Genomic DNA, 143,147 nt, shown 5'->3' with positions numbered 1-143,147 from the left:
TTCCGTATCGGACATAGGGGGGAAAAACCTGAGTTAAAAACCCGGGGGAAAAAACCCGTGGTGGTCCAATGACCCCCCCTCCGAAGGCAGAGGACTGGAGGCTACGCCGCGTGCGAATACGTCAAGATTATCCTACGCTTCGCAGGGAGACAGTACGACTGAAGCGACTGACAGAATTTTCTGGGGGTTTGTTATTTTCCATGAAACGGAACAACTCTTTTGTATGGTCCGGGTTAGCAAGGGAACTGCCGAATAATATTTTAACTTAGACTCTGCCACCCCTCTATTGAAATTAGCAGCGTAAGATTTGTAAGTAGACCGTTTCGCGGGCCATTGGTTACAATGCAGGGACTTCCACGCTGCCTTAGCGCCCTATCACACTCCTTATTCCCCAGAGATTATACTTAGTTTCATTGGATGACGTCACGGTAAATTCAGAGCTATGGATTGCGTCGTACAATATATCGAATGACTCGATAAAGCATTTTTAAACTTAATGCGGTTAACGAATTAGCGTTCTTAAAGGGGCCCTGAAAGGCGTTTTGAGCACACTAAATGAAGTAGCGCAATCGTTAGATTGGGTCGTCAAGGTCATCTGGGCCAAGTATTACTCTTTTACGCGCAGCGGAAAGCTCACACTTTTGTTGCAAAGTTTTTCGCTTTTTTTCTCACCCTTTCCTTCGTGTTTTTGGACGCCGCCATCTTCACATGTCTACATCATCGATTCCCAGATGTTCGTCATGAGCTAGACATCCTGCTATTGGGCGGCTTTTTCACGCACTTCCGGCAAAGAGATGAGTCGTCTGCTCAGCGTCGGCTCGCCGACTGATCTGCCAGCGGAGTGTCGGAGTGCTTGGACATTTTACGACAAACGAAACAAGTGTAAACAAATGCTTAACCGTTCGTATTGAATGCAACACGGCCATAACACGACATGGATATTCTCTTACCTGAGTACGTTTCATAAAGAAAGCGTTGAAGCCCCGTGGCACTTCTTTCGTGCAATCGCAGAGAACGCCCTGAGCCGAATGCCCGGGTTTGACGCATACATTTTATTCCACTTCAAAACAATCCAGAGATGCGTTTCGAACGAACACAACGTCACAACATGCGTTGCAAGTCTGAACCGCGATTGACATACGATGGGTTGCCTCCTCCTTCCCGTCGTAAATTCGGCACTCACCTCGCGCGCGGTTGCGGGGACGAACAGCAAGTCACTTAACTCTGGCGCGCAAGCCGAGATGGCTTTTAGCCACGCACACTGCACATACCCCATGCGAGGTTGAGTCGTACGTCGCTCGAGAAAGATAATCCAGACCATGGGAAGCAATATCCACCCGCAGAAGCACAACGTCGCATTTCATCGCGAAACAAAGGCGTCCACAACACACACACCATCGCCTCTTGTAATGCCAAACGCATCTCACACTTCCCAATGGGAGTGAGTGGTACGCCTGCAGTGCCCACATGTCGCGAGGTGGGGCCCCGAGCTGAACCGGGATCACGCAACCGTAACTGACTTCTGGGGCGGTTTGTGCCTTGTTGCCAAGGCAACCGATGTTTGAGATTGTCAAAGAAATGGCGCTCGCTCCAGCGCTAGAAAGCTCAGAGCCGCGCCGGAGCATGTTTTGCCAACGCTGCCGCTCTCCACCACGCGTCGCCCCAAGCTGAACTGGTCACATGATTGAAGCGTTTTGTGCACGGGTTCTGTATCGGTTTAAAATGTCTTTTTCACATGCCGCCGGCAGGAATTACCACCACCGCAAAATAAGACCCGGCACCAGCGGGGCCACATCTGATACGGCGCTTTTTGGATAAACAGTGCGCGGTGCATGAGGGGCATGAGGGACCCAGCGCACGATCGTCCCCGAGCGGCTGCGAGTTCGCCGCCGATTAAAAGTCACGTGCTGCAGACGTGCTGCACTGCAGCAACGCACACCGCGAAAGGGCAAGGCCAGGCCGCCGCACAAATGCGGCCAGATTTTTCGTTCGCTTTTCCAGCCTTGAGCGGGGTGAGGGATTCAAGGTGTCAACAAAGCTTGCCCGTAGCAGACGGCAGTATGAGCAGCGCGATAGCGGAAGTACGTCACCGCCGAGGAGCGCAGCATCACGGGAGGGAAGGCTTGCGCGCCGTCAACAGCGGAGAGTAAGTTTAAAGGAGGAGGAAACGCGGCGCGACGATAATGCGCGGTTTTTGATTTACGATTTCTCAGCTAATACTCATCGCTTTAACAAAATTCTTGCGGGAGGAGATTGCTAATACATTGTCTTATTTGGTTACATGTACATCCATGCATCGGCGGAAGGTATTTCAGGACCCCTTTAAGGAGGAACCAATCAGGGGAAGAATGATCGAGTAGGCCACAGGCAGGTGGTCCCCATTTTGTCCCGCAGCCAGCCGTAGCCCAGTCAGACAGAGAAATTCCATTCGAAGCAAATGCTAGATCAAGGCCCGATCGGACTCCATCACGCAAAAACGTAGCGGAGCGAGAATGGACGCACTGAAAATCATTGTCCGATGCACACGGCCAAAGGTGCCTGCTGCAGCTGTCCGTGCGGAAGGCCGACAGACATGATGCGAATTAAAATCTCCAGCTATAGGACTGTTTGAAACAGTGTAATCTAAGCAAGCAATGGAAATGACGCCCACTGGGGAAAAAACGTTTCCTATTGAAAATAGCCTAATCCCATTATTGTGTACATCTAATACTAATGATTCAATTATTGGGAACATGAACTGATACGACATCGAAACTTTGAGGCGAAGCATGGAATAGACCAAGGTCAAGAGACCGCCGCGTCGGTTTTGTGCCCTATCCAACTCAAATGAGCGAAAATTATGAAGCCTAAACATTTTTTAGGGTTTAACAAACTTTCCTAAAATAAGACAATATTCGGAGACGTAAGGAAAAGAAGGTAATTGAAATAAGCGCAAACGGTTCTCAGGGAGCGGCAGTTACACTGGAGTACTTTAAGGACGGTCAAGGTGAATCTAGCCAAGGTCAAGGTGAATCTAGGAGATCTTGACTGTCCTTAGGAAGTCCGTTCTTTTGTTTACTTCTTGGCAACTTCAACAGCGCTGGCGGAGGCTCCTCGCTTGTTAGGGGCACCCCCCCCCACCCCTTCAACAGCCAAGTTGTCTTCCTCGCCGGTTGAGGCAGTGTAAACCCCCCCTAGTTTTTCTGGACACCCCCCCTTGAATCCCCAAATTTCACTCTTGTCAGTCCTTGTATGGACCTTTTTCAGTATCGATCTGCGCATGCGCGGGCTGCCCGTCTGCTATTCTTGGCAGTAGCCTCGGGCAAAATAAACAAAAGTGCGCCCCCCGAGCTTGCTGTTAGCGTTGCACGTATTTTCTTTTTTTTCGACAGCTCGTGGCAAGTTCGTATGTGCACACAAAAAAGGCTTTCAAAGGAAAGGGGCAAAGTGGTTTGAAGCTGACCACGCTCTTTCAGCATGTACATTTAAAATGGGCAATTTGGCCAGGTGAAGCGCTACGGAAGCTAATCCTGGCGTTCTAATAAATCGGGAGCGTACAATCGGTGCCTGATTTATAAGTGCTGCATAATTCATGTACTACCTAAATATTGTTTCAAAAACTCAACTTTCGTCACTGGCCCTGGTAACAAGTTCCAAAATGTCCTTATACGTTGAAAAATGGCGAGAAATTAAAAAAAAACTGAATACGGACGTTTCATGATAAAAATGAATTTCTCTAAATTTGTTTTTTTCTTAGATTGAATAGAAAGCACCGCCTCTCAGGTGTATATATATATATATATATATATATATATATATATATATATATATATAGAAAATGAAAAACGTACGTCACGGGGATGAGCGTTTGGTTAACAGACGTCTATTATTTAACTAGAGGGATAAAAAAACAGCTTTTCTAGTTTATGACCCCCCCCCCCCCCAGAGCCATTGAGAACCCCCCTTGATTCGATGCCTGGGGAAACCCCTGGGTTGAGGGAACCTCTGGGAAGTTGTCAGAACTCGCTGCCGTGGTCGTACTTTTAGGTACGCACGCGGCTGAGGGTAGCGGAACAGCAGGTTTGGCAGGTTCTGGTAGGTACAGCAGGTACTGGTGGGGGATTAACGACACCAGTGATCATGGGAGGAGGAGGGGGACTCGCGCTCGAAACTGGAAGAATGTCGCTGAAGAACATGCCGCGAGCATCTGTTCGACGATAGGAATTGGGCAAAGTTCGTCATAAAGGATGTGAGTACACGTTCGACCACATGGCATATGTTGCAGATTTAGTAAGGAAGAGGAAGACGACAAAGGCGGCTAGCCGCCAACTATCATTACTATAGGAGAGAGGAGAAAGAAGTTAAAAACCTCGGTCCGGCTCAGCCATGGCACGAATCCCGTGGATACCGAAGAGTTGCTGCTCAAAAGCTTCTTTCCACACGTATCACTAACTCTCCCACCCCCGCTACCCGAATTCCCGATCCCGGAACCGTGCTCCGACCTTGAAAGCCCCTTCACAATCGCTGAACTTTCTACAGCTATTCGCCAAGGTAGACCGAAGTCTCCCCCGGACACGACGGCATACAATGGACCCACCTCCGCAACCTTCCAGAACCAGCACGATATAAACTCTTTGAACAAATCAACGATTCCTGGGAAACCGGGCAGGTACCTCCACATCTCAAGCTATCCCTCATCTATCCCATACCGAAACCTAACAAAAAACAGACCTCTCCTAACGATATTTCCCATCTTCGGCCAATCTCCCTCACACCTGTCCTATGCAAACTCATCGAACGACTCATTAACAATCGAATAGTGCACTACCTCGAGTATGTCGAACCATACCTTCACCCAGCGCAAACTGGTTTCCGCCCGAATCTCGCCACTACCGACAGCCTATGGCTGCTGCGACGCGTCATTAATCGCTCAAGCTGTTCCAGACTCCCGGACTATGTACACGCACTGGACCTCCGAAAGGCCTTTGACTGTGTCAGTCAGAGAGCCATCCTCGATGAACTTGCTAAGGCCTTTCCTAGCCAACGAGCACAGATATGGGTCCGAAACTTCCTAGAAGCCCGCCCCATCAAGCTTCAAGGAACATTTCCAGGTTGGACTCCTCGTACCTTCTACCTCGACAGAGGAGTTCCCCAAGGCTCGATCCTCAGTCCCACACTCTTTAATCTAGCCATGACTAGGATCGCCCGGAACCTTCAAAGAGACACTAGTGAGAGGTTTACTATTTATGCGGACGATATCACAATATGGACCGAGTCAAGGGACTACCCGAATGAGCGAACTATGATTATGGCCCTGCAAAATGCAGTAGAAAGCATTGAATCTACCCTACCGGATCTCCGGCTTTCCTTAGCCCCTAATAAAACCGAATTTTTGTCAGTTTTTGGCCGCAACCCCGCTCCTGACTTTAGTCCGCCTTGCATCATCGTTGGCACCACACTTATCACCGCCAAACTCGACCACATTCGCCTACTAGGCATCCCCGTCGGTTACAAAAGTAGCCCGACTATATGGCTGAACCAATTAAAACAGAAATGGAATTCGACTCAACATGCCATACGAAGACTATCTAATAAGCATGGAGGAGCAAAGCAAAAAGCAGTGCAGACACTTGCCCGCGCAGTTGCAGTCGGTATTCTTAGATATGGAGCCCAATCCTACACATTGAATTGTACCCAACGACGCGCTCTCAATGTCCTTCACAATGCGACTCTTCGTACAATCACTGGCTTACCACGCCATACAAAAATCTCTAACCCCCAATCTGCGGCTGCCCTTCCACCAATTGAAAAAATAATTCACGAGCAAACCGACCTATACAACTTCAAGCGGAACCTTACCCCATCAAGGTGCCATACTCACAGCCTGGGATAAGCAAGATCACATCCCCTTACCTGATTTCCCGATACCTATTCCTCCGTGGCAACGACCTCTCCTTACCGAACCAACAACAACTCACCCCATCACCCGCACAACGGCCATTCCTAGACAAAAACGTTGTCAGAGGCTATTCAGCACAAAACAACCGGACGAAATCGACATTTATACTGATGCCAGCCTGACACCACCAAATGTTGGAACTGCCTGGGTTTCCTCAGATGACCGAACCATTATAGGAACCCGACACTCTAAAATTCCTGTAACACCCACGGAAGCGGAACTACTCGCCATTACCCATGCTCTTGACTACTTGATGTACGACCACCATCAACCTATACCAAAAAAGATCAGAATATTAACCGATTGCTACGAAGCATTTCAAGAACTTCGACGACCATTTTCAACGCACCCTTCCGTAAACCAAATTATCCGGCAAACAATGACCCTACAACTGCATGGCATTCAAGTCCGCATAGACGACTCCTGGCCATGATTTGGCGGCACCGGGGAATCAGGCAGCCCACGAAGCTGCGCAGGAGGCTTGCTCTTTCCTATCCTCCGCTGACCTCGCCGTCGCTCAGCCTTCAGACCTTCCTGAATGCTTGGACACGACCTAAAATATCAGCGTACCCCCCGCCATTCGCATACACCGGTACAAACACGAAAAGAAACTCCGACTCAAGCAACTTACGCCGAAGGATCACGTTTCCCACAGACCTTCCCTTACAAGAACCCAAGAAATATTTATTAACAAATTCTATACAGATGCATCATTTTCACCGGAAACAATTCGCAAATGGTACTACCCCCACATCAACCCAAAATGTCCATACTGTCAACAAGCCGTCACGGCTGATTTGCACCACCTGGTCTGGATATGCCCTTAATTCTCTCGATACCGGAATTTCACTTCCCCAAACCCAGATCCCTCAACCCGTATCGATCCCCTCACATTAGATGAACACACCCTTAACCTTGTAATACGGTTCGCCACTAAGAGCGGTCTAGCGCGAGTTATATAGCGATGGCCTACACCAGTGAATGGACCATTCAATGCTGAACAATTGTCCTGTGAAAAACTGATGCCGCCTCCCGAAGACCACGAACCCATACGAGCCCCCTTCAACCATGAATCCTCCCTTCCCAACTCCCCCCCCCCCCCAAGGCCTCCGGCCCTCCCTTTTTGAATAAAAGATTTAACAACAACAACCATGGCCTCGCGTCTGCGTCCCGTTCCATAACATTTCTGGTGCCGAAACCCGGGAACGATGGACCAGCGGACTTCACCGCGCAGCGCCTTCAAGGTAGTGCGTGGCCTCAGGTTCGTCGTATTTTCTAATTTCGGAGGCCTCACCCTTGAACGTTGCCTGCCATGGCTGCGTGCTGGACGCAGACCCCCCGCCTAGACCCCGGAGATGAGCCCCACCCATCGGACAATCCCGACCCTTGCTTCGCTGCGCTCCCTGGTTCTGATGACTGGCAGGTCGTAGAAAGACTTCGAATTTTGCGGGTCATCCTCCGGGCGGACATAACTGAATTAGCCAGTACAACTGTTTGTGCCTTGCAATCGTCAACAGTGAATATCAATATGTTTATGGATTTGTGCCGTGAGGTAGAACAAAAACAGGATCAACTTCGAAAGCTTGACGGAATGATTCAGAACCTTCTCAACTTTGACACCTTAGTAAAGGACTTAGAAGAGGCCGACGAGTACTCATACATGGTCAGTCGCGCTAAGGTTTCGCTAAAGGAGCGAATCTCTGAGGAAACTTTGAGAAAGGCGGCAACCGTGACCAAGACTTTGTCGCCCCCTCAAAAGAAGCAGGGGCCTCTCAGAGGTGGCACCTCCCAGAAAAGGGACGCGGCCAGCGCAGCCCTCCCCTTCGCAACAAGGGCTGCCTTCGAAACCATGGGTTCGTCGTCGTCTGTGGAAGAAATTTAAGGATAGACCAGCACAGCGACCCTACATTTCCAACGTAGTCGGTAAACCAGGCAGCAGGATGTACCAGCATGACCGAGTACGGCCAAGCACCTGGCTCCGTGGCATCCCGCCGAGGCCAGGACAATACCATGCCATACTCGGATGCGCTCGGGGCCAAGACCAAGAAGCCATCGCGCATGGTAAATACTCGGATAAAGACAATGGATGAACGGCCTAGCAGTGGTACCGGGTGCAACTACAGCAAGGCATTCACTCGTGCACCGCAGGTACCAAACAGGTGGCTCGGCAGCAAGTCTCGGAACAAGCAGAATCAGGCATGTGAAAGTGAAGCGTTCATTCGACTACTAGAAGCAAGGAAATCCAAAGCAATGACGACGATACAGACAAAAGTGCAAAAAACTCAGCCAGGACTCAGAACGGAACATCGAAAGCGAACAGAAAAGGGAAAAGGGACCGCTGACCAGAAGATTGAGGCTGCATCCAGAATAAGATTGATCCATGCTCACTCGAGGACTAATTTTGCCTCCTGCGTCAGGCACTCCGGTTCGAGCAAAACAGCGTGCCCCGTCGTAGCCAAGAAGGTAGCAAGAAGGCACCGGGCCGCGAAGCATAGATGGAGGATAAAGAAGGATGTATCTTCTACCTCTCCTCTACAAAGGAATTGACATCGGACTACCCATCTAGGAAAACTAGACTAACGTGTTGTGCACTTTCCCACTAGTATCACCGTCGGAGGTGGGAGTATGTTGCAGATTTAGTAAGGAAGAGGAAGACGACAAAGGCGGCTAGCCGACAACTATCATTACTATAGGAGAGAGGAGAAAGAAGTTAAAAAACCTCGGTCCGGCTCAGCCATGGCCTCGCGTCTGCGTCCCGTTCCATAACAGCGGGAGGGCGCTCTAGTCGCCGCTGCGAAAAGACATGCCTCACTTCGGCTCCGTCGGTTTTCGGCGTTTGAGCGGGACACCACCCTTTTTCACCTCGTGTTTTGGCGAACAGGACTCTTACTGTGTAAGTGTTCGACCCTGGCAAGCTTTCCGGGCCCTGGGCCCAGATCTCCGAGATCGTTACCACGATAGGAGACCACGCTGGAACTAGGCTTACCCCGTTAGGCCTAGCTTCCACTCCGACGACCAGCGGCGGAATGGAAGTCGCCGTGGAAGGAGAAGACATCCCCCCTGACGAACTACAAAAGGACGGTTGGAAGCACGTCCACCATGTCCATCGTGAGAACGCCGCCGCCAAAAAGAAGATCGCCGAAACGCCCAACCCAACTGCTGGGGCCAATCATGCGACGAAGCAGCATCGTCCGCGCCCGAGGCGTCGCGTTCCACCGCCGGAGAAGCTCCCTGAAGAAGACTTCAAAATCGTCTTCCGACCTCATGGCGGACTCAATGTCCGCACAACAAGCCAAGCCGACATACTGGACGCCGTTTATAAAGCGGCGGGACTGTCATACCTGCAAGGTGAGCAGCTAAGAACCAACGTGACTTCGAACTATTTCATGTTCAACACCCCTTCAGAGGAGAGATGCAGTGTGATCGTCTTGATCAAACATATCAACATCAGAGGCCAGACTTTCGAGGTCGCCACAAATGTCGCCGCCCCATCTTGCACTGCTACAGGGATAATATTCAACGTTCCCATTGACGACACACCTGAGGTCATTACTGAGAGCCTCGTAAGATTCAATCCCACATGCAGTGTCCTAAACGCCAGAAGAATGGGCAACTCCAACGCGGTCCAAATACTGTTCGACGGCACTATTATACCGTACCACATCTCATATCGAGGAGCTACCTACCGATGTCAACCGTTCCGACGGAAAACAGAAGCCTGCACCACCTGCTGGCGCACAGGACATCGACCGGACGTATGCCCAACCTCCCAAGTGCGCTGTCAAAAGTGTGAACTCCTCAATCCAAACCCAGAACACCCGTACCAGCCCAAATGCGTAGTGTGCCAAGGCACTCACATCACCGGCTCTGCGGAATGCCGATCCAGGTTCCAGCCAAGACGAAGACCACCACCCTTGAACAAACAGCAGCACCTACCATGGCAACAGCCACCACCACCACCGCCGCCACCTGTACCCGGCTGCCCACAAGACTGGCCTGGTCTCCCGGAGCGCGGGGAAAGAAGCCGCTCCAATTCATCGGCCAACAAAAAGGGTCGCTCAACGAGCAAAGAGGCAGAAGAAACTCAGCCACCACCTCCGCCGACCCAGCCCAACAATAAGCAGGTGAGCTGGGGCAGCGCGGGCTCCCACCCTCCTCAGAGTCAACACCAAACACCCAATCTTTCCACTGCACACGCGCACGAATTAGCTAGCATGCGAGCGGAAATCGAAGCGCTCAAACAAAGCATGTTAAAACTGAAAAACGACAACTTGGCCTTACACAAAGAGAACCAGGCACTGCGCAACAGCCTATCACAGGCAACAGAGACGAACAGAGAAGCAGAGACGAACTCTCCCCCTATTAAAAAACGGGTTGTAGAGACTCCCGTCACTAAAGATGTAACTAGTAAACTCACTGACCATGATAAAAAACTCGACGCCATCAATAATAGGCTTAACGGGTAAGAACAAACCCTCGAAAGTAAATTTCATGACATAGACACAAAACTCCACAACACCATGGAGCTCCTAAACAACATTATGAAAGGCATCGAATCACCACAGCATCTTCAGGTACCAACAGACACCCCGCAACAGTCCCCAGCACCTCATGTTGAACGCGGAAGGAACAAACCGTACCGTTAAAGTCTGGCAGTGGAACTGCCGGGGATATAAACGTAAACGACCCGCCTTACAATTATTGGTTCAATCTCAAGGTAACCCGCCGGACATAATTGCGCTGCAAGAAACAAATACGCACGCGAGGTTAGCGGGCTACAAGGCTTTTCAAAGTCAACATTACCCGCAAACGGCGGTATTGGTCAACCGCAACCTCACAGCAGCCCATCAACAGTTTGATAGTGTTGATATTCCCCACGACCTAATAACAGTATACCCCAAAAAACGAAGTGACCCAAAAATCTTCATTTTGAATGTATACAGCTCTCCAAAACACCGCAAGGACAAATTCAACCGCCTCTTCTCGCTAACTCGTAAGGAGGCCGGACCACATGCGCTCATAATTGTGGCAGACTTTAACGCCCCACACGCGGCATGGGGATATAAGAAAAGCAGTGTTAAAGGCACAGACCTCTGGGATCAGGCACAACACCATTTTAACATCCTTAATGACGCAAACACAGTCACCAGAGTCGGCAATAGTGCACAAGCAGACACCAGCCCCGACCTTACCTTCACTTTACACACCAAGGAAGAGAACTGGAACAACACAGGACATACACTAGGTAGTGATCACTACATTATAGAAACCGTTATAGCGCACACTGGCAGGATTAAATATGTCCCCGGCAACAAACACTAACTGAGTGGGATGACTTCCGCACGCTACGAGGAAGCAAAGTAGAAGATTCCCAAATTACAGACATTGAGAACTGGACCGCGCAACTTCTTTCGGACATCAAAACTGTAACGAAACAAATCGACACAGATATTCCCTCTTTAACCGTAGACTCCAGGATCGCCCATCTCTGGGAAGCCTTTCAAAGTATCCCAACACGCTGGAGAAGGAATAAATTCAACCGAAATCTTAAACTACGAATGGTCGCACTGGAGTCGGAAATTGAAAAACACGCTTTGCAACTTGCTCAAAACCAGTGGGACGAGATATGCGACCGTCTGCAGGGCAACCTACACCTAAAGAAAACGTGGCAATTTCTCAGGCATTTGATTGATCCCAGTCTCACTAAGACGGAACAAAGTAGCCGCCTCACTCAGATCATACAGAAACACCAAGGATCGGATTCGGAACTCCTAGATGCGCTCCGCGACATCTACCTTCCACCTACCCCAAGATCACAACTACCACCATACACAGGACTTCCCAACATTGAGCTGGACCGAGATATTACAGAGACGGAAGTCAGAGCAGCACTAGCAAAACTCCGATCCAACTCAGCCCCTGGCCCAGACCAAATCACAAATAAAGCATTACGCAACCTGGACGATAAGTCAATCACATTACTCACTGAGTACTTTAACGAATGCTGGCGAACCGGCACTATACCCAAATCGTGGAAGCGGGCCAAAACTATACTGATTCCTAAGCCAAATAAACCACTAGAATTGGAACACCTCCGCCCTATTTCTCTGACGTCATGCCTTGGTAAGCTCATGGAGCATGTCATCCACGCACGACTCATACATTATATTACTGACACCAATCAGTTTCCACACACCATGGTGGGCTTCCGGCCAAACATGTCCACACAAGACGTAATGCTCAGGCTTTACCATCACATCATAGAACCAAGAACAAACAGTCATGACTCCGCTGCAATTCTTACTCTGGACTTAAGCAAAGCATTCGACAATGTCACCCATGGCGCAGTTCTCGCAGGCCTACAATCAGTGAATCGGGGAGAACGAATGTATAACTATGTTAAAGACTTCCTAACCGACAGAACGGCCACCCTTCACGTAGGTGGCCTTAACACCCCCTCGATAGACGTAGGTGGCCGCGGCACGCCCCAGGGAGCAGTCATATCTCCCCTTCTGTTTAATCTATCCATCCTTACAATACCACAAAAACTCAACCAAATCCCACGACTGTGCCACAGCCTATACGCAGATGATATTACGCTCTGGGCAAACCAAGGCAGTGACGCGCATATAGAAGAAATCCCCCAGAAAGGCATCCAGATAGTGGTAGAAGAAGCCGCCAAAGCAGGACTCACATGCTCACCCACTAAATCGGAGTTACTTCTGCTACCACCACAAACGCGTAGGCCAGACAAGCCAAACATCAAGCTTCACATTCAAGAACACCCTATCCCAGAGGTCTCGCGCATCCGAGTACTTGGGTTACTTATCCAGAATGATAGAAAACATGGAGAATTCCTAGATCGCATGGAAAGAAACGCGACACAAACCGCCAATTTAATACGCAGAATAACGAACCGTCATAAAGGCTTGAGAGAAAATGAAAAGATCCGCATTCTGCAGGCCTTCGTTCTCACTCGTTTGCTATACTCGCTGCCTTACCTTCACTTAACCAGACATGAATTAGAGCGGGTCGATGTACTCATCAGGCGAACATACAAACTTGCACTTCGCCTTATCCCCGGCACATCCACTGCCCGCTTCGACGGTTTAGGCCTCCATAATACAATCCGCGAGCTCATAGAGGCCCACCTAATCAGCCAGTATGAAAGACTGGCACGATCAGCCGCAGGGAGACACATACTCCAAGAGCTATCTATTGGACACCACACCAACTTTACACACCTCTACCCTATACCAACACACATCCACACAAGGCTAACTATCAAACCTCTGCCACGCAACATGCACCCTGAACATCACATAGCCAGGAGAAAGAAACGGGCAGAAGCACTCCATAAATTACACCGGAATAACCCACACACCATCTATGTGGACGCAGCAGAGTACAGACACCACGACGCATATGCGGTTGCTACAACAGACTTCTCCAAAAAACTACTTAACTCGGCGACCATACGAGCCACCCGCCCAGAAACGGCGGAAGAGGCGGCCATAGCCTTAGCCATCATACAAAATCCAACCCCCCAGACAATCATTTCCGATTCAAAGACTGCAATCCAAAATTTTGCCACAGGCAGACTATCACGAGTGGCACTCAAAATTCTGGAAAAATTTCGATCGAAATCCCCAGACGAGAAAATATGCCTGACTTGGGCACCCGCGCACTCCGGCCTCGAGGGAAATGAGGCGGCCCACGAACTCGTCCGAGGGCTCACGATCCGGGCAGGGCCTAACCTCTATCCCTATTACGGGGCGCGGTCTGCGAGGGATCGCCTGGTCACATTTCATGACATCACAACACACTACCGCCTCTCCCGCCGGATCTACCCACCGGCGGACCAGCAATTGGATAACCACAAAGAGCACATTTGGCGTTTACTACAAACAAATACCTTCCCCAATCCAGCTCGTCTGACACACATACACCCAACTCTCTATCCAACCGCGGCCTGTTGCCTGTGCGGAGATCACGCCACCCTTTCTCACATCATATGGGCATGCCCACAAAATACATTCCCACTTATCACCTCTGAGGAGCACTGGGAGGCCGCGCTCCGCAGCTCCGATCTGGACCTTCAGGTCCAGTTAATCGATAGGGCTGTGGCAGTCGCCGGTGAGTGGTGGATGCCACCGGCTACAAGCGCCACCTGAATGGCATGGATCAAATAAAGTTTTATCTTTCTCTCTCTCCATAACAGCATAGCCTCTTTTCAATGGACGCAGCAACACACTGGGCAAACGTAGCATCCGCAAGATGCCGAGCTCGGCCTACGGCCCCTGCATACCCAGTAGGACGCTCATTGAGTTCAGTGATTGCCTCAGGACGAGAGCATCGCCGCCTTTCTGTCAGCTCTGTGATAGCTTGTTCTTTTGCTCGAGCGGGAAAGTTCGAGTAGTTTGCCATGTGTGGTCCGAAAAGCAGGAAGTAGTTTGGTGCGTATCGCCTCACATGCGGCATCTGGACACTGACCTGCACACCTTGTGCTGTGACCATGTCACCAGCAGCATCGGTACTGGAGTGGGCGAGGGGACAGCTCTTAGACCCTGTATATAGTATTGGCCAGATCTTCCGTTCAGAAGGGCATCGGGTGCCCGGAACGGTGATGATCACCGACTCAGTGGTGGTCCAATAGTCACCCTCCAGCGGTTGCAGCGGTACAAACACTACCCCAGCCGCGGAAAATTCCCCTGGGACCCCAGCCGCGGAAAGTGACGCATCAAGATCTCTCAGTAGTACTTTTACACAGGCTAGGTGAACAGGGATGAATGCAGTAACCTGTGCTGAACCGAACGATGTCTGCCGAGCGGAACACAATCCCATATTTTACGTAAGGCGTCACATCTGTGATACCTTTCAGAAGCCGCCCGTAGGTTCTCTTGGATTAGCTTTACTTTGAACACCCGGATCACACTGCCTCCTTTAGGCACTAGGGCTACTACGACTGAATTCACGCCATTTTTCAGATACGCTCCAAGGGGCAAGTCTGCGGACGAGAGGCTCGCATCCCAGACTTGCACTCGCCGCGGCGAGGATGAGGTCGACATTGCACTGCCAGCACGGGAGCACAGACAAGAACTCCCCGATCACTATAAAATTTTGCGGTATCAAAAACGAGAATGAATCGCGCTCCTGTCGTTGTTGTTGTTGTTCCTTTGTGTATTGGCGCATACCCAATCAGGGGATCGGCCAAACATCATCATGTCGGCTTGTTGTTCTTCTTCTTCTTACTGTAGTGGCTCGTACGCACAGAGGGGGATCGGCCAGGGCTTTTTGGCGGCTATTTAGTTGTGTTACGAAATGGTAAATATGGGAATGAAAAAAAATCAAGAATAAGCAGATTCACACCGTAAGGGCGGGGTAGCCGTCCGGTGGTGAGAAGCAATTGAAGTTATTTTTTTGTGTTTTCGAGACTGCTACCACCAAATGGAAGAAGCACTGCAGTTTTTAGCTCGGGGCCGATGCGCTTGAATGGGATAGTGAGATCTTTTTTTTTCCTTTCTCAGTGGAAGCCCACGCATCGCGGGCTAGCGCCGTCGTCTTACTCCTCCTTATTTTCTAATCCGCCTTGCCGGTGTCGTCTGCTGCGCTTTTGCGGTACGCAGATGTTAGTCATTAGAGTGTACAAAGGAATCTCGTGTTTATTAGTGCACACCGGTTTCCGTGCACGCGTTGGCCAGCTTAACCTGCACAAGCCCAAAATATTGTTTGGAGCCGTAGACACCAGCTTGACAACAGAACGTTTCCCAAATTCCGTAAGGTTGAGCGAAATTCTATGCAAGTAGGGCATAACAGCTATTTTATTATTGTGTCTAGTTTCTTTGTCTCCTCTATTTTTCCGCTCTCTCCTCGTCGCTCAAGCAAGACCCATCTTTTCTCCGATGCAGGCCTTTAGCAACGGAAATAATTACCTGCGTGAACCAGCCGCTTGCAGGCCTATCACCAGCATTAAGAGACTTTCGTACACGTAGTGTTTGTATGGCTTGCGGGGAGCCCTCTATAAGAATAGCAGAATATTCCTCTTAAGCAGCTTTTGAGTGTGCCGATCTTGTCGGTAGGGGAGGCTTGTTGGCTCTTGGCTCACAACCAACAAACGTGATCATCTATAAAACGCAGCCGCAAATCTCAAAACCTGATGCTGTCCTACTCGGGCAATTTAAAGATGAAACTGAGCGGCTTACAAAAAGCATTAAAAGCGGCTAGAATGCGCGACACAGCAGTGTTTGGAAAAGCTAAACAGCCTAAGCGACTCCTGCAAGAAGGGTCAAGAAAACCGGAAGTACCGAAAACAATTACAAAGCCGTCGACGTGCCGAAAAATTTGTAACCAATTTCAATCACCCAGCCGTTGGAATAGGGCATTGTCCGAACGAGCTAAATACATGTATCTATGTCTGTATGTACCTATGTATGTATGTATGTATGTATGTATGTATGTATGTATGTATGTATGTATGTATCTATGTATGTATGTGTGTATGTACGTATGTATGTATATGTGTATGCATGTATGTATGTATGTATGTATGTATGCATGTATGTATGAATGTAAGTATGTATGTACGTATGTATGTTTGATGAGATAGAGGACAGTGGTGGCGCGCGCATCGGAAATGGCCTTGACGACGACGAAGAGCAACTGTTTAAATTGGACAATCACCCTATTGGGGTAGGTGCCGCCTAGGTGTCGCCACCAGGGAACGGGCAGAAGAGCCCGAGCAAAAAAAAAAAAAAAGACGGGGGAAGAGGAAGAAGAGAGCGTGTCGAAGTGCAAGTCGCTTGCTTCTAAGCTGCTTGGTTTTTCGCTTTCCTGGTTCAGGTGATCGGCCAACCTTCAGGCGGATTAGCGGTTGTTTCCCGCCATTCTTTTGGTCTTTTCTTTTCTTCCAGGTTGCTGGTTTCCGCGCCTGGATGTCTTTTGAGTCTCCTGGCCGGGGGAGTTCCCCCTGAGCGGCCTCGATTCGTCCGCAGGACATGCAATTGGAAGCCCTAAAGCGCAGTGGGGTGGGCAGCATCCCCGTGGCCTTGGTGCCAGTAAGTGGCGGATTCATCCGGCTGAAAAACCCGCGGGCTGTACAGGCGGCACTTCGAGCGGCTACTGAGAAGTTCGAGCACATTACGGAGGTCCGCCCGTTTGGCAAAGGTGGCGTCTTGTGCCGATCGTCAGACGAGACCTGTGTCGCTGACCTCTTGAAATGTACAATGTTTACCTCTGTTCAGGTGAGTGCATTTATCCCCCCTCACCTTGCTTGCGTGAAGGGCATCGTTCGAGGTGTTGATGTTCAGATGACACCTCAGGAGGTACTAGAGCAGTTTTCGGTAGCGGGAGTCACCTCAGTTTACCGTTGCAGCCGTGTTGTAGAGAAAAACAGGGTGCCAACAGAATCTGTCATTGCTACATTTGTTGGGACGCAATGTCCATCGGAGATTAAAGTATGGCCTCTCATTTACCGTGTGGAACCTCTCTCTCCCCGGCCTCTTCAGTGCCACAACTGTTGGCGTTTTGGCCACACATCCAAGGCATGCAAATCGTCTCCCCGGTGTCGCGCATGCGGTGAGAGCCATTCTGTCGAGCTATGTACTGCCCAAGATGCCAAATGTTGTTTGTGTGGAGCGGCACACCCAGCTGACTATTCTAATTGCCCTGCGAGAGCTCAAGAAGTCCAAGTTGTCGAGGTCATGGGTAAGCGTCGCTGCTCGCGCGGGGATGCTGTTACAATTGTTAAAGAAAGGACACATGGTTATGCTGGAGTTACGGCCAAACACTCTCCATCACTCGCTGATGCAGCCGTAGTGAATACCATTGTTGCAGCGGTTGAACAAGCCGTTGCCAAGCTCCATCAGTCTTCCCTCGCTGACCCAGCTTTTGCTTCCGTTGTAGCAGCGGCTGTTGAGAAGGGTGTCTCTTCAGTAATCACCCAGTTAACTTCCACCATAATCGAGTGCGTGTCTCGCACAGTGGTGACTCAGCTGGCGCCACATTTGCAGCCCGCTCCCCTTTTGTGTACCTCCTCTCCCCAAGTGATACAGAAAGTTTCCACCGTCCCTGAAGGTCCGCTGCTCTCAGCAGCTAATCTTACCTCGGATTCTGTTAAAGTCTCGTCTACTCTCGCTACTTCGGTGCGTGGTTCGGAACATCCTACTTACGCTGAGGCTGGTACTTCGTCTGTTCGTGGTCCTACGGCCGACAACGAGTATATTCCTCCCCTTTCGCCCTCTTCAGACTCTGACATGGAGCTTCAGGCTTGGCCTATGGAGACTGTTCTTCAGTCTAGTAAACGTTCCGGATCACCTAGTACCGAAACCCTGGAAGTGCAGCCAAAAGCGAAATCCAAGAAAGGTAAATCTGTTTCAAAGCCCAAGAATCAGATATTACAAGCTGCAGTTGCTGCAGCCGGTCTCTCTGAATCATAGGGGTTCTAAAAGTCGTTCAGTGGAATTGTCGCTCCGTTTCGGCAGGCTTTGCGGATTTACTTTGTTTGTGCTCCCAATTTTCCCCAGACGTAATTTTTCTACAGGAAACCTGGCTTTGTAGCAACCAAAAATTTGGACTTTATAATTACCGCACTTTTCGACTAGACAGGCCAACGCGAGGTGGCGGTCTGTTAAGTTTGATATCTACAAAGTTTGCCGACACCGCGAAGGTGTCCTTCCAACTTCAACGCCCAGACTGTGAAATTTTAGTGCTGGAATTAAAGCTACCTGGTTGCCTCCCCTTCTCATTGGCCAATGTGTACTTTCCTAGTGGCGTCGTTGATTCCGAACCACTTGATTTGGCTATTGCTTCGGCTGTACCTCCCATTATCTTTGCAGGAGACTTTAATTCCCACCACGTTACTTGGGGCTTCCGGACGGATTCTTGCGGTAATCGCTTGTTGGATTGGATTACAGATAACAACTTAACATGCATAAATTCGGATTCTCCAACCTACCATAAGGGACAAACGCAATCTGTTTTGGATTTAACTATATCTTCTCGAGGTGTTTCAGTGCCTTCTTGGTCGACCGTTGATGGCGGGTCGAGTAGTGACCACATCCCAATAGTTTTTGACATTGGGTGTCCCATCCGTTCCGTTAACCGCCAGAGCCGTTCTTTTGTTAACTATAAAAGGTTTCAAACCTCTCTGAAGGAGTCCCTGTCCTCTCTGGTCACACAAAATGAAGCTGAATGTGCGACAGGCCTTTGTTCCGCCCTTTCCTCTTCAGCTCAGTCGTCATTATTTGAAGTGATGTCGAAGAAGTCAGTATTGCCGAGTCCCTGGTGGGACGAAGAATGTTCGCGCTGCTTTAGACGTAGAAAGGCGGCCTGGAAGAAACTTTGCCATAACCTATCCCCGCTTAACTGGTGCAACTACAAATATTTTTCAGCGGTATTCAAACGCGCTGTTTCTAATGCTAAACAGACTTATGACACAGATCGATCTCTGTGTCTCTCCAAGCCTAACAATAAGCGTGCGCTTTTTCGCTTTCTTCGATCGCGGAAAGCAGTACCCTCTCCAGATAATACAGACTCCGTGGTGCTATCGTCAGGTGAACTCTCAGAGTCCCTAGAGTCGATAGCTGATGGGCTTCAAGCTCGTTTTTCATCCTTCTTAGCGATGTCATTTACTCCGCCAGACGGGGTAGACGACTTCATAGAGGTAACGCTATCAGAGCTCGCTGACGTCATGACTAAATTGACTGCTGCAGCTCCTGGCCCAGATGGCATTACAACTGAAATGCTGAAGTTATTATTTGACGAGGCTCCCAATCATTTACTTAACATGATCAATTATTCTATTCGACATGCATGGATCCCCGATGTCTGGCGTCTCGCCAGAATACTTCCGGTACTTAAGAATGCTGGTCAGGGCCTCTCGATTGAAAACGTCAGGCCTATTGCGTTGACATCTAATGTGGTTAAATTAATCGAGCGGATTTTGCAGCAGCGCATAATGCAATTGGTGTCCAGTTCTAGAATCTTTAGCCCAAGACAAATTGGTTTCCGCCCTGGGTGTTCGATTTGGAGTGCGCATATGGACATTGAAAGCCGGATTAAACTTGCCCGTCGCACTAACCAGTTTTCGGCCCTAGTAACCCTAGATGTAGCAAAAGCTTTTGATAGCGTCGAATACCCTGTGTTGTTGTCCCGGTTACAAGTCTTAAACTTCCCAAGGTATATCATAGCTTGGATTTGTGAATTTCTGAGAGACAGGCAGTTCAGTTGTGTAAAATTTAATGTTACCTCCTCACAGCGGCCACAGTCTAGGGGCGTACCGCAAGGGGCGGTCCTTTCCCCTGTCCTTTTTAACATCCTTGTAAGCGCTATTCCGGTGGTTTCTGGTGTTTCTACATATGTATATGCCGACGATATTGCGTTTTTTGCATCAGCACCTGACATTCAATCTCTTCACAAATTATTGCAGTCTTATCTGAATATTATTGCCTCGTGGTTGGACAGTATTTGTCTCTCTATGAATGTGAACAAATGTTCCTTATTAGTTTTTCCAATCTCAGGTCCTGTTAACATTACTCTCAGTTATCGACAGTGCATAATTCCTCAGGTTCCTTCTTTAAAGTACCTCGGGATTATTTACACCAGTGAACTTGACTGGACCCCACATATAGCCCTCATTGAGGCCAAAGGTGCACGTGCTGTTGGGATGTTGAGAAGTCTCAGTCATAGAAAGAAGGGCATGCGCAGAGAGACCCTTCTTATGATATATAAAATGTACGTTCGCCCCATTTTAGAGTTTGGGTGCGTGTTATTCTCTGGGTGCGCGGCGTATAAGCTTCATCGTCTGGTTATTCTGGAGCGCCAGGCTCTTCGCTGCTGTTTAGGGTTGCCTAAGAATGCAGCAAATGCAGTAGTTTACTTGGAAGCGCGCGTTCCTCCTCTGCTTGATAGGTTCCGGATTCTGACGGTTGAAACTTTTCTGAGAGCTTATAGCTCTGAGGTGAACAGGGAGCAGTTTATCTTTATTGCAGAACCAAGTGCGTTTATGGTGCACCAATGGCCCAGGTCCTTATGTCCGCAAAGCACTTTGATACAGAGCTTCCTTTCTCCATTGGGTGTAGCAATAAATCAGATTATTCCATATACTGACAGGAGTTCACCTCTTTCTATCAATTTCCGGAACATTTTCCCCAAAAATGCTAAACTTTTACCAGCCCGGCTACTCAATCGCCTTCTCGAAGATTATTTGGCCTCTATGCAGCCAGGTGCTATAATTTATACAGATGCCTCTCAACGAGAAGAGAAATCCGGTATCGGAATATTTTCCCTTTCCCTTAACTGGACCTTTTCGGTTCGTCTGCGTGATTTTATCCCCATATTCTTTGCGGAATTCCTGGCAATTGTCCTGGCGCTACGAAAGCTGGATGTGTCAATTACATCTCCAATGATAATTTCCGATTCCTTTTCTGTATGCCTAGCCCTTTCTTCCCCTAAAGACACTCCCCTTCTGCGGACGTTTCGGTCACTCCTTCCACCTCACTTCACTGAAATTCACCTTCTTTGGGTTCCTGGTCATGCAGGGATCACATTCAACGAGACTGCCGACTCTCTAGCAAGGGTAGCACTTTCTGGGCCTGTAGTAAACGTCGTAGAGCCGACACCTTTAATAACAGCAGCTAGGTACCGTAGGATGCTGAAACTCCAAGTACAGCGAGAATCGGTTTTATTATCATTAAGGGATTTCAATCATCTTAAATTTTCATGGAAACCTGAACGGTGCCCTTCACGCAACTTAGAGGTGATTATTACAGCCTTACGTTGTCGAGTACCCAAGTTAAATAGGTATTTGCACAGGTCTCGTCTGGCGCCAACAGCTCTGTGCAGCTATTGCAACGAAGACGAGTCTGTCGATCACTTCCTTTTGACATGCCGACGTTTTTCTCGAGTCAGACGTCAGTCCCTGGAGGTGCCACTTAACAGTTTCGGGGTATCCCTAACAGTGCCGGCTATTCTATCGTTCGGGGCTTCCGAAACGGGGTTCTGCCGCCGGGATGTATGCTCTGCCCTCCTGCGCTACATTGAAAATTCAAAACGATTCTCTTTATGATTGCGATTGGTCACCCTCGCTTTGATTTTTCAGGATTTTTTTTCCCCCTTTTTTCTCAAAAATTTTTCAAACCGGTCTAAATTATCTATCCTAACCATCCTCTGTTGATTGGCCGATCCCCTGATTGGGTATGTGCCATACCTAAAGGCGCAACAACAACAACAACATGGGTGACAGTGGATGATTCGGAAGAACACGGTTAAGAGGGCTACCCACAAGACGCGGTAGCCGTGCTCCACCGAGGCCGTCGTCAGGACGCCCGGAAAACCAGCAAGGCTGCAGTGCCCTCCGTGCCTTACCTGTGTCGACCGCGCATTTAATCGCCGGAATCGACAGCCTCCGAGAACTTGAACTGGCCAACACCTTATCATTGAGTGCGCCCTAACAAGTGAGACGTTTTATCTATCACGGGTGTCCCTTCAAACGTAACTGTGAACTGTTGATTCCTTTACGCGCATACAGAGCTTGGTGTCTGTAGGATTGACTCTAGTGTTGCAGACTGTTTGTAGCGGTAGTGTATTGTGATATCGTTAGCTCGTCTCGTCTCGATAAATGTCCGTCTTCGTCTTATGCGTCATAGTTTCTCAAGTGCCTGTGTCGTTTGTGCGACGTTAATCCCGAGTCTTAGCCACCAATACCATCACAGTATGTATGTATTATATGCACGTATGTACGTATGTATGCATGCATGTATGTATGTATGTATGTATGCGTTTATGGCACAAGGGCATCGAGGGCAAAGAGAGCTAAAAACAAATCGCTTAAAATAGGTACAGTGGACAATCCTATCTAGACACCCTGCTTTTCCAGGTAAATGCTACTGTCAACGGCAGCCTCGATGGTGAACAGCAAATCTTCATGTTGCAAAGCTTATGTTGAGAGCTTATAGCTCTGAGGTGAACAGGGAGCAGTTTATCTTTATTGCAGAACCAAGTGCGTTTATGGTGCACCAATGGCCCAGGTCCTTATGTCCACAAAGCACTTTGATACAGAGCTTCCTTTCTCCATTGGGTGTAGCAATAAATCAGATTATTCCATATACTGACAGGAGTTTTCACCTCTTTCTATCAATTTCCGGAACATTTTCCCCAAAAATGCTAAACTTTTACCAGCCCGGCTACTCAATCGCCTTCTCGAAGATTATTTGGCCTCTATGCAGCCAGGTGCTATAATTTATACAGATGCCTCTCAACGAGAAGAAAAATCCGGTATCGGAATATTTTCCCTTTCCCTTAACTGGACCTTTTCGGTTCGTCTGCGTGATTTTATCCCCATATTCTTTGCGGAATTCCTGGCAATTGTCCTGGCGCTACGAAAGCTGGATGTGTCAGTTACATCTCCAATGATAATTTCCGATTCCTTTTCTGTATGCCTAGCCCTTTCTTCCCCTAAAGACACTCCCCTTCTGCGGACGTTTCGGTCACTCCTTCCACCTCACTTCACTGAAATTCACCTTCTTTGGGTTCCTGGTCATGCAGGGATCACATTCAACGAGACTGCCGACTCTCTAGCAAGGGTAGCACTTTCTGGGCCTGTAGTAAACGTCGTAGAGCCGACACCTTTAATAACAGCAGCTAGGTACCGTAGGATGCTGAAACTCCAAGTACAGCGAGAATCGGTTTTATTATCATTAAGGGATTTCAATCATCTTAAATTTTCATGGAAACCTGAATGGTGCCCTTCACGCAACTTAGAGGTGATTATTACAGCCTTACGTTGTCGAGTACCCAAGTTAAATAGGTATTTGCACAGGTCTCGTCTGGCGCCAACAGCTCTGTGCAGCTATTGCAACGAAGACGAGTCTGTCGATCACTTCCTTTTGACATGCCGACGTTTTTCTCGAGTCAGACGTCAGTCCCTGGAGGTGCCACTTAACAGTTTCGGGGTATCCCTAACAGTGCCGGCTATTCTATCGTTCGGGGCTTCCGAAACGGGGTTCTGCCGCCGGGATGTATGCTCTGCCCTCCTGCGCTACATTGAAAATTCAAAACGATTCTCTTTATGATTGCGATTGGTCACCCTCGCTTTGATTTTTCAGGATTTTTTTTCCCCCTTTTTTCTCAAAAATTTTTCAAACCGGTCTAAATTATCTATCCTAACCATCCTCTGTTGATTGGCCGATCCCCTGATTGGGTATGTGCCATACCTAAAGGCGCAACAACAACAACAACATGGGTGACAGTGGATGATTCGGAAGAACACGGTTAAGAGGGCTACCCACAAGACGCGGTAGCCGTGCTCCACCGAGGCCGTCGTCAGGACGCCTGGAAAACCAGCAAGGCTGCAGTGCCCTCCGTGCCTTACCTGTGTCGACCGCGCATTTAATCGCCGGAATCGACAGCCTCCGAGAACTTGAACTGGCCAACACCTTATCATTGAGTGCGCCCTAACAAGTGAGACGTTTTATCTATCACGGGTGTCCCTTCAAACGTAACTGTGAACTGTTGATTCCTTTACGCGCATACAGAGCTTGGTGTCTGTAGGATTGACTCTAGTGTTGCAGACTGTTTGTAGCGGTAGTGTATTGTGATATCGTTAGCTCGTCTCGTCTCGATAAATGTCCGTCTTCGTCTTATGCGTCATAGTTTCTCAAGTGCCTGTGTCGTTTGTGCGACGTTAATCCCGAGTCTTAGCCACCAATACCATCACAGTATGTATGTATTATATGTACGTATGTATGCATGCATGTATGTATGTATGTATGTATGCGTTTATGGCACAAGGGCATCGAGGGCAAAGAGAGCTAAAAACAAATCGCTTAAAATAGGTACAGTGGACAATCCTATCTACACACCCTGCTTTTCCAGGTAAATGCTACTGTCAACGGCAGCCTCGATGGTGAACAGCAAATCTTCATGTTGCAAAGCTTATGTTGAGAGCTTATAGCTCTGAGGTGAACAGGGAGCAGTTTATCTTTATTGCAGAACCAAGTGCGTTTATGGTGCACCAATGGCCCAGGTCCTTATGTCCACAAAGCACTTTGATACAGAGCTTCCTTTCTCCATTGGGTGTAGCAATAAATCAGATTATTCCATATACTGACAGGAGTTCACCTCTTTCTATCAATTTCCGGAACATTTTCCCCAAAAATGCTAAACTTTTACCAGCCCGGCTACTCAATCGCCTTCTCGAAGATTATTTGGCCTCTATGCAGCCAGGTGCTATAATTTATACAGATGCCTCTCAACGAGAAGAAAAATCCGGTATCGGAATATTTTCCCTTTCCCTTAACTGGACCTTTTCGGTTCGTCTGCGTGATTTTATCCCCATATTCTTTGCGGAATTCCTGGCAATTGTCCTGGCGCTACGAAAGCTGGATGTGTCAGTTACATCTCCAATGATAATTTCCGATTCCTTTTCTGTATGCCTAGCCCTTTCTTCCCCTAAAGACACTCCCCTTCTGCGGACGTTTCGGTCACTCCTTCCACCTCACTTCACTGAAATTCACCTTCTTTGGGTTCCTGGTCATGCAGGGATCACATTCAACGAGACTGCCGACTCTCTAGCAAGGGTAGCACTTTCTGGGCCTGTAGTAAACGTCGTAGAGCCGACACCTTTAATAACAGCAGCTAGGTACCGTAGGATGCTGAAACTCCAAGTACAGCGAGAATCGGTTTTATTATCATTAAGGGATTTCAATCATCTTAAATTTTCATGGAAACCTGAATGGTGCCCTTCACGCAACTTAGAGGTGATTATTACAGCCTTACGTTGTCGAGTACCCAAGTTAAATAGGTATTTGCACAGGTCTCGTCTGGCGCCAACAGCTCTGTGCAGCTATTGCAACGAAGACGAGTCTGTCGATCACTTCCTTTTGACATGCCGACGTTTTTCTCGAGTCAGACGTCAGTCCCTGGAGGTGCCACTTAACAGTTTCGGGGTATCCCTAACAGTGCCGGCTATTCTATCGTTCGGGGCTTCCGAAACGGGGTTCTGCCGCCGGGATGTATGCTCTGCCCTCCTGCGCTACATTGAAAATTCAAAACGATTCTCTTTATGATTGCGATTGGTCACCCTCGCTTTGATTTTTCAGGATTTTTTTCCCCCTTTTTTCTCAAAAATTTTTCAAACCGGTCTAAATTATCTATCCTAACCATCCTCTGTTGATTGGCCGATCCCCTGATTGGGTATGTGCCATACCTAAAGGCGCAACAACAACAACAACATGGGTGACAGTGGATGATTCGGAAGAACACGGTTAAGAGGGCTACCCACAAGACGCGGTAGCCGTGCTCCACCGAGGCCGTCGTCAGGACGCCCGGAAAACCAGCAAGGCTGCAGTGCCCTCCGTGCCTTACCTGTGTCGACCGCGCATTTAATCGCCGGAATCGACAGCCTCCGAGAACTTGAACTGGCCAACACCTTATCATTGAGTGCGCCCTAACAAGTGAGACGTTTTATCTATCACGGGTGTCCCTTCAAACGTAACTGTGAACTGTTGATTCCTTTACGCGCATACAGAGCTTGGTGTCTGTAGGATTGACTCTAGTGTTGCAGACTGTTTGTAGCGGTAGTGTATTGTGATATCGTTAGCTCGTCTCGTCTCGATAAATGTCCGTCTTCGTCTTATGCGTCATAGTTTCTCAAGTGCCTGTGTCGTTTGTGCGACGTTAATCCCGAGTCTTAGCCACCAATACCATCACAGTATGTATGTATTATATGCACGTATGTACGTATGTATGCATGCATGTATGTATGTATGTATGTATGCGTTTATGGCACAAGGGCATCGAGGGCAAAGAGAGCTAAAAACAAATCGCTTAAAATAGGTACAGTGGACAATCCTATCTAGACACCCTGCTTTTCCAGGTAAATGCTACTGTCAACGGCAGCCTCGATGGTGAACAGCAAATCTTCATGTTGCAAAGAATAAAACGTCTTTTTACTACTTCTTTTATGTTACCGAAAAAGGCGGTTAGACTTTTAAGGCCACTTGTTTTTAAAAGTCAATATCAGCGGCAGAATTCTTCATAAGAAATGTGCCGACCACGCGAGCAACTTTAGCTGGTTTTGCAAGACGACTGCTTACACACTTTTACGACGTATCCGATTCAGAACGTATCACGACGAATGGGCATTCTGTCTTATGAGTCTTTCCAGCAAAAACCAGTTCAAGAGATACATTGTCGCTGCTCTCTATTTGCTCGGAAACTTTCACAGTAGGCGGTACGTGGCAGGTTTCACCTTTCGTTTTTGGTTTTGATTTTTTATTTTTTCCTCTCCTCATGCGACACAAATGTGTTTATATGCGCTGGTCCTGCAATAAACCATTTGTTGAAAGTTAGCGCTAGTTTCGTCCTTGCTTCGTCCTCTGCTGTTACTGCGCTGTTTTCTGCATGACTATGAACCAACACGCCAAACCTTTTCCCTCCCTAAATAACGCAAACTCAGTGTTGAGCAGTGGTGGTGTGCTTCAGAGCTTAAGGACGCGGGTTTGATCCCGGCCGCAGTGGATGCTTTTCAGACTGAAGCGAAAAGCGAAAACTCCCAAAATGCCGATATTTCGGAAGGAGCGAACGAACGGGCGAACTCTAGCGCCAGAGGAGTGATAGTGTTGGACGCTTTCACCGATACGCATTTCGCTCTCCTCAATCCTGTGGACACCCCAACCCGCCGGCGGGAGCATCCGCGCAGCCCTTCATACTCCCGCGATCTGTCGTGCTGGCTTGGTGTGCGGGCTGTGTCTCGGGACCGGGAACCGGACTTATGGGGAAGTGACCACTGTCCCATTCGCCTCGGTTTCGCTCCGGGTATAAAGCGCCTAAACAGACGCCAGTGCTTTGTCACTGACTGGGGCTTGTTTCAGAAGGGCATGAATACATCCGTCAGTGAAGAAACCTCGGATCCGCTGTGTGTGCTGTGTGCCGCCCTTGGAGATGCCACGCGCACTTCATGGGTAGAAGAGAACAAAATCGCACCAGACCTACATCTTCTAAACCTGTAGGCAGCTCGACGCGGAGCAGAAGTGGCGGCCAGTAAACAGCCCAGAAATCCGGATTTACGCACTTCATTGCACCGCCTCACTGCAGCCGCGCGCCGTCATGAAAAATCGCTATCCCGTCAACGGTGGTTGGACTGGTGTGCGTCACCAGGCCCACCTTTTACCAGCGCGGCCATCTGGTGCACTTTTCGTCGTATGGAGCGTGGTGGCCGTGCCCAAGACACGGAAGCCACGGCATGCCTCGCCTCTGGACGTACTCCGAGCAAGTTTGCTCCAGAAGTGGCCAAGCAGTTCTTCCCGAAGTACGACCAAGCTCCACCAGCACTTGTCAGCTTACCTACTCCTTCACTGGAGGCTGGGTCGCGCCCAAGCCAGGAGCACCTTGACGGGATACAGGCCCCATTCACCATGGCTGAGTTGCTTGCAGCTATTGACAAGGCTAAACTGCGCACAGCGCCGCGCCTAGACGGTGTGACGTATGGAGTGGTTAAGAGCGTAGCCGGTACCGGTCTGCAGTGGCTACTCGACTGGCTGAACACTATACGGGCTTCTGGCGACATTCCACTGACCTTGAAACACGCCGAAGTGGTATCTATACCAAAACTTGGGAAGGTCCCATATCGGTTGAATAACCTCCGTCCTATCTCTCTGACAACATTTTCAGTTGTTTTCCTCACGTTGGGAGAAAATGGGCTTCACTTTCCGGTTAGTACTTGACTCGAACATGTCTTACAGAAATACAGTCAAGCCCGTTTATAGCGAATTGCAATATGAACCGCGATTAGTTCGATATATCCAATAGTTCGATATAGCCGAACCCGCCTATAACGAACTTATTGTTACAAGTTCGCAATAGACGGTATTCGTTGAAAAGTTTAGCGGTCAATTTCTTCGCTTGGCAGCACTGGAAACGGCCACAGACATGGCCGATGCGCCACGGATACGGCAAAACCTCGGCAACTACGGCCGCACGCCGAAGAAAAAAAAGACACCGGCGTGCGTCATCTGCTCCGTTCTAATCCGATTCTAAACCGTGGCGCCAACAGAGATGTTATTAATCGCACCCACAGTGAACTCGACGCAATACTTTGTGTTCGGCGAAGAGTTCGTAACGTGAAACACAGTCAAGTGTTTCACAGTCGTGCTTAGCTGGACAAGTGCCGCCATCCCGCGGAGCCCGACGCGCCGCCGGCAGCAAATCGCGGAGGCCACGGGCGCACTCACACGGTTGCACGGAGGAGAAGGGCGCTGCCTGATCTGCGGGCCGTGCGCACAACGTCGCCTAGCAACAGACGCTTGGCCACCGATATGGTGGCGCACACTTGGTTGCCTGCATGCATTCCACGCAATTGAATACCGAGGATACAGCGACCGATGCAGCAGCACTTGCCAATTATGCAACGAGACTGCAACCCAGCAGCAGACTGTGCTGATTACATTCAAGAAAGGTTTGCAAGGCTAGAGGAACGCTTGTTTGCTCTTGAGGCCAGGCACCTCCGGCCGCTGCAGGAAGTAGCCACAGCAGGGCCTGCATACCTCCACATGCACCAAGGCCTAACTCCAGATTATGACGAGGATGACAGTTCTTCTACAGACGCCTAACCCTCGCCAAGGCTCTACAGGAAAGACCACCGTATGGCAGTGGAACTGCTGAAGCTTTAAAAACAAATACGGCTCCCTTCTTCAAAGCATATCTTCGTCAACACCCCCTCCAGATATTGTTGCACTTCACGAAACGAACACGCGCTCGCCTACGCGGATACGTCACGTACAGCCCTGAAGTAGGGTACAGCCTTCACACCCTCGTGAGTAAAAGGCTAGTGGCTATACAGCACCACCTGCAGCAATCCGAACCGGTCGCTATCCTGCTAGAGCTGATACCGCGACAAGTTAAAAGAAAGAATCCCCTGTTTCTCCTAAATGTTTACTGCCGTCCAAGATGCCCGCCGGGCATCCTGAAACATGTCAGCAGGCCACCTCCAAAGCAGCGAGCAACCCACTGCTTATAATGGGCGACTTCAACGCTGCCCACCACTTATGGGGCTATAAATACGCAAACCCCAGAGGCAACCTGCTCTACAGACTTATTGAAGACATGGACCCCACACTTATATAGATCCCACGAAGAGTAATCGGCACGAGCTCGACAAGAGACACCAATCCCCATCTCACTTTCACAAAAAACATCCCCCATGCACATGGACCCATTTGGACGAATACCACAGCAGCGATCATGCTCTACTGGCCACCACTCTACATGGGTTGCAATACAAGGTCAGTACTGGTTTAGCCTGTCTAACGGACTGGACGAAGCTAAGAGAAACACGAGCGGAGAGACACCATAGCGGGGAAGACAATTCTTCGACCATCCAAGAATGGATCGCGCAGTTATCCCGGGATGTGTAAGCCCATACCAAAGCATTACACACTTCCACCACCACTTCTTGCATCTCCTCCGCTATGGGAAGCCCGACGAAGCCTGTTGAACAGGTGGAAAAAGCGGCGCATGGATCGGAAACTCAAAGCGCATTGCTCTACTCACTGCCAAGGCAGTAGAATACGCGAACAAGCTAGCGAGAAAATTGGCTGACCCTTTGCGACGGACTTTGCGGCACGTGCACCTCCAAAACTTGGAGACTGCTCCGGTATTTGATCAGTCCCACAGGCAGTGGGGCGGAATCCCACCAACATGACCAAAGTAATTCACCAATTCCCAGTGCAGTGAAGCGGATCTCCATTTGGACCTCAAAGCCCGGTACTTTCCTGCGCAACCTTCGGAGCCATTGCCGCCATACACCGGCAGCCAAAACGAGCTTCTCGACGAGGATCTCCATCTTCACGAAGTTACCGCAGCCATTCAAAATATGAGGCGCCACACGGCTCCAGGAATTGACCAAATTACTAACAAAGCACTCATCTCGACGACCGTTCGTGGAGTCTGGCGCCCTACCTGAGGATTGGAAAACAGCGGAGGTCCGCCTCATACCAAAACCAGGAAAACCACCAGCCTTTGAAAACTTGAGACCTATCTACTTCGTGTGTGGGAAAGCTGCCGCACGTGGTTCTCAACAGACTGCAACCGTATCTGAAAGACTCAGGTAAAATCTCGCCAACGATGGTGGGATTTCGTCCGCAACTGTCAACTCAGGATACATCTTACTTCATGCCTAAAGAGGAAGTGATGGCCCCTGCTACTCGTACCTCCGGTGCCATCCTCGCATTGGACCTCAAAGGAGCGTTTGATAACGTAAAGCACACAGCAATTTCGCACAGGTTCAACACACTCGGATGTGGAGCCGGGGTTTACAACTACATCAGAGATTTTCTCTCTGGAAGGAAAGCTGTGTTAGAAGTTGGGGAAAAAGCTACGGACCCCTTCTTATTGGGTGGGCGCGGTAATGCCTCCTATCCCTTTCAATATTGCCCTGCTAGGCCTGCCGCCACTCCTCGACAACATCCCGGGGATCCGACATAACCATCTGGTCGTCCACAGGGTCGATCGGAGAGTTATACCCCTGTCACACGACAAATCTAATGTCATTCAAAGTGAATGACATTAGCTGTAAATGACATTCGGCTCCGCCGTGCGGGTCTACACGGCGGAACAAATGTCATTTGATTGTGATAGCGGTGACGATCAGCGAGCTTTCAAAACAACAAAAATTACATTTAAAGCACATCTAGAATGTTTTCACACGCCATATTTTTTTAAAAAACGTAACAAAGGATTGTTTTTTATAGTAAATAACAAGAAAACCACCGATTTAAGTGACATCAGTAGACCTTACTAGCCGAGACAAGTCTTTAGGCTAGCGCGCGCACTGTGTACGAGATTTTCTTTTTTGTTAGTACTTGCTGGTCTTTCTTTATTACAACAACAATACAAAAAAGAAAATGTAAGTTTACTGACAGTTTTTAGAAACAGTATTCTTTGGTTTGTTACTGAATTTTCCTGTCTAGGGACGCGCTACTGCTGTCGAGGCTACTCATTCGGCCGCCAACTGAGGTGTAACTGAGGTCCGGGACCTCAGTTAGCCGGTAAATGTCATTCGCCTTGAATGTCATTCGGTATTCTCGTGTAGCGCCGAATTAATGACATTTAGAGCGAATGACATTTGCTGTAAATGTCATTAGATCTGCCGTGTGACAGGGGTATTAGAGTGGTTAGAGAGCCGCCTACAAGAGGCAGCGGATGTGGTGGCTGCCTATGCCAAGTCATGTGTGGTCTTACAGCTTCCCTATGTGGCCATGCAGCTGAATTTCAAATGGAGGTCAATGTTTTCCTTCGCAAAATTACACTCCAATCTTGGTCGTCGTCGTTGTCATCATCATCATCATCACCACCACCACCATCACTAGCCTATCTACGCCCACTGCAGAGCAAAGGCCTCTCCCAATAATCTCTAATTATCCCGGTCCTGTGCTAACTGCGACCATGCTGACGAATTTTTCTTCAACTGCAAAGTTTCTAAGGTGTACAGCTTCCCTATGTGGCCATGCAGCTGAATTTCAAATGGAGGTCAATGTTTTCCTTCGCAAAATTACACTCCAATCTTGGGTCGTCGTCGTCGTCGTCGTCGTTTTCATCATCATCATCGTCATCATCACCACCACCACCACCACCGCCACTACCAGTCTCAGCTGCGCCCCCCAGAAGACTGAGCTACTCCTGGTTTCACCGCGCAAAACACACCTTCCAGGTTCGCCCACTATCACCCTACGCCTAGTGGGCCATATCATTGCGCCATCTCCAAGCGTGAAGATACTGGGTATGATATTCCGGGCGTACAGCTCCAACACCCGGCCTTCCGATCAACAAGCTTAAAACCACAGCAGACCAGCTTATACCTTACGGTATACCTTACGCCCTGCTTAAAGCCACAGAGCTCGACAAAATAAACATCCCGATCAGGAAGGCGTACAAGCAAGCAATGCGTCTCCCGGCAAGCACCTGAACCGAAAGACTACTCCGACTTGGCATACACAACTCGGCTGAGGAGTTAATGGAGGCGCACCTGTCAGCCAAAGATTGAGGTTAGGAGCAACCGAAACGGGGAGGTTCATCGTCTCACGCCTGGCGCTGTCGGCCCTACTCAGCCACCCACCTCTCTTCACTGGATACGTACCCCACTCCATTAGAAAACACTTCATAGTGCCCGTCTTACCACGCGATATGCACCCTGCGCATCACAAGGATCGCAGAAAAGCCCGAGCCCGGACAATGTTTAGGTTGTACGGAGATGCACCATCTATAGTATACCGCCTACACAGACGCAGCCGGTTACCTCGAAAGAGCAGCCATGACAGCCACCGTCGTTTTAAATAAGCAGCACAGGTGCAGCATCTCAATTCCCGGACACAACCCTCTCCACGCCAAGCAAACGGCGATAGCACTTGCTCTTAGCCAAAGCGACGCCAAAGTTATAATCTCAGACTCCCAGCAGGCGTGCCGCAACTTTACCAACAGTCGCTTGCACGTCACAACACTTCGACTAATCAATCAGAGACCACCAACGAGACCAGTCAGCATTGTATGGGCACCAGCTCGCAGCGGAACCCCCAGCAACGAGCACCAACCTCGTAGCTCGAGATTTGACCCGCCCAGCCAGCGCTGGTGAAACCGAAGCCGAGTCCGAGCGCATGCAACCTCTTGTCACCTACCAGGAAATCACGCAGCACTATAGGCTGTCCCGTAAAACTTACTCTTCACCCCACAAATCGCTACCGAGGGATCAGGAAAGATTATTGCGTGCCCTGCAGGTCACACCTTCCCACATCCAACCAGACTTCACCTCTTTGACCGGACACACTTTTCTCCACTTTGTCGCTTCTGTGGAGAGCCTGGGACTCTCAGACCTATAGTGGGCGGCTGCGATAAGTCTACCCTAGACCCCCTCCCCCCAACATCCACCTTTCCACGGAACTTTGGGACAGAGTCTTGGCCAGCTCCGGCCTCGAAGATCAGCTGCGCCTGATCGAAAGGGCTGTCGACGCGGCCCGAGCTCAAGGCATCCTGGAATGAGGACGCCTCTCTGAAGCATTTTCTAGATTTAATTAAAGTTTATTCTCTCTCCCTCTCTCCCCCCCTCTCTCTCTCTCTCAAGCGCATGTGTAAAAAAGCATATTACACGCTATGTTGACTGTGTGAAAAATGTCGTTTACGAAATTCCATTGTCGCCACGTGGCCGCACTTACATCGGGCAAACAGGCCGCTGCCTCAATGATCGCCTGAGGCAACATGCCAACAATGTGAGGTCGCCATCAAGTACCACCTTGGCAACGCATTGCGCTTCCTGCGGCTGCGCTCCACTCTTCCATGACTGCGTGATTCTCACGCGGTATCCTGGACGAAGAGAGCGGGGCACCTTCGAGGCGTTCAAAATTAAGAGGAAAGGAGGTGCTTGTATGTGTGAACCGTCAGTCTCACTTCTAGAAAAAAGAAGTGCTGTACTTATCTTGAACATCTGACTCTGTAACGGCACGTGGCGGATTATGCTTTTTTACGAGACATCGTTTCTCGATGTGATGTATCTCTTAGATCTTTATCGGCCATTTTGTTGTTTACGTTTTTCTATATATGTTTTCTGTTGCAATATTATAAAGCGCTCAGTTGTTCGTCAGGGCCTGTGGTTTTGTCACCCCTTTCTTCGTCTTGTCGTTTGCGCTGTTTTAAAGCAAAGCTTTATACCTCTACCCACCAAGGGTTCTTTCGCGACCGTTGGTGTCAACAGAAAACTCCCGCGAACAAATGAAAGAACCTACTGGCACCGCCAGGAATCGAACCTTGAACTAATACCGTAACCAAGCGAGAGCCCGTTGTCTTACCGATTTAGCTACGAGCCCACGCGGAGACGGGGAAGACAGGTAGTGGACTCGCCAATCCAACTGCGGGTTTACACCCTGCATTCTCGCTGAATGCCACGTGATAGCGCCACGCGACCTCACGCCCCGCTGTGCTCTCCATCCACGGCACGTCTAGTGGCCCTGTGCGTGCCTTGCGAGTGTGCTAGGAGTTACAAAAATTAAAGGAAGCTCACACCAACGCATGGCATCTCACTTCTAGTACGCCAATGTTAAAGCCTGTGGCCTCCAGTGTTCCCGTGAAAAATCACAGCTCCGTGTCGTCCACCCTCACGCCAAACGACACATCAAGGCACGCATTCAAATACTCCTTGATGGCCAGGCCATCCCTCCAAGCCCCAGCATCAAGATCCTGGGCCTACATCTCCAGGCCAACACCAAGAGTGACCTATCGATGCAGCGACTCAAATACAGCATCAATCAAATCATACACATGATCAGGCGAAATGCCAACAAGAAGCGAGGCCTCCAGGAATCCGATACCTTTCGATTCAAACTTTTGTCCTCTCGATAATCACTTACGTCAACCTTCTGTCTTCTTCTCGGCAAGGAGTACATAAAGATGCTTTATATAATTATTAGAAAGGCAGTTGAGGAGGCCATTGGTCTTCCCCTGAGTGCGTCCACAGAGAGGCTGTTTATCACAGGGCTCCACAACACGGTGGACGAGCTGATAGAAGGTCATCTTCCTAACCAGCTAGAAGTTCCGAATGAGCAGAACTGCGGTGGGTCGCCGCATCCTTCCCCATATTGGCTGTACGGCACAGAATGTCACTCCACTTGATGTACTACCGCACTCTTGGCGACAAAAACTAAAGATGCTCCCTTTGATTAGAAATATGAACCCTTGACATGACGAGGGTCGCCGAGAAGCACGGGCTCAAGCGCTCAACACCACCCTCTGTGGGGATCATGCAGTTATTTACACTGACGCCTCACAACATCGACGGCAGTAGTACGCCATCATCGTGGCTACCTCCAGAAGCGACCTCCTTGCTTGTGCCTCACTCAAGACCTAAGACATCATGGCAGCAGAAAAGGCAGGCATCGCCTTGGCTCTTACTCAACCAGGGACTCGGAGGTAGTAACCGACTGCCAACAAGTCTACCGGAATTGCCAGTCGTGTTGGGTGTCCCGACGTGCACTGCGTGTGCTAAAAAATTACCCATCTTCCCGAGGGGAACGTTGAGTAGGATGCGGAGCATCGGGGGGTTTCGTTGTGTTCCGTTGTAGCGTTTGGGCTGATGCTGACACGTGCTTGCGTCAGCCCACTCACTGACGGGACTGTTGCTTCCATCACACTTCATCGGAAGCATCAACGGAGTCAACCGAAGCAAGCGCTGCACTGAACGCGCGCAGCGCTCTACACGCTTTATATTCACACTTGAAAGAGAGGAGACTAGAGGAGGAGAGTAGCGCATGCGCCGCGAGAGCAGAAGCGAGAACGCAGGAGAAGCGCAAGCAGGTGGTAGGAGAGAAGTGGAGAGAGTAACGCGCAGAGAGCGGGAAGGAGGAGTTGCGCATGCGTAGTGTGAGTGCGGACGACGACGCCGCGGGACATACCTCCGAGCAAGAGACTCTCCGCATCTAAAACCCACTCCCCAAACGGTTACATTCAGCTCATCTAGACACCCGCTCACGCTTCCATGGAGGGCAACGAATACGCCCACCAACAAGCCTGCGCTTTTACACCCCGTTGTATGGAGCTGCACGAGGCCATTCACCCGCTTGTCTTGTTGAAGGACATAACCCAGCATTATCGCCTTTAGAGACAGACCCTACCTTTGCCTTACCCTGATCTTTCCAGAGAAAAACTACCCTACGGCAGATGTAATCCGGCTCTTTCCACACCCGACGCGTCTTCACTTAGTGAACCCGAATCGCTACGACGCTGAATGTAAATATTGCTCAGAAATAGGAACACTCCGCCACATAATCGGTGTGTGCGACTTTGGCCCTGAGCACCCTCCTCTCTTTCCGTCAACTACCCAACAAGAGAAAAAAATTACCCCACCTTCCCGCGAGGGGAACCCTGTGGAGATGCGACGCAGCTTGGGGGTTCACTTGCAGGGGCTTCACGTTGACGAAGTTCAGCATCGGCCGCTCGCTTCTCGCGTACGGCAGCGGCTTCACGCTGACGCAGTTCAGCATCGGTCGCTCGCTTCTCGAGTACGGCAGCGGCTTCACGCTGACGAATGTCAGCATCGGCTGTTCGCTTCAACCGTTTGCTTTCGGTATCACGTTTACGAAGTTCGGAATCGGCTGCTCGTTTCAAACGTTTGCGTTCAGCACCACGTTCACGCCGCTTCGCAGGCTTGTCTTCAGTGGTGCTAGCATTCCTATTATCAGAGTGATCGGTGCTTGTTACGGTTGCGCGGGCGATAGCATAATTGTTAGGCTCCATTCAACGCATTGAACGACCGCGGCTATGACGCAACACAATCCAACACAGTCCACTTTAATCTAACCCAATCCAAGCCAAGCCAACCAAATCGAATCCAATCCAATGCCCCTCGCGCGAGAGTGTTCGCTATCGGAGAGGAGAGGGGGTGAGAGGCGGAGAGCGCAGCTCGCGCGGCGAGGAGAATGGGGGAGTGCGGACTGACAACAACAACGCCGTATGGTGGGACAAGGCGAGTGAATGAGATGCAGTCGCATCTAATAGGAGATGCTGCTGTCCAGCCCCTGTCTGCCTACCCAGCTGCAGTTGGTGGACAGAGCACAGGCGGCGCGGACTGCATATGGGCTCCAGTGAAGAAAGAACCACTCCCCTGGGCCGCACTTTGGGCCGTTCAGAAATCTGAATAGTACTTCCTCCCCCCGCTCATCGCCGTCCTCCTCCACCGTCTCGGCCGCCGATCTCGTCGCCTCATTCCACGGCGGCAGAGATGGAGAAGTGAGATCGTCTAACACCGGTTTTGGGGTTCTTTTGATTTTATAAAAACAAGTTTCCACTCATGTGCTACACGTATACAACTCAACCAACCACCGTTCATGCATCTTCATTGATTTAACCTTACCAATGATATCTCTTTGAAGTAAAAAAGGGTGTGGTTAAGTGCATTTCACTTCTCTGGTTTTACTATATTTGTAGAGCGACGGGACTGAATGTAAGGAACGTCGATGGGTAATCGTTGTGGGTGCTGTTTACAGCTTTGCTTTCCAAGCACATTCACAGGGTGGATTGGCGCAATTTTTTTTGTTTATCCTAATACAGTCAAACCCGGCTATAACGAACCCGGACAGAGCGAATTATACCATATATCGAACAAAAAATTGGGCCCATCTCCCCGCGAGGGGGACTCGAGTAAATGCGTCGCATAGGGGGTGGGTGTATTGCGTTAACGTTTAGTGTTTGGGGAGTTGGTGGTAGTGAATGCGTTGTATCAGCAGCTTGTTGACGTAGTTTGAATGAGTCAAGGATATAAGGCGCGTTCGTAGTCTCCCATTCTGTGTCGGCTTTGTGGCGCAGTGGGTAGAGCACCATGTACATTGCGTTCCGCCCGCAGGGTCGAGGGATCGAAACCAGGCGCCGGATAGTATTTTTTTTATATAGTGTAGGGGGAGGGGTGCGGACTACGACTACGGACGTCAACGCGGGTGACATCGTGAGTTACTGAAATGCTCTGCATTTAAAATAATTCAGTTACGGAAATACATGGGGAACATATTCCTTTTAACGAAGTTCACATCCGATAACTCTGCGCGCCTAGAATGGCCGCCGAAATGCATGGTCTCGGAGCGGCGATTGAGATGTGGATTGGCCGCGACCACGGGGCAAGAGTTGCGGCTGAGACAATGCGCCTCGCACGGAGCGACGTGACGGGCCGACACTTTCCGTAACTGTTTCCGACGCGCGTGACTCATGACGGAACCCGCCCAGTCAACGAGTCCGGACCAAGCGAGCAGCATTGGTGAACGGTGGGGAGAGCTCGATAATATTCCCGGTGATGTCGCGAGTGAAAGCCGTCCGACGCTTATAATGAAGCGCTTTCGGCAGTCCATATGTTCCGCCAATGCTTCTTCGATTTTGGAGGACGCGTACTCGAATTGGTGCAAGCAATGTTTCGTGTGGAGAATGCTGTTAGTTGAAGACGCCAAAACGAAAGTGAAAACAAAAATCACCGCTTTTTTCTTTGCAAAGTAGGCAGTTCAGGCGGAAAGTAGCTTTATTACGTGCAATAAATGGATTATTTTGGGTATGGTAATGGCTACATTACTGAGTTCGTTTCTGCATGCGGGGATGGAGTTGGGGAGGGGGACGGAGGGGGGGGGGCTGTCTGCGTATCCTCGGTATTCAATTGCGTGGAATGCAAGCAGGCAACCAAGTGTGCGCCGCCATATCTGTGGCCAAACGTCTGTTGCTAGGCGCCGTTGTGCATACGGCCCGCAGATCAGGCAACGCCCTTCTCCTCCGTGCAACCGTGTGAGTGCACCCGTGGCCTCCGCGATTTGCTGCCGGCGGCGCGCCGGCCGCGGAGGCCACGTACGGTGCGCCGTCACTCGTTACGTCGGGCTCCGCGGGATGGCGGCACTTGTCCAGCTAAGCACGACTGTGAAACAGATGACTGTGTTTCACGTTACGAACTCTTCGCCGAACACAAAGTATTGCGTCGAGTTCACTGTGGGTGCGATTAATAACACCGAACACAAAGTATTGCGTCGAGTTCACTGTGGGTGCGATTAATAACATCTCTGTTGGCGCCACGGTTTAGAATCGGATCGGAACGGAGCAGATGACGCACGCCGGTGTCTTTTTTTTCTTCGGCGTGCGGCCGCAGTGGCCTAGGCTGCGCCGTATCCGTGGCGCATCGGCCATGTCTGTGGCCGTTTCCAGTGTTGCCAAGCGAAGAAATTGACCGCTAAACTTTTCAACGAATACCGTCTATAGCCTGCTCTATAGTAGCCTGTAGGGCTTGGATTGTTCTGGTTTCTATATACATTACACCTTGGACGGTAGCATAAGCCGCTGGAAGGACACCCGGCGGGTCGCCGGGTGTTACGGCTGCCTGTTGAGTAGAGGCCTGTACGGCTTGGACAGTCCTGGTTTCCATACATTACCTCTTGGACGGTTGCATATGGCGCAGGAAGAAGACCCTGCTGGTCGCTGAGTGTTAGGGTTGCCTGTTGATGTCATGGGTCTGGGGATGTTGCGGGTTCATTTTATCTTCCCGTTTACTTTTGATGAGGGGTAGGGATTGGGCGTCTGCCTCGTTGAGTGTTTTGTCAGTTTTACAAATTTCGCTTCGAAGCGCCAAAAGTTCGGCTCGCATAATAGCTAGCTCCTTCTTGAAGGTGGCGTTTTCTTTGGCTACTTGTGCACTATAGGCGCGCTCCCTAGCCAATTCTGGAGTGACTGCTGCGTGGAGAGCTTTGGCAGAGGCAACCTGTGCCCAGCTCACCTGTGGTAAGGTATACGAAGCTGGCTTGCTTTTTCGCCCCGCACTCGTCGACCGGCCTTCACTTGGAGTTCTGTCTCGGGAAGGCGTCTGTTACCTTGATGCAGTCTTCAGCCTTGATGTCACGATTTAGCCCCGCATTCGTGAACCTGGGAGGGTAGGGGTACCCTACAGCCGAGAGACGACACGCAGCGTGCTGGTGGCGACGGTGACTGACCGCGAGCAGCCGTGCTCGGCGGTACTATTTATTCGCCAGCCGTCGCACAATGTTGCCCACCGAGCCTGGGGGGGGCCACCGAACTTAGCGGCCAACAAATATCAGGGTTTGGGGGCGCCACACACTTGTCACACTTGACCTGGAACGACGCTTAGAGATGCTCCTTCCCTGGCTGGCATTGCGCCTCGTTGATGAAAGAGAATGGTGAAAGGGCGAACCACCACCACGGAGTTAGGGGAGGGAGAGCGGGTGGTTCGGGAGGACTGTTGCTGTTGGTGCTGAGGCTTTTGACGATTCACAGGTGGCAGGTACCGTTTAGTGCAAGACTTGTCCGCCATTGGGGGGAAGATGCACTGAGGGTGGCACTCATGCTCTGCCGTTGTTAAGGCAAGCCCACATTTCACGCACCTCGGCGTTGTAGAGGTTTGCAGGCACACATATTCCGTGACCCGTCTCGTTGCATTTGCGGCGATAGGGTACCGTTCTCTTGTAGAGGTAGCACCGAACTGGGATACCACTGTGGTTGACATAATAGGGCACGCACTTGCCACAGAATGTAATCTTCAGTGTTTCAGCGTTAACACGCTTGCTCAATCGCCCGTTTTTTAGGCCGAAGTCAAGCGCATGTGTAAGAAAGCATATGACACGCCATGTTCACTGTGTTGAAAATGTCGTTTACGAAATTCCATTGTCGCCATGTGGCCGCACTTACATCGGGCAGACAGGCCGCTGCCTCAATGATCGCCTGAGGGAGCATGCCAACAATGTGAGGTCGCCATCAAGTACCATCTTGGCAACGCATTGCGCTTCCTGCGGCTGCGCTCCACTCTTCCATGACTGCGTGATTCTCGCGCAGTATCCTGTACGAAGAGAGCGGGAAATCTTCGAGGCGTTCAAAATCAAGAGGAAAGGAGGTGCTTGTATAAGTGAACCATCAGTTTCATCCTAGAAAAAAAAAGGGCAGTACTTATCTTGAACATTTGACTCTGTATCGGCACGTGGCAGATTATGCTTTTTATGAGACGTCTTTTTCGATGTGATGCATCTCTTAGGTCTTTATCGGCCCTTTTGTTGTTTTCACTTTTCTATATATGTTTTTTGCTGCAATAAAGCGCTCAGTTGTTCATCAGCACCTGTGGTTTTGTCATCCCTGTCTTCGTCTTGTCGTTTGTTTTGCGCTGTTTTTCTTAGTGTAACAATGTACCAACTGGCCCGTCAGCAAGCCCTTCTGGTATCAATGCCTTCAGGAAATGCAGTGCATTTCCTCAGCAGCACTACTAGAGGATATCTGCAATCGGTCCACAGCTACCATCATTCTCCATAAGGAGAGCAATAAAATCCCTATAAGGAACGGCGTCAGACAAGGAGACACAATCTCTTCGATGTTATTCACAGCATGTTTACAAGAGGTAATCAGAACGTTGGATTGAGAACAGGTGGGTGTAAGGGTTAATGGAGAATACCTCAGTAAGCTCAGATTTGCCGATGATGTTGCCTTGCTGAATAACTACGGGGACAAATTGCAAAGCATGCCTTACCACACTGGACAAGCAGAGTAGAACCGTGGGCCTGAAAATTAATATGCAGAAAACTTAAGTAATGGTCAATAACCTCGGGAGAGCACAGCGGTTTGAGATAGGTGGCGAGGCAGTGGAAGGGGTAAGCGAATATACCGTACTTACCCGATTCTAACGCGCCCCAATTCTAACGCGCACCCGATTTTCCTGGCAAAAAAACTGAAAAAACTTGCACCTCCGATTGTAACGCGCACGAAACTTGAGCATAAAAAACGAATGCGAGAGAAACAGGCGATTTATTTCCCGAAGTAATCTCACTCATCTCACTCCTCGTCGCTCTCCACTGACCACAACATCTCGTCCTTTCGTCCTTGGTGCCGTCAAGCGCGTTCGCGATGCCACACTTCTGAACGAGCGAGCGTTCAACCATGGTCAATGGGATTGTGGCCCATGCCTCGCATGCCCATCCCGCGAGCTTCTCCAGAGGCGCACGCTTCAGCCAACCGTCCGTTTTGAACGCGTGAGAGCCACTGCTGCCATTGCTCGTGCGCAATCACGTGCGCAAGTGGAACGATTTGACGATTTGTGTGAACGTCGGTAGAAAAGCGTAGGCGCCTGTTTTCTGCGTCCAAAAAATCGTTTCTAGAAGCTTTGGCACCATCTTGAGATGGCGATGGCAATGGGTAGGACAAAATTTCCGCTGTTTCGGCCGTTTTAGTTTCGTATCCGATTCTAACGCGCATGCGATTTTTCGGCCTATTTTTCCGGAAAAAAAGTGCGCGTTAGAATCGGGTAATTACGGTATCTACTAAGGCGAAGTTGTGACCCTTTACCCCTACCATGAGGCATTCGAATTAGAAGGATAATAATGGGGTGGAGTGCATCCGGCAGGCATTCTCAGATAATGAATGGCAGCCTACCATTGTCCCTGAAGAACAAAGTCTATGACAGGTACATCTTATCGGTACTCATGTAGGGGCAAAAACTTGGACGCTCACTAAGAGGGTTCAACTGAAACTGAGGACGACCCACCGAGCAATGGAACGGAAGATGATAGGTGTAGCATTAAGGGACAAGAAGAGAGCGGAGTTGGTCAGGGAACAAACGCGTGTTAAGGACATATTAGTAGAAATTATGAGGAAGAAGTGGGTGTGGGCAGGGCATGTAATGCGAAGGCAAGATAACTGTTGGTCATTAAGGGTAACAGAGTGGATCCCTAGAGAAGGCAAGCATTGCACGGGGTGGCAGAAAGTTAGATGGGCAGATCAGATCGAGAAGTTTTCAGGGATCAATTGGTCGCAGTTAGCACAGGACTGGGATAATTGAAAACCTATGGGAGAGGCCTTTGCCCTGGCCCTGTAGCGGGCGTAGACAGGCTGATAAAGATGATGACCTCAGCAGAGATGTGGTTTTTTTGCTATTGACAGTATTCACAGTGGAGCTTTTATTTATCCAGGTAGCATTATTCCACTCTGACTATATACAACCTCTAATGATACACAACACCCGCATGAAGGTAAAGAATTCCCAAATCCATTTTTTTTAGGGCCACGCTATAAATATGCAACCTTGAGCAGGGGTCATGCGGCAGTGACTGTGGCCGCCTCCTTGGCCGCTGAGGCAGCCGCGAAGAAAGCCGACTCTGGGTACTCCGGCAGGGCCGCAAAGAGCCGGAAGAGGTCCAGCATCCGCTCGGGGCTCAGGTCGCCCATGCGCTCGAACACCCGGGTGGCACCCGCTCGTACGAGCCGGGGCCCGCACCCGGGGATCCACTTCCTGCGCAGGAGAGGAACCACCGTTCAAGCCAGGGGCATCTTCGTAATACGATAGGATGCCCTGCTCATACGAAAATGCGTTGATGCGTATGCCAGAAGACACTGTCATCATCGACACCAGTGGTTCTCAGATGTGGTTCTGCTAACTTTAAAGGGGACATGCAGACAAGTTTTATTTATTCGAAAGATCTCCTGTTTAATAGTGCCTCCAGCACTTGCTCGGCGGCAAATGATGCCGTATTCACTGAGAAATTAATCAATTTGGGTTAAAATTTTCATTCTCCCACGAAATCATGTGTTTTCGTGATGTCTGCCATAAAGTCACAAGGGCGGGTACCCAAAGAAACTTCCACTACATCATTCAGCTCTGCGGCCTTGCTTGCCGTCATTCCTCCCAGATGCCCCTACCATACAGTACAACCTCATTACAACAGACCATGATAGTGATCATGATTTCAGTCTGCTATAAAAGAAGTATAAACAATCCAAATACTGTTACTACAGACTTTTGCGGAATCATGGATGAAGTCTGTTATAACAACAGTTTGGACTTTTCAACTGTTAAAAACAAATAAAAAAAACTAAGCTGGTCGTTTCTTGAGATTCAGTTACAAATTAAACAGGTTGGTATTTTAGGCCAACAAACCTTCAGGATGAATTGGGGTTTTCAGCAGTTTCATCCTCTTGCGACACTGTGAAGCACATCACAAAATCACATGCATGACTCTTCTTGCATTTGCTGGTCTCCTGTTGTATGGAACCCCCTCAAACTTTTGAATCACTCATACTATTATTAATCTATTTCACGTCTCGAACCTACAGTTGCATTGCCATTGTCTTCATATGAATATAAATGAAATTCAAGTAAAGGTCTCATTGCTAAGCTTGGAGATTTAGCTATCTATAATGTATGAGGGCATACATTTTTTTGTTTTAATGATGGTAACTTTCATATATAAGCATCTTATCCGTTGCACTATAACGCTTAAATTCTAAATCCTATCACTTGACTGCCAGGACATCACACTTGTTTCAAATTATTTTCGTTTGATCACAAGTGTGAGGTAGAAACACAAACTCTGAAAATGTACCTAACAAATGAATGGTTGCCTGCACTTGAAAAGTCCACTTTAGAGATGCAAAGGTGGACTTGTTAACCTTTCAAACTGGTCTGTTATATCCGAATGTATGTTGTAACAGAATCTGCAGTAAAGGAAGTTTAATCAATGGCACAGATAGGAAGACCAACCAAGCATTGCAAATCAGTCTGTTGTATCCAAATATCTGTTGTAAGCAGATCTGTTGTAACGAGGTTCTACTGTACTCAGCCACGGACCGTTGTCATCCATTGCTTTGTTTTTGACCGTATTTGCACCTGGCTTGTTTTTGCTACGGTAGAAAGTAATCGTTTCATGAAACATAGGGCATCCTCGACAAACAGGGTCACGTAAGACAACATCGCTTATGCTAATCGGCCAGTGTCATGTAGGACAACTACAAAGCAGTGGACTGCTGTGCAGCTATAAAACAAGCATTGTGCACCTATTACCAACAGCAGTGCACATCGGTACTCCGATGCTTGCTTACTTGTATCTTGCTTACGTGTATCTTGCTTACGTGAAAGATGCAATCTTTCAAATGAATCAAACTTGTGTTTTGTCTGCATGGCCCCCTTACAGGTGCCACGAAGACAAAACACAAGTTTGGTTCATTCAAAAGATTGCCTCGTTAAACTCATACTGACACCACTTTTAACATAAACTTCGCTAAAATAAGCTGTATAATTAGGAAAAAAGGGAAAGGCCATGCGACCCACTAGCTGAATTCCCGCAACAGAACCTATGATGTCATACAAGCCAGCTCTACGATTGGTGTAGGCCGGCAAAAGCAAACGCAAATTAGGCAGAGCTTATAAGCTAGCCGAACAAGCTATTTGTGCTAAATTTAGGGCACATTCTTTTTAAAGCAGTAAGAATGGTGGGACCGACAGTGGAAGTTACGAATAAACACGTAAACACACAAGTACCGATGCGTACTGCTGTTGGTACTGCGCGAACTATGCTTGGTTTAGCTGCACAGGACTGCGGGGCTTTGGGGTAGTTTTAGACGACACTGGCCGATGGATGCAAGCAACGGTGTCTTACGTTACCATATTTGTTGAGCGAGCACTCTGTTTCACGAAACGATTATGTTCTCCCTGAACAAAAACAAGCCAGGTTCAAATACGGTCAAAAACAAACTACAGACAGAAAACAGCTTGCCACGATATGGTGGCGCCATCTAGGTTCACTAACAGTAAACAAGGCTTTCCAATCGACTGCAGAGCGGTCGGTTCCTGTGATGTCATTGCAGATCACGAAAACACACGATTTAGAGAGAAAATCAAAATTTCCACGTAAATTGATCAATTTCTAAGTGAATAAAACATCGTTTGCATCCGGACAAGCGTTGGGAACACTATAAAACACGAAATCTTTCGAATAAAACAAGCTCGTATTTTGTCTTCACGGCTCTTCATGGGTCTGCAAAGCCATTTTGGAAATCTGCGAACCCTTTGCCTGCAAAAAAAAAAAAAAAGGAGGGTGGGGGAAAACGCCCTCTTTGGCATCTGGTCAGGCCGTGAGATGTTCACAGTTTTGCAGCAATCCCCACAAGGTCGTCTTTGTCAACCGTTTTCTTTTTTCCCCCGTAACCGGTGAGAGGATTTTGTAAAAAAGCTCCAAAATTCGTTTAGCTAGGTGAGCCGAAGCACCATTTTTCTTTTTAAGCTCCTTAGTGATGTGATACTCTCCAGGGCAGTATGTGAGTGACACAACCACAATCATGGTCCAGCTAAGCAAACTAAATTGGCACATCACAGACTACTTTCTACAAGCTGCCCTCCACCAAAGGCTTGTGGCCTCCTGTGAAGCCGACTGCTATGCGCATGAACTCGTCGACGCTGAAAATGAGTTGAAGCTGCCGAAAAACATAGCGAGGAGGGCAAAGTTTGCCAATGTCAGCCTTCAGGTAACTTTGCAGTTAGGAACTGCCGAAATGCTCTGCCTTCTCACGAGGATGGCTGTAGAACTTCTGCTGAGTTTCAGGTTTCATGTTGAGTTTAAGTTTATGTTTGTTTCGATGCATGTGAGCATGCTTTTCCCAGGCTTTACTCAGTTTTTATTCCGGTGAAGCCGCTTTACTGGGCACCGCGCCGGGGCTCCTCCTCGCCACCACCGAACCTTCTTTCACAACTCTTATTCCCCTCGCCACCACTGATGCCTCTATCAGATGTTGCACAATCGCCAGAAATTGGCGGTTGCACCGTTATCAGATGATTGCGGGGAATCAAAAACGTCCGAAATTCATCAAATGGGCAGGGCACAGAAAAACGTTTAATGGACGAGGACAGTATTTCACAGCAAAAAACAAGTACTCATAAATACAGTAAAAGATAGTTAATTCGAACTCGAAGGGGACCATAAAATTGTTCGAATTAAGCGGAGTTGGAATTAGCGGCCGGGCGCCAGAATGAATGGACATCGCGCCACACTGCGCGGACAGAATATAAACAAGCTACCTCTGGACTCATTATCGCGACTTAGGCGCTGCTAGACGTTTTTTTGCGCACGCCACGTGATTGCAGGTCCAGACCAGTGACCGCCCAACAAAGAAAACCTGCAACGGCATGCGGAAGCACTGGCGTCAGCGGCACGGCGCACGCTGTGGAAGCGAACTAAGCTGTCGCAGCAGCGTAGAGCACGCACTACGCTGATGGTTTTCTACTCCGTTGGTTTGCATCTGTAGTAAACTTGGTTTGGTTTGGATTTGCAACACATTGTACTCACTCTGGGCCACATTATTCTGCGAGGAGCGAAGGAAACCAGTAAATCCCAGTTCGAATTAACCGTTCTGGATACCAACGCGTTCGAATTTTCTGGAGTTTTCTGTGGTCCTGAACCAGGGACCAGGGCGTCAGTTCGAATAATTTGTAAGTTCGAATTAACCGAGTTCGAATTAACACGCCTTTACCGTAGTCAAAAATGTTCACGCTTCAAGTTCACGTAAAAGTCTTTAAATACCGCCCTCATCAATTAAATGTTTTTCTGTGTGTTCTGCCCACTTGATGAATTGACGTGACGTATATATATGAGAATAAAGATATATATATATATATATGTGTATATAAGAGAAGAAAAACTTCAAACAAGGTAAAAGCACGATTGTTGCCAACATTTCAGCAAAGAGACTTGCTTTCGTCAGCAAGACAGACGAAAGCAAGTCTCTTTGCTGAAACGTTGGCAACAATAGTGCTTTTACCTTGTTCGAAGTTTTTCTTCTCTTGTGTTCTCTACCATCTTCAAAGTTCTACTGCTCCCTGGATTTTATATGTATATATATATATATATATACACACTATATATATTGTGAGCGATGTTTTCATACTGATCGCTAGAGTGGTCATTCTCCCCACTCAAAGCATCTAGACACGCTGCCATTATCAGCATCATCTTCATTCACGCGCCACCGGCTGTCGCCCTGACATCCCGTGCCTTGCGCGACCGTCATCCTTGTAGGAGGCTCTGCTGGTTGCTCCTTTTGCTAAGCCAGAATACAGTAAAACCTGGTTACAAGAGACACTCAAGGGAACCAAAAAGCGTACCTCTTGTAACCAAGGTCTCTTGTGTGCAATGTTGCTAACATGTCGAACATAGGAAAACCAACCAAACCGCCTTCACTTGAATGTCTCTTGTAACCAAGTGTCTCTTGTAACAGTGTCTCTTGTAACGAGGTTTTACCGTGAACAGTCTGTGCTTCCCTGCGCCTTTGCCTTTCAATATATAATTTAGAGAGAGAGAAGGGGGAGAGAGAGAAGAGTGACCTCCTTACGCACTCGAGACAGGGCAGCACATAGGCGGTGCGCCGCACCATGTTCTGCCGCACAAAGAAGGCCAGCTCGGTGAGGCGCTCTGCGCTGCCGGCCAGCTCCCACAGGTCCCGCCTGGGCACCAGGCGCACCAGCTCCAGGGGACCCTGCACGTGTGTGCACACAAAGGGGGGAGGGGACAATGTGCGTTAACGCTGAAACGCGGGCCAGTTGGTGACAGTTCATGACTGTGTGGCTGTAACTTGAGCACACGAAAAACGAGGCGAGACTGAACGAAAAAGACACAGACACCAGCGCAGACGAATGACTGGATTTTTAATCATCACTCACCACATGTGTACCCTCTTTGAAAACACCTGCGCATGATCAAATGTGTACTTATCGCGTCATACACACAAAAACACGAAAAAAAAAACACTTTACATCATCTCATGTCGTCTAACAAGTTAATTTCCTTATTGGACATGGCTACTGATGGTTGACTTATGCATGTTCCCTTTATTTTCGACATTTGCCAGGGTTCCAATATCTATCTTGTAGGAACTCCATCGTCGTTTGGTCAAACCATGGCTCGCACTTTTTTGTAGGGCACTGTGCACTATGCGCAGCCAGATGCGTGTAGGGCCAGCCTTTAAGGCTGGGCATATGTTCTCTGTGCCTTACATTTACGCATCTACTCGTCTGACCGACATACTGGTGCCCACATCTGAATGGATTCTTGTATACAATGCTTTTCCTGCATTCCAAAAATTTGTACATGTGAGGCATAGTACGTTTACTAGCCTTGCTGCTTGCCCTTTCTTCGTACAGTCTGTTAATCGCTGGGCAAACCCATCCCACTTTGTTTTCGGCAGAAAAAAACACATTCACGTTGTACTTGAAGGACACGTTCGACACGAAGCCCACATAGTGGTGTGGTCTTCATGTCTCTTTCGTTCAGTCCTCATTTTTTGTGCGCTCAAGTTACTGCCATGAATTTGTGTTATTATAACAACATTCGCTACCTGAAGCAAAACCCCTCCTGGATTGGAAACTACGATTCGGTAAGAGTCCTCCCTCTCCCGCGTACACCTACATTGCCCCTCCAGCAAAGCCAATGAATTTAGCCTGAATGTCTTGAGCAGCGTGTGCGGTAGACATCCTGCCTGTATTTTTTGTGCATTTGTGAACAAGGAGTGCAGGTGAGACAAAATGCTTTCTAGTAGCATTATCTCTTGACAGGCAGAGGCCCACAGCATACAGAAGGCATGAAAAAGTAGTTTGGGCGATTATCCCTGGCCCCACCCCGTAGAAAGCACCCTAGGAACAAACCCCACTGCGTTTGTTAGAATAAACGCATGTTCAATTCATGATGCTGTGCCTTCGATGGCAACATTAATCCCCACCGGAAGCCGTTTGCTTGTGGCTTTGGCTGAACACAGGCTTCCACACTTAACCACAGGGGAAAGGGCCTACACTGAGGAACATGCTTCCCATTTTTATTATGCTATGGCTACCTGCTTCAAGAAACATTTCGGTCATACTGTTGCGGGGATCACTCCAGAACAGTCCATTGTTTTTCTTAATCTCTATTAAATTCATGCACAAGTCGCAGAAGGAAAAAAATAGACGTAATCTCAGTCTACTGAGCTCAATTACTTTCGTGCCTCTAGCAGCAAAATCGCTATTTTTTGATGGAACTTCAAAAATTTAACAAATTATACGTACTACTTCATCTGTTCGAGTGCGTGCAAATTCACTTATATACATTATCAAATCCAATATTATGGTTTATCTACTCACCTCTCAGACATGAAGCTTTGCACATTAGGAAAATGATAGCTGTCGATACCAAAAAAGGTCATTAAAAAAAGTGTCTTTTTTTTTTGCGCTCATTGCCCTTAGTCGGCCTTGCGCCATAAAAAAACCCAACCATCATCTGTCTTTCTTTTTTTCTTCAGGGCTAAAACCTGCGTCCCCCTTGAAGTCGGGCTAGCGGAACCGTTTGATTCATTAACTCCTACGTACATCAAAAATGGCTGTTCCTGTGAACAACTTATCTCACTGCTTTTGCCATGCTTCCCTTCGAGTGTGCAATGATGACGATAACAGTGAATACCCAGGTGCTACTGGCCATGAGGATGCTGCATGTGACCAAGCCTTAGCGGTGTGCGATGCCCTTCTTGATGCCTACGTTGTGTCTAAGCTGCGGCACCTTGCGAACGTATTATTACAAAACGCCCATTTGACATGGTGACAACAGAAGGGTTGATTGAGGCAGAAATTGCACGTGCTGTGACAGGTGCATGATAAATTGCAAAGCAAGAAATTGCAATGTGGACAGCGAGACGCTGAATGTCTGCGACTCCAGCACCTGTGCAAGCTAACAATGAGGATGCAATTGAGACAGCAGCAGCAAAAAAGTGGCGGGTCAGGAGATGAAGGCTGACCAAAAATTGAACACGGACATCTCTGTTGAGAAGTGAGCAGCACTAGCTATGCAGAGCATTCAGTGGTGCGAAAATCATTAATGGTCACTATTTTTTCTTTTCTCCGTTCAATGGTTGTTTGTTCGCATGGCAGGCTACTAAGTCAGATACAGTGGTGTGCACATCCTCCCTGGCTTGCTGACGGATGGTGGAAATAGACAATCACTAAAAAATTGATTGATTGTAGGGTATAACGCGTTGACGCAACACAGGCAATGAGGCGCGCCGTAGTGGAGGGCTGCGGATTAATTCTGACCACCTGGGAATCTTTCATCTGTGCCGAAATCTCAAACACACGGGCGGTTTTGCTTTTCGCCTCTGTCACAAAAGCGGCCGCTGCGTCCAAGAATCGGATTCGCATTCTCGTGCTCAGCAGCGCAACGCCTTAGCCACCGGGCCACCGTGGCGGGTAATCATTAAAAAAAAATATTGGGAACCTCAGGGTCGCAGCGCAGCACCAGAGCAAGAGTAACAGCATTTCATGCTTTCGTAACCGAAATTCCCATGTGGTGCTGGTGCCCCAAGCACATGCCTCTCGTTTTTTTTACTCTCCTTGTCTTTTAAAGCCGGTGTTAAGGCAACGGCTGAGAAGCGCTGATGAAAAGGCAGTACAAAACCTCACTGTAACAAGACTTCACTGCACCAGCACCACTCTGAACTGTAATGAAGTAGCTGAAGGTTTAATTGTTTTCCTCATAACCATCTTACAGACTTAGTTGTCAGAAATCCTACTTTGCATGTAGGAAACCGAGCAGATCTTCCTGTACACTTTCTGACATCGCTAGTACCAATGCGATGCTTTACAACAGATATTTTTCATCCAACTTGAAGATGTCCCCATAGGATGCGAGGAGACTACGGAGTTCTCCAGCTTGCAGTGGTCACAAATGTGGTGCCATCACGGTGAACAGAGGGACAAACAAGTGAAGGGTTTATTCCAGTACTTTCAACATCTGGTGCTGGTGTCCTGACAGCAAGAGAAAAAGTCTCTTCCACTCTTTTTAGCAAGTGCACTTGCCATTTTAATGTCAGATGCCACTATGCACAAATGAGTGCTTCACAGAACATCAAAAAACACCTTTGATTAATAAGCGCCAAAATTGGACGAATGACGTTAAGGGCAGGGACAGGCGCTATTCTTGCCCTTCATGTTTTCGTCTGATTTTTTTTTTGCACTTAAAGGTGTTGTAAATCAAATAGCAGGTACAAAAGAAGGGGGAGCTTCTTACGACCTGGCAGCCAATAAATCATGAATGGCCAGCGACAGTAGAACCCTGATAATACGACTTGCAACGGACCACGTGCAAGCGTCATACAGCCGCGGTGTGCGTAAATCCCATCCTAGTAGACGGTCGCCCACGACAGGTGGGCTAAGAACTTATTTAAACTACTACATTTAGCACGTTCTCGCGTGATTTGGGAAAACCCCCAGTTCAAATAGAAAAAAGAAGAAAAAGAACGCTCATTTGCTGCAAATGTCGATGAAAGACGACTGGCGCCCCGGCCAAGTAAATGCCTACTTTCTCTCTCCCCCTCACCTCTCGTGCTGTTCCTTTCCCGTCCTTGTTTCTCCCAAGATGACACGCTAAATTTACCGCATTCCACTACTTCAAGTTGGGTGCCTCGATGACAGCGCTGCCAAACGGCGGCAACGTGCGTGAATCGAGCCACCCTACTACAGTCTACGCTCGTTACAACGGACCCTCTTAATCCGGAAAAAAAAAACGGCCGCTGTAGCCGAAGTATGCAGTATGTGACGGGGGTTGGGGGTAGGGGGAGGAGGTATACGAGTGCAAAAGTGCGTACTTTGACCAGTACTGCACATACATGCTACAGATACTGTTCTTTCTACGTGCCTGCAGCACTTCTGCACAGCGTTCACGCGGGGGAAAGAATCACCTAAAAACCCTGTTTTCGAAGCTTAGCACCGGCACTTCAAAAAGGCCTAGCACATGCGGTCGAGTGCGTAAAGGCAAACGCTAAGCTGAGCAAAGAAAGCAAGAATATAACAAGGAGCAATTACTAAACCCGCTATAAAATCAGTCGTGACCATCAGAATTACCTAGCCTCTTTTAAAACCCGTCGTGACGAAGCACCGTTCGTCGAGCAAATCGGATCGCTGTTTGACGTTCCCCCAAGGCAGCTTCCGCATTTCTTATAATTATAGTCTGGGCATTAGAGCAGCTGATCCGAAATCATCTGATGGACAGCTGTAAATGTCGAAAGTTCTACCAGTTGGACTGTGCACGGCCCCCGGAAGATTGCACACAATGGATGGGAGCCAACCTCCTACTTTAGGATTTCTTACCTTTTTCACCGGACGGAACGCGAACGATGCATGCGTGGGAATACAGTTAAACCTCGATGTAACGAAGTTGGTAAAATTCGTAATTTACTTCGTTACATTGAAATTCGCGGTTATAATGGTGTTCATCGTGTGAAGCGCGTTTCCTGCAAACGAAAACATGGCGCCCATACACGGCTGGCGCACTGTTTCTGTTTAGCTTAATCGTTTACGCGGGCGTCAGCGTGAACCGCATGAAGCGTTTTCTTCCTGAAAAAATGCGCCCCGCAAGCCACAGGCGCGCTGACGCTGCCGCCGAGACCACCGCGCAATGCGGGTAGCTCCCGCGACCGCTTCTAACTGCTCGCTGAAACGCAACTGGAAGGGCAAACGAGAGGAGCACGCGAGAAAAAAACGAGATAACGTGGGCTAAATTTTCACTGTAAAACGTCGTACGCGCTGCTTACAAAAGCGCCCATCAAATATCCTCCGCGGTGCTGAGCCTAATCGTCTCTGCCGGGGCCAGCCGGCATTCCCGAGCGCTTTGAAGCCCCCGCCATAGGGTGCGCGCCACCCCATTGGCGCAACAAAATTTCGTGCTTAGTTCTCCACTGAAACTTTGTTACATTGAAATTTTGGCAAACGGGAATTTGTTACGCAGTGGGTGAAAATACATGGTGTGCATACATTTGAAGTTACGAAAAATTCCGTGGTTTGTTACATAGAGGGTTTTGTTACATTGAAGTTCGTTACATCGAAGTTTAACTGTAGTAAATGCCGGGCTTCACTGAACCTGAGTTCTTTATTGCATAAAAAACCTGCGAAGATGGAGGGCAGACTTGACTCCGAGTGCGTCACTTTGCGTATTCGAAAGCGCTGTTGTTCAACCTCACCAGTCGCGTTTATCGGCAGCGGCCTTGTTCTTGGTGGTCGAACGGACAATCCGCTTCGATAGGCCTGGACTTTTGGCGATGTCGGCCTCTTTTTCGTCATGTTTGACAGCGTTAATCGTGCTTAGTTTATCCGTCAGTGAAATCAGCTAGCCTGCCGCTCATGCCGCGGATCGGCGGTCGCACACACACACACAAAAAAAGGCCAGTGGCACTGGCTTGGCTTGGCAGCTTGGCTGCGCCAACGGCCCGGATGCCGACAATGTTGCCAGACATAACAGTTTTCTTGCAAAAATAAACAAAGAAAAAGCACATCGGGCGCCGACACCGCGAAAGTCCGCTATAAGCATTCAGTCAAAACAATTTTCACCTAAAATTTAGTCTATTGTAGCCGATAGTTTGCTATAGCGGGGTCTGTTATGGGGGGAGTGGACTCCAGTTAAAATGTATGGCGACCAAATAAACCAACAGCAATGGTCTGTTGTAACCGGAAGTCCGTTGTTGCCGGATCTGCTGTAATGAGCATAGACTGTACAATGTTTAGAGAACCACGTTTCCCTACTCCACGAGCATTCCAAGCAGAACGTTGAACCAACCTAGTGGAACCTTTCGTTGCTGTTGCCGTTTGACTACTTTGACAGGAGCAATAGTAGTGTGCGCAACAGCAGGTGACGGCTTTCTGGAGTTCATGTAGTATTTCATTTGTTATTCCAAAAACCAAGCATTCATGATTTCTAATAAAAGAACGCTGCAAATATCACTTATGTAATGATTTTCTGCCTTATATTTGCAAGTCTTCTTCTTGTTCAACAATTTTGACAAGTAAGAACATTGACACCGGACTTGGACGGTTAGGTTTGGCTATGGGTATATAAGACTTATTGCGCAGTTTCTGTTTCACTGTGGCCCGGCCTCTGAATCGAGTCACAGCCAGACAGTCATACAGACAAAAATATCTGTGTTTAAGTAGCCAAAGAAAGACTACGGCCTTTAAAAAAAAACAAAAAGAACACCTACTTTGTGCCCCCCTTGCCTCCATGGTGTCCAAACTAGCCCGCCAACCAAGCGCCACATGCTACGCGATCCCCGTGCCGTCTGGCGCTACTTATAGCCCGCCAGCCCCACGACAAGTCCGGGCAAGATAATGCGAACCTGGTAGAACAGATTGCCAAGATCAAGCAACACGAACGATAGCATCAGGTGGCGACAGAGAAAAGGTGGCAAAGAAAGGAGGGGAGTGGCAACGCCGCTTTGAAAGACACCGATGAGCAAAGAGCAGCGATAGAGGCAGAGGGAGAGAAGAGGAAACTTGGATTGAGCGGGTGAGGAAAGCGTGTGTTCGCTCATTACTGTGGGGTTGTGTCATACGTGTTTTCGCGTCTGTCCGCGGCTCGGTGGGAGCTTCAAATTCACGGTCTGCAGCCAACTGAACTTTGACTTCTAGTGGTTGGCGCGTTCTGCTGCCATGTGGGGATGTCGAAGGTTAGCTCCTGCTTGCAAGTACCTGCTTGCTTGCTTGCATCTGTTCACCAAATGGCCTGGCCCGCCTGCAGACCTTTCCACATGAAGCAGTGTCGAACGGGTGTTCAGAGTATAGAAAGGTTGAGACGATGCGGCAAAGTGGTGTAAAACGTAGGAAAAACACCGGTTTATCCGCGCCAGGGTTTTGTTGTATAAAGCGGACCGGGTGCACCCGAGCATCATATCATTGGGGTTTTTAATGCGTTGTTTCTATAGGGAGTTTGTCGGGACTGCGGCGATCCATCGTAAGAAATGGGTCGCCGTAAGTTCGCGGGACGTGTCAGCGGGGTTCCACTGTATAACCCAACACTGCACCGTGGGTTTACTTACACAAATTCCTTGAAAACTCACGCCTATACTAAATGTGTGCACCTCAACTGTCAACCTGCAGAAAAAATGTGCCTCTGCTCACCTGCGCCTTGACCCCTTGTGGTGGCAGGAAGAGGTCCCGCGGCACCTGCACACACAAATGTCACCTTTGACTTCCGCCACTCATCCCAATACAGTCGCAATGAGACAAGAGAGAAGAACATCACCTCATGTGTAAATTGAGCTAGCCGAGGTCTCTTTTATCGCAACCTCCAAATCAGGTTTCTTGTGCAGCATGTGGAAGAGATCAATCACTGCCCACGTAGAGATCAATTTAAGCCAGAAAACTCGTTGAGCAGGGGGGATCCCTTGTTCAGCCCTCATTATACATCCCCAACAAAACGGCTGGTCTGACTGCTAACAACGTGAGCACCCAATGCAACGCAAGCACGTACGCTGCGTGGCTGAAGCCAAACCACTGTCAGGTCAGTGTGTTGATGAATCTGATCAATGCCATGAGAACCATTCAACATGTAACCCCATACAAGCTGATAGCAGCAGCTCCTGGAGGTGAGGTTGCTTTACACCTCCCAATGCCACAACCTGCCCCGGTGCAATGTCCCAAAGCAACAACACAAGCTGGCACAAAACCAAAAGTGTGGCCAGTTGGGACAGGCTAGAAGGTAAGCAGTGCTCATCTGTTTCCCTTTTTCCTCCACAAGCTGAAGTCTCACATCCCTTAAACCCAACCAAGCACCACTACCACAAGGCAGCAAAGTTCAGAATTGCATTACTGTCTTTTCACTGACACTGTGCATTTAAGGGGGGCACACTGGCCTTAGGAACTGTTTCTTTGCTTTCCAACGAATCTTGATAAAACTTAATGGGCTTGTTCAATTGTCTTAGCCGATTTCAAGCATAGAATTGGTTTTGATTTAAGGTATTTAGTTTACAAGATAATTAAAAATATTTCTTGATTGTTCTTGAAAGCAATAGAAAACACTATAATCTACAAGAAATTACCAGAAAGGTATGAATAGATACCAGAAGTTGTGAAGAATGAAATGTGGGAAGCAGGTTTCATTGTTTTGCAATTACATACAAGTTTATATCAATTCGATCTTCTAGGTTATAAGTACTCCTGCTAACAAATTAAAAATAATGCTAATTAAACAACTACTGAAATGCAAAATGCGAAATCTGATTCCCTTATTGGACGATATAAACATTCATCTTTATCCTGCAAAAGAAATTATCTTTCTAGCTGCTCTACATGCTGGGATGTGCTTCTCAAGAATTTCATATCACTGCAATACTGCCTGTGGCGAAAAAGGAAAAAAAATGATAGAGAAACCATTATTTTTTTTAAATTGAAATTGGGCCTGTACAACTTTTATAAGTAGTACCTTATAAGTAGTACCTTTTCAAATACCAACTTTTCAGAGAAAAAGCTGTGCAATCTAAGGAAAAAGTGATACCTAAAAAAAAAAGTGCTTTTATGGGCAATTTTTTTATCCCAAAGACCCGTGTGCCTCCTTAAAGCTGCAGCAACCAGCCGCAACGATCAGAACGCCTCTTAATGGCAAATCACAACTCGCCGTTCTTCCTGCGAATGCTCACAGGCAGATGAACGTAGGTCATGGGAGGAAAAATGTTATAACACAACTATTATCAAAAAATGCTCCGAAAGGCACCCCACATAGCAGCAAGTCAATCAAGCCGACAACGTTGATGTGAAGAATGCCGCTGCACCAGCACACCTCTGCCGATCTCGTGTAACGCCATCAGCAACAATCATTCCCCTCTGAGGTCCTTTGTTGTTTTAGGGGCAAAGCCCTTTGGGGGCTAGGGCTGTTGGCGTCTACTGTTGTTGGCGTAATCGTTGTCTCATGTAGTCACAGTACTAAAACACTGGGAAACTCATTTATGCCTTGCGCTAGAACGTAACGCGTACTAAAAGAACACCGGTTTACACCTCGCACTAGAGAGCTTTGTGCTCCAAAGTGAAGAGACTTTTACAGCAAAGCTGCATACCTCTACCTCCCAACGGTTTCACGTCCGTTGGAAAAAACACCAAGAATACACTTATACACTGCATGTTTTGCTCCTCCCCAGGCTTCACATTAGTGGAGATGGCTTGGGATTTTTTTACCAAGCCTAAAAGTGTGTCATTTTCGACAACAATGACATTGTGAGAGGCCTTTGTAAATGTCTACGATGCAGTGCTGGATGCTGCAACATTCAAATAGAAGCAGCTGCATTGTTTAACTGCTGAGAACTTCAGCAGTTACACTCCTTATCTTCCCTTTTTCAGACAGCTGGTATTCCTGGCACCATCGCTTCGCTATCACCAACTCAGTGTCCCCAGCAGCCATGTCTCAATGTGTGGCTTTGTTCTTCGTATCGGCTGCCAGACAATCTAGCTTTGACACGAGGCTAGCACCTGGCAACCTCGCATCAAGCAGTGTGCAGTTGCAATGAGAAGCATATATCGCGAATCGAAACCTGCTGTCGTACCGTGACCCAGCACACTTGGAAAATGAAGATAACTGCCACCAATGTGCCCACATAGCCACAGTGTGGGCAGGTATACAACAACCCGGCGCGTGTGCAGTGCGACGGAGAAGCATCTTCTCACTTCGGTCGAACCCAGCAGTCTTCTTCGTCATTCTCAAGACGCAGGTCACACAGAAACCCAGTTGGTCAACAGCTACATGACGCCATCGTAAGTTATACAGCAAGGGGCGAGAATTCTCCGCATTCAGCGACTCAATTTGGAGATGGCTTTGCAAGCGGCTTGAAAGAGATTCTCTGCCTTCAGCAAAGAGCAGAACCGTCCAGGTCGCCCAACTAGATTTAGATCACGGGGTTCAACGAGGTGAAGCTACTCACGTAGGTACGAGCTACACGCCCCACAGTGGGGCTCTTCCAGATTACAGTGTAGACTGGTTATAACGTATGTCACGGGAGCCGCAATAGGCAGTGCCGCACTACAAACAAAACATGCGCAAATCCAACCAAGTTGCAAGCTACCGTTCAATAATTCTTTATTTATCACCACCCAAGCGAAAGCCTCTTAAAAATAGCAGTGTGGTCTTTATTTCGTCTTTTTTTTCCCACATTAGACGCTACTGCAGGGTTTACAAGCTGCTGCATGGTCTTACTTGTGTGCATCAACACGCGCATCCGTCAGGCTTACAAACTGCAAGCGTGGATTTAACTTCTTGTGTTTGTGTTTTGATAGAACACGTCTATGTTTCTAAGAGTGTATGAATGGGTGCCACGGGACGTGATAAGAAATTTTCCTTTTTTTTTTTTCCCACCCCAGCTCACGTTCGCCATGGCAAAGGTGCTTGCTTATCACTACAGCGTAGAGGTAGGGAAAGCCTTCGGCATCGCAGTTCGCTATCTCCAGATATTCGAAAAGGAAAAAAACTGTTGCTTATCAGCACAACGTTATAATAGAAACAACTTGGGGAGGGGGGAAGGGGAGCGGCTCACTATCTCCTGAGATGTGTCAAGCAAGGACGGTTGTGGTTATCATGTGCATGCAAACGGAACCCGCGAACTAAAGGGTGCCAATTCTATTCTTTTCTATGTCGAACTTTAAGGAGAGCAGGGAGCGCGCACTGCGTGGGATGGCTGATTCCGTCTTTTTTTATTCTTTCTCGCGACCGTAAAACGATGCCCCAGCTGCACTGGTCCATCAGCGAACCCGCCAAAAAACTGCACTATAAATGGTATTGCACTTTGGGCAACCACGTTATAAGCGGTACGCTTATGCATTGACTTCTACGGGAGGCCTACCAGTGGCCAGGAAAACTTGCGTTACACACGGTCCCGCACTATAAGCGGTTACGTTATAAATGGTCTACACTGTATATCCAGCCACGAGGGGATCTTTATATGCACCAAAATCTCAAAACAGGGGCGTTTTTGCTTTTTGTCTCCATCAGAAATACAGCCCCCATTGCTGGGATTAAACTTTCACCGTTTGGGCTCACCTGCACAACGCCTCAGCCACTGAGGCGGGTAGGTTGCCTAACCAACAAAGCAGTACAGAAAGACAGGAACACCAGAGGGAACAAACCCCCTTGTGGGCAAGAAACACAATCTCACAAAAATTATTCACAGCCCGACCAGAAGGGCTACTTGGAAAACACGACTTGGAAAGATGGGGATCACAGATCAATGTTACTTAATAAACAGTTTGAAATTCGCAGGTGACGCTGTCTCATTACATCAGCCCTGCCGAGATCTGTACAAGGGAAGCTCAGCAACCAGGATAAAAAAAAAAAAAAGCGAAAGGTACAGGTAAACAAACATTTGGAAAGGGGCCCTTTCATAGCTAGGGTCACACAGCAGGAGGTGTGTCTCAACAAGTGGAAGTGCATGTTATGTCACCGGTTATGCGTACTACGCATGCATTACGAACTTAGCAGGCAAGCAGGCTTCACCTACGAACTCTGTCCCAGTTTTTCGCTCCACAAGGCCCTGTGATCCCAACCCGCGGGGCACTGGTCAGCCACCGTGACAGCAGTCCGGGAAAAAAGGCAATCAGGGCCCTACAGTACACATTTATTACCATCTAAATAAAAGGGCACGGCCTAATAAAGGTGGAGGAAGAGGCAATCCTTCCTCCATTCGGAATTTGCAAAAAACACTTCAATGGGAAAAAAAAAAAAAAGACGAGAAACACACTCACGCCTACCCAAGCTGGGAAAATGGCTCAGACAAAGGGGCTTCAATCGTAAGGAAGAAGAAGGGGGTAGACAACAGCTTCCTTCTGAGTCGCGAGTCCCTGTTCAAAAAGCCTGGCCTCGCTGAAGTTAGCTGTGGACTCCAGACTTCATGCGTACCATCCATACCAGTCCTGGTATCATTTACATCCCATCCCGAGCCAGTTCACCATACTGATGATGATGATGATGTTAGGTTTTCTTGGCGCAAGGGCATCAAGGCCAAAGAGCGCCAGTACTATGGTGAGGATTATTCAAGTGAGAATATAAAGTACAGAATATATAATAAAAGGTATCTCAGGTTTCTGTTGGTGTAGAGGGCCAAGAATTGGTGTAGAGGGCCAAGTAAAAACATTTGACACTATGACAGGCATTTTCTACGTGCACCCCTTGCCACCGTTTTTGTGGTAGCAATGAGTGGCCCTACCGGGTTCTAGCATGCGATGGTGGCTCGGCTCACGGGTGATACGACACATACCTTAAAAAATCTACGTCCGAGAGGTACTTAAAAACACGGTTAGTAGAGAAAAGTGGCTCGTCTGATAAAAACAGCAATGGGTGTTGAGGGATCATGCGCGTGTACAATTCTGGAAAATGAAGCTTTCTTTGCGGTTCAAGTAGTTTGCACTCTACCAGTACGTGAATGACTGATAGCGACCCTCCACACCTCAAGCAGCGTGGCTGTTCTGTTCCTTTCAATAGGTACGCATGTGTGGCATGGGTATGGCCTATGCGCAGTCTACAGAGAGTAACCTCTATGATCCTGTCTCGTTTCTCACAGATCGATCTAGTACCTAACTTGGGTTTTACCATGTGCAATTTGTTTGCTGTTTCCCCATTCCAATCTTCCTGCCATTGGTCGCGCAGCCTCTTACGTACGTACGCTTTAAGATCCTCGTACGGGACGCTTTGAATATCTAGGTCACTCCGAAGAGCTGCAGTTACAGCATTCCTGTCTGCTTGCTCATTTCCGGCTATGCCGCAGTGACCTGGGACCCAACAGACAGTGATTTCAAGTTTTTGTTTGTGGGCTGAGCACAGTAGTTTTAGCAATTGATTAAAGACTGGATTTTTTTGTAACTTTCCTGACGCTAAAGCCTGCACAGCACTTTGAGAATCAGTGAATATCACTGACTTTTGGACATTGTTCTCAATAATATATTCTACAGCCAATACAAGGCCCCGTGTTTCAGCAGTCAATATAGATGTGGCTTCAGGCATAGTCTTTGACGTGGAAAAGTTGGGACCATGTGCAGCACATGATACTGCACCAGCTGACTTGGACGCATCTGTGTAGAACTCAGATGCTCTGTACTTGTTCTGCAAAAACAAAAAATGCTGCATAATTAATTCCTTTGGAGCGGTTCTTTTGTCAATCTTCATAAAAGAGAGATCATAAGAGATAGGGCAGAGATCCCATGGAGGGACAAAGTCAGCAAAGCTGGTTTTCTGAGCGTCAGTGAAGGATATTCCCAGGCCTGCGGCCAGTGCCCTCACCGACAGAAGGAATGGCTCAGCCATGGCAGGTCGCTTTTCAGAAAGCTTGATTGCCTGGTTACCTAGAGTGCTGTTCGGGTGTCCGGTCAAGGATGTCACTTTTAGAGCATAATTCAACCCAGTGTACTTCCGCTGTGTTTCAAGAGACCACTGATTGGCTTCCACATACAGGCTTAAAACAGGGCTTGTTCGGAAAGCGCCTGTAGCCAGACGAAGGCCAAGATGGTAGACAGGGTCTAACATCTTTAGTGCTGTTCTCGCGGCAGATTGATAAACAAGACACCCGTAGTCGATGCGGGACCTCACAAGGCTATTGAATAAGGCCAATAGGCACTTTGTGTCAGTACCCCAAGTCTGGTGTGAGAGGACTTTCAGGATCCTGACTGTATCCAAACATTTAACTTTAAGGCGTTTGAGGTGTGCAATGAATGAAAGTTTGTCATCAAGCACAACCCCAAGGAACTTGTGCTCCTTTTTTACTGCTATGGGTGTTTCATTGAGTTTAATAACAGGATCTGGGCGGATACCACGCTGCCTAGAGAAGACCACACACGTGCTTTTTTCTGGGTTAAAACAGAAGCCATTCTCATCTGCCCATTTTGTAAGTTTGTTTGCAGCTAGTTGGATTTGCCTCTCACAAATGGACATATTACATGATTTAAACGCAATGTGCACATCATCAACATATAGCGAGTAGGATATGGAGCGAGGCAGTGCAGTTCCTAAGGAATTCATTTTAACAATAAAAAGGGTGCAGCTGAGCACACCACCCTGCGGCACTCCATTTTCTTGGACGAACATCCTCGAGAGGACATTTCCAACCCTAACCTGAAAGGTGCGCTCCGAAAGGTAATCTTTCAAACTGTTCAGCATGTTTCCACAAACTCCAAGGCGGCGAAGATCGCAAAGAATACCGTAACGCCAGGCTGTGTCGTAAGCTTTCTGGAGGTCAAAGAAAACTGATAAACAATGCTGCTTATGAACAAATGCATCCCTGATGTAGGATTCAATAGCCACTAGGTGGTCTGCTGTCGATCTACCAGAGCGAAAACCCGCCTGGCGATTGTCTATAATACCATGGTACTCAAGAAAATAGATAAGGCGACGGTTAATCATTTTTTCGAAGACCTTGCATAAGCAACTGGTTAAAGCGACCGGTCTGAAACTAGTTGCAAGTGATGGATCTTTCCCCTCCTTTAGAATCGGCACCACAATAGCTTCTTTCCACACTTTTGGAAATTGCCCTGCACGCCAGATCTTGTTAAACAACAGTAAGAGCACTTCTAGCGTGTCGTCGTGCAGGTGCTTAATCATGGTGTATGTTATTCGGTCTCGACCTGGTGATGATTTACCACAAGTAGTCAGCGCCACTTTAAGCTCCTGCATAGTGAAGGGGCAATTATACCCTACCTCAGACTGCCGTTTGTCACGTACAATCTTCCGTTCCTCTGCATTCTTGTGTCTCAGGAAGTTATTTGAATAGTGAGCTGAGCTTGATACATACTCAAAATGCTTGCCTAGGGCATTCGCTTGGTCTTGTAAAGTGTCTCCACTTGTGCTGACCAAAGGGTACGTAAGAGTGCTACTTCCTCGGAGTGCTTTAATTCTCCTCCATACTTTCCGCGTGTCAGTATATGATGTGATTGATGACACAAAACGATTCCAGCTTTCTTTTTTCGCAATACGCCGAATCCGTCTGCCATTGGCCTTTGCCCGCTTGAAAAGTACCAAATTTTCAGTCGTTGGGCACCTACGCAAGACACCCCATGCCTTATTCTGTTCCTTACGGGCCTGCCTGCAATCATCATTCCACCAAGGTTTCGGCTTAGCAACCCTACTAGAAGAAGTCTGGGGGATGGACTTCAGCGCAGCTTCAATTATATGGGTGGTCAGAGTCTCAGCAGCTTCATCAATACCAAGGTTGTCTATAAGTGTATAGTGACACTCAGAGAGCTCTTTGAATTTTTTCCAGTCTGCGGCCTCCTCCTTGAACTTTTGTGGGCATGGAGTGTTGTCTTGTTTATTGTCTACAAGCTTGAGGCTCACTGGAAAGTGGTCACTTCCGTACAGGTTATTAATGACCTTCCACTGGAGTGCTGGAAACAGAACTGGAGAGGCTATGGCGAGATCTATGCAGGAGTACGTGGCATGTGTTGTGTTATAATATGTTGGGTCTTTCTTGTTAAGTATGCATGCTCCAGATGATAGCAGAAACTTTTCAACGAGGCGTCCTCTAGCATCCGTGCGTGCAGAACCCCAGAGTGGGTGGTGAGCATTACAATCCCCAACTAGCAGGTACGGCTCTGGCAGCTGATCAACTAATGTTTCAAACTCCATACTGGAGAGCCCGTGGTCTGGAGGTATGTACAGTGAGCATACTGTTACCAGTTTATTAAAGATAATGGCTCGTATGGCTACAGCCTCTAAACTGGTCTGTAGCGGTAAGAACTGGCATGCCACTGATTTTTGCACGATAATCGCAACTCCTCCAGAGGGATGCATGCAGCCATCCCTGTCTTTCCTAAATACAGAGTAGTTCTTTAAGAAGTTAGTTTGGTTCGTCCTCAAGTGTGTCTCCTGGAGACACATAATACTTATTTGGTGTTGTGACAGCAATTCATAGATATCGTCCAAGTTTTTCAGGAGGCCTCTGCAGTTCCATTGGACTACATTATCAGTTACCATCAGCTTATGCTGAACAAGGATTAAGGAAGTGCCATGCTGTCACCCTCCCAGGCTCAAGACACCTTCCCCGGAGCCGTGACCCTAGGTGTCTTTTGCTTTGAACGGTCGAGCGACGTGCCGCGCCCTATCGGCGTACCACGCAACGGAGGGCTTGGCGTTGTGTCCATGGCTTCTTGCGAAGCCTCGTCAGCAGGGCTAGGCTGGCTGGTTGCGGCAGCCTGCCTCTCAGCAGGGACCGGCACTGCAGTGCCAGCAAGGGGCCTAGCGTTGGCATCAAGGGGTGCTGGGGCAGCCCTTGACGCTTCTTTTGTGGCATGTGCAGTGGCCTTAGCCACCGGCACTGAGGGGGCTTGGGGTGTCCCTTGGGGCCTCACTGGGAGGGTTCCAAGGGGAACTCGAACCGAGTGTAGCGCCGCCCCCCGTCGCGCTACATCGGCAAAGCTAGTGTGTGTCAGGAACAGTCTCTGTCGTGCTTCCCTAAAGGTAATGTTTTCCTTATACTTCAGAGCAATTATTTCTTTTTCTTTCTTCCATTGCGGGCACAAGCGCGAGTACGCGGCGTGCTCTCCCATGCAGTTTACACAGTGGAGTGGAGCTTCACAGGTGTCAGACGAGTGGTCGGGGAGGCTACACTTTGGACATGCTGCCTTGCCTCGGCAGCTCAGTGAACCATGGCCAAATCTTTGGCATTTATAGCAGCGTCGGGGGTTTGGAATATACAAACGCACAGGGATTTTAACGTAGCCTGCCTCGACAGACTCGGGCAGTACACTGGTCAAGAATGTGAGGATTACATGCTTGGTCGAAATTTCCTTCCCATCTCTACGTATTTTGATTCGTTGAACATTCACAACATTCTGGCCCTCGAACCCTTCCAGGAGTTCTTGCTCAGACAAGTTCAGAAAGTCTTCATCAGAGATAACACCTTTGGTAGTGTTCATGGATCGGTGGGGACTGATGCTCACAGGATTGTCGCCAACAGTGCTTATTTTCGTCAACTTGGCACACTGAGCTGCATCTTGTACTTCTAGGAGGAGGTCACCGCTTCCCAACTTGCTTACTTTATAAACGCCGCCTAGCTCATTCGTTAGAACTTTTGCTACCAAGAATGGTGACAGACGTCTCATTGACAAGCCTTCTTTTTCACAGTGCATGACGTGGAACTTTAGGAAATTTTCTGACTTTTTAGGAGTGAAGAACTGCTGGACTGCTTCGTTGCGTCCCCGTTTCGGAGGACGATCATGGGATGCAGAAAATCTTGTTGCCATAACAAGTGAAATCAATTCAGCAGCTATGCTGGCCGCCCACCACCGAGCCCAACCTGGGAACGCGCTAGATGCGCGTTAGCCATACATAGCTGCTATAACCCTGTTTAAGTCCTCAAGGTTGATTCCTTACCCAGGGTTAACCCTCGCCGCCTGGAAATGTGCAGAAATGAGGAAAAGAAGAGATGACAGGATAGGGGTAGAAAAGAAGACAGGAAGGTGAAAGAGCTGAGAGGGAGGCAGGAAAAGGCGACTGGCTGGTTCCCCCCGGGCGGGTCAGACCGGGGGCACCGTCTGCGAGAAGCAGGGGCCAAAGTGGTGTGTTGCCTCTACCGGGGGGCCATGAAGGTCCAAAACAACCCCGGCTTTGGCTCAGCCACCAGGATTCCCTTTTCCCCGGACACGGCTCAGCCACGCACAGCTGGGGCGTGGGTGGGTCCAACCCACATGTGCTCGGGTCCGTGGTGTTGCAAGTCACCAAGTGCCTACAGCAGTAGGCACCCCTGCGGAGCTCGGGACCGTGGTGGCGCTACTCACCAAAACACCTTGAGTACACAAGGTGCCCCCTGCGGGGCAGTTCACCATACTGATCTTTTCTGTGCCCTCAGTGAGGGCTTTGTGTCGGAAATGCAGCCATGTTGCAAGCCAGGCAAGTATGGGTGGAAATCTGTCGGCTGTCACCGTGGCCCCCATGGTGGCATGGCACTTTAGCGACAGTTATCCCCATAGTATACACCAATATGCAACATTATGATAAGCACCACAGTGGCAGGAAGGCCATGACAGAACGGCCTACCTACTCTGACATTACAGAGGGCGTTTTAAACTATTCAGTAGCCCAGCATCGAGACATATTTATACCACCACCCTCTAAGGCTGCCTTTTCCAGCTGGGCGTGGAAAAAACAAAATCAAAGTGAGCCCTCCAGACTTTGAGGGCGAACTTTCGAAGCCAATACCGCGTAACATTACGACACTGACTACCAGCCAGTGCTCACCTGTCCGCAGAGGTCGATGTCGAAAAACAGGTTGTAGAGGACGCTGATGTCCCGATAGTGGCGGAAGTTGCTCCCTCGGCCAGCCTTGATGTGCTGCACAAGAGGGCACAACACCCTTCTTTTAATTAACACATTGTGGAGTCATCAGCATGCGATAGTGATGCAAGTGTCGTTTACAACGCCGGTGCCTCCCTGCCCAACTGCAATGCACCATGGGCAATGCAAAGCCTGACACTTCGCTTAAAGGGACTGACAACCGATTTCTGTGGAATACAGTGGAACCCTGATAATACGACTTTCGAGGGACTGCGCAAAAGTGTCGTATGATTGGGGTGTGCGTAAATGCCACCCTAGCAGACGGTCTCGCACGACAGTTGGGCTAAGACCGTATCTAAACTTCTACAGTTAGGGCGTTCTCGGGTAATTTGCAAACCCCTAGCTGAAATCCGACCGAGCACTACATGAGGGTAAAGGAGAGAGTGCGGCCAAGGCTGCAGGCAAGCGGGCGATGAATGCGGGAGTTTGGTCATCGCAGTGGGACGCTGTGTATACGTTTTCACGTTTGTTGGCTCGATGGCATCATGGCAGCTTCGAAACTGGCCCGCCGGCTACCTGGACTTGGCTTCTCACGGTTCAGACGTTGGCGCTCCCGCCCACCAGTACGCACCTCTTCACTTGAGTCTGCTCAGGAAGTGGTCAAGCCAACCGCAGACTGTTTACCTTTGCACATCATCAAACGGGGGTCAAGAAACACAGGCCGGGACGAGATGGTGGATCGGCGTAAAAGGTGGGAGCGTCCACATGCACCCGAGCGTTGTACAATGGGGGTTTTTAATGGATTGCTCCTAAGGGGAGTTTGCCGAGACCACAGCGGTATCCGTCGTAAGAAGCGGGTCGTCGTAAAAGCGGGGGGCATATGATCGAGATTCCATCGTATAGGCTGCCTATCACAAATGAAAGTGTGTCAGTTCAAACACCTTGAACCAAAACGGCTTCCCTGATAGGGGCCTAGAACATTGGAAAGCGCAATGTTCTGATCTACCAGCATCACGCATGACAGCAAAAGGAATGCTGCCAACCCTGACAATGAGCTGTGCGGCAACATGCTTTTAACTGTGCACGAGATGAAAAGACGTATTTAAATACCTGACCCCAGCTGAAACAATGATAAAATGCAGTCTTTCCTATTCCTTTACGTGGTTTTTGAATGTACACACAAATACAGGTAGCATCACTTATCGGCGCAACCTTTTAGACTTCAGAAAGTTTAGCGCCAAATTAAAGCTATTTCTGCCAATTCATTTAGAAATTTCTTGTGGTTACTGCACTATATAAAATGCTGGCATTCACATAAGCTGGGGGACATGCCCTTCATACACAATGGTTGTCTTTCGCTTTAACTCAACGCACCGACAGCACTAGAGCCACTAGATCAGGTTTCCGAGTATTGGCGCTCTTTTCTGTCATTGTTGTATGCCGCCGACAGCGGGCAGTGGTTGAGCCGCGTCACGTGACATTTGTTTTCCCCGGGAAGACCCTTGGGCGCTGACATTTTGGTGCCTCTGTGTTGCCGCGGGGGCACGTTCTTCCATAAAGCGCGATTTTCGGAGCGCAATGTGGCTGTACGACATGCTGAGAGTGAGTTTTTTAAGGCCCAGGCAGAGTAGCGATGCCACGCTTGCTTTGTACCAGGCTGTTTCAACCGGACGGAAGGTGGAAAATGGCTGCTTTGCTTCCCGCTGCAAAAGAACGACCGTGGCCTAGCAAAACCTACAGCCACTGGTAAAGTGTAGATTACTTGGTGGCTTCAGCGTAACCTAGAACCACTGAATAAGCTATGCTAGGGTAACCAAGCGTGACCCTGTCGCACCGGCGTGCAGGCTTGAAATCCTCAAAAAGTACACCGAGCTGTCATGGTTGCCAATTGGCGTCCGGACCGATTGCGCCCGCCAATGTCGGCCGCAATAGGTCGAATAAAACTGGCCACTCTGGTGTTAGGTACCAAAATGGCTGCCGCCATGCGTCAGTGTCGTTACTTTTAAGCATAGCTTGTTTAGCTGCTCTAGACCACACTACACGACTGCGCCCCCTGTCCCCTTGGTCGCGAGGCAAGTGCCCAAATTGTGCAACGCTCCCTTGCCGCTCCACCACAGTAAAGAACGTGTCCACAGCGCACTAAAATCTGCCTGCCCCAGCTACATGCTTCCATCTTAATTAAAACAGGCTGCAGATTGGAGGAGGAGGCTACAAACACACAGTACTATGTGTCCCCACTTGTGTCCTGAGAATGTTTCTGTTACCTTACTACAAATGTAAAGGGCCCAACTACCAACCGTGTTACAGATAAATAGAGGCGGTGCACCTTTTGGTTATACCAGTATGGTATTGGTTTTACAGTGCCGACTTTTCTGGCTCCTTTGTTGTTAGCTATCAATGGCCTACGCTGTACTAGGGAAAAAAATAGCTGCAGACTCCTATAGGACACTCAATTCATGAGCATTGACATTACGACATTTTCCAGAAGCCCCAAAAATGTCCCTCTGTCAGCCTTGACAGCTGAGAGTGAGCGAAACAAGGGGCAGTGTTTACCCAGAGTTGTGCAATATACACTAGTTGTGAAACTCCACTTCGGAGCCTACGTGGCGCAAAGCTGAGGGGGCAAGTGTATTGGCACAGCATCCAGGGGGCCAAGAACTGGGCTTTGCTTATAAGCACAACTTAATAAAGTAAAGCTCGCTCATCAAATCAAAAAAATTCCCCCGCATTTCCCCGAGGGGGAGAATGTGAAAGTGCGAATGCACGGTTGTCGGCCCGCTTGCGGCGCTTGCGCTCGGCCCCCGCAGCCCACCGCCTCGCCGCCTTCTCTTCCATCTCTTCCATCGGGTTTGTAGTATCACGTGTACACCACGCAGTTATCAAGCCGCTATAACGCCGCTGAGTCGCCAACGCACGCCGCTGACGACGTAGTTTGAATGCGTTAAAGATATAAAGCGCGTTACTAACACTGATATCAGCGTCGCGTCCGTGGCTTAGTCGGTAAAGCGTCGCGCTGCGGCCGCAAAGTCCTCGGATCGAAACCTGGCGCCGGATGCTGTTTTTTTTTATATATAGAGAGGAGGACTGCGGACGCCGCTGCCGCCGCCGACGCCGCCGCCGCCGGCGGCGGTGGATGGTTTGGGGTCGCTTATAAAGTGCATTCGCACTTAAAACACCAAATTAGGTGCTGTTTCCTTATGTTTCCACAGCTTTCCTTTTAGGACTGATGGCAGCAGCTGCAAGCACTTGAGTGCCACTTGAACTTTCTGCCGACAGATGGCAGGCTACTCAACTTGCCCCTAGCTTGCCCGTGTTTGCCCCCCAACCGCGGACCGGCTTTTCATACACGGGGCCTACAGGGAGTCTCGCATTTGGTATACATCGAGTAACTGGTGTCTTCCATCTCCTGTTCCCTCACACCAGGTGTCCCAATATCACTGTAACACCCAGACCTCAACTCTTGCACCTCTGGTCTCCTATTCGGTTGTTACCGCCCAAGCCCCGCCAGTGCCAGAGGAGGTGATGCAAAGGTCCCCCCTTGGTCCGGCACGGGACGTCGTGGGGACAGCAGCCACTCACGGCGGCCTCGGTCTGGCTGAGGAAGAGCAGTAGGGGCAGGCGTCCGCAGTGGCTGAAGCCGGAGGAGCCCAGGGGCAGCTGGTGCAGCAGGTAGCGCATGAAGCTCACCTCCCGCGCACGCGACAGCGTGCCCACCAGCACCGCCTCCGCTCCCTCTGCGCAGGCAAAGATGGACGAGAAGGGCTAAGGCGAAGGCTTCGTGTGCGTAGAACGTCGAAAATTAGACAATGACAGGACAAGCACTCCCTCAAAACTGGTTCTAGCTGAAGCCTTGCATAAATATGTGTCTAAATACTGGGAGCGTGAACAAAGGGAAAACGAAAATACATAAAGAACAGTGAGACAGCTACAATCACAGTGAGGCACAGATGTGTCGCTGATGCACCAGTCCCCTTCTCTCTTAATATACTAAAAAGCTTGGAACAGCTCCCTGGCCACTGCATTATCGCTCCTGCCAAAATTGCAATCTGCCCAAAGAAAGGGTGGCATTTGGTCTGCAAAGCTTTGAAAGGTCTGCTGCAGTGTTCACAAGTGGTCATTAATAACCTTACGCACGTACATTTACCTGCACCACAATCAGGACTATGTGTTCACTTTTGACCTCTTTTCTGTCACACATTACTGTAACACATGTGACAGCAGTGACTGCTTGCTTACACAAGCCTTTGGGGACATCAGCATCACTTTCATTGAGAAGTTAAATCCCCCGAGATACTAACTCCTCGGCAGCAATTCAGGCCTGCATGGGGAGGCGTCACTGTGATCTGCAGATCGCCTATGTTTGTTGGCTTTAGTAGATCACTTGACTGTTCTTTACTTTGATGAGCATGTCACCAGAAGTTAGATCTTTTGCTGCGCAGTTACACTCAAACCCCGCAACAACAAAACCGCCGGAGAAAGCCGAAAAATTCTCTTTTGCGGTAATACTACTGCCCCAAGAATGAAACATAATCGCCCACAAACTGAAAATTTGTTTCTGAAAGTTGGTTATATTACTTTGGAAGCCTTACCTTGCAGCAACTTCACAGCTCAGAACTACCACTACAAGAAGTGGTCCATTGCTAGTCGTCGTGTGCCCCCAGGAACGACCGAATCGTGTCAAACGCACCCAAAACATCCCGCAGGTTCGCCTTCTCAGAACGTTTTTCTCCTTGATCCTTGGCACCGAGTATGTCCTAGCATGCAAGGGAAGTCCAGCTTCTTCTACTGACGAACTTTTCCAGACAGCGGCACCTCGTTGCAATGCTGTCCGCAAAACTAAGAAAGCACTGCGTTGTTGACGCGCAGAAAGGCCACAGTCATCACTGTTTTGTTTTGCACATGTGCACCATTATAGAGTGGCGTCCTTGCCTTTTAAATAATGGTAGAGCGATCTGCAGGCGGTTCCAAACCCGTCGACGCTATCCTCCCTTTCTCCACTTGGGCCACTGACTTCAGCAATGACGGCTGCCTTATCTGGTAGCGATAAAAACTTCTGCTGTTTGCTGTCCAAGGTATCTTACTGTGAGCACATGTGGCAATTACGACACACACAGAACGCATGCACTCTGTTGAGCAATATCCGGCTAGCGTAGCCCAAGCCAAAGTCGTGGCGTGAGTCACCATGTGTCGCCCCCTGGTGCTGTCGCCGCGGGTGTCGCTGCGATGCTGCCTTCACGGCAGCCTACTGCCCGATCTTTTCTCAAACGAATATGGTGACGGCCATACAAGCACGCTGTGGCCTAAGTTTAGGTACTTTTGAGTCCGAAAAAAAAAAAAAGATTTTGAGCACTTTTTCTACAATGGGTAGATAAAATGCCGACTGGACTTGCAGCGAATTTCGTTAACACAGAATCGCTTTCCAAAAATATTTCATTGCCACGAGATATAAAATACATGGGCTTCTATGGATATTTCGTTGCCATGGGAATTTCGTACTCGCGAGATTCCGTTACCCTGGGGTTTGACTGTATTCCAATTACACACTTTCAATAAATTTTGCAATCAGGAACACCGAGTTGATGGTAATCGGGGTTTCCTTGTCCACTGATTGCATAACCAAAAATTGGGGGTAGTTTCCTGGGTTTGCAAAAACAAGGTTTGAGATTGGCTGGAAAATGGCTTCGGTGTAGGCCATTTTCGGGACCCGATCAAATTGAAAAAGGGGTTTAGAGGATCCCATGCACCATAGTCCAAAGCAGGGGACGAGGGTACTTTCTTCATTGACTTTAACCTGATGGCCCATGAAGTCTCAGAGCGCCCTGCCTGGTAGACAGACCGGGGAGCTTGACCAGGGCTCCGACAATTACCATTGGTGGTTTTTTACCCTCCACCTATACACACCTCGGCACGGTCAGTTACAGCTTGTGTTTGGGGGCTTGGGGTCGACGGTGTTGCTACTTGCCGTCACCTTGACGACACAAGGTGTCCCATGTGTGGAAGGCCAGAAAATTCAGAAATAAAAGGCATTTCTTCCCTTTCTAGACTTGCCGAAATACTGGAAGCATGATAGTTCTGCTCTTCCTATCATGAACACTACAAAAAGCAGTTGTAACTTTTATTTATTTATACAGTCTACGCCCGTTACAACGGACCCTCTGAATCCGGAAAAAAACGTCCGCTGTAGCCGAAGTATGCAGTATCCGACCGGGGAAGGGGGGGGGGGGGGTATGAGCCCTAAAGTGGGTACTTTGACGATATTGCATATGCATAGTACATACACCTTGTTCTTTCTACACGCCTGCAGCACCTCTGCACAGCGTTCCCACGAGGGCAAAGAATCACGTAAACACAGTTTCCAAAGCTTAGCACCGGCATTTGGAAAAGGCCTAGCGCATGCGGTCAAGCGTGTAAAGACGCATGATGAGCTGAGCAAATAAAGCAAGAATATAACTAGGCGCAATTATTAACCAGCTATAAAACATCAGGCATGGCCATCAGCATTAGCTAGGCTCTTTCAAATCCCCCCATGACAAGGCAGGTTTTCCCAAAACCGTTTGTCAACAAATCGGATCGCTGCCTGAAATTCCCTCAAGGCAGCTTACATTTTTAGCGATTTTAGTCTGGTCATTGAAACAGCTGTAATGAAATAATCTGATGACGGACAGCTGTAAAATTGAAAGTTAGACCAGTTGGACTGTGCATGGTTACTGGCAGATTGCGCACAATGAATGGGGAACAACCCCCTACTTGAAGCATTTCTTACCTTTTTCACCGAACGGAACGGGAACGATGCATGCGTGGGAATAATAAAACCCGAAATTCACTTACCCAGAGTTTTTATTACATAAAAAGACTGACGAAGGCAGACTCGCCTCCGAGTGCACCACTTTGTGTATTCGATTGATTGATTGTGGGGTTTAACGCGCCGACGCAACGCAGGCGATGAGGCGCGCCGTAGTGGAGGGCTCCGGATTAATTTTGACCACCTGGGGATCTTTAAGGTGCGCCGAAATCTCGTACACACCGGCGTTTTTGCTTTTCGCCTCCATCAGAAAAGCGGCCGCCGCGGCCGGGAATCGAACCCGCGTCCTCGTGCTCAGCAGCGCAACGCCTTAGCCACTTAGCCACCGCGGCGGGTCACTTTGTGTATTCGATAGCCCCGTTTTCAATCTCACCGAAGTCGCGTTTATCGGCAGCGGCCTTGTTCTTGACGGTAGAGCGGATCGTCTGCTTAGACAGGCCTGTACTTCTGGCGATGTTGGCAGTTGATTGATTGTAGGGTTTAACGCGCCGACGGAACGCAGGCGATGAGGCGCGCCGTAGTGGAGGGCTCCGGATTAATTTTGACCACCTGGGGATCTTTAACGTGCGCCGAAATCTCGAACACACGGGCGTTTTTGCTTTTCGCCTCCATCGAAAAGCGGCCGCCGCGATGTTGGCAGTTCTTCACCCATGTTCAACAGCGTTAATTACGCTTAATTTATCCAACAGCGAAATCAGCTACCCTGCTGCTCATGCCGCTGGTCGCACAAAAAAAAAAAAAAAAAGCCACTGGCACTGCCTTGGCTTGGCTGCGCCAACGACCCGGCTGCCAGCAATGTTGCCGGACATAACAGTTTTCTTGCCAAAATAAACAAAAAAAAAAGCACATTGGGTGCCGGCCCCGTGGAAGTCCGCTATAAACATTCAGCCGAAACAATTTTCGCCTAATATTTAGTCTGTTGTAGCCGATAGTCTGCTCTAGCGGGCCCGTTATGAGCGGAGCAGACTCCATTTAAAATGCATGGGGACCAGACAAACCAACAGAAATGGTCTGTTGTAAGCGAAAGTCCGTTGTTGCCGGATCCGCTGTAACGAGTGTAGACTGTATATTTTTATTGTTGGTGAATTCTCATGGTCAGGGCATTGCAAAGTATCCATTACTACCCACTACTGCTTGTTTGAAGAGATTGATCATTATACCATGCATGATAGCAAGCACTGCACCACTGAAAGGTCCTTCAACACGCAAGAGGGAACTTGCATAATTAATTTGCAGACAGGCCCAGCCAGTGGTCCAGTTAAACTTGCTAGAATTACACTATAAATGGAGAATCGCAGCTCAAGTTCAAGTGCACATCAGCAAGTCGATTCAGCAGTTAGCCACCAGGTAAAGGAGGACAGCATACGTGCTACAAGGTGCCTCCCAAATCCCCGTGTCATTCGGGTGCTTATGGGTGTGACCCGGCCTCGAAAGACCCCCTCCCATGGATCGGGGTGCAGTAACGATCACCCCCAATGTCCCAGCAATTTGAGCAATGCTAAGATGGGGGCTTGTTGCTAATGGCTCATGCTGGACTGTGCTGACTCTGTTCGCACGTGATACCCTGGAGAGATGAAGCTCATCGAAAACAGCATGGCATGACGCAGCGCACTTGCGAATGCAATTTTATCTCGTTCTCGTATTTGCACCCTCCCGCCCACCTCTTTGTATTCGTCTGCGCCTTGTGTGAATAAATAAGTTGATAGTAACTGCACCTGCCTTGTGAATGTCCCCTGCGTGTGTTCTTTCTCCTGTGTAAACACTCCGCAGAGTCCAACATATCCCCTCAATGTCCCCCGCTCACCGTCTGTCCAGGGTCGGTGCGGGATACCAGCGAGCAGCATGTCCTCGCGGCCGTGCATGCGGAGCAGGTCCTCCGTCACCAACTCCACACGCTCCGGCCATGCCTCCACCAGGGCCTGCGTGCAGTTACATCCATGTTTAAGGTTTTACTGAAAAATGTTTGCATACAGGAAGAGAACAGAAATTTACAGAAGGAGGACCCAGAGCTTACACTGCCGAGGGGACCTCCTGTGCTGAGTACAAAGGAAACGCTCACACATCATAGCGGGATTTTCTTAAAAAAACACTGACACCGATTTTTGGCGCTAATATTACAGTTGAACCCCTTTATAAGAGACACGTACCGGGGAGCAGTTTCTGTCTCTTATATGAGATGTCTCTTATAAGCAGGGAACCATGTTTTCACTTACTAATGAGACCCTAGTTCAATGTGGTCACCATGTGACTAAAATAAGCTCAAAAGAACGCTACAGCGTGTTTCAAAAGATTCATTCTAATTTATGTTCGGCCCCCAGAATTTATGAAACAGTTCTGAATCTTGTTTGCTTCATGACTGTATTTACACTGTATTTTACAACCGATTATGCAAGCTTTTTTTTCTTTCCTCGTTTGTGGAAGATGAGTCGTACATGTTGAGTTCACAAGCCTGATGAATAGGCAGAGCGCACAACTTCTGCTGTGTGCTCAGGCTATTCGTTATGCTTGCAGGACTCAACATCTGCGATGCTTCTTGATTGGGAGCTATGCGAGTGGGAGAACCCTCATGTGCGATCGCGCTCCATCCAATGGATGGCAGTAAGCTTCAACCACTTCTGTCAGTTGCATTTCCATTGGCAGGGCTTCTCATCGTCATTTCATAGCTGACTGAACCACTGTGTGTTTGCTGAAGTTATAATAAATAGCGACTGCAGGCGTCTGTCGTCCACCTGTGCTTCCAGGATGGAAGCAACTGCAATTAGTGACTGGTGGCACTGCGTCTGAAGTTAAAATGTCTGTTACAAGCGACATTATTGATTAAAGTTCAAGGATGACTTGTCCCTTATAACCAATCTTCTACATCCGATGTCTGTTATAAAAGAGGTCGATTTAATGGGAAAGATAGGGCAGCCAACCATGTGGGTGAATAGTGTCTCTTATACCCATTTGTCTTTTACATCAGTGTCTCTTATAACGAGGTTCAGCTGTATTGCACAGTTCGCTTCCTTCACTCAACAGAATACCCTGGCTGAAATATGAGCGGCCTGCGACGCGAAGAACATGCTTCAATTGGACCTCGTTTATCGCGCCGACGGAGCAGCGCGCGGAGTGGCACTCAGCAAGTGGACATCAGTGTGACATCACCTCGTGAAGCCAAAAGACGTGACGTGACAGCGCTCGTCAAAAACTCGTGACGTCCCTTCACACGCGTGGCCCCACGAGCGGCGAGCGGGCGCAACACCCTCTCAAGCGGGCGCCGGTGACACCCGCACAAAACGGTGAGGTCAGGCCAAGATTCTGTCATATGCGCCGTTCGGGATGAAAGCGCGGGAATTTGAAACAAACGATTTTCAGGCCGTTCAATGTAATTAACTATCGCGCGCTGAAGTATTTGAAGTGCTGTTTCAGGTTCGCCAGACCATTAAGCATCGATAAAAGCAATAAAAGTGTAACATAAAATTTTCATGTCAGTGCTCCTTTAAACTGTTCCACTGCAAGGACACACACAGTGGACAGGGCCTCTACAGCCATAGTTTCTCACAAATGTGTACTAGGGGGTAACTTGGTGCCAGTGCCTGTGTGAGTGGCGCTTCAATCAGTGTGCCATCATGCACCACTGAGACGTGTTCCATGTTTACTCTCCATGGCTCATGAAGAAACCCAAAGTCGTTCGTGGCTGCACAAAAACCCAATCACTCGTTAAAAGACAGCTCAAAGTTGTTTTGCCACTGCAAAATCACAGACTGGTTTGTCAGGGAGTTTCTAGACGCGTCGTGCAAGAATAACAAAAAAAAAACGCTGCCCTTGTTGGCCATTTTGGGTCAGGAGCGAAAAGAAGCCATGCTACAAGCCCGGCCAAGTAAGAGCAGAACGTACGGCTCTTGCATGGTGGCATGGCATTTTGCCCTTGTACGTACTACAGTGGAACCCCGATTATACGACTTTCATCAGGGAACCGCACGAAAGCGCTGTATGACTGGGGAGTCGTATGATTGGGGAAATGCTGCCCTAGTACGTGGTCTCACACAATAGGCGGGTCAAGAACTCATTTAAATTAGTGTATTTAGCATGTTCTCGCATAATTTGCAAACCCATAACTGAAAGCTCAAGTTTCTAAAAAAACAAAAAAACAAATACACCTATTTCGTCCCCCCTCTCCCCCGGCATTGGTGCAAGTCCACCAACCCTGCACCTCGCGTGTGTGCGAGATAAGGTGGGAAGACGCATAATGCGGCCGAACAATACGAGAGAGTAAAAGGCAAGTGTGGCCAAGGTCGCAGGCAAGTTATACAGGGGAGGGCAAGCAGGCCAGGAAAGCGGCAGTTCGGTCACCGCTGCGGGGTATTGCATATCAACCCGGCTCGATGGAAGCCTCAAACTGGCGGTCTGCCTGGACTTTGACTTCTCAGAGTTGGCACATTAGCACTCGGGGCTGTTGAAGACGCCAGTCTCCCAGTACCTGCCTGCGTGCTTCAACCTGTTTAGCAAGTCGTCGGGCCCACCACAGACTGTTTGCCTTTGCGCATCAAGCAGCACTGAACGGGGGTTACGAAATGAAGGTTGGGGCACAAATTGGGGCGAAGTGGAGTAAAAGGTGGGAAAATGCCGGTTTATCCCGCCAGTGTCCGTCACATGAAGCGGGCACCAAATTGTTGTACAATCACAGTTTTTAATGCACTGTTTCTAAGCGCAGTTTGCTGGGACAGCGGCAATCCATCATCAGGAGCGGGTTGCCGTAAAACTGGGGGACATGTTACCGGGGTTCCAGTATGAAACCACGCCCCACCACTACCAACTTCTCTGCAGTGCTGTGCAACCACAAGTGCACTGGGACTTCCTTCTGTGCTCACAAAATGAGGGTAGGTCCCAGCCACGATTACACACACTGATCTGTGTCACAGTACACCCAATGGTGCAAAAACACCCGTCCTATTCCCGTCTTCCGTGTACCTGACTTTCTCGCACAGCTGTGGTGCTGAGCAAAAAGGCTGGCTCGAAACCGTGCGCCACGCAAACAACTTAAATGCACGTGGCATCTCACAAAGCTACTGTTCCGCATTGTCAGCGAGGTTTGAAAGTGGTTCGCTGAACACAGCACAGCACAACAGTGCAGCAACTCGTGCGGTGTTGTGTTGCTGCATGTTTTCACGGTGGCTTTCGACCGGCACCGACACGCACTTCGCATTAAAGCAGCTGCATGAAGTAGGCACGACCAGTGGCATGGAGCGGCAGACATCACACTGCCTGGTTCAGCCTTCCGCGATGAAAGGCCACAATCGCAACGTAAAGCCACTGCTTTGGGAAAGGGCCTCAAGTCAGGATTGTGACACCTCAACAGCCGCCCTCAGCCTGGTGAATAAAATACTTTGGGCCTCTTGGCTGAACACCTTTCCCTGGAAGCAAAATTGTGCTATCAAAGCACCGGTTATATGATGCCTTGCACATCCTTTTTGGAGAGAAAATAAACATCATTATTTTTGTGGCATCGATTTTCTCTGGATTCTTGGCTTCAGGTTGTGAAATGCCACGGACTACGGATAAATTGTTTTTCATATTGCATTTTCTTTTTGCTTTATCAGGACGATAATTAGGTGTCGCAAATTGGACTGTGGTTGTCTGTTTCTGTGCCCTGCTGTATATTAGACGTGCCTGAAGTGTACATAGTTCACTGGCTGTTCTAACTGTCATTGTAACTTCTTCCGTCTCCTCCTTTGTTGTTTGTTTTCTGTTATTGTGTGCGTGTGTTTTGCGAAAAAATGCGTTTGTATTGTAATCACTGTAAAAAACCATATTTGTCGGTGTGTAACAAAAGTTATTTTATTACGCACCTTTGCGCTTACAAATTTGGATTGTGAATACTGCGCAGGCTCCCGAAATGGATATAAAGTGTGTGTGGTTAGGCTAATGTTGTTCTATAGTCGTGTATAGAATCGTACAAGGTTTGAAAAGCAACTTGTAAGTCGATTGTATTTTTGTAACAAACTGCTGTTTGTGTGTTCGTGCTGCCTGGGGCTAGGGGCCTAGTCAGGCAAATTTAAATGTCGCCTTTTGCCATAGCCTCAGGGCAATCTCTTTTGTTGCCGAAATAAACAATTCAATTCACGTTTCTCACACCCTCCAATTCACTCCCAGTGAAAAGCAGCATGTCAAAGACCAGCCGCTCAGGATGACCCCTTCTCCTTTCAACGAACCTCTTTTCCCTCTCTCTCTCTCGCTGTGTTGTGCCCACAGGCAGCAATCGTGGCATGAGAGCACCTGAGCTCCGTGTCCTTCACTCTGCACACAAGTGAGGGGAGCTGCACTTAATTAAAGGAGCACTGACAACAATTTTCGGCGTTAATATTATTGCACAGTTCGCTTCCTTCACTCCACAGAATACCCTGGCTGAAATATGAGCGGCCTGCGACGCGAAGAACATGCTTCAATTGGACTTCGTTTATCGCGCCGACGGAGCAGCGCTCCGAGCAGCACTCAGCAAATGGACATCAGTGTGACATCATCCCGTGAAGCCAAAAGAAGTGACGTGACAGCGCTCGTCAAAAACTCGTGACATCACTTCACGCGCGCGGCCCCTCGAGCGGCGAGCAAGCGCTGGTGACGTCCGCACAAAATATGCGCCGTTCGGGATGAAAGCGCGAGAATTTGAAACAAATGATTTTCAGGACGTTCAATGTAATTAACTATAGTGCGTTGAAGTATTTGAAGTGCTGTTTCAGGTTCACCAGACCATTAAGCACCGATAAAAGCAATAAAAGGGTAACATAAAATTTTCGTGTCAGTGCTCCTTTAACTTTGGTCTTTACGATTTCCGGGAGATGAGGCGAGTGGGTGATCAACGTCTTAGGAGCGCCACCAAGGAGGCAAACGGCAATTAGAGCAAGGCGTGAGCTGGCCAAAGGACTGCCCATGACTGACTGCACTAAAGGGGTAAGAAAATAGAACTCCGTTAAATTTGAAGGACGTAACCTTTGATAACTCACTGAGCTGTATTTTAGCCACGAAAGAAGCTTTTCAGCTGATGAAGCGCAAGAAATATCAAAAAACTTTCAAGTGGGCATGAGTGACGTAATGTAAGCCAGCACTAAAAACATAGTCAACGTCAGCATTCAGTGTTACGATAAACTGGAACCAAAGGCCCCACTACAATCACCCAATCATGACTCATGGCAGTGGATTCGGTCAGCGACCGCCAATTGTGCAAGCAAGTTCCTCCGCCGTCATACAGAAATCGCTGGAAAGTGGGTGGGGAGTCGCCACTGCTGCACCTGTTTTCCTTAAAGGAGCACTGACACAAAAATTTCATGTTACCCTTTTATTGCTTTTATCAATGCTTAATGGTCTGGCGAACCTGAAACAGCACTTCAAGTACTTCAGCACGTGATAGTTAATTACATTGAACGGCGTGACAATCGTTTTTCAAATTCCCGCGCTTCCATCCCGAACGGCGCATATGACAGAATCCTGGCCTGACCTCACCGCTTTCTGCGGACATCACCAGCGCCTGCTTGAGAGGGTGTTGCACCCTCACTTTTTTTGGCTTCACGGGTTGATGTCACGCTAATGTCCATTTGCTGAGTGCCGCTCCGCGCGCTGATCCGTCGGCGCGATAAATGAGATCCAATTGAACTATGTTCTTTGCGTCGCAGGCCACTTATATTTTAGCCAGGGTATTCTGTTGAGTGAAGGAAGCGAACTGTGCAATAATATTAGCGCCGAAAATTGGTGTCAGTGCTCCTTTAACTTCACGCATCTTGCACTCCCGACTTCCATGTTGTACTCCAGGCTTCCCGTTCTGTACTCGACGTTATTTTAGATGAAAAACAAAGAAGAGATCATACCCGCCGTTTGGATAAACACACAAAGCACGGACTCCACCTTTTTTTTTGCAGCCGAATGTATACTAACGACTACACGGAAACCGAAATTCAAAGGGTCTGCATCTGCGACTGCAGCCTTTCACTTCAACTAGTAGAAGGAACAAATTGTTAAGTTTTGACGTACAGAATCTCTTTCCTGTACATATTCAGACTACAAACATTTTACTGAAAGCAAATAAAAAATGGATTAAGTCTGCAACTAGGAGGAATACCAGTAAAGTCACTTTATTTTCTTTAAAAAATGCACAAATATCAAGGCTGTACTGTAAATGCAATGGAAAAAGTTTGCATTTGAGTACTGCACTGTTCAATATCGATGAAAAAAAAGAAAATTAAATTGCTACGTCTCCAACTACGGTGATACGTTTTTGACATTTACACAAAAACGTATGAAGAGTGAAAAAGTATGTAGGTATACTTGCATACAGCAGCACTTCCTCCCGAGAAGGACAAGAAACTAATTCATTCTGCCAATACACCACTCTTAATTTTAATTAGCATCACGGGTCTTCACAGGTCTTTTCTTGGCGTTTGGGGTTAGCAGCAAATTAACTCACCCTTTTTGCCAAATCCTTTGCACGGTGTACCAGGTAGCTTCCACAATTGCAAGCAGCTCTTGCGCCATTGCACTGTCAGTGACCTCTAAGGGATTCACAAGAGCCTGAAGAGTGTTTGACCCCCACTCCTCTCTGTAATGCCCATGTGCCTTGAGAGAAAATAAATAAATAGATAAAGTGTGGCTTGGAACATTTAACGTTCACTGCACTCGATGGCAGTGAGGGTATGGCACTCGTGAAAACGGTTCCATGCACCCCGTCTGACACCTGCGAGCGTCACCTGAAATGGTTTCAATAAAAGTTCTTTCTCTCTCTTTTGATTGCACAGAATAAAACGACTTTTTCGAATGCAAGGTTCTGGTGATCCACGGTACAAAATTAACTCTAAAGGCTGCAACATTGTCAGCCCCAGCAATCTCGTGCTTCGCCAAATAGGCACTTTGCGGTTCACATTTCACGATATCAGTTATGGTTGGGGAGTTATTGGGAACAAAAGCTTGATCAGGGCTAGTTGGTTGAACATACTGAATAAATTTGAGGCGCTAAACAACGGAAAGAAAGTTCACGTTATCCCGTATTGGCACAGGATCTCGCATAACCTCAAAAAAGTTGCTCAAAGGTACGACATCAATGTGGTGTTTAGCGCGCCCTGCAAATTGGCAAAGGTTTGTCCTATGATGAAGGAAAGGAAGCGGCAATCGTGCCCCAAGAAGCACAGCGAAATATACACGGAATGCACCATGGGAGTTGTATACGAGATTCCCATGAGTTGTAACAAGAGTTATATTGGCCAAACAGGCAGATGTTTCAACGACAGAGCGCGCGAGCATTGTTGGGCTGTAAAAAACAACGCAGGGGGCCACATGGCTGAGCACTGCAAAAGGTGCACTCAGCAGGGAACTAAATGCACTCCGCTCTTCAAACAGGCCACGTTTTTAAAATGGGTGAGAGATAGGCAAGAAAGAGAAATTGTGGAGGCGTACTTCATTCACAAGGCGGGAGATACCGTATTTACCCGATTCTAACGCGCACTTTATTTCCGAAAAAATAGGCCGAAAAATCGCATGCGCGTTAGAATCGGATACAAAACCGAAACTGCCGAAACAGCGGAAATTTTGTCCCACCCATCGCCATCTCGAGATGGCGCCAAAGCTTTTAGCAACGATTTTTCGGACGCAGCAAGCCTAGGCGCTTAGGCTTTTCTAACGGAGTTCACACAAATCGTCATATCGTTTCACTTGCGCGCTTGATAACAGCAATGGCAGCAGCGGCTCCCACGCGTTCAAAACGAGCGGTAGGCTGAAGCGTGCACCTCTGGAGAAGCTATCGGGATGGGCGTGCGAGGCGTGGGCCACGATCCCATAAACCATGGTTGAACGTTCGTTCAGAAGTGTGGCATCGCAAACGCGCGTGAAGGCACCGAGGCCAAGATGTTGTGGTCAGAGGAGAGCGATGAGGAGTGAGATGAGTGAGATTACTTCGGGAAATAAATCGCCCGTTTCTCTCGCATTTGTTTGTCTGGGCCACAAAGTCCCGTGCGCGTTACAATCGGAGGTGCAAGTTTTTTCATTTTTTTCGCCAGGAAAATCGGGTGCGCGTTAGAATTGGGGGCGCGTTAGAATCGGGTAAATACGGTAAGTGCATCAGTACACCATCGGTCACATTATCATTCAAAGAACTCCAGTTTTTAGATGGACACGTGTAGGTTGGCACACGTTGTTGGTGTGACGGTTTTTGCATGACGTCAAAACAGTGTATTTAATCCAGGGTTTTTCACGATTAAAGTTTACCGTATTTATTCGAATCTAAGCCGATAGTTTTTTTGAAATACTGATATATCAAACTCCAGGGTCGGCTTGGATTCGAGGATTTTGAAATATGCGCCAATTTCCAAGTGAAGTAGCGTGCAGCTAGCGCCACCCAGAAAAGAAAGTATTGTAGCCATTACTAGACGAGCCAGTAGCCACTTAAGGGGGCAGACTGGTCTTAGAGCTATATTTTTTATTTACCAACCAATTTTAATGAAACTGCACTGCGTTATAGAGTTTTTTGTGCTGATTTTAAATCTCCTATTAGATTTTTTGTAAGCTGATTATATTTGGAGTTAATTAATGATTAATTGCCATTATTTTGGGACACAGTTACAAAATAACCACTCCATGCAGGATGGCAATTACCACGTGGCTAGGCAGACAAATGACTACAGGATACAACATAGGAAGAACTTTTTTGATTTAGCTATTTTTGGTCGTTTTACAACACAGAGAACTTCGCTTCTCCCGCGCTCTGCCAGAAATGGCTCGCAGGTGGTGCCAATTGAACACAATAATAATTTTCCAAAGCCTCCATTTGAAAAATTTGTTTCCTATATTGTATTCTCCACACATTTTGGTATCAGAAGCAAAAAGAATTAAAGTTGTACCTGCTCTGGGTGCCAAGATATCTGAGGATGAAATGCTAGCTTTGCATTGCAAGAAAAGTGCCGTTTCACCATCGAATTCTGCGCTAACTGAGCTGTAGAGTGCACTTTAAAATGCTATTATAATATAATAACAACAAAATATGATGCCCTTTGATGAGGAAATTTACAGACTGTTAGAAAAATGGCCGTGGAGGCCAAAAATTCTATTTTTGAGAAAACGCTTTTTTTGACCGTTTTTCGGCCTCAAAGACCCAACTGCCCCCTTAAGGGCCATAGGCCGCCATTTTGAATTGTGCGGACAGTGGCCTGCGTGCGGTGTTGGCGGTGTGGCGTTTGGTTTTGACAGCGCAAAAAGAAGCGGTGCCATTATAGTGCCGCTTTTAAAAGAAAAGTTGTTTTAGCTGCGGAGTTGTCGTCGAACGTTCAAGCCGGGCGGGACTTCGGCGTGGATGAAAAAAATGTCCGTCGTTGGAGGACGCAAAGGGAGAGGATATTTGCGTGCGCCGCAACGAGGTTGGCAATCACCGGACCACGAGAATGCCGTCACCATGAAATGGAGATGGCATTGGCTGACTTCGTTCAGACGCAGCGAGCAGCTGCCCTTCCAGTAACGACAGAAGTGCTCCAGGCAAAAGTAAGGGTGCTTTTAAGGGAACGAGGCTTATCGCGGGCACACTTCAAAGCCAGTCGGGGCTGGCTACAGAAATTCATGAAGCACTTCGGCTTTAGCCTCCGTCGTCGAACCTCAATCGTCCAGAAGTTGCCCGGTGATTTTGAAGAGAAACTGATTGAGTTCCAGCACGGCATCTTCATGTTCAATAAACGTGTTTTCTTTTTGTGAACGCTGACCTCTCCTTTTTGTTCGGCCTACATTCGAGGCAAGTTTTTTTTTTTTTCGCGCCTTCGGACTTTCGGGGGTCGGCTTAGAATCGGGGCCGGCCTACATTCGAATAAATACGGTAGTTGGAAGTGGCGCCTTGTCTGTGTCTACGTGTTTCTTCTGGTCCCCGTTGTTTAGCGCCTCAAATTTATTGAGTTATTGGGAGCGCTTTCGTCTCCATGGGCGTCGGTAGTATCGTTGTGCAAAGAGGTGACGACGCTTCCACGGTAGCGTCGTCGCCGTGGCAGGTAGGCCGCCCGCAGGCATCCTGTACGCGCTTTTCTGGGGTGGTTTCTCTGATAAATACTCGTAGACATTGGGATAAATAATAGGGATCGGATCACTCATAATTTTAGGTCGGTAACGAGAATTTTTTACGCAAAGCAGTGCGTCGGCGACGCTTTCGTTTTTACACCAGAGCTCATTGAACTCCGCAATGAGCTCTCGATTACCGCTTTCAGTACTTACAGAAAATTAGTTTTCAAAAAGTGACAAACTCAGCATACAGGGCACATAGAAACACGTGTGCGAACTAATAAACAAACGACGGAACGTAAAGCGCATTTCAAGCGAAGAGAACACGCCTGGTCATACGCCAACCCCACTCTTTACTGGGGCTTCGCTTTCAACAGGCGTCAAAGAGCTTACCGGAGCGCCACCGCGGCCGTGCATGAAAGGAAGAATCGCTTCCCCATCAGCGGCGAAAGCCCGCTGACGCCACTTACCCCGGCTAGCCACCATACTATGGCCCCTTAAGTGGCTACTGGCTCGTCTTGTAATGGCTACAATACTTTCTTTTCTGAGTGGCGCCAGCTGCGCATCACTTCCCTCAATTTCACTTGGAAATTGGCATGTGTTTCAAAATCCTCGAATCCAAGCTGACCCTGGCGTTTGATGTATCAGTTATTCAAAAAAACTATCGGCCTAGATTTGAATAAATACGGTACTTGAAGCATGCAACACAGAGCTAAGGGACCTCTCTCCCCTTCCAGTATTGTGAAGCCTCTTGTGAAGCAAGTTGATTGATTGATTGATTGATTGATTGATTGATTGATTGATTGATTGATTGATTGATTGATTGATTGTGGGGTGCCGACGCAACGTAGGCGATGAGGCGTACCGTAGTGGAGGGCTCTGGATTAATTTTGACCGCCTGGGGGGTCTTTATTGTGCAGAGGTCGGCAAACTCACTCATGAGTCCACTCACTCAGACTCATTTGGACTCAAACTCACGCGTGAGTGTGAGTTTGAGTGAGCGCGAGGCTAGTGTGGCATGGTGAGTTTGAGCTTGAGTGAGTTTGAGCCGAGTGATCACGACTGAGTTTGAGTCCGATTGAGTTTGAGTCCATTTTGAGTTCTGAGTACATTTTGAGTTTGAGTCCATTTTGAGTTCTGAGTACATTTTGAGTTTGAGTCCATTTTGAGTTCTGAGTACATTTTGAGTTTGAGTCCATTTTGAGTTCTGAGTACATTTTGAGTTTGAGTCCATTTTGAGTTCTGAGTACATTTTGAGTTTGAGCACATTTTGAGTTTGATTAAATATTGAGTTTTGAATACATTTTGAGTTCTGAGTAAATAGGAGTTTTAAGTCCATTTGGAGTTTGAGTACATATGAGTAGCCTAGCAGGCAGCTATGGTTGGCTGTTAAGTTTCATGCGTCACTGTGGGCTCGGAATTCAAGTTACCTGCGGGTATGGCACCAATCGCGATCTGCATGATCGGTTGGGAGGGAGGTGGTGTCTGATTTTTTTTAGTTTCTTGTTGAATTTTTACGGCCATAAGCACTTGCTGTATACCTAATTTTCGCGGCTGGGCGCGTGAGTGATAATTGACAGGTGAGGTCATAAAAAAGGGTTGTCTTAACTTTTCCTCCTGACGGATCCACTAAGAGCGTGGGAAAGGGTGGTGGGAAAGCACACGGCGGCGCTGGCGTGCTGGTTGTTCGCCTGCTACTGTTAACGGCTTGATATACTAGGGGTCACAAAGGAAGAGGTGAGAGCCGGGGGGAAATGTGGGCGGGGGCTGTCCTTTCTACTGTTTCAAATGAATTAACTGAATTGACTGGGCAGCGCCCCTTAAGACAGAATAATGACCACATTAGATTGGGTGAAAAGTGAAACTGATGAGGCTAAGGCGTGTAAGGTATCAAATGAAAGGTCCGGATTAACGGAATCACGCGGGGTAAATAAAAAAAATGCTTCCTGATTGTAGTCATCAGGCAGTCATAATGAGTCATAGATTGGGTTAAAATTCAAAATGACGCTGCGAGGGCATGTGGGGAATCAAATTCAAGGTCTCGATGTGGGAAATCCATGGGGACGAAAATGACTTATGGATATATCATGACGTAGTCATGGTAAATCAAAGATTCAGTTAAAATTCAGGTTCATGACGCTAGGGCGTATCAAATTAAAGGTCTCGATGAGGGTAATCACGTGCTTCCTGATTATTATCATGACATAGTCAAAATGGGTCATAAATTAGGTTAAAATTCACAAGGATGCCACTGGGTGTCCGGGGTATCAAATTGAGAATCCGATAAGGAAAATCACGTGGGACAAAAATGTGGTAGGGCTATATCATGAGATAGTCATGGTTAGTCATTGATTGGTTTAACGTTCAAATTGATTCCGCTAGGATGTGATGGGTATCAAATCAATGGTCTTGATGAGCCGAATCACGTGGGAGAAATACAAAAATGCTTCCTGGTTATAACCATTAGATTGTCATGGCGAGTCTTATATTGGGGTAAAATTCGAAGTGACCCCGCTAGGGAGTGTAAGGTATCAAATTTACGGTCTTGAAGAGGGGAATCACGTGGTACAAATAAAAAAACTCCCACCTCCCCTCGCGGGAACCCCTGTGTAGATGCGACGCATAGGCGGAGCGGCGAAGGGAACGCGTTTTATAGCGCTCATAACGTTGAGGGGACTGCGTAAGCTGGTCCCAGTCGATGACGACGTTGGCGTACTTGTAAAGCGGCGTGGACTCTAGGTGTTTGAGCCAAGCGTGGATGTTGCTTCGCCGGAGAATGGCACACCGGTTATGTGCGCAGCGCGCCCGAAGGAGAGGAAACCGCGGAAGAGAGAGTACTGCACATGCGCCGGCCCCAGCGCGTCTGCCGCGGCTATGACGCAACGTGCCGCGGCTATGACGCAACGCAATCCAACACAATCCACTTTAATCCAATCCAATCCAACCAAATCCAAGCCAAGCCAATCCAATCCAATCAAATCCAATCCAATCCAATGCCCCTCGCGAGAGAGTGTTCGTTATCGGAGAGGAGAGGGGGTGAGCGGCGGAGAGCGGCGGAGAGCGGCGGAGAGCGCAGCTCGCGCGGCGAGGAGAAGCGAGGAGAATGAGAATGGCAGAGGGGTGGACAACGCCGACGACAACAACGACGACGACGCCGGAGGGACAAGGCGAGTGAATCAGATGCTCTGCATCTAAAAAGGCTTCGTAGTTCGAATCATGAGATGGTCATTATGAGTCATAGATGGGGTTAAATTCAAGGTGAGGCCGCTGAAGCATGTGGGGCGTCAAATTGAAGGTTCCAGTTAGGGGAATCATGTCGGACACCTAAATAATGCGTCCTGGTTACAGTCATGAGTCATGGTTAGTTTGACTGGTATGAATTCCAAATTACCCTGCTAGGGTGTGTGGGGTATCAAATTAAAGGTCTTGTCGAGGGGGTCACGTGGGACAAATATGAAAATGCTTTCTGGTTATAATTATGAGGATATCGCAAAAGGTATACAGCAAAAGGTACACACTCTCACTCACACTCTCACTCTCACTCACACTCTCTCTCTCACACTCTCACTCTCACACTCTCAAGCTCACACTCTCAAACTCTCACTCTCACTCTCACTCTCTGACTGTCTCAATCTCTGTGAGGCCATGTGAGTTCTGAATTCATTTTGAGTTCTCAGCCCATTTAGAGTTCTGAGTTCATTTTGAATTTTGAGTACATTTTGAGTTTGAGTCCATTTTGAGTTTGAGTACATTTTGAGTTTTGAGTACATTTTGAGTTCTGAGTACATTTTGAGTTTGAGTTCACTTTGAGTTTGAGTACATTTTGAGTTTTGAGTCCATTTTGAGTTTTGAGTTCATTTTGAGTTTGAGTACATTTTGAGTTTTGAGTCCATTTTGAGTTTGAGTACACTTTGAGTTTGAGTACATTTTGAGTTTTGAGTACATTTTGAGTTTTGAGTCCAAATAGAGTTTGAGTACATTTTGAGTTTGAGTACATTTTGAGTTTTGATTACATTTTGAGTTTGAGTACATTTTGAGTTCTGAGTACATTTTGAGTTTTGAGTCCGAGTGAGTTCTGAGTTTTGAGCTCAATGTGAGTTTGAGTTTGAGTGAGCGCAGATGTGCTGCTCAGCATTGAGTCTGAGTTTGAGTGAGTGGTGATTCAAAAAAAAAAATTGTGAGTGAGTTTGAGTGAGCCGCGCCAACTTTGCCGAGGTATGTTATTGTGCGCCGAAATCTCGTACACACGGGTGTTTTCCCTTTCCGCCTTTATCAGAAAAGCGATTGCCGCGGCCGGGAATCAAACCTGCGTTTTCGTGCTCAGCAGCGCAACGCCTGAGCCACTGAGCCACCGCGGCAAGTTTGTGAAGCAAGCATGCTCCAGAGAGGGATCCCTTGGAGTGCTGCACCTTTTTAGATCTTCGTAGAGATTCCACTCCCCCCCCCCTCCCATATAAAAGGAAAAAATAAAGCGAGGAACAATACTGGCATTAGCAAAGCTATGACAGGTTTGAAGCTAATGTAAAGTAAACAGGGCAACAAGCCAAAATCATTTTTCAAAGAAAAGCCAATTTGCATGGTAAAAAAACAAAAGTGTTCTAGTTTTCATATGTTCGCTCAGCAGGCACGTAGTGCATAGGAGGAGAGCCAACAATCTACAACAAAAAGAAACAAAAAAACAGCAAGCAAAATGTCTTACTCGTGGACCACAGCATGAGAAAGTCCCGTCAAACAGTAGGGGTATTTTTTTAACCTGAACTGGTGCAGATTAGTGCAGTGTCGTGCAGAACAGTGCAGAGTGTTACTGAGGATATCAATTAGTAAAAAAAATGAACATATGCTGCACTGCTTGCCAGTTCAGGTAAAAAAAATGCCTCTAGTGTGCTCAAAGAAGTGCGGCCTGCGCGCACACACCTCCAGTCCTGGAAGGAAGGCCGGCCGGCGCTCAAAGAGGCGCACCCGGCAGGTGTCCGGCAGCCGCCCTCCTTCCATCAGCCGCCGGCACAGCAGGCCCGGCCCCGCATTGGCCTCCAGCACCACACGGGGACAGCCACCCGGCCACTCCGCCAGCTGCTCTTCAAGCAGGTCTGCATGCGGACAGGGCAGGGCTCCTTTTAGCACAGCACACCGACTGCCGACCAGGAGAGACCACAAGGGCCATTCATCTGGACGGAAAAAGCGCTCACAAACACGGATAAAGAAAGAGGCACACACCACGGTGTCTACAAGGCTCTACAATCTAAAAAAAATGCAGAACACAAACACCACGATACCAAACACTGTACAGGCACACATTCTGAAGTGATGCGCTTGTGCAGTTTGGTAGCGTGGCGTTTGTGTTCTGAATTTTCTTGAGGTTGCAAAGCTTTCCGTATTTTCTTAGATGTTGACATCGCAGGTATTTATACTGCCTTTGAAACAACAACACTTTCAGTTGCGCGTCAGCGCCATGTTTGCACCCTTGTTTCCCTTGTGTTTTTGTCTGCTCTCACTGTTTTCCAGTCACAGAAAGACCGCCCACAGTGCCGCCCTTCTCGGTTCAGCCTTGCCTATGTGCTCTGCCAGTTAACCCCCGTTTGATGCTTAGCCAACTAGCCCACCAAGCCACCCTTGTGACAGCAGAGGTTGCCTAGCTCAAGAAGCAACGCAAATTTTGTTAGACAACCCAAGACGGAAATCCAGGGCGACTACACGGGAGTGCTACGAACAGCTGAAATTATTATCTACCAAAATTTCTGATTGCTTGCACCATTGTATCAAGCATTGAACAATCCACTCTGTGGGTGCGAGTTTGAAGGCACATGTCAGGGATGATCAAACATAGCTGTCGAGGATGTCACCCTCACATCAGAGTACCACAGTCCAGACACCACTAATTCAAAGCCGCATGCGGTATTTATGCCTATCATCAACGCTGTTTTTGCACAAGAAAAAAGAATCAATGTGCATTTGGGGTGCATTTATTGTGCAAGGTGGGCTTATTTTTTTACACATCGATTTTAACTTTGCGGCCCTTTGCACACAGTGGGAGGAACTCTGTTGGGAGAGCAGCAGCTGCGTATCAGCAAACCATGCAGTGACCACATCCCATAAAACTGTGGTTTTGCGTGTATTTTTATGATTTCAGATTGGGAGTGTGTGCACAGCAAATCTAAAACCCTTCATTTTTATGGCTACAGTAAAGGGCAAATCTGCTATGTGAGATCGTATATGGTCATCTAAATTCAAGGATAATTCGAACAATCCAGTTGTTCCAGCCAAGGCTGTATTGTAACAAGGCAGTGCCCTTTAAAGGGTCACTCAAGGCTGAATGATATGTTGTTTTAACTGAAATATCATACGTTTCGTAGCTTTATCGGCTTTTGTTCGATGAGCAACGATGCGTTGTTTGCTGAGAAGTAAGTAAGTAAAGCTGGCATTCCTCTCTTCCATTCCCCTTTCATTTTTTTGCAACGCAGCCATTGTGTCACAAAGTAGGAGCGAGACACCGGTGTGGTTTAGGTGCTTTCACGCTGGCAACAGTAGCTTCTACGTCTCCAAGCCATGGCCGACCCCGACAACGATTCTCTGGCCAAGGAGACTGGCTTGGACTTTTATGATTCGTCTCCGACGGAATGAGAAATGCTTTTTGACATATCGTTGATGCACAAGGCCATAACGCCGCATCAACCTCTGCCCAACCGCACACACCTGGGCAATAATACATAAAATGACCCGCCGCGGTGGCTCAGTGGCCAAGGCATTGCGCTGCTGAGCATGAGGTCGCGGGTTCGATTCCCGGCCACGGCTGCCGCTTTCCTGATGGAGGCAAAAAGCAAAAACGCCTGTGTGTACGAGATTTCGGTGCACGATAAGGATCCCCAGGTGGTCAAAATTAATCCGGAGCCCTCCACTACGGCGCACCTCATCGCCTGCGCTGCGTCGGTGCGTTAAAGGCCAACTGCACTCAAATTTCACCCCGACCAAATTTATTTTTATTGCGTAGTAAGTACCCCCAAATCAGCCGGGACACAAGTGGTAGCCCCATGAAACGCCTCGTTAATCAGTCAAAAGCGTTTAAAAAAGCTCCGCCGCAGACTACGCTGCACCTGCCGGCGGATCGCGTAAACAGCCACGACGCGCCTGTGACGATCCAGCCGACAGGGGATTTTTCCTCTGGCCAGCCACGCCACTGGAGAATTGGTCGAGCTCTGCTGCGCGCACTTCACCCATTCGCTGCTCCGTGCGTGCGTAGAGCTTGCGCGCAGACTTTCTCCCGAGCTGGTGACCGTCCGGCCGCTCTCTGGACCAAGGTTACTCTGGACGGCTGCAGCGTCACTGCAATGGCCGCTCCCTCCTTGGTTTCGGTTTCAAAATCGCCGATTTTTGCTGGCCGCTTGCGGCGTCCACGCGCGTATTTTGCTGTTGTATTTTGCACGCTGCTTTCTTTTTAAGCAGACTATACGAAAATAGGGCTTTCAAGAGGTCGAAATTTTGAATGCAGTTGGCCTTTACACCCTACAATCAATCAATCAATACATGAAATGAGTGCGCCACGCGAGTGCCCTCTAATGCCACTATAGTGAGCTCCTGTTGCCGCCATACCGGCGTGGCAAACAGTGCATCAGGGAAAGGCGATAAGTTGCGACTCTGCTCTCCACTTCGAGCAGTAGAATTTGATAAGCTGACAATGAAGATGTCTTTGTACGCTCCTTGAATAAACCGCCGTCCAGATATCATAATCATCATCATCACCAGCCTATCTACGCCCACTGCAATTATCCCGGTCCTGTGCTAAGTGCGTACAATTTATCCCCGCAAACTTCTTGAACTCATCTAACTTTCTGCCACCCCCTGCCACGCTTGCCTTCTCTAGGGACCCACCCTCTGTCACCCTTAGTGACCAACGGTTATCTTGCCTTCGCATTACATGCCCTGCCCACGTCCATTTCTTTTTCTTAATCTCTACTAATATGTCCTTAACACGCGTTTGTTCCCTGACCCACTCTGCTCTCTTCCATCGTAGGCCACATATAATGGCCTGCAAACATTACAATTGAGTAGTCCTGCTCAACTCCCCCAGGCCCAAGGGTCGAGTTTTGTGACGCTTACGGATTGTTTATCAACAGGAGAGTGCTGCCAACAGAACAGCACAAGGTAATTACCCTGTACCTCTCGTGGGCGATAGATAAGGTTCGGACTGGGCGTGGGCACGCTTTACTGATAGCAACATCCAGGCATGGACAATGGAACATTAGAAGCTCAGGTGTGTCACTTAAACATCTCGCTCCTCTTGCCAATTCCTGCCGGGCTAATTCCTTGCAAAAGCTCACGTGTTCTCCACCGCACATTATTGACTTCACTAATTGCGCACCATTGTGAAGCACTGTTTACCACAACGAAACTGAAAGCATGATGGCCGACTCTGAAGTGGGAGGGAAGCAGCAATGTATAAAAGCTGCCGTCTGTGTTTCTTAAATCTCACGTGAAGCTTTCATTTACATTTATTTTACGTGCTTGACCTTTTAGGAATTGTTGATTTCAGGAAAAGTGCATTAAAGTAAAAATAATACTTCCCAAAGAGGAGTTCATGCAGCTTGAGAACCTGGCCCAGGTGAAGTCATGTTTCTCCTTTTGGCCTGGATTGAAATTTTGACTTATGCCACGTACTTAAAAGACACTCCATTACAATCCAGGGTGTTTCAAGGTTAACTGGGCCTCTTGCCACACTTTTCTGGGGAAGCAGCTGACTTCACTGGGTTTAAATTTGGTGTAAGGGCTGCATTTTACGGCAAACCTTTTCTGAAAGCATATAAGCAACAAAGACCTGTTTTTTTTTTTTTCAATGTAATTCAAATTGAGGAAAACTGGCTGACTCCACCTGTTGAATGACTGCAATTGGTTGGAATTATTTATCCAAAAAGTTGTTTTGTACGACACTGGCCAATTTACATGCGTACTCTCGGTCATGCACCCAGCTTATGTATGCACCCGTCACGGTGGCTCAGTGGCTGAGGCGTTGCGCTGCTGAGCACAAAGTCGCGGGTTCGATTCCTGGCCACGGCGGCCGCTTTTCTCATGGAGGCGAAAAGCAAAAATGCCCGTGTGTACGAGATTTCAGCACACGTTAAGGATCCCCAGGTGGTGAAAATTAATCCGGAGACCTCCACTACGGTGCGCCTCATCGCCTGCATTGCGTCGGCGCATTAAACCCTACAATCAATCAACCTTACATATGTGAACATCGGTACAACGTGCGATACATCCCGCCTGCTGAGGCCCTGGGCATGACATTTACAGAACTATATGACTGATACTTCACCAACTGACTTGCAATTGTTTCCACACATGTATAGTCACAAGTTTCTTTCGCTTCCTCAATTACTGGCGCCTTCAGCACCTCTGCCTTTTTACTAATCTTTAATGGAGCTATAGGGGTAGTCCTACGAGAATGCCACCATGAAAACCAACGCAGACTGCTAAGCTTCGTAGCTGCAACAGCGATGGAGAGGGTAGGGACACCTGATGGATGGAATGATCGCGGCCACAGTTCATTTCGGGGCAGTGAAATGCCAATTGTGGCAGCCATGCAGTTTCTTCTCCCGCAACAGATATTGCTCGCTTAGCTAAGGCCAAGCATTTGTGACGTTGTGTGGCCGCCCTAGGAAGCATCATTTCCCCTCTCCCTCTCTTGCTCCGAGTTTCCGAAGCGGTCAACGCAAGCCACAAGCAGACAGCGGGGCGAACAATGGTGGGTACCCAGTGCAGCACTGTGCACATGGAAGAGGTCATCGGGGCGGCTCGACTTGCGGCCCAAGATCGTCGGGAAGCGCTGGCAAAGCTCGGCCAGGTCATCGCCCCCCCTTGCTGGCTCGGCAGTTGTGCTCAGCTGTGCCAACAACCGCAGGAACCTCTTTCCGCACGGCAGCAGGCGACGGCTTCCACGGGAAACCAGCATCCTGCACACCAGCCATGCGTGAGGAAGAGTAGAAACGGTCCCTTGAACGCGTGAAAGTTCAGGCGGAACCAATTCAGGCTTTTTTTATTCAGTGTCCAGTTCCGTCTACCTGGCGATTGCGTTTTGCTCTACTTAGGCATGCACTAGACCATTAGTCCTTGACATTTGTAATGACATCAATAACGGCAACTACGTTTGAGCCCATTTGCTGCTCACTGCGACACATTCAGATGCGCACTATGCCTGTTCGAATCTCAAAACAGAGTTTTTGCAACAGTTACGCACGGTACACAACACCGGCAGTGGGTGAATACAGTTCACGCCTCCTCACTGCATTCCTGAAATTCGCGAGACGACGACCCTGCGTCTAATGAAAAAAGGGAGTTTTGATCACTTTCCTCAATAGGAGAGGAGTGACGTTAACGACGGACGAGATCGTCATCACTGCGCCTTACCTACGTATTACCTTCTCACTGAATTGCGATTTTGGTTTGCTGGAACGCACTGCATAACGAACATTAATTTCGATTGACCTGTTCTATCCATCACATCGCAACACGTACCACGGCAAAGAATTCTGCTACAAGTAAAATAGTAAATTCCCAGTCAGCGCAGAATTCCAAACACACATTGGACAGAACTTCAGGGGTGATAACGAAGCAGCAGGCGACATCACAACGGGGGCTATCGGGTATGCCTACAGTGCTTAGCATTAAGCTAACCTGGAGCGGTACGGCCGGCCTAGTTTTGGCGGCGGCCCACAACCCGGATTCTGGAACCTGCACATGGCTCCCACACGTAGCCACGCCGAATGTTACGTCCAATGATATGAAATAATGAGGTTACAGTGACTGCCTGGTCAGCGAGCGGCAGTGCCTTCGCCGGTTGAGTAAAAATCCAGGCAGACTGCTCCCAGCGCGAGTTGTGAAGCGGGCACGACAATGGGCTGACGGGGTACGGGGGGGCTTGGCGACGCCTACTGGACGCCTGCCGATAGCTCGATCGGTACGACGGCCTTACCTGCAGCGTCGAACCAAGTCCGTCTCAGCATTTCGCAGCCGCAGCAGCAGAGGCTAGCAGGCGACGGTACAAGCGGCATGAAAACCAAACCTCAACCAACGTCTGCCTGTCGCCAAGCCGCCCGGTACAAACAATCATGGCTGCAAGATGTCGCAGAGTAGGGAGAATTTCGCGGAAGCAAACACGGGCGTTAAACCACAAAGGTGAAACAGGTGAACTACGCGCTAAAAGTTGTTTTTGCGCACATGTGCGCCGCCATCATGGCCGCCATGGTGGCCAGTAGAGTTACGGCCAGAATGTCATACACAAGGGATAATAAAGTTTTGAGCCTTGCCTTATTAATTTTTTTTTGTTCCAAAATTCTTCTCCTTATAAAAAATTATAATAAGTGCACAAAATTATGTTACACATTACAGATTGCAAAAAATGATGGTTTCGGTTTCAATTTTTCTAATTCTAATGCCTATTTCTATCCGGGGGCCATATCATTTACCTTGCCATATCCTCGACGCACTAAATTCAGTGGTGTGGTTTTTCCCACTACTGACTCGTTTTTCCATGGGTTTATCCATGGAGGGAAAAAAAGGGTTTCTTGCACTTTACCTCACCCCCGCGGCTCACTGCGCGTGCGGCACGTCGTCTGCTTCATAAGCTAGTGACGAGCGATGCGACGGGGATCCATTCCGCCCATTATTACAATGATTAATTGTAATTAACAAAACAATTATTAATCATTGTTATTACTGACGATTGGACTAACTCTGGCTTAATCAGGGTGAAACTCCATGCTGCTACCCTAAGCCCATTTCACAATACAAAGCAAGAGCTGTCTGCCATGATTTTACCCAACTGGCCAAACCGCTTCCATTCACTGACTAGCCTGAGCCACTGTTATTAATAAAAACAGATGAATAAACGTAACTCTTGCGATGGCTACGTCAGCCTTAGCTTTAGTGAGCAATAGCGGATTGGCCAGTTGTGTAAAAATCATGACCGCGGCTGCTCACACTACGTGAATTGTGAAGCGGGCATTAAGTATAGCTATTACAAAACGCTATCCACGGGCATGCACACACTAAAGGAAAACTTGTGAAGATTCGAATCCATCCGAGTTCAACCTAGTGCTCTAAACTACCTTTAAAAAAATTTGCGTGCAGCTTTCCCGCTCATGGCAGGCCATTCAACCGTGATTACTCTAGTTATTTAGCGAAATGTTAAATTTTTTGCGCAGCTAATATTGGGGGTGAAAACTTGCTTTGTGCACAGTTTCAAGTCTTGCATGTTGCGCGACTAGGTTCCTGAACCATGGAAACTATCCCACAGAAATGCATGGGGATGTAAGATCACCGAATTACACAAAAAATATTCATAATCCTGGAAAATTATTTTACTGTTTTCATCTTCACGTTGACTTCTTGCTTTATGCTAAATATCAGTTTATTGAAGTGGTTTTGCTAGGTTCCTGAGAGGTAGGAATTTTGAGTTAGAAAGCTGGGAATTTTGCTGGCATGTCTGCTGTACTTTTAGAAAGTGTTTAATTTTCTGCCCCTCCCACCTACAGACACAAAGATCAACTTGCAGAGCTTTTCCACTAGTTGACCTGCTAATTTTCTTCCAATAAATACTCTTATTGTTGCCCTGCATGCATGCACATTTTAGGTGAAAGATTGGTGTTTCTGACCCTGTTGCTTGGACAGCTTAAGTGGTTTAGCTGAACATTTTACGTATGGGCGCTCATATTTTTCCCTTTACTGATTTTCGTTTTCTTGTGTAAGGCATATATATAAATTCATTAGGCTGCTGTTCTTCGCCATGTTTGAATTTTCTTCATATGCAGGCTGTCCCTGTCGACGTTTGCTTCAGCGAAGGCACGAGGGCCATCGTTGTGGCTGGTTTTATGAAAAACAGCTAATTTGGCGCCCTCAATAACTCATTCACAAGAAGCTACTGAGTGTTTTAAAATATCTTTGAGGTGAGGTTTTTCAGCAGAGGTGGAATTTCGTCCTTGGGGCATTCCTTCCCCTCAACCTTGCATGCTGAAAAAGTGTGGTGTGCTTTACAAACAACTGGAGGGACTGCACAGCTGCTCAGAACAGGCTTCAGTTTCTCATTGCAGCATGGTGACCATCACTTTAGCTGGAACTTTAGAGATAAAGGGCAGCTACATATTTCTAGTGGCAAATATGAGACATACACACAGGGTGTTGTAAACTTTTATTGAAGCAATAGAGGAATGTGGTATGGGAGAAGAAGCTACGGGCAAAGAGTGACCATCTTAGTTCGATTGACTGTTCGCTGCAGCTAGTTGCCCGAGTTCAGGGCCCTCTGGTCTTTGAGCGGGTAATAGAAGATATTTTTTCAATTGGTGCATTTATCTTAAGCAGCTATCTGCCTCTGACTGTGGCTGAAATGACACCAGATTCTCTAAAATAATGATCATCATTTTTAAGTGATGCGGTATTGGTGCACAAATGCATGTGTGCCTTGGCTGGAAGTCCCGCAGAGGAGTGGAAGATTGTTGAAATCGCACAGTACGTCTTGCTACTGTGCACGTCTACTCGACCTTAAAACGACAGGCAGAACAATGCACCCTGATTCTCTGCTCCTCCACAGGATTCCCTAACCGAGGAAAACGTGCACGTTAACGCCACATTACTTACAAAGTACAGCCATAATTTTAGAGAATTCAGGCCCCGATGTCTGGTGTTCCGTTGCTGTGCCCTATAAATGTGAAAGCACTGCTTGGCTCGGTAGGCTGAAATCCGGCATCGCAACAGAGAAATGGTGGGCGAAATGGATGACAGCCTAGTCACACACACAATGCACTTATGAGCTTTCAATGATCTCCAAATACTATATTGTACGTAGGCTCGTACCATCAGGCTCAATTGTTATAACCAATAATAAGTGTAATTATTAAGCGGTTTATTTTACCATACAACATATAGCGAAGTTGATGGTGCCGTGACTTTATTGTTATGTCCAATGATGTTATATGTGGGTTGGACTGTATATATAATGTTCCTGTGGGTTGTTTTTATTGCTTCCAGGTAATCTTTGGCTGCTACAACTCTCTTATTTTTTCTCTTCAAAACAGACTTATTGCTGCTCCCAAACAGTCCAAAATGACTTGGGCCAACGTCACTTCCAGTGGGTTCCAGTTGCTTTGAAGCCTCTGGACAGCTTGGAAGGTACCCCAGAGCTTGCGACGTGTGGGTAAACCTCAAAGCCAATGCGCGATCCAGCTCATCCCTGCCTGTCAGCCAGTTGGCATGACATCTGGAGGCAGCGCGGTGTACTGGTAGGCCATCCATTCAGCAATAGGACTTGGAGCACTTTTCCCTACTTTCCACACTGCCGCCTCCAGCTGCAGTAGCCTCTGGTCCAGCTTGACATTGGTGACGTGGCACAGTGGACCAGATCCTGGAACAGCTCTACCCCCTTCACCAGCTCCACCATGGCAAGGCACTTGCAGAACTGGACCGCGTTGGCGACATGATGCTGTGTGGAACGCAGGGCTGGCTTCCTGAATGGTGTAATGTGCAGTGGTTAATAAAGAATTCTCATAAACGCGAAGTCTCAGCTGCAGAAACTGACGACACACTGTGAATGAATTCTCTGAGGCGCTGCTCTGTAAACAACATGGGCTGGGCCTCATGCAATTTGTCCACAGTGAGGCAGCACATGTCACCTAACCCGGCCTTGTTGTAGCTATCGTGCAGCTGTCAATAGAAGCAGTTATAAGGAATAACGTTTAAAGGAGTCACGAAAGTTAATCGCCAGCCTCACTGGTTGCGGCCAATGCTGTGCTTCTCGGCACCGACGGTTATTTTACGGCCAGTAATTAGTTCTAGTACCAAGGGCCCTTCAGAACTTTAGAAAAAAACCTGTTCGGCAAATGTAACAAAAAATGGTGTCAAACATGAGGAATGATGGTGGTGGCATTGTCTCTAGAAAAAAACCCAGCTTTTTTGCAATACTTCGGGCAGCAACGTCTGCTTATAACACCTCGAATTTGTCTCCGAGAGTGAGTCAGACTTTCTCTGTGACTGCACAATGGTTTCAGACAATGACAAGAGCGAGAATGATCATGATGATGCACTGGGTAATACTTGTGAGTAACTATGCATAAGTAATGCACACCTACTGCTCCCTTTTTGTTTGGTGTCCGGCAGGCATTGAGGCAAAGCTGCCCTTCATAGCAGTTTTTTCTTCACATTTTTTAAGTTAATTCCAAGCTGAAACCCATCTTTTCAAATCATGATGCAAAAAAATTACGATTAGAGAAAATTTTAAGAATTGAATGTTTTTTTAGAGACATTGTGGAGGTGTTAAGGTAGCAAACTTGACAATGGGGAACAGAAAAGTAATTGGGCTATATACCTAAAAGCATGTAACGATAGAAAGGTGAAGCCTTCTGGGATTTGGGTGCACCCATTGTGGTGAACGAGAAGGTAGCCGTATTTTCGACGCCGGCGGCAGAGCGGCCGCCGCCGGGCGACGTTCGCCGCCTTTTCGCCGACATTTCGCTGCATGGAGGTCGGCCTTAACTCTGCAGCGGCTTTTCAAGATCAAAGGGATTTTGTGTTCATCCGCAACCAATGGCATCTCGCAATTTGTGTGACGCCTGCGACGTACGTTTGAAAGGAGAACTACTTCCAATATGGCCGCGCTCGCTTCCCCATCGCTGGTGCGCTGTCGAGCGACAACGAGGTTGCCGAGAACCAACAGCTCTGTAGGCGATTTGTGTTACGAATGTGATTAGTGCATCAGGAAGCCGCTTATCGTCACCTGTCCCGTGTGTGTCTTGCCGCGTCGTGGTTTGTACGTACGTGAGGAAATCGTGGCGGCACTGGTGGGCTGCTTTACGTACTCGGAACGTCGTCAACGAACTCGATCTGAGAACGGGATAGCGTCGAAGCTGCATCTGTTGCTGGTGTGATTGTGGAAATTGTGTCGGTGTAACGCAACCTTTGTGAAGAAATAATGCGATTTGCTTTCGTCTACGGCAGTAGCGGTGACAAGTTGCAAGCGTTTTCGTTTGTTGCTGTGAGCGTAGGCTGCGCCCGATGTTGAGCGCAGGCCTACGTGGTGTCCGTCCGGCCCGACGCGGATCGTGCAAACGTGTGCGGCGTGTTTTTTGGCCGGATACGGCCGCTCGTACAGCCGAACACGTTATTAAGACGATTGCCAAATCTTACAATGTGAGGTATCTTTCCTTGCCGATTCGCGCATTGCTTTAGCCTGCCGGGGTACGAACGGAGCAGCGGTGTGGCGTTTTTTTCCCCCTGGCGTAAACAGGTATGATTAAACCATTATTGCAGGGACTCGCGAAGAAGTAAACGTTCGTGCACAATTATCCGAGACTGGGTTGGGTAGCTTTCAGAAAATCGGTATGAACCTGCCTTCCTGCGAGAGACGGGTGCCTATGCCGTTCTGTTTGTGCACTGTTGATGGCTGTAGTTTAATGATCGCATTTTGGTGCTTGTGCAGTTTAAGTTTCAACAAAGGGGTTACGTGTATTGGCAGACATCAAGATTTCCAGTGTCTCTGTCATGATAGACTGTTATTATACAGAGTGGAGGACATGTTTGAGCGTCTTATCATGGAGCATACTTTAATTTAGATTCAACACCGCTTCCCACTTTTAGATGTTTTTATTGTTCCAGCAACTGTGGAGAGCCTTCAGACAGTGACTGAAGGTGGTTCAGGTTGAAGAGCTGCAGCAATAATTGCTAATACTTGTGTGTCAGGTAGAAATGAGGTATGTCACCCCTTCAGAATGCTATGTTCATACTTTTCAAGCATGCACTGTTGATTCTGGTTATACAGCTGCAAGAATAATAGAAAGCAGTGATGCGGCATATCAAAATGGTTAAACGTCAGGCCTCCAGAGTGTCATGTCGCTGCTTTCTGTGCGCACTGTTGGTTCCAGCTGGTTCAGATGCAGTAAAAATTGGAAAACTTACTCAGCAGGTCGCAACGATTTTACGTCACTTCTTCAAGATGCTATGTAACTCCTTTGCAAGGTAGAACTGTTCCTTCTGACTAGAAAGCTATGGTAAGAAGTGAAAGCTCTAATAAAATACGTTGGAACGTGTTTATGCCAGGCCTTCAAGCTGTGATGTCGCTGCTTTTTACACACACATTGTAGCTTCTAGCCAAGAAGTTGTGGTGAGGGTTGGAGACACTTGCATAGTACGTTAGAATAAATTCGTGCCACACTTTCAGGCTATGAAATCGCTGCTTCTCTCGCACACACATTGTAGTTTCTGGCCATGAAGTTGTGGTGAGAGTTGAAGATGCTTATGTAGTACGTTAGAATGAATTCATGCCACACCTTCACGCTGTGACGTCTCTGCTTTTCGCGTACACACTGTTGCTTTTGGCTTTAAAGCTGCATTAGGCATTGAAAACACTGGTGCAGCAAATCAAAATGGATCCACTGTCAGGCTTTCAGGGTGCCACTTTGCTGCTGCTGGCTGGAAAGTGTGGTAAGAATAGAAAATACTTGTGCAGTAGCCCATGACACGTTGACAAGGGGCAGTGAGAATTAAATATTTCTTCTCCCTGTTCCAGTTTGGTGCTCTGATTGGTTGCAGAAGTGGATAAAATGGAAATGCTTACATGGAGATGTCGGCACATTTTTAAATAATTCACTTAGATCTCACGTTCATACTCATATATCATTGGGCCTGTTGAGTGCGGTTGTCTAAATAGGTGCAGTAAGAATTGAGTGCACTTGTATAGCTGTTCGTTCAGGTTTCGTATGGGGCAGTCAGTGTTCGACGTCACTGTTTGGTGTACATAGGGGAAGATTATTGGCTTCGGGAAGATTATCAGAAATTAAAATGCTTCCACAAAAGCTTGACATGAAATGGCTGCAAAGCAACTACATGTTGAACCGAATATTTTCTTTATGTATGCTATTTCAAAAGCCTCATCAACAATAAAAATATATTCACGGTAGGCTGCTGCACATCAGTGTAAAGCCAATGAAAGTTGAATGTAGCACAACTTGGAAACGAACTTCGGACGGATGCATTTGTAGGTCACTATTCGTTTTTTTCCATAAAAGCTCGCAACAGTAATTTTTTTAGGCGGCTGCTAGTGCTTAAGGGTGTTTTTCTATCAATTTTCACCGTCAGTTGGGGTTCTCTGCGTTATCATTCCACTGTAAACTGCGGGGTGGTGATATGACACTAAAGAAACGCCGGCAGATCTTTTATTACATCGCCGGGAAACACCTCGGAAATGGTCGCCTGGATTGAAAGCATGACACTGTATACTGTCAGTCTAACCAACTGACGTAGAGCGTCTTGCCACTCGCGTGTCTCGTGAAGTAGAAATGCTTAGTCTTGTAACGTTTCACATCCCGCAGTTCTCTGCTCGCGCCATACGGTGTTGTCTCGTTTAAGCGGAATAAAATAACGCTTGTTTCTTCGCACCTACAGCTGATTTCGCAAGGCAGGACACCTTATGCGGCATCGCGACCTCCACGGTTGCGTGCGTCGCCGCGATAGGTGTTTGCAGTGCGTCACTACGTTCGAAACAGTCGCATAGAACAATGCGTGGCCCGTTGATATCGCGGCCGATTTCTGAAAGACACCGATGAATTTTCGCCGCTGGTTTCCTTTTCACCCTGGGCTTACACAGTCCGTGCACTGCATCCAGCCATTGCGGCGACGAACCGCCCCTTTCTTCCGCCCTGCGTTTACGACGCTTGATTTAGCGGTGATGATGGCTGTGGAAGATATTGTACCGACTACATTTCTTGACAATGATTGCACACGCGAAGTGAAGAAATAGTCGAACTGCGACGAGCCCGACAAAATATAACGACGACCATTGATTATGTTTCTCCAAGCAGACGACGGCTAAGCGACGTGCAGCGGTCGAAATTCGAACTATTCAGACCCGAAAAATCATGTGCGCGATGTTTAAATGTTTATTTCTGTTGTCTAACAGTAAAACAATCACAGATAGCTTTGATTTAAGCATAAAATACACCGGAAATAGTTTCTATCAAGAATAACCTTTGTTTTAGTGAGTAATTTTTTTTCTCCTGAGCCAGTCTTCAATGAGGACGACTTTTTCTTTTTCCTGTGAAAATCATTCATTCTTCGGAATGAAACATATATAAACGACATTAAAATCAGATGGTTATACTGTCAGCCGCTCATATTGGTAATCATGGGTATAAACAGCTGCAATATAAAGAACTATTTTTTCTAACCGCGGAGAGTCAGCTAGCGGCCAAACAACGCTTGTGGGCGGAGCTGCATTCTTGCCCTGTCACCAACTATAGTTGACAAGGTAGTGACAGTGCAGTACAGCTGGTCAACGTCGTCAAGGAAGAATTATCATGAATATGAAGCTTGAGCAAGGGTCAAATCTTCACTGGTTTGATAGACACGTGGTAGTTGGGTCAACCGCTAATGACAGGTGTGGAGATTGGGTAGGACACCGCAATGAGATCTGGCTGCTGGTACCCTATGCCACTGCCCTTCCATGGTGTCGCCTAGAAGGCACATGGAAGGTTGTGCGACCGGCAGCATCAGGTAGAACACTGGGGCCTAACGTGGTAACTACACTGGATTTGTTGCAGCACTTCCTGCCTCACCATCTCATCACAAATGTGCATGTAGCACAAAAAAATGCGCTGTAGTGCAGCATCAAAATTCTGCACCGGGCACTTGCAATTCATGCAAAGTAGGTAAAAGCACTAGACAAACCAAACTAAACTGTGCGCCTGCCCCTCTCAATTTCAAACATTTCAACAAAGACGGAAAAAGAAAATGCACGTCGCGAACCTGTTTGCTCTCTGCTGCTGAAGACAATATACCATTTATTGCGCGTGTAGTTAATACTGGTTACACTAAAATGTGTGCAGGTCCGCTCCCGCTTGCTGGTTTACAAGTTCTCCTATCCCTCTGTAGATATCCGTAAATCTTATGGTCCTGTGCATAAAGTATTAGCTGTACATAAATACATTAGCTCCAGTTGGTTCTACCATATTGGACGCAATGAGACGACAGCGGTGCTTCCTTGGCGAAAAAAACCTGCCAAATTCTAACCTCTATTACTAAAAATATTTACTACCAACACAATACATCTTTTGGATTCAGCAAGCTAGCTGACACCAAAACCACAAAATTTTGATACATCTTTCACATTCCAAAGTTTCTTCTATTTAATCCTACCGAACTGTGGCTTTAAAACGTTGAGAAGTTCATGTTCTGCAAAAATGTCGCCCCGCATTTCGTGTCTCTAAAGACATATGTCTTTAGAGACACGAAATGATAAACAAAACACTCACAAAATGTAAAATAAATATGTACCACTGCTTTTCCTCACCACAGTACCTTGCACGTGCTTGCTGTACTCCCATAAGGTATCAAGCGCTCTATTTCTAGAAATATGCATATTTGAATGAGCAGCACTTAACCGCTGAACACGATGGTTCTCCGAGAACTGCTCATCGGTCGCATGTGATAGAGCCCAGAAAAACTACAGGGGCAGAGATTTTCTCGGTGGAGCAACATCAGAATGCCTACCGGAATTACAAAATGGGAAAATTAAACGGCGGAGATAAGTCAGCTTCAACACTGAACTCACTGAAACACAATTCAAGCATTCAACCAAGAACAACTCGACGTCTGCGGATCCAACATGTTTACCACCGTGTTTATCAAATTTATTGCTGCAACTAGCTACTTACTAACACAGATTAGCCAACAGCTATGCGGGCAGCAGCGATGGCGTAGAGGTAGAGCATCCGCCTTGCGTGCAGAAGGACCGTCGTTGGAATTCCGGTGCCGGACAATTCCCACCGGATTAAAAAAAAAGAAATTCGCGTATTGATGGAATTGCACAAAGGGGCTTGGGGTGCGGCCTGACCCCGGCGACCATTGCCGGTAATGCACTTCCTCACCAGTGCAGGATTGGCCACCCTGGTGTAGTAACGGCCACAACCTCCCATGAATACGCCAATTAACCCACGGTCCTCAGTCCCCAGCGGCTGCGAAGCAACTGACCACGGCGGCGGTGACACCTGTGACGCAGCAGAGGGTGTTAAGAATCCCTGGATCCGGACAGGCCGCCAATGGAATCTGAACCTGGCAACTTTCAACGCGCGAACCTTATCTAGCGAAGCGAGTCTCGAGGTGTTGTTCGAGGAATTAAATGGGATGTAATAGGGCTTAGCGAGGTTAGGAGAGCAGGCGAAGCCTTTACCGTGCTGAAAAATGGACACGTCTTATGTTACCGGGGTCAAGAGGACAGAAGAGAACTGGGAGTGGGATTTCTAGTCAATAAAAGCATAGCTGGCAACATAGAAGAACACTATAGCATTAACGAAAGGGCAGCAGGTCTTGTAATTAGGCTCAATAAGAGGTACAGGCTCAAGGTGGTGCAGGGCTACGCGCCCACATCCAGCCACGACTACCAAGTAGTGGAACGCTTCTATGAAGATGTGGAATCGGCAATGGCTAAAGTAATTAAACACAGTATATGGGGGTCTTCAATGCTAAAGTAGGCAAGAATCAGGCTGGAGACAAGGCAGTTGGGAACTATGGTCTGGGCTGTAGAAATAGCAGGGCGGACCTGCTAGTTGAGTTTGCAGAACGGAATAACCTACGCATAATGAATACCTTCTTCTGTAAACGGGAGTGTCGGAAGTGGACCTGGAAAAGCCCGCATGGGGAGCATAAAAATGAAAGACCTCATATTATGCGATAACCCTGGCGTCGTGCAGGATGTGGAAGTATTCGGAAGGGTAAGGTAAGACAGCTGACGTATGTCAGCGTAAGACAGCTGACATACGGAAGTATAATATGAAGAGGATCGAATACGCTGTAAAGAACGGAGGTAGCCTGAAAGCTGTGAAGAGGCGTCTTGGCGTGCGTAAAAATCAGATGTATGCACTTAAAGATAAGAAGGCAATGTCATCACAAATAGGGATAAAATAGTCACAGTGGCCGAGCAGTTCTACAGGGATCTGCACAGTAGCCGGGACATCCAGGATAATGCCGAACGAGACAGTAGTTCAGAGGAGATAGACATCCCTCCAGTAAAGACCGAAGAAGTAAGGAAGGCTTTGAAAGAAATGAAAGGGGGCAAAGCACCTGGTAAGGATCAGATAACAGCAGACCTCTTGAAGGATGGCGGAGAAATTGTACCTGAAAAACTGGCAAACATGTATACGCAATGCCTAATGACCGCAATGGTACCGGAATCTTGGAAGAACGCGAACATCATCCTAATCCATAAGAAAGGCGACATGAAGCACTTGAAAAATTACAGGCCGATCAGATTACCGTCAGTCGTCTACAAGGTACTTACCAAGGTAATCGCTAACAGAATTTCTGCAACCTTAGATTTCAGTCAACCTAAAGAACAAGCAGGGTTCCGTAAAGGTTATTCAACAATGGACCATATTCACACGATCAATCAGGTGATAGAGAAGTGCGCGGAGTTTACTGAACCCCTATATATAGCCTTCATAGTTTATGAGAAATCATTTGACTCGGTCGAAACCCTAGCAGTCATTCAGGCATTACGGAACCAGGGGATAGATGAGCATTATGTAAGAATACTAGAGGATATCTACAATGGGTCCACAGCTACCATCATCCTCCATAAGGAGAGCAGTAAAATACCTATAAGGAAGGGTGTCCGACAAGGAGACACAATCTCTCCAATATGGAGTACGAACGCATTCGTACTCCAATAGATGTATTCGCGTGCATCACCACATCGAGAAAGCTTCTTTGATAGCTACTCTATGTGGTCGCGCAAATTGAGATACAATGAATGTCGTATAAGAACTACTACAATCGAAGTTTACAACCGACTGGGCGCGCTTTGACAGCCAATTATAGCCGGCTGTCTCAGACACTTATTTATGAACCAAATCAGAGAATTGTGGACTAGTAACTGGTAAACACGCTTTATTTTCGACGTGCTCGTTACAAAGAGACAAAAACTCCTCACTTTTGGTGAATTTCTCAATTCGTTCAAAATTACAAAGGCTCGAAGCCATCAACTTTCTGTGCTCAATGGGCCTTGCCTTTCGCTGCTAGTTTTAGGTCAAAGCATCTCTTGCTCGGGGCTGTGTCCGGCGTGCGTCCGTTCTCCGCACCTCTCCCCCTACACTATAAAAAAAGAAATAGCGGCGCCCGGTTTCGATCCCACGACTCTCTGGCCGCAACGGGAGGTACGCGGTGCTCTTCCCACTGAGACATGGCAGGCACTTTTTACTACATCGTTGACTTGTAAAAATGTAAAAAAGGAAATAAAGACAAAAAAACGCTGCAAAACCGGGACAGGAGCAAGTGCTACGAACGCGCCTTATGTCCTTGACTCATTCAAACTACGCCAAGAAGCTACTGATACAACGAAGGCACGCGAAGCTGAACGTCAACGGAAACGACAAACGGAAACCTTTAGAGGGGATGTTGAATTTTCCGTGGGAAAGCTGTGGCGGGAAGCGCCACGCGCCTTGCAGCTGAACCAGCCCCGTCCGCAGCGCCTCTGATGCTGATTGTGGCAGGATGCCCCTAGTGATTGGCCAACCAAAGAACCCATCGCGAGATAGCTACGCGTTCAACCACCGTCGTCATCTTCCCGTCGGGGAAACGATGAAGAAGGAGAAGACAAAGCTGCGAAGAGGAGGGCGTGTACATTTCTCTCAGCCGGTGCACCAACGTCAACAACCTTTACCTCACCAACGCTGACGGAGGCTACCGTTTCTACCACAGAGACGACAACATCGACAAGAACATGATGGACGAGTTTCGGCGCCTCGAGAACCACCGCCTACTCGCCGTAACACAACCGCTTGTGTGCCTTTGCCACCGGTGTGGACCCCGACGCGGAATTCCCTCTGGCGCTAGTAAACACCAGATCACTCAACATAACGGCAACACAATGGAACCACACGGAACCGCCACGATGCTTCGCATCCTCATCAGGGTTCCCCACGGGAAGATGGTGTAATTTTGTGTGTGTGTGTGTGTGTGAAGAAATTCAAGCACTTTATCTCGAATTGCCTTCGGAAAAGCGTTTCCGTCTATAAATTCTACTGTTGCGTGAGGCAATTGAGCTTTAAGTGCCTCTTCCTTTCACGAAAAGGCATGCCTTTTTCTTTTTCAATGCCTTCGTGCAAAAGTGCAGCTAGAGGACCAAAACGAATTTGATAGTCATGGACATGCAGAATGGCAGGCTTCTTCAGTATGTCAGATGCTTCGTAAATGCTTCCAATGTCTGGGAGGTTGCGTGTGCGAGCTTTGCCTTTATCCTGCGCAGTGCGACACACGCTGTAAGACATTGTGAAAGGCGAAAGACTAAGCGTGTGGTTTCCCCCGTGTTGCCGAAGTAGTGTCAAGTTCTTGACAGAAAAGGATAGCATGGGGGTTCTTCAAACTCTGCACTCACAAGGGAGTCACCATCCTTAGCGTTTTTATTGCTGGGTGGGGCCGCGGGTGCACTTCTCGCTTGACACTTCCTGCTCGAGGAAGTTGTTTCGGCTGGCACTTCGGAAGATCGGAAACTGCGTGGGCACAGCTTCCGTGGGCAACCGATGCCTGCCCCTGTAGATTGAGACAACTTCTTCGTTCACGGTATGTTCAATGTGCCGGGAGATGTACTTTTCGCCTAAGTGTAGCTCGCACACTTGGAGGCTCACTAAGAGGGTTCAACTTAAATTGAGAACGACTCAGCGGGCAATGGAGCGGAAAATGATGGGTGTAACATTAAGGGACAAGAAGAGAGCGGAGTGGGTCAGGGAGCAAACTGGTGTTAAAGACATATTAGTAGAAATTAGGAAGAAGAAATGGACGCGGGCAGGGCATATAATGCGAAGGCAAGATAACCGCTGGTCATTAAGGGTAACAGAGTGGATCCCTAGAGAAGGCAAACGCTGCAGGGTGCGGCAGAAAGTTAGATGGGCAGATGAGATCAAGAAGTTTGCGGGGATAAATTGGTCACAGTTGGCACAGGACCGAGGTAATTGGAGAATAATGGGAGATGCCTTTGCCCTGCAGTGGGTGTAGATAGGCTGGTGATGATGATGATGATGATGATAGTAGAGGGCTAACGTGGTAAAATTAAATTGACTTCACCAAACCTCTTGGCAAACGTTGTGTAAAGCGGTTTTCGCAGTTCTATGACTAAAAAATTAAACCCAATTCCACTCAGTGTAAAATGCACTGAAACCCAGGGGCTGTGAGTTGCCTTTACGAAGATACAGTTTTGCCTCGGCTTCTTTATTGTGCATAATGTTAGATTCGCGTTAGTGGTTAATTGTCATATAATTTGTTTCCGAATAGTTTTGGTAAAACAACAGTTACAGGCGTTTTCTCTAACCATACTCCCTCCCTAGATTAGTAATTCTGTAACGTCTACAACTACACTGTGAACTAATTGCATAAAGTAAATAAAAGTCGGCATAATGGTAGAATACAGTAGTCATCATTATTATCACGACAGAATGTTTCTTAGGGGCTATTTGTAATATAATCTGTTTTGGTATACCATCGTTAGCAGAAGTAGTAGAGCCGTTTTTAGGAATCATACTCCCTCCGTAGGTGGCCATGCCTCACTGCGAAAAGGGCAATTCAGGAAAGCCAAATGACAGACTCAGCCAACACAGATCTCCTTAAAGTCGGCTTCACTTAAACAAAATGTATTGCTTGGAAGACATTTATTCAAGGGCGATGGAAGCCGTCGTATATGAAAATATGAAGCCTTAGGACATTTTTTTTTAGAATTCTTTCTGCACTGGAAATGTGGTTTTTGTTGGGCATAGAAAATTGCTCCGGAGGTGTCTCCCCCCGTCTGGTATCCGACACGATACTAGGACAGTCTGTCCTGGCATCTGTCCGGAATAATCTGTCCTGACGAGTCCGTCTTGGTACCAGACACGATACTAGTCGACACTGTCGTCAAGACCAGCACTAGAACAGCTCAGAAGTTAAAACTTGTCACAATAGTAGGATGCCCCAAGTTCTAGATTGAAAATAATACAGGCGATGCCTAAACGTTCGCCTCCTATAAGGACGTATCATAGTGAAAATGATTTGGATCAAAATAGAAAGGCACAACAAATGTTTGGTCTCTGGGAAAGTTTAGAATGCTCCTGTTATTTTAAATTGCTACGGATAAACTTCTTCGCAAAGACAAGAACGACGAAGGCCACACAGAGCTGGCAACGCAAACGTAGTATTTATTTGTGTTGAAAAGAAAACGTCGTTGGGCAAGTCCCCGACGAGCAACGCGGTCATATTGTCACCTTGACCTGAAGAAGTATTTAAAACGCAAGGAGGCCGGCCCCAAGCAGAGTAAGTACTATAAGACAAAATGCTGTACACACACAAGGAAACATAACAAATTATTGCTCAAAAGAAGTTCCATAGAATTGCCCGAACGGTGTTAAAAAAAATCAGCGAGCAAAAGCCGAAAGTAAAATGCAGCGGCATACAATATGCAGGGAGCTATCTATACGTGTAAGAACATGTAGGGTTCTCCGATCGTCTTCATGCACGAAGTTTCTACGAATGTCACCGTCACTTCGAACAGGGTCAGGATAATGATCGCGGCTCAGTCGAAAAACGAGCACTTTTTCTTCGGGTTCATCGCAGACCCGGTGGGACACTGATAAGCGTCGGCGAAAGCGGGGAAGTTGCGCACAGCCTTGTTGCAGTCGGCGAGCCTGGACTGCTGGTCGCTGGCCGTCGAGCTGCAGGTCATGTAGCACAGGGTGGCGAAGAAGACCTGCTCTCCAGAGAGGCCCGGAGCGACGCCCTGCGGAGCACCGCCGCTCTTCTGGACTGCGTCCAGGTAGGCAGCGTAGGCGACCTCCAGAGCGGGGATCTCGGGGAACAGGCTCGAGTTCCCTCCCCGTGAATGGTCTTGGCTGGAGTCCAGGCAGCTGTCCCGGACTCTGTAAGCCTCCATGGAAGAGCTGCACGCGTGGAAGTGGTGGACGAGAGGCTTCAAACTTACAAGAACGCAAAACATTTTGGTCTTTCTCACTGGAAGGGATTTGAAGAGGATACACCATCCGCCTTCTCTGCTTGCGCTAATGGTCCTGTCGACCCTCGTTCATACCTTGGAGTTGAGCGCACGCTATGCTATCGTCCCTCGCGTGAGACTTTAGAAACAAAAATAAGAATGGATATTACATAACGAAACCATAAAAGTATCTCTAAGCCGGCGCCCTCGCGTGATCAAAAATATATTAGAAATAAAATAAAGAGAGTGAAATATTAAAATTAAGTACGCGCACACTATCAAATCTCGTACCGTCACACCATCAACAAAAATAATTAAATAAACACTGAAAATCCATTACTAAATACCAAATTTCTGTCTGCTACACCACCCTGACGCAATTAAGTAGCAGGGGCGCTTCTTGCAAATACGAACTACAAGAAGCAAAAAACTCTTCAGAAATCCAGAGAATTTTCTACCAACGCGTAGCATTCTTATGCCGCTTCTCTGGAGTGCGAGTTTTTTACAGCCAAATTTGTCTGTTTTTCTCAATTCTTTCCGACCATTTATCTACATTTACGCAATTTTAATGCTTGCAGGTGTTCCTTCTGCCTAATCTGCATTTTTGTGTAAATGAAAACCGTTACACGTTTCGCCATTTTCCCTAGTGTTTTATTTCTGGGTTTTTCAAAAGTCTGCTCGACCAGTTATCTTCATTTACGATATTATAAGAAATAAATGGGGAACTTTCGCGAAATCTGCATTTTTGTAAAATGCAGGCGTTATACCGTTTGCCATTTTTGGGAGAGTTTTTTTTGTGGGTTTTTAAAATTGTCTTTGACCAATTATCTCCATTTGCGACATGACGATTACAGGTGAAACGTCCGCGAAATCTGCATTTTTGTATAAATGCAGGGGTTACATGGTTCGTCATTTTCGACACTATTTGTACTTTTCTGATTTCTTGGTTTTTCAAAATTCTATTTGGACCTATAATCTCAATTTACGCTGTTATAACGATTAAATGTAGAACTTCCCCGAAAGCAGCAAGTTTGTGGACATTCAGGGCGTTATGCGGTTCGCCATTTTCACTACTTTTTATATTTCGGTTTTTACCGTTATGTTCTACAAATTATCTCCGTTTACGCTCTTTAAACGATAAAGGGTGGCACTTCCGCGAAATATGCCTTTTTGTGGAAATGCAGGGCCTGACACGGTTCGGCATTTTGCTATTTTTATTATTGGACTCTTTTGGTTTTTAAAAATTCGGTTCAAACAGTTCTCTTCATTTAGATGATAACGATTGAAGGTGGGACTCCCTTGAAAGCTGCATTTTTGTGGGAATGCAGGGCGTTACAGGGTTGGCTATTTTCCCTATTTTAAAGCGAAGCTGTAGTGTCCTTACTAACGCCGTTGTACGCCAATACGCCTTCAAGAAAGGCTAACTTCCTGTGACGATGATGATGAATAATCGTGGGTGAAGTGCAAGGAAAAAAGCGCTCCCCTTGACAGAAATCCTACCTGCGTCCGTTGCGTTATGAAGTCAGCGTCTATCGAATGGTCGAAGCGGTTTGGAAATCTCAGGCGACAAGCAGAAAATCCGACACGAGAAAGCTTCGCGTTCAACCAACGTCGTCGTTAGAATGATGTTTTATAATTTTTCTTATTTCTTGGTTTTCCAAAATTCTGCTCGACCAATCAGTCCCATTTAGCAAATAAAACGATTAAAGTTAGAACTTCCGCGAAATCAGCATTATTATGGAAATGCAGGACGTTACGCGGTCCTGGCTGTGGGGGTACTCTGTAAACAATGCTACGCCGTAAAAACAAGTAAGAATACGTTTTCTGGAGTGATGTGTTCCTTTAATGCCACCAAGAGAACGCTGGGTTGGCCAAACTGAAAAGGTGCGTAATGATGCTCACACATTAGTGAGAATCCGGGGGGGGGGGGTATTTTCTCGCCCCCGAGCAAGAGAAAGTGAGACGGTCGCAAGGGTTAAGGCGTGGGCGAGTTGGTGCATGATTGCAAATAGGGGAACAGCGCAACACAGACAAAACACAAGAAGGAGGTGACAACAGTCGACCTGTTGTGGGAAGCCCAAACGTCGAGCGAATTTAGAAGTGAAAGTTTACGTTCACCTGGCATCCACCTTAACAGTTCCGAGGTGCATTGGCGATTCAAGGTACGTATTTGAGCTTCGTTGTTTGGCGATAGAATTACTGAACTGTGTGGTTCCAAAATTCAGACGTCCAGGAAGAAAACAGCTGACGTATCGTACTCAAAATTGTCAACGCAGGGCCGCAAACAATCTCGACTGCCTAAAAAGATTTTTACGAAACACTGATAATGGCGCGCAGTTTGTGAGTTCGATAAAGCTTCGATAAACAAGGTAACTTGGTGGTTGGAAAATGAATACATCTTTCGCCTAGTTGTATTCGAGCCGGGGACCTTGGCAGTGCAAGACGTCCACGCAGCCCTTCAACCACCACAGCGGGTTCTGTTTCTTTAACTTAAGGTGAACCTAGTTACCGGGGGTTGGCCTTCGATATATAAACGTGTGATGGAGGCAAGTGCACCGTACTACAGGAGAAAATTGAGCACAGTGGTAACACAAGTAGAAATTAGGAAATCATGTACGCGCACGTAGGTAAAATCTAGTGCAAACAAGGACGATCGGCAACGCCTCTGTCAGTCCTAGTAATCGAAGACAAAATAAAACGTCGCGAAGAAGAAAGGATAATAATGTCATGACACGTTCACATCACTCGACACCTGCCACTTTAGGCATGACGTTATTATAATAATGTACATAGATTCAACGCGCTGCCTTGTTGCCTAATTATAATTGGTGTGATGTGAACGCCGATGGACTCTGAACCGCATACAGGAACAGCAGCCGTAGAACATTGCGCTGCACACAATTCCCGCATGTGTATTCTGCGATTCGATGCTAATTATTTCGCATGCACAACATCACAGAACGTGCTGAGCTATGTCCTGGACGTTTGACTTGAAGCGTACATATATTAACGCAAAGCTTTTCTCACTAATGGCGTCTGTAACGCGTATACGCCCTACCGGAAAGCCAGCTTTGACAATCACGATTGTGGCCGAAGTTTAGCAAAATTAAAACGCTTCCCTTCGAAGCTCGGGAACAGCTTCGTTAAGCTCCCTCCGCTAAAGGATGATGTGCAGCAGAGGAAGGAGGTGACGCAGGCGTGCGACAGCGCGAGGAAAAAAGGCCTACCGCCATGTTTTGAGGTGAACGTCGACAGCCCTTACCCACAGACCGACGAAGGATGAGAATGGAGTGGCTCTGCTCGCCGTAAGGCTGTTAATCACAAGACGTTAAGCCTTGCTTCCCATTTGAGGTACAGGACATTAGGCGCAACGTCACATCTTGGTGTTTAACAACTCAAACCGGCACCCACTCAGAAAAGTCTTCACTGAAGGCTAAGCGGCAGGTACCGATTCACGCTGTACACCCCAAATTAAAATGTTAGGGCAACGGAGTGCACACTTGAGAGTTGCTGTGGGTGTTCTAGAAAAGTGGTGCGTACTTCTAGGGTAGCACATACTCGCCGTGTGGGTTTCGCTAACCGGAGAATCCATCAAGAGAAAGCTTTTTGTTATACAATCGTCGTCGTTGGACGGAGGGGTGAATGATTTTTTTACCGTGACCGTGTCTACTAATGGCGCCACAGCACACCGCGGTGCACTTTGACAATTTAAGCGCCCTCCTTCCACTTTAAAAAGGGGCAAAATTTATGCCGAATTGTAGCCTGTGTGTATGAGTACATGGTAGATATTTGAAGCCATTAGAAATGAAAGGCTCGTGAAATTCTGAAACGCGGACAAGATGACAAGACACCCGTTTAGCCGACGCAAACATCCACATCGCCTCGTGTTTGCCTAGAAACGTTTACTTTCTTTCTCACGTTAGTACTCCTCTAACGAAAGAAAAAGTCCGTTGGATTGGCAAGAATGTTGTGGGCGAACCGGTTGAATTACCTGGTGAGTAGTGATCCTCCAAACGTGCCATTTGGGTGCCACTGCAGGCCGTACTGGTCCAGGGACTTGACCAGTTGCAGAGCCATGGAGAAGCCCAGACCCCCGTAGAACATAGCGCTGGTCCCGTCCCCGTAGTAGAGCGGATGGTTGACGGCCCCAACCGCCACGTTGACGGTACCCGTCGGGCGATCGTACAGCAGATACGGCAGGGCGTAATTGACCGGGTAGTGGAAGACATCGCCGTCCTGTTGTGACCAAAATACGGCAGCGATGCTCGCGCTGGAGTTGACCCAGTGCTCGAAAAACGATGAAGCTCCACTGGGAAAGGCTTCATATACGCGTTCGAGCTCGCTGTTGTTGAGGTAGCGGTCCGAGGGCCACAGGTGAAGAAGAGCAGATCTGACTTTCCTTTGGGCTGCGCGGCGGCTTTGGACATCGAGCCAGATCGCCCCGTTAACCTTGCTGGCCGCTGTTCGCACCAAGCTGTCGAAGCCGGCGTTGACGAATGCGCGCTCTTCTGGCCTAAAGCGCGATACAGAGTGGGTCGCTATCACCAGGAGGCCGTAGGCGGACTCCACAAAGCGCTCACAGAAGTACGGCCGGTAGAGTTTTAGGCGGGCCTCGTTGCCATAGCGAGCCGTCAGCAGCCGGTCGTCAGCTGTCGCAGCGTAGAGCTGCACGAAGGACCAGGCGATGAACATGAGCAGCTGCTCGTTCTTGTACTTCTGGAGCACGTCTCCTAACCTGTGAGAAAAGTCTTCATCTGTGAGCAGCACCTGATCACCGCTACTCACGTCGGGGTCAAAGTTGATCTGCCTCAGGGCGTTCAGCCACTCGTTTGACGTGACGGAAGGTGTGTATTTTCCGATTTGGGCTACCGTTACCAAAACGGGTTGCGTGTCTTGCCGTGCCATAGCCCCATACAGGCTCCTCAAGATGACGGCTTCCGTGTCGATGATGGCGTCAATGTCTGAGTCGTTGATTTCAGGCTGACTCGCATGCTCGGGCAGGATGCCGTAGAACGACCTCCAGTATTTGTAGCGGTCACTGGCTGCTACTGAGCGTTGGTGGTTCAGCTCGATGGGTATGAGCGATCCCGGAGAAACCGTGAAGCGCCACCTGGGCGTGTAATTCAGACGGCGCACCCTCAGCTCCAGAAGGAGCGGCACATTCCACTTCAATTGCAATGTTAGAAGTGCATAAAAGGCGCTGACGTTAGGCCGGTTCTGTTTACTGTCTGGCCAGGCCAGCCCGAGCTCGCTGAGGATGCCGAAGAACCTGGTGGCGTTGGAACCGTAGTTCCAAAGGTCACCCATGCAATATTCGTACATCGCTAGAGGCTTGCGTGCAACATTGATCACACGGTATCCCCTTAAGAGCATGTCGTGGAAGGCTGGGAACCAGGATTTGCGGAGGTCGTCCATGGTAGAGTGGGAGCTGTCGAGGTACATCGCGGGCCGCTCCCAGACGCTGCACACGTAGGCGTGGAAGTCGCTGCAAGGATCCAAGCTTCGGTTCAGCTTCCCGGTAAGGAGCTCTGCGTGACGGAGGCAGTCGCTTGTGGTGCAAAATGGTGTCCTTGGCTGCTGCCACTGGACTATTCGCACCACGAGCATCAGACCACAAAACACGATGATGGCGGCGACAATAAGGAAGATGGCATACTTGGGTTTCCCCACTTGCGTGTGTTCTTTCTGTGGTGGCTGCCGTGAACGAGAGGTCGGTTGCGCCTTCGAAGAAGAGTGAACAGGGACCATTAAAGTTATGCAAATTCACATGCATGCCATTCGCAGTCACAAAAGCTTCTGGCGTGCTTACGTGCTTTGCGGGCGAAATACTTATACGTTCTCATGGGAACACTTATCCAGTTCTAGTATAGTACCACATCGTATTTGTGTCGGCCTGCTTTCGTTCCTTCCGTCGTCTGTTGAATCTCATCTCTGCAATACTCGCCTATTCTGGTTGGACCTTCTCACTTAGGTCTCGTTCCTCTCCTGATGAACAGGGGTTTGTCCAACGCATTTCAAATTTTCCGCCTTCGCAGTGCGGGCGCGCCCTGCGTGAAACAGCGCGAGCGGGGGTTTTGTTTGTTTTGTGCTTGTATTAAATCCCGCATGTGCCGGTGCCTTAGTGCGCAGTATCGAACGCGCAATTTTTTTCTTGCACTGGCCCTTTTTTCGCTTACTATGGTAAAACTCACCCCAACTAGTGTTCCTAACTAAATGAACGCGGGGTTAGTTACCTATATTTTGCCTCGAATGTACCTGTAGTTTTGTTTGCGCTAAGCAATGGGGAGATGTATGAGAAGCGCCAGCGGTTAACGAGTTTCGACGGTTATGGCTATATGAACTGCTTATTTTTCGATGCTTGTGTGGGACGCCGTGACAAGGGCTACGCCGTGGGGCTCTACTTGGGTCCATAATCTGGCTGCGCCGCCTTAAACCGGCAGTCGCTTGACACCGAAGAGCGTTACAACGAGTGAACTAGGACGACAAGGCGAGCAGCTGAAGTGCTCTGCACTCAAAATCATATTGCACATATGGTTCTTAGTTTACTAAAGCAAACAACCGTCTCTTTCTACGCTTCTGGCAATCGTAACCCCGGCGAGTTCGCCCTGTACGTATACGGTTGACTTTGCTAGGTTGTGTTGGTATCTCTATCGGTGTGTTCAAACTTTTCAGTCTACGCGGAAACAAGCTACCATCCTTGTTTGGAAATTCCTGGTAATAAAAGAAGCTGCTATAGCATCCTTTGGACAAACATGGCCGCGCAACTATAAAATTTACACAAATTTTCCCACAGACAGAAAGAATTGCGCTCTTACATGTCAGGGACATTCGCTTTTAATGACCGGTAAAAAAAAGGAACCCCGCACAAGGATAGGTCGTACTAAAAGTTGTCATTTGTAAGGTATATTACTTCAAAAAAGGACACGTAATCGCGGAAATACAGAGTGAAAAATTATCGATTAACACCACAGCCACTAAATTTAACAGGACAAAAATGAGTGGAACATGGACGAAGATGGAAAAGGTTTTGGTCGTATTTGTACACATAGCAATGATTCATTAGAGGAGTTTTTTGAGAAAGTGAGCTTTAAATTTGGTCATCATAACGGGGCAATCATTATGAGGTGCGTTATGCATAAAGCCATTCTCCTGCCAGCGCATGGATGCGCTAGCTCAGCGATTGGTCTGTGCACAGCACCTGCTTTAGGGCGTGCTAAAATTGGTAGCAACAACCAAGACGTAACGTAGCCAGCCAGTGAATACATAGCATCATTACATTTTCTAGAACAACTAATCTTTCTAAATTCATGGTTACGTGTGTGCATATGACTCACCGGGCGTAAGCTGTCCACGAGGCTTTCGAGATCCTGGATGGTAGACCGGCCAGCTGGTTGTTCAAGGTCGTGCTTGAACAGGGCCGCTTTCTTTGTAGTGCTCGGGGCTACCTGGTCAGACGCCTTCGAGAAGTACTCTGAGTTTGCGGACGCGTTGTCTTCGGCGTCCACTCGTGCCTGCCTCTCCGCACGCGATGTCTCGCTGATGACCCGCGAGGTGGCCATGCTGTTGTCCAGGGCCTGGCTAGGGTGGTCGCTGCGAGTAACACTGGGCCGGCCATCAGCTGGTGTGCAGGTAGAGCCGCACTCCCGTTCAAGGAGAGCCAGTTTGCCTCGCGCGGCATGTCGGGATTCCGTTAAGTGCCCTTCGGCAGCTGCGCGTGTGGCAGCGGTCCCGAGTGGTCGCGGTGCTTGTGTCTCGTTGGCTGCACGCGCTTGAGGGCCAGTCACACTTTGCCGTCTGGAAGGGATCTTGCGTGGGGTACGGGGGGCATGGCTTCTCCCATTCGCGGCAGAGGGCCCTTCGTGGTGCGTGCTGGATATTTTTCGCTGGCTGACGGCCGAGCCAAGTGCGACACCTGTCTCGTGCGGAATGGCCCTCGGAGCACCCGATGCTGCCAGGGAGGGCTCGGTCTCTGCAGGACGTTCCTGTTTTGATGCAGGGCCGGCAGGGACCGAGCGAAGTCCACCAGCGTTGGGCTGGTGACCCTCCCTGCTGGTAGGCAGGCCCGAACGGCTGCCAGTCCGGGTAGGGGCACTGCTGGTGCTGGGTGTTCGTGAACGTGCACCCACGCCGCTCGGAGGTGTGCGATGGGCAGCCTCGGGGTGATGGTCAGATGAGGAGGAAGTCCAATGGGTATCCTTCCCGGTGGACTCGGAGGAGGAGCACCGGAGGTGGGAGTCCCGCTCGAGGTCCTTCGCTTCGCGAATGGTCGTTTTGCTCTCCATTACCACTCGGTGCAAAATGGGGCGGCGTTTGGCCAAGACAGCTTCTTCGTTAGCGCGCTCTAATGCCGGCGCGTGCGGAACGCGAAACAAATGATGATAAACGTAGTTATTCAGAGAGAAAGATGACGACGGCCCCACAAACTAGCGCCTCGGCCTTTCCTTGTCTTTTTCAAATTTACTGTCATTTGGGCATCGAGGTAAGGTTTCTGCCACGGGGATGTTTGTCGCGCCCTTCACGCTTCTATTTCGGAAACAGGTCGTTTACCCGGTTAATAAAGCACATCTTGCACTGTCTTTTTCCGCTTCACCTAGTATCTATTTTTTACTTTAGAATGTTAGAGTTATTGTAGTTTTCTTTGGTTCTCAAAATTGCTAAAGTTACGTTCCTCACATTCACCTGAGTTCCACTTTCCCCTTGCATGTAATTCTTAACCTTTTTACCAAGTCTGAGTTGCCCAATACCCCAGAATGCGTACGCGTAATTGACTTATTGGTACCAGCCAACAAACAGATGTATGCGTTGACCTACGTGCTCTCAGTTTGGATATTTTTTTATGGCTAGAAATGTTATTAGACAGTTGTTTGGGAAACATACTTAGGTATACATATTCTGGCCACTGGCCTAGGAAGGTCTACCCTGCAAAAGAAACTGTTGAAAGACTAAAATATGGCATAAAAGGAACACTCGGTTTTTAGTATGTAGTGCGATGAAGCAGCTTAAGATTCTGTTCTAAACTTAACATCACTTCAATGGCGTCAATCTCGTACAATTAATCGGACAATGACGCCAGTACTTTTTTCTTTAGCTGCAGGAGCATGTGTTTTCACGGTCATTGGTCCTAGGCTAAAAGGCTCTAGTGTTTGCACAGTGCTGCACCTTGCTTTCATATATGCGGAGCATTCCAACAGCAAATGCCCTATGGTTTCCAGAGATCCGCCGTTGACGCAGTAGAACAGGACGAAAAATGTATGACTTCGTGAGCGTTGCGTTGAGACGTAGTCTGTGATACAATGTTTTTAACCGTAGTGGAGACACCTTTGGCAGATTCGTCCTGACCTCAGGGTCTATGTGGCGTAGGAAGGCATGGCGGGGTTCTGGAAGGGACTAGAGACGGTTCCGTTCCATTAAAACAAGAGCCTTCGTCACAGTTGTAGCATCACGCGTAGTGAAGAAAATCTTCCTCACATTCAGCATTTCGAGGCCCCTGCGAGCAGCTTCATCTGCCTTCTCATTTCCTAGAACAACGCAGTAACCAGGAAGCCTCTGAAACGTAATGACTATTGGGTGAGTTGATACTCATTCAAGCTCACTAACAGTGCGCACAGGCCCTGTTAGTGAGCAGCATCTGCTCTCTTACCCCGTCTGCCCCCTTACCGCAGCTTAGCGATATTTGACCCATATCGCTAGGCTGGGAAAATGTGTGTAAGCCAGCCCTCGATTAGGCTTACCCACGAAGAATTCGAGCTTTTAGATTACAGGTGATGTCGTAGTCCTGAAGTGCCGCGCCTTGTAGATAAGCTGGCTTCGGTTGTTGTCGGTTGTTGTGCAGTGTCAATCCGATATTTTCCCTTCCTCTTTTACGGTGTGTTGCCATGCGCAGCTGGTGTATTGTGAGTAAATATTTCGTTTTTTCCTTCAATAAAAAGTAGCCCCATCTTCCCGAAGGGAACGTTGAGTAGATGCGGAGCATCTCGGGGTTCTGTTGTGTTTCCGTTGAGTTCGTAGAACTTCATCGGAAGAACGGGGTGAAGTGGAGTCACCCGCAGCAAGCGCTGAACTGAACGCGCGCAGCGCGCTACCCGATTTACATTCAAGGTTGAAGGAGAGGAAACGAGAGAAGGAGAGATGCGCAAGCGCCGACCATTCGCGCCGACGAAGCTCAGGGTTCGCCGCTCGCTTCAAGCGTTTCCGCTCAGCGTAGCGTGCCCTTCGCTGCGCAGCTTTGTCTTCAGTGGACTTAGCGTTGCTGTTAGTTTGGGGGGTGGTGCTGACGCTTGCTTGCGCCAACCCACTAACTGACGGGACTGTTGCTTCCATCACACTTCACCGGAAGAACGGAGTGAAGTGGAGTCAACCGCAGCAAGCGCTGAACTGAACGCGCGCAGCGCGCTACCCGATTTACATTCAAGGTTGAAGGAGAGGAGACGAGAGGAGGAGAGATGCGCAAGCGCCGAGCTTGCGCCGCGAAAGCTGAAGCGAGAACGCGGGAGAAGCGAAAGCGAAAGTGCACGCAGCTGGTACGAGAGAAGAAGTGGCGGGAGTATCGTGCAGCTAGGGGAGAGAGGGAAGGAGGAGAGTTGCGCATGCGCAGTGTGAGTGCGGACGCCGACGCGGGACATGCCCAGACTATAAGATGCTCCGCATCTAAAAAGTAGTTGTGAGTCAGCGCTCCTCCTGTCGCCTTCTTTGCCTTTGTCCTTCGTCTGTGCGCGCTGTTAGTGAGCATGACCGTTATATGGTGTGCAGCATGGTCGGCAAGGTGGTGCGGGTATGTGATTTCCGGAGAGGCGAGTTTGTGAATGGTGAAGCAGTCACTGCGTTGCAGGCTTTGGAGAGCTGCCTTTGAGTGTGTCGAAATGATCTGTTGCCTGGACTCCTGGCGTAAAACGTAGCGCACAGCTTCCCTGATGTCGTCAAACTCGGGTGACATAAATGATGTTACCCGCTCAAGGCGATAGGAGAACGCCTGGCCTTTAGAGGAAATAAAGATTCTGGAGGAACTGCGATTCGTTCTGTCTTGTAGTCTCTCTCGTCCTTGTTCTACTAGTCAAAGTTCAAGCGCTCTCCACTCCAGCTATTCCGGAGGAACTGCGCTTAGGCGTACATCAGCTGTCTGTGAAGATGTAGTTTGTGCGAGCACTTCACCCACTTAATGTGGTGAAGTGCTAATTGCAGACGTCCACATTGAAGCAAGCTCGTTTTGGAGTCCATTCTGAGGATCTTGCATATGATATATAGGAATAAAAAGGTTCAGGTGGTTAAATTAGATGACACTGCTTTCGGTGATTGGGAGGGGGAGAAATATTTATTGTTTTGAGTTATTGCCCGATTCTCCAGTCGCCAATTTCACCATGCGAGTTAATATCTGGCTTTTCGGGTATAACCGATGTCGTAAATGTGTTCGAAGGGCCGAATAACGTCCAATAGCACAAAGCTAACTTCACCGACCGTACCTAAGCCCGACGGCTCTTTAGGAAGGCTGAGAAGGATACGGAGGCAGTTGTTTCTAACCGCATCTAGCTGCTTTCTGCTTGATCCACTGCGGTGGCTCAGTGGCTATGGCTTTCTGCTTCTGAGCACAAGGACGCGGGTTCGATTTCCGGCCGCGGCGGCCGCTTTTCTGATGGAGGCGAAAAGCAAAAACGCCCGTGTGTTCGAGATTTCGGCGCACGTTAATGATCCCCGAGTGGTGAAAATTAATCCGGAGCCGGCGCGCCTCATCGCCTGTGCAGCGGCGGCGCGTGAAACCCTACAATCAATAAAATAAAATGCTCTTTGCTTGTGGCCGGAAGCTTCTGGAGGACAGGGAGATTGTAACGCAGTAGACCGCCGACATAGGCTTTGCAGAGCAGTACCATAGAGCGACAGTCACTGCCCCATGGACTTCCACTGAGATATCCGACGATTTGTGACATTGCCGATGTGCTCATACGGAGCGTTTTAACTTCAGGAGCCTAGAAAAGATTGCCGTCTATTATATGGACACTGAAGGTAAGTAGCAAGTTGGGCTGAGACGAAAGTTCAGCCGCCCCAAAGCCTGTCAGCGTTTGTTCGGAGATGAGAGATGCTTTAATTGCCGACAAATCAGCAATTGAAAAACGCATGTCAATCCTCGCGTCGTTATGACGCTTCGTGTGTCGTCAACGGTTGCCGGAAGCGAGTTTGACAGCGGTGTGGTCTAGCAGGTCCGAGTGAACCATCGCGGCCGCAGGAACCACTGGTCGCGGACTCGGCGCTTATGACAGAACAACTTGCCCGCTCCACACTTCCGTTACCTGCCACTCTCTGTGCGTCAGTATTTGTTACATAGCCGGCGCACACACGGTGCGTGGACGACAGACGAGACAGCGCTGGGGACTGAACCATTTATTCGTCCGTGAACACAGTATTTAAAGCATAGCAAGGGAGAGGGAGTTGGGAAGGAAGAAAGGGCGAGGAAAGGTATGACGCTGAGTTGTTGATACGTCACACGCCTGGCTCAGGCGGCGGGAGATAACAAACCAAGCCGATATACAACATTTCTCCTCCCTTAGTATTGAAAACGCTGTACCGGCTTTCTTTCCCGAGTAGAGCATCGCAAAACTTGCGGGGGTTCCTGCGCCTTCTGGATAGGCGGCGACGGCTTTGAGCGGGCCACCTGGTCTGCAGGCCGCTCGTTCAAATCGCCTTCGTTGCCGGTTGGTGTGGGCGCAGCTGCAGCCGAAGGGCTCCCCTCGTCTTGGTCTCGGTGAACGCCGCTCCGAGCGGATGCCGGGCTCGGCCTGGAACGCACTTGGTCTATGTGACGTCGAACCACCCCAGCGGGCGTTTGTATGATGACCATGCGAGACCCTGTTGTCCATTTCTCACCCTGGCCGTAGTTACGGGCGTACACGGCTGTGTCGGGCGGCAGTGTCCACTCTTCCGTCTCCCGGGTTGACCCTGGGAAAGGTGGGAAACACGAGTCCAAACGAGAGCGGATCAGGTAGCCGAATATAAGTGCGGAAGGGGATTTTCCCTCGTGGCACGGCGTTCTCCTGTAGTTGAAAAGAACTTTCACTAATTTCTCTTCTAACGTGCCTTCGCTTATCTTCATTAAAGCTTCCTTAATCGTCCGAACAGCTCGTTCAGCGAGCCCGTTAGATTGTGGGTGATACACAGCCGTACGGAGGTGTGCGATGTTATTGTTCTTCGCAAAAGTGGCGAATTCTTCACTAGTGAACTGCGTGCCATTGTCCGTAACTATTGTGCGTGGAACACCGAATCTGCAAAAATGCTGCGTAAGCTGGCAATTGTGGACTGCGTGCTTGCATGCCTCATGGGCACGGCTTCAATCCATTTAGTGGCAGCATCCACGACCACCAATATCATGCTGCCTGCTACCGGACCGGCGAAATCGGCGTGCAGCCTCGACCATTTTTCCTTAACGGCTGGCCAACTCATCGGTTGAGCAGAGGCTGGCATAGGCAGGTTTTGCACGCAGTTGTGGCACGACGCTTAGAGGTGTTCTATCTCTCGGTCTAGCCCGGCCACCAGAATGCCGATCTGGCGACAGCCTTCATTGCCGATGACCCTTGGTGTGTCTCATGCAGCATATGTAGCACCCGTTCTCGTGCTTGTGTGGGAACAACAACTCGATGACCCCAGTATAACAACCCATGAGCCACGGATAGTACTAACCGGCGGTCCGAGAATGGCACCAGCTCTGTGTCCTTTACATGTTTCGGCCAGCCATTCTTGGTGTACTCAACGACCTTCGCTAGTAAAAGGTCCCGCGCAGTTAGCTCTGAGTTCTTCGACAGACACAGTACCATCATCGAAACTTGCTAGAGCGTAAACATACTCTGGGGGTTCGCTTCTCGCTGGTGGTGCTGGAGTCTGCAGCGGTAGCCGGCTGAGGGTGTCGGCGTTTAGTAGCAGCTTACCGGGCGAATACTGAAACTTGTAGCAAAATCCGCCAAGGTAGAGAGCCCAGCGCTGTATTCGAGCTGCGGCCAACGCTGGCGTCGGCTTCTCCGCTTTCAGCAGGCCCAGGAGCGGCTGGTGATCTGTGACCGAGGTAAAATTTCTGTTGAGGAGAGAGTCGCGAAATTTCGACACCCCAAAAACAAGGGCCAAGGCCTCGCGTTCTAGCTGGGAGTAATTCCGCTCAGCAGTGGTCAGCGTTCGCGAACGGAAGCCTATGGGACGGTTCACTTTTCCATCTGTATGAAACAGCACGGCACCAATGCCATGCGGAGAAGCGTCGCACTCCAGTTTTAATGGCTTTGCGGGGTAGTAGTGAACGAGCACCCCTGCCGCAAGTAGGCACTGCTTTGCGTTGGCAAAGGCGGTGTCTTGAGCTTCTCTTCAGACCCAACGCGCATTTTTGCCAAGCAACTGGTACAAAGGTGCAAGCAAAGATGACATATTCGGAAGGAACTTGGAGTAATACGACAGCATGCCCAGAAATGAGCGTAGTTCCTGCACATTTGTCGGGCTAGGAGCCTGGGCGATTGCTTCCACATGTTTCTCAGTGGGGTGTAGGCCGTTTTTGTCGATTTGGTGCCCTAAGTACGTGACTGGAGGCTGACTAAATTTGCATTTGTCTAGACGGAATTTTACACCGCGCTCACGGAAACGCTGCAGTACGGCTCTCAGGGTCTCGCTGCTTCCCTGTCGCTCCGCAACCAACCCATCATCGAGGTAAGCTTGCACGCCTGGTAGCCCCTGCAGGACTGTTTCGATTTTTCGTTGGAAGATGGCTGGGGCAGACGCTATGCCAAAACGCAGTCTCTTGAAGCAAAATAACCCTCGATGCGTGTTAATTGCGCATAGCTTCTGCGATTCTTCGTCAAGCGGTGCTTGATTATACGCGTCACGCAGGTCGAGAGTGCTGAAGTACTCTCCCCCGTTTAGGCACGCAAACATGTCGTCATGCACCGGCAATGGGTACTGCTCCAGTTCGCATACATGATTTAACGTGATCTTGAAATCGACGCAAATCCGAACGGTTCCATCTTTCTTTAAGACGGGCACAATGGGCGTAGCCCACTCCGCATGCGCTACCAGTGATAACACCCCAATTGCTACCAGTCTGTCAAGTTCTTGAGAAACCTTATCACGGAGAGCGAAAGGAATGAATCGTGCCTTACGGAACTTGGGTGTAGCTCCTTCCTTGAGTTGAAGGTGCACAGGGGGACCGCTGATGCAGCCGATTTCCGCGCTGAAAACGCCTTGAAACTCGCTGGCGATGTCGTCCACGGCCGGCAGACTCGTTGGCGATCCGGCTTCCGCAGTCAAGTTAAGGACAGGATTGCTCAGCTGAAAAATTAGGTCCCGCCCGCATAGACTAGGACCGGGGCAATTTTCTTTGTTCTTTGTTCTTTTCTGTGTTCTTTTACTTCATGGGTTTCTTTCTTGCTCGTCGCCACTGTTACATAGCCGGCGCACACACGGTGCGTGGACGACAGACGAGACAGCGCTGGGGACTGAACCGTTTATTCGTCCGTGAACACAGTATTTAAAGCATAGCAAGGGAGAGGGAGTTGGGAAGGAAGAAAGGGCGAGGGAAGATATGACGCTGAGTTGTTGATACGTCACACGCCTGGCTCAGGCGGCGGGAGATAACAAAGCAAGCCGATTTACAACAGTATTGGTCGCGCATTGGACGTGAGGTCGTGGTTAAACTGTGCGAATGTGCAGCGCCCTCTTTTACTTTGCATTCTCGGAATTATTTCCCGTGCTCGGAATGGCTAGCCAGGTTTCAAGGCACGACACAAATTTCAAGTAATCCTTTTTCAAGTATTCCTTTACATGCAATTTATCAAGTTTGGTAAATTGCAAATGAAGCATTTGCAGCTCTTCGATTCTGATAGATTTCAAATACAGGGAACAGACTGACAGTTTACAGCCGGATCCCCTCCCTTTAGATACCCTAGGCATTTTGCGTTACGTCGGGTGGGAAAATCTTAGCCTTGTATGACGGAAATCTTGGATCCATCGATAGCCAGCCGCCTATGAAGCGGCTACTGCATATTATTGTCATCTTCGCCGGCCACCATTTTGTTCCGTCGGCCCCATGTTTTAAAAATAACAATTTACAACGGTCTTCCGCGCCCGTACATGCAACGAAATGTAAACAAGCACCTCCTTCACGTGACGCACTCGGCGTATCCGCTGTATTCCCTGGTCATGAAGGATGAGCACTAAAAATGGACAGAACTTGGTTGGTAGAGGAAAATTAGAGTTATTTGCACAGCGCACAACACCATGATTTGCGCACATCACGAAGTCACCTTCAGAGAATCACTACACCACCGTGGTCTGCTTCAGTGCCCGTCGCGTAGTTTGGGAAGCACCGTTGAAACAGCGCAGCAGTCTTGTTGCGCGGTTCCTATAGGGCAGTTTGGTAGTTGTTGACAGTAAGGTAGTTGTCGATAAAAGTAGAAACGGGTTCTAACCGTGTCGCCTAGATTGGGCAGCAGTCACGCTAAAGAATTTCTTGGGCCACTGAAGTCTTCTGACGTGCTTTGAAGGCCAAAGCCTCGGGATACTTATTAAGAACTTCTATTGTGATGCACCGTGTTTGCGTCACTTTCTTCACTCTTGTTTCTGGGTCTCTCGCGCGAGATACTTCGACCGGGTTCTCTTCTGCTACATCGTGTTTGCGTGTCGTTCCACGCCTTCGTTTCTCTGTCTTACGGCACGAATTACGCCCGCAAGCAGACTGGCAATGCACGCCACAGGTTTTCCGGTATCCCCTGTTCTACTCACGTGTCATCACGGTCGGGTGCCACGCGGCGCGCACTATTTTACAGCTTTGACGCTCACAATTAATTCCCTGTTTTTTTAATTATGTGAGGCGGGCGTGTTAGCCAATCTCGATTCCTGGACAATCACCGAAGTGAGGATGTGCGACGAAGAAAGCAACAACGACGAAGGCTCTTGTTCTACCGCTTGCAGCGTGCCAAGATAGCACAGTCGCATTGGGCTTCTTCTACTGTGACGACTTGACTCTATATCTTATCGCATCACACACAAATTTTTATCTACTCTTAAAGGGGCGGCCATTCTCTTGTCCTGACTACAACATGAAAACACCGACGGTTTTTAACAGAATGGGGGCGCTTAAGGTTTCGTGTTTCAGAAAAAAAGTTTGCAAACAAGGCTCCCGTTCGGGAGCCGAAACGTCTTTTAAGTTTTTCTTTTTCGTTACTTGGTCGGTGCCCTCTTTCTTTCTCAAATGTACCCTCCCGACCAGACGGTTGTCCGTGAAACCCTTGACTTCAAAAAAAAAAAAAATGTTGATTTTTAGAGCGAGCACAGCTCTCGGCCGTCCATTGGCGTTGTTGTTATTGTAGTTGATGATGATGATTATGGCCTCGATGAGTTTCACGCTTTCAAGAGATTAGGACGCAGCTGCGCGTCGTCGTCGCCAGCTCGCCCACTTATGGCTGGCGATGTTCCGTTCCAAGAGAGGTACAAGCCTTGCCCTTCGAGTTCGATTCAAAATATTAATGAAACGTGTTGATGTGCTGCGCTACACCTCAAAACCCGCGTGAAACATACCAAACCACTCTTATTTACGAAAAAATGCGGGGTAGTTAGCTAGGAGAACATTTTACAATATAAAAATCAAAGGCCCTGGACAAAACATTGGTACGCCTGGGGAATTCGGGGAATTCGGCCCGACTAGGCTCCCGAGGCTTTTTCCGTCATTTCCGGTTTCAAACACAACTAAAATACGAGCTACATGTGAGAAAAACGCTAGCTTTAGATAAGTCAGCGCAGCACACCTCAGAATGAGGCACACACAACACTTTCTCAACTTCTTACAGCCACTCGGGAGTAAATGGCTGACATTTCCGCATCTCTACAGTGCGGTCAACACTTTCGCAATAATACTGCCTTCCAGGCCTTCCATCAACGTCCGAGTATCGCTCCGCCATTCGAGACGTCCCCATTCAACGGAGGAGCAATAACATCAGAAGGTCAGAGGGCACTCCATGATCCTTTTGAACAGCCAATAACCCCATGAGTTGCATAAACGAATAGGAGTGTGCAAGCGAAGGAGTGGGTGGCAGTGGGTGTACGAAGGAAATGCCGAGCTTGTATCCACACGGGAACGGAATCTGGCTTGTGGCTGGCATAAGTTCCTCAACAACCGCCACCACTGCCAGAGCGGGTGAAGCATATTTCTCGAAATTCCCGGTATTGATTATTGTTTTATTCTCGGAAAAACTCGCCCTCTCGACGAGCGTAGAAATCAAAATTCAAGGGGAGGAGGAGTGTTAGAAGTTTACGATAGCCCACAGGAGGCGGACCTGAGAGTCCTATAACAAATAGTTACAGCGGGAGGCAACGATGAAGTGACCACGAGGAGCGTGCTCAAAACACGCGAGCAGCCGAAGAAGCACGAGACACCCCGGAGCAGAATTGCGGCAACAGGATGCCGCGGCCCAAGCGATCCAAGAGCGTCTGGACGACCGTCTTCACGCCCTGGGACGCCGAGGGCGCTCCCGGCGCAGGGCACACCCGCACGGACACGCTGTTCGACAGCATGTTCGTGTTCGGCCACGGCCGCTTCCAGCGACTGGTGCTCCTGTTCACGAAGGCGGCACTGTTCGTGGCCTTTGCGCACGGCTTCACCGTCGGCACCGACCTGGCGCCCGTGGACCACTGGTGCCGGCTGCCGCCGCCGCCGGACAACGTCTCCCACAACCAGTGGAAGGACTACAGCATCCCCAGGGACCCCGTCACCGGAAAGTTCCGCCGCTGTGTCCGATACGGCCCACGGCCCAGCAACAGCACGGGGACGCCAACCGACGACGCCGCTGCCGGGACGCCAACCGTTGAGTGTTGATTTTGATTGATTGTAGGGTTTAACGTACCGACACGACGCAGGTCATGAGGCTCGCCGTATTGGAGGGCTCCGAATTAATTTTGACCACGTAGGGATCTTTAACGCGCGCCGAAATCTGGTACCTACGGGCGTTTTTGCTTTTCGCCTCCATCAGAAAAGCGGTCGCCGCGTCAGGAAACCGAACCCGCCTCCACCGTTGAGTGTTACATTGCTCTCCAGCTAAAACGAAGGGCCGATAAAAATGGAACGCACCCTTTGCATGGCGGGACGGGCAGCGGCCCGCCCTTTGAAACCGGTCCTTTCGACCAGGTCCCACTTGGCGCATTACGCGTTGTTGTTTAGCCGCGGCCAGGGTTGCAGCCAGGGGGGGTGTGTCGGTGCGGAACACTGCCCTTCGCTCCCCAAAATTTTCTGAGTGGGTATTCCTCCATAAATCACCTCCTCATTTTGGCCTTTTTTCCGTCGAGGCTGTTCGTACTCCACATCGGATTTAAAAGAAAGATGACAAAGTTAGTCAAAAAAATTAACATACATACTCAGTAATTCTTTCCTTTCGGTTTTCTTTTGCCGACAAAGAATATTTCTGGCTGGGTCGTGTCTATTGTGCAGCCCCCCCCCCTCCATTGGCTGTTCCACTCGCCGGAAGTTATGGGAACTGCTCTGTTGCCGGCATTAGGTTAGATTCAATTAAATTGTGTTGGGTTAGGTTAGGTGAACAAACACATCGCGTGGGTTTTATGACCTGACGGTGTTATACCGTCGGGGAAAAAACGCCCAGTTGTTGATCAGATCCAGGTTGGTTGAGCGTGGCGTCTCCATGAGACGCGTCAGGTTGCACCATAACAATTTCTACGCCGTGTTTAATACTGTTGCCCAGTCTCTGGCAGTTCATTGTAAAAGGCGCAGTACATATTGTGGGTTAGGTATGACGTAGACCAACGGCTCGAAAAGTGAAAGGAAATGAAGAATATGGAAAAATTAGTCGGCTTGAACCTGTAGAATAACAATTTTGTTATTTTACCGTCAGGTGTCATGTGGCTTTGGTCAGCGAACGGGGGGCGACTGCCGGTAGAACTTGAGAAAAATTATTCAGCGGGCGCCGACAGAAAAGACACTGCCTTCTGGATACGCCTCTGGCCGCGGTCCCGTGTAAATCGTCGTATTAGTGCGTAAGCGTTATATGGGCCCGGCAAAATCTTCGCGTCGCTCTGTCAACAGAGCGAGAGGTACTAGAGCATACATAGAACGAAAGAGTGGGGAGAGCGCGGAGATGTGGGCCGCCTTCGCACTTCTGGTGACTTTGCCATGGAGAGGCCAACATGCAAGAACAGCTTCGAACTTCCTGCATCGTCCGAGTATTTTCCCATTTACAAGCTCCCCGGTTTCCTTGTAAAGACTGTGGTACACAACAAAAAATTTCAATGGCTCATGAGCGCACGCGCAAAACGGTATCCTGTGTAATGTATTTCACAATCACTGTACGCCACCACATCGCATGCCTATAAATAACGACGAAACTTTGCAAGAACCAGTTACTAGTTTGCGCAACAACGTATGGTTTGTCTTTTCACGTGTACCTGTTCCTCTGCCAGGCATGCATCGCTCGCTAAAAAAATTCCCTCGCACTTCCCCGAGGGGGAGAGTGTGTAAGTGCGAATGCACGGTTGTTGATTGCGCGATTACGGTGGATATCGTGATCTTAATGAGTAGTCGAGAGATTACACACACGCACACAACTACAAAGAAAGATATTTCACTCGTTATTGCTGGTACCGTTGCCCGGTCCGCCATCATCGTTATCGAGATGCAGGACCAGCGACCGCTTTTGACGACGGCGCGCGCTCGACTAATACCGCTAATACCCTCCCGCGTCACGCGGCCGCTACACGAGCGCCCTCACGCATCGGAATGCGGAGCGCCCGCTACGCTAGCGAGAGCTCTCCCGCCCGAAGTGGAGAGGAGGCGCCCAACACCCGCAGTCACTGAGCGGAGAGAGGAGGAGGAGAGTAGCGCCCGCCGTTACGGCGAGGGCTACACGAGCGCCCTCACGCGTCGGAATGCGGAGCGCCCGCTACGCGAGCGAGAGCTCTCCCGCCCGAAGTGGAGAGGAGGCGCCCAACACCCGCAGTCACTGAGCGGAGAGAGGAGGAGGAGAGTAGCGCGCGCCCATCTCCCCACGTTGCTAGGGAAGACGAGGAGCGCGCGCACCCGCAGCTGTTGCTATGCGGGCGACGGCGGCGGACGATTCAGGCTCGCTTAAGAAGTGCATTCGCACTTGAAATGAATTCATTAGTATATGAACTAGTCCGTAAACAAACACTTGTTAACATTATATTCCAATGTGCGGCCTACGACGGGCCCAAAGCCCTTGGCTTTAAGGTTAGCGGAAAAGTGAACTGGACAGCAGTAGAGGTTAGTAAAAGAAAGTTAGAATGTTGGTGGGCAAAGAGCAGAGAACAATCTGGGAAGACATGCGAACAAAGAAGTCAGACTAGCACAAAAATTTCGTAAAAGTATTTGCTTTTTATTTTTACGTTATTTTTTATTTATTTTGTTTGTATTTTTTGGCGGGGTGATTGTACAGTAGCGTAGCGACTGTACAATCGCCACCCCGTTCTAAAGGGGAGGTCACTAAGCATAATCATCATCATCATCAAACTTCGCTGTCCGTCGCTGCTGGTTTCCGGTCAAATGAGTTCCACAACGTGAGAACATTTGCTGCGGCATTGGTGGCTCGTGTGGTCTGTATTTTTCCTGCCATCACGAGTGCAGTAACGCAATTGCATCAAGGGCGAGGAAGGAGGCAACACAGACGCCGTTTTCTTCAAGAAGGCAGTGGAATACGGCTTCTTAGCATTCTCTCAACCCGCTGGTTTTTCTTGCTTGCTTGCGCCGCCCTACAGTTCTGACCGTAACAGCTCAGTGTGCTACGAAGGCACCACGGTGCACGCGGCTTTCTCCTCCTGCAGGAGGGCGGCAACGCGACGGAGGCCGAGGAGGCGCGCGAGGAGGTGGCCTGCGACGAGTGGGAGTACGAGGTCCCGGCGGGCAGCGGCGCGTCGGTGCTCATGCGCTGGGACATGGTGTGCGGCCGCCGGTGGTACGAGCAGCTGTACCGCAGCGCCTACATGGTGGGCAGCGCCGTCTCGGTGCCCCCGGTGGCCCTGTGCTCGCACCAGGTGGGCCGCCAGCCCATGCTGCGTGGTTGCGTGCTCGTGCTGCTCGCCTCCGGCCTGGTGGCCGCCGCTGCGCCCACCGCGCTCGTCTTCATCGTGGCGCGCTTCTTCGCGGCGGCCGCGGCCAACGCGCTCGAGGTCGTCTCCTTCGTGCTGCTCTTCGAGTCCACGCCGCCGGCGCCGCGCGTCGCCTTCTGCGCGCTGGCCATCTGCTGGCCCATGGTGCTGGCGCCGCTGTACATGGCGCTCGCGGGCCTCCTGGTCCTCGACTGGCGCCTGTACCACATGGCGCTGCTCGTCCCCAGCCTCGTGTTGGTCGCCGGCCTGCACGCCACCCAGGAGTCCTCGCACTGGCTGCTCGTGCACGGCCGCTTCGCAGAGGCGCGCGGGGTGGCCCTGTGCGCGGCCAGGGTCAACGACGAGGACGAGGACGTGGTCGAAGCGCGCCTCAAGCGGTACGCTGCCCCTTCGTCGCGCAATTTCAGAGCGCAGCACTTAAGCCGCCGCTTCTGTGGTTTGGCGGCGTTCCCCGCCGTCGTCCCTCGATGTAGCAGAGAGAACGAGAAAAACCAAGAAGAGAAATGAGGAGGAAAGCGCAGGAGGAGGGTATGGCGAATGTGTGAGAGAGAAACGGGTACGTCGGATTGCCCCGAGCAACGTGCTCCGTGGCGGTGACCCAGTAGAAGATAACGGCAAAGCAGCGCGCGCCGTCGTGCCTTCTCCGATGGCGTGATCACTTACTGAGACTACAGCCACTGTACTGAGACAACGCGTCGTCTGCCGCTGAAGCTAAATGAGCTGCCCGAGCAGAGGCTCGGCCCCGCCGCCGCTATAATCAAGGGGTACGCGCCGTCGCTGACTAGACTGCAGTTCGCTCTGTGCTCGCATTTTGCATTATGGAGTGTTGTAATCGGAAGCCGTTTTTCTTAAAAGAGGAAGCTTAAAGCATGCTTGAAAAGCCAGAGCCGAAAGTGTTTCAGAACGAAACAAGACCAATTCCTATGCTGCGCAGCTTTGCACGGTGTCTAAACTCTCGTTTTGAAGTTTAAAAACGAGGCGTTTGTAGCACAACAAAGCGGACTAACCCGCACAGCTTCATTGTAGCCGTTTTCATGAGCCGTGATTTTAAGTCTGGTGGAAGTGAATCAAGTTCCTTACAGCGTTGCTCACCATGCGGGCTCTAATCGACGCCGGGGGATGGCAATAGAAATTTCAAGGCGTTGCCAATGAACTGGGTAGCATGGAAGCACAATTGTGCACATCGAATAAGACAGTATCAAAGCGCACACCGTGACTGGCATGCCTGTTGTTCGCACATTCATATCGCTGGACAGAATCACTGTCTTATCAACATGCATACACTGTACCTTACACATCATTACTCCGGACAAGCCGTCTCTATTACACTTGTTAAAGCGCTGGCAACTTTGTTCACGCTTAATTTCAAGGAAGGATGCTCACCGCAATGTTCATTTAATGTTTCCTCTTGGTAAAGGCCATATTTCGACCTACATTGCGGCCATAAGCTATTTCCAGACGACTTCGGTACTTTACCGCGATATTGCTTACTAGGCCATATTTCGCGTTTTTTAGCTGCAAAAGAACAAAAATAGTGCAACATGTTTTTGATTTAGATGATACAGAGCAACGTTCGCTTTAATTTGCGGAAGTTTGAAAAAATTGAAGATCGCCTTTTTTAATAGATTTCAAAATATAACAAAATGTCACGTTGCTGCCGTACTGGGCTTTTTTGACATTGAAGCGTCCTCACCACATACCCTAGAATTGGCACGAAGATTCATTCATTCATTCAGTGTACCCCTAAAGGCCCTCTGGCGAGGGTATTACATAGGGGGGAGGGGGCAAGACAACATTATACAAAATTACTAACAAAAATACAAAACGCATTATGACCAGTAATTAGTCGCAACGAAGGGAAGAAACAATAAATACAACCTACAGCCGTACCGCGTTGTACAATCGTTAAACAATCAGATAAAGATTGAACAAAGACAGGAGAATAACAGTAGAAAATGTCAACTGCCTAGCGTGCTTAGACTCGGAGCAAAGACCCCTCTACCCCCCTCCCCCACTTGAACAATTTTAAAACTGTTTTGCACTTTGGAAATTTTTATTCAAAACAAATTTCTCTGTAGCCTAAAATGAGTATGTTAAATATTTTGAGGGCATGCAAAGCCTTTACATAAAAATTGGGCCCATCTCCCCACGAGGGGGGACTCGAGTAAATGGGTCGCGTAGGGGGTGGGTGTATTGCGTTAACGTTAGTGTTTGGGGGGGGGGGTGGTGGGGTGGTAGTGAATGTGTTAACTATTATTGCTTATTAATATTAATTATTAGTATTTCTTTCATATATTAATTATTACTTTCGTGATTTTGCGACTAGAGTCCCCCCTCGTGGAGAGATGGGCCCAATTTTTCTTTTTTTTTGTGTGACGCAAGAAGTGAAGGCAAGGAGTAGGTTGTTGTAAGTCGTTATTTAATTATTTGTTGCTGTTGTCGTTGTATTGGACGCTGAGAACGACGGCTTTGTGGTCGCTAAAGTGCACTGTTAAGGGGTCTTTAAGGAGTGGTCGTGCGTTGCAGCAACTGGTGAAGACGAGATCGATGCAACTGCTGCCGTGTATCAGCAGCTTCTTGACGTAGTTTGAATGAGTCAAGGATATAAGGCGCGTTCGTAGCCTTTGATTCTGTGTCGCTTTTGTGGCGCAGTGGGAAGAGCACCATGTACCTCGCGTTCCGCCCACAGGGTCGTGGGATCGAAACCAGGCGCCGATAACTATTTTCTTTTAAATGCAGAGCAAATCTTTAACTCACGATGTCACCCGTTCTAGGCGTCCGTAGTAGTCCGCATCGCTCGCAGGTGCGCCCTCTCGGCGCGATCGTGGCGTGATAAAGGCGGGTGTTGGCGAGGCTGGAACGCACTTATCGCCGCGCTCTCTCGTCAGCCCCACTCCTCCTCGCCTACTCTCCGCTCGCATCGCGCGCTCTCTCCGCGGTCGGTTCGCGCCCAATAGGTGACGGCGCGCTCGTCGCGGCATCGACATCTGTGGCGTGATCGTGACGTCAGCATCGCGCGCGCGTGACGCGATCGTGGCATGATAAAGGCGGGTGTCGGCGAGGCTGGAACGCACTCATTGCCGCGCTCTCTCGTCAGCAGTTGCCACAAGTGCAACAACATTAACGTAACGCGAACTGCTTAACGTCGTGCACCCCCGAAAATGCTCTGCATTTGATTGTGCCCCTCGCGAGGGGGATGTTTCTTTAATTTTTTTCCATTGCCGTCTCTTACTATCATTCGTTTGGCTTGGTTTTGGCAGTTTCACACTGTCCTTTTTGTATATAGTGTAGGGGGAGGGTTGCGTACGGACAACAACGCTGCACCTGTTGTTGAGAGCGAGGAGGGTACGGGGGAGAGACGCGCACCTGCGCCTCGCCGTGACGCGCATGCGCAGTGAGCGTGTGGACGCCGCCGCCGACGGTCGAGGGACATCGTGCGACTAAGAAACGCTCCGCGTTTAAAAAGAACTAAGGCGATAGCTGCAGTATTTGTTTTGTGTTACAGCGGTAAATGTTTCCAATTTTCCTCGAGCCACACAACGTGCCAGTGACCTGAGCCGGCTTTGGGAATTCTTCAGAAAGGAAATTTTTTTTCCCACAAAATGAGTTCACATACGTTTTCCGCCGTGCTAAAGTAGCTTTATATAAAATTACCGTCCAAAATCAAGATGACGCTGCATACAGGATCCACGCCTTGTAAACATGCGTAAACTATTCATTACACGTATTGCCCCGTACAAGCCGTCTCTATTTCTATCCGTCTGAACAGCAAACTATTATTACTTCGTCTCCAATGCTGATATTACACTACTGGAGAGCGAAGAGCAAGTTTCCGCACGATGGCTGAAGCGGAAGTGAGGGAAGTTCATTTATTGCTTCGTCACGGCGCGCGCATGCGCTATTCACGTGCATACGGAGAACGGGACCGCAAAGTGAGTGGTGTGCTGAGGCTGGACATTTTAGCAAGAGACGCGGGAACAGAACGAAGTGTTGTTGCTCACCTCTGGAACGCGCAGGCTAAGGGTGCCGCCACTAAACAAGCAACCAATCAACGAACGCGGCTAAGCACACGTAGCATGGAGGCGGCGTGACTTCTGTTCGAGCACTCACCCAGTCCGCCGCTTGCTTGAAGTGCATGAAGAAAACATGTAGCTTTGTTCAGTCTGAAAGAACTAGAGTTTAGTAACTCACTCAGCTCCATTTCAGCGACAAAAGATGTTTTCCGGCTGCAGACGCGCCATAAAAAAAAAAAAAGATTTTAAATTTCGCGTTGCCGTGATGTAGTATAGACTGGAGTACTGGAATGCATGTTAGCATTCAAGTGATAGCAACAAGCGGAGCTTGAGGCCCGACTACAATCGCTCAGTCATGCTTCCCGATGGTGCCTTAAGTCGGAGGCAGCCAATCACACAAACTAGATTCTGTGACGTCATTGTAGAATTGACGGAAAGTGGCTGAGGATTCACCACTGCTTGATATGTTTCCTTAAATATGTCGATTTGAGGCTTCGGGTAAAATTGACATCAACCCGCCGCGGTGACTCAGTTGCTCAGGCGTTGCGCTGCTGAGCACGAGACGGCGGGTTCGATTTCCGGCCGCGGCGGCCGCTTTTCTGATGGAGGCGAAAAGCAAAAACGCCCGTGTGTTCGAGATTTCGGCGCACGTAAAGATCCCCAGGTGGTCAAAATTAATCCTGAGCCCTCCACTACGGCGCGCCTCATCGCCTGCGTTGCGTCGGCGCGTTAAACCCTACAATCAATCAAAATTGACGTCATTGTCATCGGGATAACAGCAGGCTATTAAATTAGGCAAGTTTGTACTTTGCCTTCATCGCCCCTTTAAAAGTGTTGGCGTTGTCGTTTCCAAAACGCATTCGGGGAAGCCGAGGCCCTCCGTTCCGTGGCCTGTGCATGTCATCCTGCGTTGCATATGCACTCGTTTGCATTTGCCTTACTCGCACCAGTTCTCTATACACTTACTCATGCCATTCACACAAAGTTACTTTCGCCCAGCTTATTTATGCCAGTATTTTGAGCTTGGTGTTTCATAATGGTAACCATATTTTGAAGTGGACCTTTAAAAACAGACAACCGATTTTTGTGGAGTGCATGAACTTCAGCTCATATGGAAGGCAGCGTTTTTATACACTAGGGTAACCGCAAGGAATTTATAATTAAACAGGCAGAAATAATTTCAATTTTACACTAAACTTTCTGAAGTATGAAAAACACGTAGTCTCTAAACATGACACTGCCATACGTAACACTGCCATACAACTCCGTCGTTTCAAAGAATGACTCAAAAATCGCATCAAAGAATAGGCATGGTTTTACCTCACTGTTCTTCTGGTCGGGGAGAAGTTTTTGCACACCTCTCTCAACCTCACGTGCGGATCAAAGCGTGCTGCTGCAAGGCTCGCTGCCATGGTTGCCAGCATTCTTTTTGGTAGGTCTAGATCTGGTAGATCTAAAAATTACGATTTCAAAAGTTCTAGGCCGCTATTAGCAAAATGATTTCCGGTTAAGGCGTTTTAAGTGATGCCTTTTCATTTGGAATGAAGAAAATATACTGTAGAAAAATTGGTTCTCTGTTCCTTTAACTGCTGTATGAAGGGGGCCCTATCAGATTTTCTCATTCCGTCTTTGACAGGTGGTAGACTGCAGCGTCGTGATTCTTTCATCATCATCATCGCCATAACCATCGTCATCATGAGGCTGTATACGCCCACCGTATGGCAAAGGCCTCTCGCATACATCTCCAACGATCCCTGTCTTGTGCTAACAGCGACCAATTTATCCCCACGCACTTCTTGATGTGGTGAACTTTCTGCCGCCCCTGCACGCTTGAATTATTAGGGATCAACTAGGTTACACGTAATGAATAACGATTATCTACCCTTCGCACTACATGCCCTGCCCACACCTATTCCTGCTTACTTTCTACTAACATACCTACCAATAATAATGATACATGATTCGTTACTCCACCCCTACTAATACTCATACTTTCAGCAACCAGTGCCCGCAACGCCCGTCATTTGTTTTGGTTTAACCAACAGAACAGGGGTGCTGCGCCCACGGAGGTGCAATATAAAATCATATATAAAATCACTGAATGCCATGAAGGACGCAGTACGGAACTTGAAGATTAATTTAGAAATGCGGGTAGTAAGGGATTTTATATTGTACCCTCACTGGGCACAGCACCGCGGTTCAATTGGTTAAACCTTAATAAATGACAAACGTCGAAGCCACTGGTTGGTGATGCTCGCTGGTGCATAAATGAACACCGTCAGATTAACTGATTTCATTGAAGGATTGTGAAGGAATAGTTGCTTTGAGCTTTGACATAAGTGTTGTGTTCTCGTCTTGAGTTAATTGAGTTCTGCCGCAAGAATCTGGAAGGGCTTGTATTTTAATGGGAAAGCGTTTAGATGGCCCGTTGAGCGAAAAAGCCGGCGTTTGTCATCGGTGTTAGCGAAATGTCTTAGGAACCACCCACTGAATACGACGCGTCCCGTAGTGAACTCTGCGCGGCCTCTGGATCTACGAAAGGTGATGTATCGCACGATTGCGGAGCCTGAAGCCTTTCGTCGTGTGGGCGGCTGTCACCCCGGCAGTAGTGTTGAAGTGGCTGGCCAAACCAGTACGCCGCAGATCCCGCGGCAAAACTCGACCACTTTAATGGCAGCTCAAAGCTCGAAGGAGTTCAAATGGAGACCCATAATTCCGCTTTCTTCGGTGTCCTCTGCGTTTTCGGGAGCACAACTAACGACCCTTCGATACGGCTATAATTCCATAGATCCATAGCAAAATCCCAAAAAGCACAAAAAGCGTGTTATTACTCGAACGTATAGCTTTTGAAAGGTTTAGCATAGTTACTTCATGCTCTAGCTGCTCATAAATCCATGAAAGCTTTTTAGAGGGGCGAGTGGTCCTTTGACATGATAAAATGATATGCACAGACATCGGACGGTACAAATAGAAAGCGGACACTCCTCCCGTCCTTCAGTTACGCATTTTATTTCATCATGCTTATACAATGTGTTGAGAAATCTCATCGCACTTTGATTTCCTCACACGGTCGAGTGAATGACCCAGATTTAAACACATGCCGATTGAATAAATGGAATACTTGAGAACTGCATAGATGCAAAACTTACAATTTAAGGGCAACCTGTAATAGAGAGTTTTAGTATAGCGTCTTTTGAATTTGTGTAGATGAGGCGTTGAAATTTTGCAGCGCGCTACGTCGGCACGGCGCGATGAGTTTTATAAAAGTACAGCGTGGCACGCTAACGCTCATATAGCCAGCCATTGAACCGAATGCGAAGCAACTCAGCCGGCCGAACGAGCCCCTGAAATATTGCATGATTACTCAAAGAGCGTAACCAAACGCTTTCCCGTTAGTATTGAATGCAAAACGTGCACAACATATAATTATTCTCCTATATAAGCACACGCTATAGCAGGAGCATTGAATCCCTGAGGTTACGTGTATTGGCGGTGGCACACAACGCCCACAACCAAAGGACCGGCTTTCACGCAGACAATTTATTTCACTAGAAAACAACCCAGAAATCGGTTTCGAACAAACGCGACATTACGACATAACAGCTTGAACTTCGAGACGGAAGCACGGAAATAAAATGCGATCTTTTGCTTCCAGGCTGACGTAATGATTGCACTGAATTCACGTGATTTGCGTGGTTGAACAGCAAGTCACTTCATCTGGCGTAAGCCGAGAAGGCTTTTAACTGCATACGCTGAGCTTAGTCATCGCTATTGATAACTAATTTATAACACAGCACGTACAGTTGAACCGGAGATGCACACCGTCGCCTGCCACCGCGAGGCGAACACGTCAAAAGCACACACACAGCATCAGACGCCGGTCTGGAGGAGCCTTGTTCGGACAGTCAGCCATGCCACGTTAGTTTCGCTCACCGCGAGGGCATCGCGCAAACCAGGAGACCTATTTAAGAAGACAAGAACCACAAACTTATTCTGGAAGATGCAAATTACTGCTCACGAG

At 48.6% G+C, this 143,147-nt stretch overlaps 4 protein-coding genes across 6 annotated transcripts in view; 1 reads left to right on the top strand and 3 right to left on the bottom strand.

The window, feature by feature from the left end:
* Window positions 1–43,342: 43,342 nt before the first annotated feature.
* Window positions 43,343–97,306, bottom strand: Mttfb2 (mitochondrial transcription factor B2). Of its 3 annotated transcripts, XM_077705020.1 has the most exons (9): window positions 97,020–97,305; window positions 95,801–96,000; window positions 90,977–91,149; window positions 75,876–75,990; window positions 70,849–71,003; window positions 67,234–67,326; window positions 56,154–56,198; window positions 48,585–48,724; window positions 43,343–43,712 (listed from the first exon to the last, which is right to left on the bottom strand). In XM_077705020.1, exons 2-9 carry the CDS (start codon window positions 95,997–95,999, stop codon window positions 43,517–43,519), a joined length of 1,116 nt encoding a protein of 371 aa, XP_077561146.1. In that variant the 5' UTR covers window position 96,000; window positions 97,020–97,305; the 3' UTR covers window positions 43,343–43,516. The 3 variants fall into 3 exon arrangements, with proteins under 3 accessions (XP_077561146.1, XP_077561148.1, XP_077561147.1); XM_077705022.1 differs by lacking the exon at window positions 95,801–96,000 and having other exon boundaries at window positions 97,020–97,306; XM_077705021.1 differs by lacking the exon at window positions 56,154–56,198.
* Window positions 97,307–112,185: 14,879 nt separating this feature from the next.
* LOC144173684 (endothelin-converting enzyme 2-like) lies at window positions 112,186–118,414 on the bottom strand. The gene is made up of 2 exons (XM_077702007.1): window positions 117,025–118,414; window positions 112,186–112,983 (listed from the first exon to the last, which is right to left on the bottom strand). Exons 1-2 carry the CDS (start codon window positions 118,404–118,406, stop codon window positions 112,620–112,622), a joined length of 1,746 nt encoding a protein of 581 aa, XP_077558133.1. The 5' UTR covers window positions 118,407–118,414; the 3' UTR covers window positions 112,186–112,619.
* Window positions 118,415–125,435: 7,021 nt separating this feature from the next.
* On the bottom strand, window positions 125,436–130,859 carry LOC144175684 (uncharacterized). The gene is made up of 4 exons (XM_077704725.1): window positions 130,833–130,859; window positions 128,150–128,384; window positions 126,941–127,063; window positions 125,436–125,957 (listed from the first exon to the last, which is right to left on the bottom strand). The coding sequence occupies exons 1-4, from the start codon at window positions 130,857–130,859 to the stop codon at window positions 125,566–125,568; spliced, it is 777 nt and encodes a 258-aa protein (XP_077560851.1). The 3' UTR covers window positions 125,436–125,565.
* Window positions 130,860–134,313: 3,454 nt separating this feature from the next.
* LOC144175683 (solute carrier family 22 member 20-like) overlaps window positions 134,314–143,147 on the top strand; it is a 20,925-nt gene continuing 12,091 nt past the window's right edge. Inside the window, exon 1 of the mRNA XM_077704724.1 lies at window positions 134,314–135,490. Within this exon, the coding sequence (XP_077560850.1) occupies window positions 134,928–135,490 (563 nt within the window). The 5' untranslated portion in view covers window positions 134,314–134,927. The remainder of the gene's footprint in view (window positions 135,491–143,147) is intronic.

Source organism: Haemaphysalis longicornis, unplaced genomic scaffold, assembly GCF_048455015.1.
Source record: "Haemaphysalis longicornis isolate Haplotype H1 unplaced genomic scaffold, Haemaphysalis longicornis Haplotype H1 scaffold_3, whole genome shotgun sequence".
Lineage (NCBI taxonomy): Eukaryota > Metazoa > Arthropoda > Arachnida > Ixodida > Ixodidae > Haemaphysalis > Haemaphysalis longicornis.
Note: the sequence above shows the minus strand (reverse complement) of the source record. Positions and strands in the feature narration are given on the sequence as shown.

Coding starts and splice junctions, on each gene's coding strand:
- Mttfb2 (XM_077705020.1), bottom strand. CDS start 95,999: ATGCTGGTTTCCCGTGGAAGCCGTCGCCTGCTGCCGTGCGGAAAGAGG. Junction 91,150..95,800: donor TGTGCACAGTGCTGCACTGG/GTACCCACCATT, acceptor GTCCGCATGCAG/ACCTGCTTGAAGAGCAGCTG. Junction 43,713..48,584: donor TATGTGCTGCCCTGTCTCGA/GTGCGTAAGGAG, acceptor TCTCCTGCGCAG/GAAGTGGATCCCCGGGTGCG.
- LOC144173684 (XM_077702007.1), bottom strand. CDS start 118,406: ATGCTCTTAAGGGGATACCGTGTGATCAATGTTGCACGCAAGCCTCTA. Junction 112,984..117,024: donor GGAGGATCACTACTCACCAG/GTAATTCAACCG, acceptor CCACGCGTGCAG/CTCTTCCATGGAGGCTTACA.
- LOC144175684 (XM_077704725.1), bottom strand. CDS start 130,859: ATGTCAGCCATTTACTCCCGAGTGGCT. Junction 127,064..128,149: donor AGGAGCTACACCCAAGTTCC/GTAAGGCACGAT, acceptor CCTCGGTCACAG/ATCACCAGCCGCTCCTGGGC. Junction 125,958..126,940: donor CAAGTTTCAGTATTCGCCCG/GTAAGCTGCTAC, acceptor CACCTTTCCCAG/GGTCAACCCGGGAGACGGAA.